The 135,700-nt window shown below is 38.8% G+C and overlaps 1 protein-coding gene, 1 long non-coding RNA gene and 1 pseudogene across 4 annotated transcripts; 1 reads left to right on the top strand and 2 right to left on the bottom strand.

The window, feature by feature from the left end:
- Window positions 1-1,307: 1,307 nt before the first annotated feature.
- LOC110350257 (uncharacterized) lies at window positions 1,308-45,166 on the bottom strand. Of its 3 annotated transcripts, none has more exons than XR_015442460.1 (4): window positions 44,974-45,166; window positions 3,252-3,330; window positions 2,900-3,037; window positions 1,308-2,137 (listed from the first exon to the last, which is right to left on the bottom strand). It is a non-coding gene; the product is annotated as an uncharacterized LOC110350257 (long non-coding RNA). The 3 variants fall into 3 exon arrangements; XR_015442461.1 differs by having other exon boundaries at window positions 1,328-2,137; window positions 44,944-45,166; XR_015442462.1 differs by lacking the exon at window positions 44,974-45,166 and adding an exon at window positions 38,263-38,422 and having other exon boundaries at window positions 1,328-2,137.
- Window positions 14,996-15,498, top strand: LOC110350265 (nucleoside diphosphate kinase B pseudogene; annotated as a pseudogene).
- Window positions 45,167-82,499: 37,333 nt separating the features above from the next.
- Mid1ip1 (MID1 interacting protein 1) lies at window positions 82,500-85,038 on the bottom strand. The gene is made up of 2 exons (XM_004850024.4): window positions 84,518-85,038; window positions 82,500-84,252 (listed from the first exon to the last, which is right to left on the bottom strand). Exon 2 carries the CDS (start codon window positions 83,993-83,995, stop codon window positions 83,441-83,443), a length of 555 nt encoding a protein of 184 aa, XP_004850081.1. The 5' UTR covers window positions 83,996-84,252; window positions 84,518-85,038; the 3' UTR covers window positions 82,500-83,440.
- Between the last annotated feature and the right edge of the window lie 50,662 nt (window positions 85,039-135,700).

A 135,700-nucleotide genomic window follows, 5' to 3' on the forward strand; every position in this document is an offset into this window, starting at 1 on the left:
TCTCAAGCACTGATTCTAGGGCTCCAGACTTAAAAAGAGGCACTAATAGAACTAACACTCACATAGGACCTACAGTGTGCAAGGTGCTCTTCTAAGGGCTGTGCATTTATCAATTCACAGAGTCCTCACACCATATGAGATCGATTATCTGTTTGGCAGCTGAGGCAACTGAAGCACAGAGATGTTAAGAAATTTGTCACATGACACACAGTACATGATGGAGCTCCAATCTGAACCCAAGCCATCCAACTACAATTCTGACTGATTCTCCTAACTTTCATTTAACACCTGCTTACATTCCTTTTCAGAAAACCAGGTTAGTGCTCACTCATGCCACTGCCAGCTTTTAATACCCAGGAAATCAGGGACAGTTTGAAACTGGAGTTCTGAAAAGCAAACCTGTTTCATCTCCCCCAAACCCAGGTATTATTATTGCTATTGCTGCTGCTGCTGCTGCTGTTGTTGGTGGTGGTGGTAGTGGTGGTGGTGGTGGTGGTGGTGGTGGTGGTTTTTTGAGACAGGGTCTCACTGTGTAGCTCAGGCTGGCCTTGAACTCACTATGTAGTCCAGGCTGGCCTTGAACTTGCAGTGATCCTTCTGTCTCAGCCTCCCAAGTGCTGGGATTACAGACATGCTCCACCATGCCCAGCCCCAGGTAGCATGATGTAAAGTTAATTTCATACTTGAGCAGCTGGTGAGGGGTCTTTACTTCTCCAGCTACCGAAAGTATCCTATTTATGAGAAAGTAGAAAAGATAGCTTCAGAGTACAGCCTTCATCCAGTGAAATCCCGTCAAAGCACAGGCAGCTATTCACAGTGGTGGATGCTCAAAGTCATCCAAGGTAGGGAATAGGGAAGGATGACACAAAGCAAAGCAACATAGCCCAGAGCACTCATGCACTGCTAATAGGAATGGGAGCTGGTGTGATAATGTTGGAGAACTTTTTGGCAGCATCTAACATGGGATATGTGGACATAGACAAACCTATGACCTGGCAATTCCACTCCTAGGGTTATGCCCACCAGAAATGCACACACAGGGTCACCTAAAGAAATATTTCAAGCAACCTTAGCTACATGAGGGCAAAACTAGAGACTACCCAAATGCCCATCAAAAGTACCAAGGACACGTGAACTGTGGTGGGTGCACACACTGGATGACTCTGGCAATGATCTGGGTGCCGACTTCGTGGGTGTTTTGACTTTATGCAAATCCATCAAATTGTATACTTATTACTTATACACTTTCTGTGTGGACACTATCTTTCAGTTAAAAGCTCAAGAAAGTATAAAGAGGACAATTTTTTAAAAATGAAAAAGAGGAACGCCCCCCAGATAATATAGTTTATTTTTCTGCAAAGAAGGTTATTTCAATAAAGACCAAAATAATTTTCTTTCCTTGTGTTAACAATTATGAGTCCAAATTCTTTAGGGAAATATTTAGTTGCTCCCTCAAAGATTTTTTTTTTTTTGAGATAGGGTCTCACTGTGTGATCCAAGTTAGCCTTGAACTTGCTATGCAGTCCAGGCTGCTTTTGAACTTGGCGTCTTCCTGCCTCCACCTCCCAAGTGCTGACCTGGCAGGCATGTGCCACCATGCTCACCTCAGATGCCTCTCTTTATTCCTCATATTCTGCCCTATATTGATCTGTGGGATGTTTTCCATAACCTAAAGCACCAGATCTAGACCATTTACTCAGGAATTGGAAAACAGTCAAGAAGAGGCATTCATTAACCAGCAGAATAAAATGTCTCTGTCCCGCCCCATGCATGTTTATCCAGGGCACGGTCTATAATGAGGGTGAGCAAGCAGAGCAGGGAAAGGCTGTGTGTTCCCTACAGCCAGTGCCAAAGCAGCAGGGAGGCCCTGGCAGCTGAGTGGTTCCTTCGGAGGCTCCTCTGGTACCCATTCACCCTGACAACATTCCCCACCCTCCCTTCTTCAAGGCAATGAGCAACCTCAAAGCAACCAGCAATATAGCTTCCAGTAACCCCGTCAATTTCTTTCAATACACAACAGGGTCCCCGATGTGGAAAAATCAGATTTCTAGGCCTCTTCAACATCTGTTTCTGGCAAATGCAATGTGTTCTCTTTTCTCATCGCAAAAAGCATCTAGTGAGTCATCATGCCGTTTCACTAAAAAAAAAAAAAAAAAAGACCAAGTAAAATACATAATGGCTTCTGAGAGATTATTTGTGACTTCACCAAAGAGGAGCTGAAAGAAATATTTCCTCATTCCTCACAAGAAAGGCCTATCTCCTCTTTTGGCAAAAGGATAGAGGATCACACTTGAGAAAATGCAAATGTACGTAGTAATTTGTCAGAAATCACCTCTGTCTTCGCCATAAGCCTGGAAGGTATCTATGTTTGCTTCAAATTTGTTTGCTTCACAAACATTTATTGAACACCTATTATATGTCAGGCATTGGCTAGGTGCGGAGGACACAGCAGTGAATTAGACAAAGACCCTAGTCTCCAGAAGCTTACTTCTCTCCTGAAGGACATACTTGGAACAAGACAAAGTGCTGAGCCCGGGCCTTGCTCCTCCCACAAACCTTGGGCTCTCTTTAACACAGAAAACCTCATCCAAAAACATGTCCCTGCCATCCAATGTTCTCCACACACAGCCACTGCTGCGCAGGACACTGCTTGTGCTTTTTCTTCCTGATGCAATTGTGGCTGTAAACAAAGAAGGGACTCATTTGTCATAGAAGGTACTGGATGATCTGGGCCCTGCCAACCTCACATCTCCTCTCTTATGGCTTCCTCCTTCTGACCCCCTCCCACTTTGCTTCCTGTTCTCAGGTTACCCTGGCCATCTGTATCAGTCAGCACTTACTAGGGAAACAGATTTAATACAAGAATAAAAATATATAAGAATTTACAAGATCAGCTTACAGTGGCTACCCACAGTCAGGTGTAGAAGAGTGCAGAAAGTCTGCTTGTGCGCTGGAGATCTGAAGGATCCAGTCAAAGGCCTGGAGCTCACTGTAGTGTCCCATGCAAATCCATATCAGGAGGCTGATAGCAGATAGACTATTTCATTACAAAATAGAACAGAAAATAATAAAGTATACTGTTGTACAATATATAGTAATAAATTATAAGAACAAGTATTGGGTTAATAGGCATGTTTATTGGGTAGCCATATAAATATATTTTTACTTTTTATTATGGATCATAGTCATAAAATATGGACATTACTGTTGTAAAAGATTAATGACAGGTAGCTGGGTGTGGTGGTACACACCTGTAATGCCAGCACTGAGGAGGCTGAGGCAGGACGATCATCCCAAGTTTAAGACCAGTCTGGGCTACATAGCAAGACCCTGTCTCAAAAAAACAGAAACAACAACAACAACAAAGATTAATGACAAGGAAGTATATTCACAGTGTACCCAATGGAAAAATAATGTGTTATAAAAGAATAAAGGCCGTGTAAATATGTACAGTAGAATACTAGACTGAAACATTATTAGCTAAAAAAAAAAATGAAAAACATGAACAGGAATAGAAACCCAACTAAAAAAATTTAACTGAAATGAGTAGATTTTGCTGGATGATTTCTTTGTTTTCTTCTCTGTATTTATCTTTGTTTTTAAAAATTATCAACAGTGACCATATAATGTTAAAAATGTAAGATATTTCTGTAGAAGGTAGTTTCTTTAGTTAGCTTATGAGTAAGGCAGCTAGCTAGTAGAGGGGCTTGAGATACAGTGGGGTGATCAGCCATACTGATAAAGATTAAGAGTAGACAGTGACCTAGGACTTGGGACAAAGAATGAATTTCCTCAGGCAGCATGGAACTTAGCCCACTCCCTACCAAGATCCTGAAGGGAGATGCAGCCACTTCCTACTAAGATCCTGAATTTGGAGGAAATTTTAATGCAAATTAACCAGTTCCTTCTGAGATCCCAGTTTATTGTAACAGCTGTGTGAAAGAGCTGTACTAGAGAGCCTGAGTCCGTGTTATCATTTAAATTCACAGACACCTGGATGGGTGACTAAAATACCTGGATCCATCCCTTCCTCAATGTTCCTGCTTTTGAAGTCATAGATAAGCCAAGGTTAATGATGTCAGCCATATACCCATGCTGTGTGCCCTGCTTCCCTATTGGATCAATATTAGCTAAGTGGCTATACTTGTATTCCTATAGGTTGATTGTAGTTTGATCCACATTGTATCCACATTGTGACTTTGCTGTATGAATTATCCCTAACAAAGGGCCACAGTGGCAACCCACTCAGGACCCTCTCCCCATCTCTCAGGAGCTATGTCTCAATAAACCTTTCATACTTTTAACCTCTGTTGTCCTTTGGAATTCATTGATTTCAGGGGACACGAATTCAGTACATCTGACATCTAGCAGGTTGGGAGTTATATTTCTGCTATATCACTTCTAGAAGATGCTATATAATACTGTTACTGGGAAGCAACAGGAACTACACCCTCACTTCTTCAGTCCTTGGTTCTTTGTGCCCTTGATGAAAGAATTCACTCAAGATACAGAGCTATTGTAAGGAAAGCCACGAAAGCAAGTTCTTCTTGGCATCTATGTCCTTTTACTGTCCAAATCTCAAGGAAACCCAGGAGAACTTCTACATACGGGTCCTGAAAAGTGATGCTAGGATCCCATGCATCAGGCTGATGTCAAATCTAGGCCATCCAATTGAAAACCTGCTCCAGTTCTGTGAGAAGTCCACAAGCAGGGCTTTGGGAACTGCTCTGCACATGTGTCCTGGAACTTGTAATTAACAGGTCACACCCACTTCCCAGCCAGATTTGCCATGCCCTAATCTCCTATGTCATTATTGCTATATCAATACACAGTTTTGAAGAATACTGTGGCCAAACTACTTTAACACTGTGTCTTCTGATTTTCCTCACTTTTCCCCACTCTGCCACCTAGAGTAGTCCTCCTTCCATAACCCTCCTAATTTTGTCACTTATTTAGAAATTCATCTTGAAATTCTAATCTAAAAAATCTGATTTATCCCTTTTGTGTTTGAAACTGTGATTGCCAATCCTGGCTGTTTCCTTACATATAGGTTTCTGTGTGAGTTCCTCTGAGGAGCTACAGGCATCCATGAAGAGAATTGATGGCTGCACCCCTTTTTTAAACATTCTATTTGCCTCACCATACCTGTTACCCTTCTTCCAGCAATGGTTTGAATTTTTGTGTGGGCATAGATTCCTCCCTTGAGCATAAATCCAAATGGTCTAAGTGGGACTCCACCTCTCATACCAGGGTGCAACAGAGACAAGGAATCAAATCTGGCCAAAGCTTCCTTCTGATTAGGTTAGCAAGATTTGGAACAGAGAAAATAAGAAGACGCCACTACCAATACTCTCTCACCTTGTGAAGTCTGTGGATAGAGAAGAAGGAAGCTAAGCTTTTAGATGGAGGAAAATGGTCTTAGTGACAGCACTGGAGGTCCTGAATCAAGCCTTACCTAAAGCCAGCCTCCATTCTGAACTTCTTGCTTATGCAAAACAGCCCTCTCTCTAATTTTCCTTTAAGATAGTTTGAGTTTTCTTAACACTTGGTAAGAATCCTTGCTGATAATTTCTTGCAACAGAAATGTCCTTGGGACCATGAGTAAAAACAGCTGAGATAGCCTACAGGAGAATGAAACAAAACAAATGCCTGAGGAAATTAAACATAAAACATGGCAAATGGGTATTCTTGTCTCTTAAGTATTTCTGGGAAAATTCAACTCAGATGTCCTTTGCATGACTCTAGCTTCAACCTACCTTCATTACACTTGAAAATACACACCTTTATTCAGAGTATTTTAAGACTTTCCACCCAGGGTAGTAGGATCCACTGTCATTCCCAAAATACCAGAACACCACTTTTACCAAAGACAAGGAGTAAAGGTAGTTATAACAGAATTCAAAAACGCAGTGGAATTGTTTACATTACTTATGCAAAGGCTTTACCCCCAGGCTTCCTGAGAATTAACAGCTATCTCAAGTCAGAGAGTGGTGGACAAGAAGATGACAGCATTCATGATTATATCTTATAGGCCAAAGCTGTTTGCGTCCAAGCCTCTGATCCTCAGAAATGCTAATTTGGCTGAATGGAAGACATAAAAACTATTTCACACTAGTGCAATCTGAGATGTTTGTAGAGTGGACTTTAATTTGCAACAATGGCACAAGAGATTGAGAGCCCCAACATTGGAAGCATTTAAGCAGGGTCTGGATAGCCATCAAAAGGGACCATGTGTAGAGAATTTGTTAGGGTTTGTGTGTGTGTGTGTGTGTGTGTGTAGATAATACACAATGTGGGCAAACATGAGAGCATATAAAGTATATAAAGTTAAGGGAGAAAAATTGGATTTGTGTTGACTTTAGATTGGATCCTTTTCCTGCATAACTCACACCTTTCTTTGCCCACCCACAGGCTACAGGGTTGGGTTGCCTCTTGGGAAGGCAGCATTTCATCCCAGCCTTTCCCCTCTGACATGTAGGGAAGCTGCCCTTGCCCAGCACTTGTCTTCCTGCAAGTGGCTGGGAGACCAATATGGCAGCTGTCTGGCAAAAAATGCAAGTCATTGAGGTCAGGAAAAAGAGCAGCTGGGACAGTCAGCTCATCATGCAGTCTTTTCACCTTTTCTCTACTTTCTAAACCACCCTCTTGGCTGCCTTCTCAGCAGGTGTGAACTAGGGAAGGCTGCTTATGATGCCACATGGGGACCAACTCCGTGGTGTCCCTGAGTCAGTCACCAGTTGGGCAGGGAGCTCACGCACCAAGCTGGGTGACCTAGGGAACCAGCATAATCATGATTTCCCTTGAGGAAGAAACAGAGAAATACCAGGAAATGTTTTTAGTGTCTGACCCAGCTATTCCCCTGCTGGGGATCTTCCCCAAAGAATTAAAAGAATCATACCACAGTGATGTATGTGCACCCATGTTCATAGCAGCACAATTTGTAATAGCTAAAATTTGGAAGCAGCCCAATTGCCCATCAACTGGAGACTGGATAAAGAAAATGTGGTTTTTTTTTAATAAAATGGAGTACTACTCAGACATAAAAAATGAGAAATTAGAAACATTTACAGCTAAATGGATGCACATTGAGGCCATATTCTTAAGATAAATAAATAGGACACACATGTGTAAATACTGAATAGTTTCTCTAGTGTGAGAAACTGAAAGTGTAAATAAGGACTAAAAGGTATAATAGATAATGTGAAATAGGAAGCAAAGGGGCAAAGGGGAAGGGGAAGTGGGAGGGGTAGGGGAAAGGAAAGAAGGGAATTGAATTAATATGAGAAAATGAAAAAATGGAAAGAAAGTCTTTATAAATAGGGAGGGATGGAGGGGCTGAAGGGAGGGCAGGGTAATGGGGGAAAAATAAAAACCAAATAGGATTTAAAAGGGCAAAGGGGAAGGAAGTGGGAGGGGTAGGGGAAAGGAAAGAAGGGAATGGAATTAATATGAGAAAATGGAAAAATAGGAACAAAATCTTTGGAAATAGGAGGGAATGGAGGAGTTGAAGGGAGGGCTGGGCAAGGGTGAAAAATAAGCACCAAGAGAGATTATGTAAAGGTGCAAAATTCCAATGATGAATGTCATTATATTGTATACCTACAATGTACCAATAAAATTAATTTAAAAAATAGATATTCTATTCACTCCTCAAATATATTTTAAAGTGGTATCAATAATCCTTGTGACTAAAAGCTATTTAATTAACAAACTCTTCATCAGAGACTCATAACTTTCTCAACACGCTGTGTAAAAGAGACTTTGACAACCATGTCCAGGAGGCTTTACACACCCCGTTCAGGATGTCAGCCAGGGTGCTAGGCCTCTGAAGAGTTACATGGAATTTAGCTAAAAGCATATGACTTACATCTCTGGTTTCACACTCAAGTTATATCAAAGAAAGTTAAGGCTAAGAAATTAGTCTGAATTTGGGAAACAAAACAGATAAACAAGTCAAGTAATTACCGACTAAGCAGAAACAAACAAACAAAAGGTTTTCCTCCTTTTCTCAGATAATACAACTAAAATAGACAGTTTTACTCATTATTACTTAATTGTGACTATATGGACTTGGTTTTAGTAATAGTTCCTTGAAAATCTTTTTAAAATTCTTTCATATGAACTCAGAAGTTCCATTTTTAGTGACTTAAATTTGTTTAAAACCAGCCTTTTTTATTATTTAAAAATAACTTTATTATCAAACACACACATATACGGAAATTAAAACCATTCAAAGAAGAACAATGCAAGGGAAGAAAACTACAATAATATTCAAATACAGTTTAAACCAGTCTTTAAATTGATGATTTTTTTTTTTTTAGTACCAGGGAATGAACTCAGGACCTTCACACTGAGTTACATCTCTAGCCCTTTTTATTATTATTTTGTTTTTAGACAAGGTATTGCTAAACTGCCCCAAATTAATGATTTTGATTAAGATAGATTTATTATAATTGCAGTGGGGATTGTTAGAATATTTTATTTTGTAACTATAAGTTCATTCAATACATTGTCTTTAACTAGTAGATAGTGCATCATTTATTTATACTCTTTTTTTGCCTATTTTCTTTCCAACATGGTACTTTACACACAAAAAATATTGGATAACCCTAAATTACGTTAATGGCAGTCTTAATTTAACATAAATAGACAGGAAAAGAGTACAAGCTCCTCATGACTGGAGCAACATTGTTTACTTTGGTGGGCTCCCAGTGTCCATTACATTCCTCTTTGAGGAGCTAATGCCTAATAAATGTTAGCTAAAACTAGGGTTCTCAAGAACTCCAAGCCACCTGTAAGCCACCAGTATCTGTACAACTAATTGGGACTTATGACATGGGCTACACCCAGGGACTGGGACACCACCTTCTTTTCAGACAAAGATTCCTCCACATGTGGCTTGCTGACCACCAGCATCAGAATCACCATGGTGCTTGCTACAAATGTAGATTCCTAGGGCTCGGCTTTAGCAAATCCGAATTTCACGGATGGAGCCCAGGATGCCAGGTGCAAAATTGGAGGACCTGGACTCTGGACCCTGCATTGGGAAAGATACTTAGGATGAAATGCTACTCCTATTACAAGTTTGGACCCCAAAATAGTAAGATACAGAAATTGAGAAAAGCCAGAGGAAGGCTTGAATAAAGGGTAGACAAATAGCTCCTCTAAGGAACTCTCCTAAATAGCCACAAGGTTTAGGGAAAAAAGTTCTAACACATAAAGGAATGCAGCTTTGGAGAGAGAGTCCAGCAGTCTTGCCACTCCAATTTTGAGTCTCCTGAAGACAAAAGGGGGCATGTTGTGTTGAAAACCTCAGATATCTTTCTATCTCATGATGAGCAGGCTCACCCGAACATCTGCAGGACTGAGCCAAGAGTACAAACAGAGGCCCACACACCATATGTCTGACTGTTTAAAAGTTATATATCAAGCTAACAAATGTTTAAATTAAAAAAAGATTCTTTCCTTCTATCTTGACAAACAAACTGTCATAACAACTTGGAAGGCCAGATGTGAAGTTAGAGTTTGGGGGCTCATTGGAGTTCCATAGAGGAATCTGGAGGAGCAGAGAGAGCTGGCACTCAGCCACTTCTTCCTCCCCCAGCCCTCACAGGTCCGTCCCACACTGAGGAAGCCACAGGGCCCAAGTATGTGAACCTTTCCACCACCTCACCAAGCTTCTTCCACAGATCTCCCTGCTTCTGCCCTCCAAACAGCCACACCCAGGACCCCTTTAAGCCTAGAAATCTAGAGGATATTGTAGGAGATGAGCAACTTCTGAGCAGCAGGCACATCCTCTTGATACCTTCCTAATCTTGCTTGGTGAAGAGTAGCATGGCCAGAGGAGAGCGCCTGGAAGCAGTACTTTTCAAACTTTAATGTGCACACCAGTCACCTGGGAATCCCATTAAAATGCAGATTCTGATTCCTTACATCTGTGAGGTGCACTTTAGAACCAGACATTATCTGTGTTAGTACATCAATTTTGTTCACTGAGGCTTGCTTGATACTATGGCCTTTTACACATTTTTCCCATTTCTCTTCTCCCCCACCTCTATTTTTTCTAAATTCTTTAAGAACAGTGACCAAGTAGTCTAGTTCTTTTCCTTGCACTAAGACCCTTTCAGTAAAGCCTAGACAGAAACCTAGGTATCTTTGCTGTGTCTGGATCCTCCCCTATTACCAGCCTGTCTGTTAAATAGAAGAAATATTAATTTGGAGAGGCTGTGAATCTTCTGGAAATTTCCATATCAATGAAGATTCAGAAAGTCAGTTCACATTCCCTTCATACTCTTTAGTTATTAAATCATAAACTTTAATTCAAGGCATTTTAAAGGGCTCAAAGGAATTTTAATTTGATGTGAATGACTTTCAGATCTGAATAAAAATCAGGCCATATAAACTGTGAAATCTCTATTACTTTTAAATAACAATGAATTTTAAAATAATCAACAGCCAATACAAAACTCCTATATAATTTGGTTAGAGCCTTATTTTCTGGATTAATGAAGGAGTTAGTGATAGAAATAATTCCAAATCATTTGTATGTGACTTTGCATAAGATGGACACTCCTACTTTCATGTTACTTAAGTTTAAATTAGTGGCATTCTTTAAGGAAAGGATAGCTCTGGTGGGATAGCTTTAGTCAACACGTGGCCTAATGGCTTTCAGCAATGAAATTCATACCAACAAGTAAGTGTTCATGAAGCTTCTGAGAAAGTAGCCTTCCTTTGTCAAAACATATGGTTTGCTGCTTAGTCATATCAAAGTGTATTGGCCTAGATCTGCTTTGAGAGTAAACATGGGGTGACCTCCCATTGAAGAGATATTAGGATGTTTAGGGAACAGGAAGAGCTAACCCCTATATAAATCGATCAGAATGGTGTCAGATAAGACACAGATACCATTGCTGCCAGGAAGCCTGGCATAGTAATCAAAACAAGATGCCTACCACACTCAGAACACCCCCAGAGTCTCAGATACATGGAGCACTGTATCCACAGGCTGACTGAGATCAATCTACACTGAACCGAGCAACATAGGAAGGGTGTCCTATGGCTTGGGCTCACAAGTTTGAAGAATAACTATTCTCAAACTCAAACACGTATCAGAATCCCAATTTTGTGAAAAGAGAAGTGCTGGCTCTCTGCCCAGAGTATCTGACTTAGTAGGTCTGGAACAAGGCAGGAGAATCTATATTTTTAGTGAGCATCGAGCTGAAGGTGCTGCGCCTGCAAAGGACCATGTGCTGAGAACCATTATACCATTGCAATTTAAGTATATTTGGTACATGTCCTACTCTGCCTTAATCTTGACTTGCAAAATTTAACATCTACAGAACAGCCTCTCAATAAGCTGCTGGTGGATGCCCTAAATTCCATCATTAGAGATCTGTTCCTTTGGACTTGAGAGTGGTGTCCCCTTGAAGGGAACTGTGAAATTATGACAATAATTTGGCAACCACTTAAGAGCAGGACATCTCAAAATTGGCCCTCTAAATTTCTAGACATGATGAAAAATGATCATTCCTGGTCCTTGTGCTCAGTGATTCCAGTTTAATTAATCAAGGTGAAGGCCAAGAATTAACAGTTTTCACAGTTCTCCAGGGCATTCTAATTGACTTAAGCTTGAAAAGCTCTGCTTTAACAGAGATGAAATAAGGTGTCACAGTGGTCAGATTTGCAAACAGAGATTGGAAAGCATCAGAAACTGCAAAACTCCTTCACAGTTTGCTAAAGCCTAACCTTTAGTCCATAACTACGTGGGTCTGGAGAAAGTAGCCTTTAGCTTAGAGACTTCCATTATTAATTGGGCATTGAACATAACTGCTAGCATGCAGTTGACTTGGCTGTGCTATCTTTAAAAGTGCTATTGTTACCAAATTGAAGTGTAGCTGAACAGACATCTGGCATTCTTTTACATTTATTTTTTAAATTGGCAGATAACATTGTATGTTTTTACTGTGTATTGTTTTGAAGAATACATACATTGTGGGATGGCTATATCTAGCTAATTAATACATACATCACCTTACATAGTTATTATTTTTCTCATGTAACATCCACTCTTTTTACGCTTTTCAAGAGTTCAATATATCGCCTCAAAGTCCCAAAAATACAATAGAGTAATTTTGCTGTATAATAGATCTCTTAAAATTTATTCCTCCTATCTAACTGTAATTAGGTATCCCTTGATTATCATCTCCCCATTCCCCCACCCCCCTAACTACCTCAGCCTCTGGTAACCATCATCCTACTCTCTACTTCTGTAACATCAACTTTTTATAGATTCCACATATGAGATCATGTGATCTTTGTCTTTCTGTGCCTGGCTTATTTCACTTAACATAATGATCTCCAGTTCTATCCACGTTATAACAAATGATGATTTCATTCTCCTCAAGAGAGAGAGAGAGAGAGACAGAGAGAGAGAGACAGAGAGACAGAGAGAGACAGAGACAGAGACAGGGAGAGATAGAGATAAGAGAGAGATAAAGTTTTATTTATCCATTCATCAGGTGATAACAAATGATGATTTCATTCTCCTCAAGAGAGAGACAGAGAGACAGAGACAGGGAGAGATAGAGACAAGAGAGAGATAAGGTTTTATTTATCCATCCATCAGTTGATGGGTACTTACTTTGATTCCATATTTTAGCTGTTGTGAAAAGTAATTGCAATAAACACAGGAATGTAAATTTCTCTTTGACATACTGATTTCATTTCCTTTGGATATGTACCCAGTAGTGGGACTGCTGGATCATACAGTAGGTCTATTTTTAATTTTTGGAGGAACCTACATACAGTTTGGCATTTCAGAAACTCTAGATCAAGAACTAAGGAAAGAAGGTCTTGCTCTCTGCTCTCTCTGTGAAACTAATAATCAACACTTTTGGACTAAGCACTGACTTGGCAAAATAAATACATACATTCATACATAAAATTTAGTAGGGGGCAAGTGAGAAGGGGTGGAACAAAAACAACAAACACAATTTAAAAAGTGAATAGCACAGCTAGAGTATGGAAAAACCTTGTTGATGCCACTTACCCATCTCCCAGCCATCCCTTCACCTCATTTCCTGAAGACTTAAGCACCTGGTTCATCTTTCCCACCACTGCTGTAACTAACATAATTCTTAGTAATTTTGACATCCAACATAGTCGATCCTTTCAACTCTCCGGCTTCTTGGAACTTTGATCTTTTCTCCTCCAATGATTGGTATGTCCTTGCCCCACTTCAGCCAATGGTCCAGTGACTCCAGTGGTCACATCCTGGACCTTGTCATTAGATTCCTGATGTAATCTCAATTTTAAATGTTCTGCTTTCCAACTATGTAACACTTCCTACCATTTCACCTCACTCTCTAATCTCCCAATTCCAACAATTCTTGAATATAATTGGAAGTCCTTATTCACTGATCCTACCAGCTTTTTGTTTCTCTTAACCTCTTGTAGCTTTGCTTCTCTCCTTGCCTGGCTTAGATCCCATCATACCATCTATTTCTTTTCCCAGCACTTCAATTCTGTCTCCTGTCCCCTTCACCTTCACATCCCAGTGCTGTTGAAATCCATCTCTCCAATTTTTTTGGTACCTGCATCTAAGGAGCTGAGGCAGCTCTCTGGGAACTGGTCTCACTTGAAACTCATGACCATAAGCATCAAATAGGTTTGTAACACTGCTAGAGCCCTATTGTACTTTCCTAATCAACTATGCTGTCAGTTTCTAAAATAAATTCTCCTCCTTTCCCTTCCCTTTTCAAATCTCTTATACTCACCTTCCTGTCTTCACTTTCAGCTGATTACCTTGTTTACTTTACTGAGAAAACAAAAGTAATCAGAAGGGAACTTCTCTAACCCCTACCAAATGTCCCAGCCTCTGTGACTGTATACTCTGCATTCCCTCCTGTCACAGTAGAAGAATTGTTCGTGTTCTTTTCTAAAGCTAAAGCAATCTGTCTGTGCCCTGGATCCCATCCCCTGCAGCCTATTCAAGGCTTATTTCTTTCCCTCTCCTGCCTCATTAAGTTAGCCTACCCTACTAGAGCAACCCTACCAGCACACAAATCTCTAATAGCATGACTCTAACCAAAACCACCAAAATCTCCATCACACTCTCCCTCTCAGCTCCACCTTTTTTCTCTGCTCTCTCCTACAGCACAACTGGAGTTACTTTTACCTTCTTTCAATTTTCTTCCTCCTTTCTTGAGCACTCTTAACAACACTTTCATGCTCACCAACCCACTGAAACTTTTTGTACGGGGGTCACCACTGACCACCACAATTCAGACCAAGATAAATTTTCAGACTTCATTTTAACTTAACCCAGTGGCACCATTTCTCCTGAAAATGTTTTCTTCTCTAGGCCATGCAGATAATACCCCTCTGAGGATCTTTTCCTGCCTTTGCTGATGTTGCTTCTCAGTCTCCTTTGCTGGTTACCTCTTATCTTCCTGACCTGTAAATGTTGGTTTGACCTAGCATTCAGTCCTTGGACTACTGCTCTTTTCTGTCTATCCTTACATCCTAGTGGCCTCATCTTGGATATCATCCATTTGCTGCAGCTCCCATATTGATCTCCCAAATTGTCTTGACAACTCTGCTGACCTCCAGGCTCGAGTATACAACTGACTCCTCAACATCTCTAAGATGTAATTAAACTCCTCAGACTCAACAGATCTGAAGCCAGAATCTTGACTCCCCTTCACTCAAATCTATTCCTCGTAGAGTCCTCCCCAGTGTATTAAATAGCACCCTTCATCAAATAGCTCTGGACAAAAAACTTGGTGTCAACTCTGAATCTTCTCCTTATTCTCAATTTTACATTTATGTTATCAGAAAATCCTGTCAGTTATACCTGCAAAGCATATTCAGAATCTAACCACTTTTCAACAGAAAGTATCATACCCACCAACATTCTACCTACCATTGTTTTTCACCAGCACTATTGCAACATACTTCTGGCTATTCTCCCTAATTCCACCACTCACCCACAGTCGTCCTTTTAGAAACCTAAGTCCAGCCTGAAGCACAGCACCATGCATTGGGCCCTGCCCAGCCTGCCAGCTTCCTGGACCACAGCCAACCTCAAGCATGCCTTCATAACCACCAAGCTGAACAGCATGCAGCGCAGCTTGGTAAGCAATATCAGCAAGCATTTTGAGCAAAAGGGACTCTGCCTGGTGGCCATGAAGTTCCTTCGGGCCTTAGAGGACCACCTGAAGTAGCATCATGTAACCTGAAAGACTGCCCCTTCTCCTGGCTTGAGTACATGAACTCAGAGTGAGTGGTGGCCATGGAGTGGGAAGAATTAAATGTGGTGGAGACAGGCCTGGATCCTTGGGGAGACCAACCTTGTAGATTCTAAGCTGGGCACCACTCAAGGGACTTCTGTATTTATATCACCAGGGATATTATTCATGGCAATGATTCAGTAAACGTTCTGAAAAGTGGTTTAAGCCTGAAGAATTGGTTGACTACAAGTCTTGTGGTCATGACTAGGTCAATAAACAGAGGTGGACAAAGCAAGAGTCTCCTTCAGCACTGTCTAAGGAGCTCCTGGATGCAGCTCTTCTTTTTCTTTTTTCTCCTTAAATTCTTTTATTGGTACATTTTAGGTGTACAATACGTTTACATTTATCATTGGACGCTTGTACCTGGACATGATGTATCTTGATTCTTATTTTTTCCCCATTACCTGTGCACCCTTCACCCCCTCCACCCTTCCCTATTTACATAGACTTCGTTCCCATTATTTTTTCTTTTCTCATAATTTTTCCTTTCCCTTCTTTCCTTTCCCCTTTCCCTCCCACCACTCCTATCCCTTTGGATCTTTTCCTATTTCAAAGTATCAATTATTCATTATTAATCCTTTTAATCCTTATTTACACTTTCAGTTTCTCACACTAGAGAAACTCTTCTTTCCATTGATTTTGAAGAGATAGGATGGATCCTTCTTTTCTAAAGCCTATTTACCAATAAATCCTTTGGAACTGGGGGGAAAAAAAGAAACCTAAGTGTGAGCATTTTAGTCCTATATTCAAAACAGCTTTGTTTCAAGCTCATTCAGAAAAAGAGTTCAATATCCTTTCTGTGTCCATTGAGATCCTACTTAATCCATTTGCTCATATCCATTTTCATTGCAGCTATAGTGAAATCTTTGCCATTTCTAGAATGTCCCATATTTCAGCTTACTGTTTCTTTGGCCCCCCCAAATACTCTTCCCCTAACTAGCTGCACAGCTCATTCCTTTTTGCTCAATTCAGGATTCTACTGAGACATCCCCATTTCATCAAAATATTTTCTGATCTTATCTATGATAGCAGTCATATCTATCGACTCCACTTCATTCATGGTTTTTTTCTACCATCTAAAATTACATTACATTTCAGTTTTGGTTTCCTGGAAACAGAATCTGAGACAAGGACTCCCTGGCAAGTAGTTTATTTGGGAGATAGGTGATCCCATGAAGCAGGAGTGATGAAACAGGGAGAGTGAGACAGCGAAGGAAAAAGCCAGTGTAGCGTGGTGTGGTAGCACACCCTCTAATCCTAGTTACTATGGAGATTGAGGCAGGAGGATTGCACTTTGAACCCAGCCTGGGCAACTTAGAGAGACCCTATCTCAAAATTTAAAAAGGGCTAGAGGCCTGTAACTCAGTAGTAGAGTACTCCAGGGTTCAATCTCCAGGACTGCAAAAACAATGTAAAATTGCTCTAAGATTTCAGTTGTTTTTGTCTATTATGTGTGAAGCTGCTATGAACAGGTGTAGATAGGTCTTCATGTGGACTAATCCTTTCATTTCTTTTGAATAAATATGTAATGATACCTCTGCTTCATTCACTGCTACCTTCTTAGTGCTTAGATCATTACTTGGCACATACTAAAGTCTCTATATGTTGAGTGAATGACATAGAAATTACATATTCAAGGTTACAAAGTACAATCTTCAAGCCCAGAAGGACTTATATAAATAAATAAATAAATAAATAAATAAATAAATAAATGCCAGGGATAGTGGTGCATACTTGTAATCCCAGGACTATGGAGGCTGAGGCAGGAGGATTGTAGTGAGTGTGAAGCCACCCTGGGCTACATAGTGAGTTCAAGATCAGCCTGAAATACAAAGCAAAACCTTATCTCAAAAAAAAAAAGGAGCAGAGATTAAACTACCTGTAATGACATAGATGTTTATAATTTCTGGGCCAGCATCTACTTCCATTATGGAATTCTTGGAGCAACGCTCATCTATCTCATCAGGTAATCCCTGGACCTCAGCAGGCTCATACTTACTGAACAGAGGTAGAAGTTTTTTTAATGCTCTGCGCTCCACCCTACTCATGCTTCTGTTTGCTTGTTTGGTTTAAATTCTAATTCATCTTTCCACCACTTGATTTCTTTCAGGCCCTAGGCCTCTGGACTCATGCTGTCTTCCATGGCCACATTATCAATAAATGCAGAAACAACACTGTTAAAACAAACTCCTGCCCTCTTAGCTGGTACTGTTTCTCACTAATTAATGGGATCCCATGGGCAGCCAACCTATTCTAGGAGTTTATGAACTTTTAAGCAATGTGCCCTATTCTTAGGTGCTATGTTCACCCCACATTTTCTCACAGATGGACTTACATACAAATAATAGCAGATGTTTCCTTCACCCCTGCTTCTATCTATAGTACTTCTGGGAGCCCCCAGTCATGTCTCACACATGCTCATGAACAAGTTCACTCAGATTTCTCTGTGTCTATCCATCACCCCTCACTGGGAGCCATATTTGTTCTATTGCTTTCCACTGAGCACCAACCTTGAGGTGCTGGCAGAACTCAGCTGTGAGCAACAGTGGAGAGAATGCCTCTCAGATGTTTGAGAAATCTGTTAGAGGGGGTCCCATAACAATATCATTCATATGCTTTTGGGTTCCCAAATTGAATGATATAAGTCCATTAGTTTTTACTTACAGGGCTTTTGTGAGTTAGTCACTCAGCAAGCATTGATTGAGCATCTATAGTATGCCAGGCACTATGCCAGTGTTTGGAGCAAAGAAATGAAAACACAGGTAGTGTATTAGTCAGGGTTATCCAGAAACACAGAGCCAATAGGATATGGATATAGATATACATATATATATATATATATATATATGTGTGTGTGTGTGTGTATATATATCCTCTTATGTCATATATGTCTTATATGTTTTATATATATGTGTGTGTATATATATATATATATATATACACACACATATATATGTATGAAAGAGATAAAGAGATTCCTTAGGGGGGACTGGGGGATTGGTTCATGTGATTGTGGAGGCTGAGAAGTCCCACGACAGGTTGTCTACAAACTGGAAACCCTGGGATGCTGGTATATTGGCACAGTTCAGGTTCAGAGGCCTCAAGGCAGCTGATGCCATAACTGTGAATCGAAGGCCGAGGGTCTGAGAAACTGGGGGACCATTGGTGTGAATATTGGAGACCAAAAGCCAGGGAGCTTGGGTTTTGATATCCAAGGACAAAAGAGGATGAATGAGCTGGGCCTGGGGATGCACACCTGAAATTCCAGCACTTGGGAAGCTGACATAGGAGGATTGCTGCAAGTTCAAGGCCAGCCTGGACTACAAAGCAAGACTCTGCCTCAGAAAAAATAAAGAATGAAAAAAAAAAAAAGGCAGCACATATCCCAGCTTAGGGAATGGATACATTTTCCTTTTCTCTGTATTTTTTCTTTCTGGGCCCCTGACTGATTAGATAATGCCTACCTGCACCCACATAGTCCACTCAGATATATATATATATATATATATATATATATATATATATATATATATATATATTAAGCTCTTCCAGAAACACCCTCATAGTCACAACCAAAATATTGCTTTACCCAGTTATAGATATTCCTTAATTTAGTCCAGTTGACAACCAAAACAACCATCCCAGGCAGCATCCCATATCCCTTTAGCCTCGTTTCTGATTCTAGCATGGCTACAGTGAACGGTTAAACACAGGTTTCAACTCACTTTACCTGCTTAACAGACTTATCTCATTCAAGTTGGAAGCCAAACAGCATATGAATGATATTACTATGGGACCCCCTCTAATAGAATTTTCCAGTGAGAGGAACCTAAGTGAACTAAAAAGGCAGAGTCAGGAAGGGCCAAGGGTCATTACTGTGAGGAGGTATGGAAGCCAATGTGACACAAGGTCCTCGAAAACTTTTGAGAACCAGTCATTTCAGTGCTTTGGCAGGCCAGGGGGAGGTCATTAAGGGTTAGTTCCCTGGTCTCCCAGGCTTCATCTCTTTGACCCTCATTCTTTTATATCCTCCCGTATTTGTGAAAGCGCTGATTCTTCTATCAAATTCCTTTATTTCTGTAAGGCTTAGAGGGATTCAGTATTCCAACCTAAAGAATGGCACAAACCCTTTTCTCAGGCTCTTTTTCTATAAAGACAGCCAAACTAAAGCAGATCCTGCTCTCAAGAGAGGAGAGAAAAGCAAGGAATTAGTTACCAAACAAGATCATGTCAGCCCGTGATAAGGGCTAGCAGTAATATAAAAAAGGTGATATGTAAGAGTTATGGCACGTGGGAAGGGCAGTCACTTTAGACAGCAGACTGGAAAAGAACTTGAAGAAGGTGCTATCTACATTGAGATCTGGAAGATGAGAAGCTACCCTACATTAAATTGTATTCGGGACAGGAGAAATAGCAAATACAGAGGCAGTAAGATGAAAATAGCTTTGGCTAAGAAAAAGAGAAAAGGCTCTGTGGTTGAAAACCCCAAGCCAAGAGGACAAAAGTATGAGATGGGACAAAAGATGAGGTGAGAGAAGTAGGCAGCATCTGCTTAGAGGAGGTCCTCCAGGCTCTCCGAGGGAGAGTTTCATTTACTGCTAAGTGGAGTGGAAGCCATGGAAGGTTTTAAACAGAGGAATGATCTGATTTATGATTTGAAAACAGTTATCTGGCTGCTGCATGGCAAATGGAATGTGGGACAGAGAGAAAAATGATAGGTCATCTCTCTCCGTGACCCATACATGAGTTCAGAGGCTACACAGGGACCAGTTTAGAGTGCCAGTGGTCATGGGGCCCGTACTTCCAACCCCATCTCCCTTTTACAGTGCAAGTCTCCTTAAGGTCACACTCCTCGGGCTTGCCCGTTTCTTTCTTGGATCAGGCTTGGGTTTGTAACCCCATGGGAGGGTCCTTAGTTCCTTAAGCACAAAGACTTTGGACTGGCTTGTCTTTGCATCCCCCCCAGACACCATGGCCACCAGAGTGCCACCTAAATTGCCACTGGCATCCCACCTGTGTATCGGAGGATTTAAGTCAGACACACCTGTCAGAGTTAAATTGGTTTGGCCTAGTTGACAGAGACAAAGCAGAGACCTGCATTTAATAGAGTCCTAGTTTCTCAGCTGCTGCAACCATTTTGGCAAAAGGAGATAGGGGAAAATGGTCTTGAAATTGTTAATGGTACAAAATCACAGAAAATATGATGGGATAGAAACATCTCCAATGATAGACTTAAAATGGAGTTTTCTATTCTGGGTTCAAGAAACAAAATGAGGAAGGACTAGCTTTCAGGAGACTGCCCTTATCTCCATAATGATGGGCAATTGTGCAAGTTACTTAGAAAACATGTGGGTCATAAGGCTGGACTGTTTTTAGACCAACGCATAATTTCAATATGGGAAGTGGCCTCACATCCTTGTATGACCACAACATACCCAGCATTTCAATCTATCAGGAGCTTAAATTCGATCAGCTTTCTCTCTCCCTTTCTCTCTCTTAAAGAAATGTGAAACAAATTGCTTTTGCTAATTAAAGTAGATGAAGACATAAGCACGCATACAACTTACCACTCTGGGATAAAATTGACTTTCAAATGATATCTAATGGACCAGCCTGATGGTAATGTTCTGCAGTTCCAGGCAGGAGGCCTGGATTTGGTTCTTTTTGTGCAGGAAAGAGAGAGAGAGAGAGAGAGAGAGAGAGAGAGAGAGAGAGAGAGAGAGAGAGAGAACATGTGAGCATATGTGTTTACATGTGTTTACAATAGTAGAAAGTGGGGGGCAAAGGAAGAGTTTACTTCCTCAAGGAACCTTTCATTCTTCTGCAAAAATATAATCTTTGTCATTCCTAAGGACTGTAAAGTGGAGAAAGAGTGAAGTAGAGAGAAGGCGTTTTGTGAGCACTTCATATCTTTATGGGAGGATTTCCTGAGCTTTTTACTAAAATAAAAAGAAACCTAGAATTAACTCTTTAATGGGGGGAAGTCTAACATTCTAATAACGGCAACAATAATAAAAACTACATGATTGAGTACCTACTGTGACCCAAACCACACTAAAGACTGCACACATTTCTTTGGGTTTAATTATTTTTAAAAAATTTTTATTTTATGAGTACATTTAAGGTACAGAATATAATTACATTCATCATCGGAAATTTGCACCTTTACATAATCTCTCTTGGTTCTTATTTTTACCCCTTCCCCTGCCATCCCTCCCTATTTACAAAAACTTTGTTTCCATTTGATCATTTTCTCATATTAATTCCATTCCTTTCTTTCCTTTCCCCTCCCCCTCTCACTTCCTCTTCCCCTTTGCCCCTTTTCTTCCTATTTCACATTATATATTATACCTTCTAGTCCTTATTTACACTTTCAGTTTCTCACACTAGAGAAACTATTTGGTATTTACACATGTGTGTGTATGTATTTCATTTAAGAGTATCGCTTCAAAGTGCACCCATTTACCTATAAATGTCTCTACTTTCTCATTTTTTATGGCTGAATAGTACTCCATTTTATTTTAAAAAAAACCCCACATTTTCTTTATCCAGTCTCCAGTTAATGAGCAATTGGGCTGCTTCCAATTAGCTATTACAAATTGTGCTGCTATGAACATGGGTGTACATACATCGCTGTGGCATGATCCTTTTAATTCTTTGGGGAAGATCCCCAGCAGGGGAATAGCTGGCTCAAATGGGACTTCCAGTCCTAGTTCTTTGAGGTATCCCTATACTGATTTTAACAGTGGTTGCACCAGTCTACACTCCCACCAGCAGTGGAGTAGGGTTCCTCTTTCCTGACAGCCCCGACAGCATTCATTATTGGTTGATTTCATGATAGCAGCCATGCATTCTGGAGTGAGGTGGAATCTCAGTGTTGTTTTCATTTGCATCTTTTGAATGGCCAGTGATGTTGTACATTTTTTCATACGTTTATTTGCTATTTCTACTTCTTTGTCTGAGAAATGTCTGTTCATTTCAGATGCCCATTTTTGGATTGGGTTTTTAAATTTGAGAGGTCTGATTTTTTTAAGTTCTTTCTAGATTCTAGAGAGTACACGTTTGTCTGAGGAACGGCAAGTAAAAATTTTTTCCCACATCCTGGGTTGTCTCTTCATACTGTTGGTGGTTTCTCTTCCTGTGCAGAAGCTTTTTAATAAGAAAGAGATCCCACTTGTTGATTCTTTGTGCTAGTGCACGGGCAATTAAGGTTTTGTTCATAAAATCTTTTCCAACACCAATGTCTTCAAGAGTTCTACCTAACCTCTATTCCAGCCAATTCAACGTTTCTATTTTAATATTTAGATCTTTAATCCATTTTGATTTTAGTTTAGTGCATGGTGAGAGATATAGGTGTAGTTTTAATCTTTGGCAAGTTGAAACCCAATTTTTCCAGCACCATTTATTAAAGAGGCTATCTTTCCTCCAGTGAGGGTGTTTGGCTCCTTTGTCAAAGATGAGGTAGCTGAGTGTGTCTGCAGCTGTTTCTGCATCTTCTGATCTGATCCACTGGTCCTCAGGTCTGTTTCTTGGCCAGTACCATGCTGTTTTTATCACAGTAGCTTTGTAGTATAGTTTCAAGGTGGGGTTTGTGATGCCCCCTGCCACGTCTCTGTTGCCTAGACTTGCTTTTGCTATTCTAGGCCTCTTCTTGTTCCTAATGAATTTTTGCATTGTTTTCTCCAGGTCTGTGAGGTATGCTGCTGGAATTTCAATTGCAATTGCATTGAATTTTTATAGCAGTTTTGGATGGCCGTTTTCACTATGTTGATTCTTCCTACCCAGGAGCAAGGGATGTCTTTCCATTTTCTGATATCCTCGTCAATCTCTCTTTTCAGAGTGCTATAGTTTTCAGAGTAGAGGTCTTTGATTTCTTTTGTTAGGTTGATTCCTAGGTATTTCAATTTTTTAGATTCTATTGTGAAAGGAATTGATTGCTTGATTTCTCTCTCAGTGAGTCTGTTTTTTGTATACAGAGAAGCTATTGATTTTTGCGTGTTGACCTTGTATCCAGCTACTCTACTGAATTTGGTTATTAAGTCTAGAAGACTTTTGGTGGAGTTCTTAGGGTCTTCTATATAGAATATCATGTCATCTGCAAATAATGACAGTTTGACTTCTTTGTTTCCTATCTTTATTTTTTATTTCTTTATCTTGTCTAATTGCTGTGGCTAATGTTTCCAAGACTATATTGAACAGGAGTGGTGATAGTGGACATCCTTGTCTTGTTCCTGCTTTTAGTGTGAAGGATTTCAGTTTTTGACCATTTAGTATGATATTGGTTGTTGGTTTTTCATAGTTACTTTTTATCAGATTGAGGTAGAAACTGTCTATTCCCAAATTTTTGTAGGGTTTTTATCATAAATGCATGTTGCATTTTGTTGAATGCTTTTTCTGCATGTATTGAGATGATCATATGGTTTTTGTCCTTGGCTCTATTGATACAGTGTATTACATTGACTGATTTGCATATGTTGAACCATCCCTGCACCCTTGGGATGAATTCCACTTGGTCAGGGTGTATGATCTTCTTGATGATCGTCTGCATTCTATTTGCCAGTATCTTATTAAAGATTTTGGCATCTATGTTCATTAGGGAGATTGGCCTATAGTTCTCTTTTTAGGTTGGGTCTTTCTCTGATTTGGGAATCAAAGTGATGCTTCCAGGAATGAATTTGGAAGTATTACTTCCCTCTCAATTTCATTGAAGAGTTTAAAGAGCAGTGGCAGTAGTTCCTCTATAAATGTCTTGTAGAATTCAGTGGTGAAGCCATCAGGGCCTGGGATTTTCTTAGTTGATAAGTTCTTAATTACATTTTCACTGATTGATATTGGGTTGTTTAGAATTTTTAGGTCTTCTTTGTTCAACTTTGGTAATTCATACATATCTAGGAATCTGTCCATTTCGTCTGTGTTTTCTATCTTATTGGCATATAGGTTCTGGAAGTAGGTATTGATGATCCTCTGGATTTCTGCTGAGTCTGCTGTAATTTCACCCTTTTCATTCCTAATTGCATGGATTTAGGCTTTTTCTTTCCTTTTTCTGATAAGATTGGCTAAGGGTTTGTCAATTTTGTTGATTCTTTCGAAGAACCAACTCTTGGCTTCATTGATTTTTTTTTGTATCGTTCTCTTAGTGTCCATGTCATTGATTTCTCCTCTGATCTTTATAATTTCCTCCCTTGTATGAGCTTTGGGTTTGTCCTGCTCTTCTTTTTCTAGAAGCTTGAGGTTCAGCATCAGGTTGTTTAATTGGGCTCATTCTATTTTCCTAATATGAGTATTCACTGCTGTGAATTTTCCTCGTAAGACTGCTTTCATTGTGGCCCATAGATTCCGATATGTTGTATTGTCATTGTCATTTAATTGAAGGAACTGTCTGATTTCTTCTTTAATTTCCTCTGTGACCCATTGGTTATTCAGAAGTGTGCTGCTCAATTTCCATGTGTTTATGAAATTCTTGCAGTTTCTTTTGCTATTGATCTCCAATTTCATCACACTACGGTCTGCTAATATACAGGGGATAACTTCAATTCCTTTACACTTACTTAAACATGTTCTATGAGCAAGTATGTGTTCTATTTTGGATAATGACCTTTGTGCTGCTGAGAAGAATGTGTATTCTGATTTTGTGGGATGGAACACTCTGTAAACATCTGTTAAGTTCAATTGTTCAAGAGCTCGATTGAGTTCTAGTATTTTGTTACTTGTTTTTTGTCTAGTTGACCTATCTATTTCTGACAGTGGGGTATTGAGTACCCCCACTACTATTGTATTGGTGCATATATGACTTTTCATGTCCATTAGTATTTGTTTTATATAGTTGGGTGCACTAGCATTTGGTGCATATATATTTATGTTTGTCATCTCTTCCTCTTGGATTCTTCCCTTTACAGGAATGTAGTGTGCTTCTTTGTCTCTCTTAATCAGTGTTTATTTGAAATCCACTTGATCTGCAAAGAGGATAGCTATTCCTGCTTTTTTGGGGGTTCCCATCGCATGGAGTATTGTTTTCCACCCTTTATTTTCAGTCTATGAGTTTCTTTTTGAATTAAGTGTGTTTCTTGTATACAGCATATTGTTGGATCTTGCTTCTTGACCCATTCTGCCAGTCTATTTCTTTTTTTTTTTTTGGTGAGTTGAGGCCATTAACATTGATGGTTATAACTGATATGTATTGACTTATCATTGTCATGACTTTTTCTTTTTGTTGAGTTCTCCCCCTTTACATTTAATTGCTTGTCATACCTGATGGATTCATTCTGCTGGGCTTCCTGGGGTTGAGATCCTCATTGTCTGTTCCTAGGATATTGTCTAAAATTTTTGGAGTGCTGGTTTGGTATTCATGAAGTTCCTAAAGTGCTCTTTGTCATGAAAGCATCTTATTTCTCCATCAATTTTGAAAGATAATTTTGCAGGGTACATCAATCTGGGTTGGAGGCTGTTTTCCTTCAGGGCTTGGAATACGTCACTCCAAGCTCTTCTTGCCTTGAGGCTTTGTTTTGAGAAGTCTGCTGTGATTCTGATGGGCTTTCCTTTGTATGTGATTTATTTCTTTTCTCTAACTGCTTTTAGAACTTTGTTCTTCTGTTGGGTTTCTGGAATCTTAACAATTATATACCTATGTGTAGATTTTTTTTTGATCAAGGCTATTTGGAGTCCTATATGCCTCATTTATCTGTATGTCAATTTCTTTTTCCCTGCTTGGGAAGTTTTCTGCCATTATTTCTGTGAACATTTTTTTTTACGTCAACTACACTCTCTCCTGTTTCTTCATTGACTCCAATCAATCTTATGTTATTCTTCTTTGCCTCATCTAGCAGCTGCTGGATTGCTTTCTCCTGGTCCCTTATGATTTTGAAGCAATTTTTCTTTTCCTGGTCACTAATTGCAATCTTATCTTCTATATCTGAAATTCTGTCCTCACATTGGCTCATCCTGCTGTGTAGACTTTCAGTGGAGTTTTTAACCTCCTGGAAATCTGTTTGCATCTGTTTTATGGATTCCATTTTTTTCCTATGATGGGATTCCATTATGTTCCTCAGCTCCTCTCTAGATTTATCAATCATGTCTTACACTATGAGCATGATCTCTGCTGTTTTCTGAGAAATTATTTCTGATTTCATTTTTTCCAGATCCTCTTTTGCTGCCAGTTCTGGGAGTCCAGGTTGTTGAGTATTAGTTTTCCATCTCATGTTCCTTTGGGGTTGCTGTAGGTGATCTGGAAGTCTGGTTTTGAGACTTATTTATGTGTCTTCTCATTACGACGGGGGGGGGGGTGCTGTTCACCCCTCTGAGCGGCTCACCTCCTCTGTGCTAGGACTGGTGGAATGGCAGCTGGGAGGCCCTTACCTCTGTGCAGGGAGCAGTGTAATGGTAGCCTGGATGCCCCTTCCTCTGCACTAATAGGGGCCACCATCATCTCTGGGTTTAATCTTCACAAAGCCCTGTGAATTGGTATAATTGTTTCCCCCTTTTGCACAAGAGAAAATTGTTCCTTGCAGAGGTGAAGGGACATGGCTAAGGTCAGGAGCAGAGCCACCATTCAAAATGGGATTTGACTCCAAGTGTAAGTTCTGTTCCACTACACCTTACTTCCTTGCTCATGGCTCTGCTTAAGGTGTCCGCCATCTTTCTTGTACCATACTGTATGTGCTAAGAGATGGTGATAGGGCACAATAAGCAAATGGTAGTAACTTCTGTATAAAGTCATAAAAGGCAAGATGCTGCTCCTCAGTTGGCTAGAATCCTTCTTTCCACCACCCCCCTCCCCACAAACACACACTGCAGAATGGATCTCTCCAAATTTTATGTGTTAACTAAGAAGGACGGTTTAGCATGGGGTCTCACAGGTCTCCCTGGGTCTGGCTCACCCCTCCTGTAATTCTACCTGTTCCATATAAACCCAAGTATTACTGGATATCATCTAGGCACTCTGTTCCTTGGATGTCTAGGTCAACCCAAGCCTGCTGGTCCAAATGTAGCAAAGTCCAATGCCCTCCCCAGGACTTCAGTGACTTTGCAAGGGCCCAAGGTTTTCAGGGATCCTGCTTCTGTCTGGGTGATCAGTGGGCTTCATCTCTGAAGTGTGCAAATTAGATTCTTCCTCAAGGGCCACAGAATATGCTTCTATAATATATTATAGAACATAACTGGATTTTATTAAAGAGGTCAGGAGCAGACAGAGAAGCTGCTGGCAACATATGCTACAAATAACTGCCTTCAAAGTGTCTCATGCCTTCCTTGCCCACAGTGGTTGCACTGCTTTTTCCTTGTCCATCCTGGGCTGAGCCCCTCTTGCTCCACATGCTTCATCCTCTTTCTCTATTATGCAGAGGAATCTGCTTCTAAACTTAACCAGAAGAAAGGAGGCTTGCAAGGATTCTTAACCTGGAGCTAAAAGTTCAGGGGGTTCCATAAACTTGGACAAAAACAGTTACTTTCCTTTTACTAACCTTTAACTAAAACTTAGTATTTGCTTCTATTATGAATCGAGGCAACAAACTTCAGCATTATTGGCAGTATCTGAGACCCTTGGTGCCAAGAGAACTAACAGATATTTTCACCTCATGTTATAGCATTGCTGCTAAATCAAAACATCATCTTTGTTCATCACCACTTTAAAATTGTACTAGGTATTAGTCTTGGCTGCTAGATCTTGCTTTCAATGCATTAAGAAGCACATATATCATTTTTCACATATTTGATTCTTAAAACTTTTGATAAATTTCAAAGTAATTACCTACTATAGAGAGTGCTTTTTTGCTTGTACTTGCTTTTAATTTTTCTGTTTATTTTATTTTATTAATACATACTTATAGTACATGACATTTACATTCATCTCAGGGAGTAGGGTCTGTATTTTATTTTATGCATTCGAAAATTATGATTCTGTGAAGAGGTCCACAGTTTTTAACCAGACTGTAAAGGAGTCAAGGGCATAAAAAAGACTAAGAAGTCCTTATTTGGCATGATGAATTTTTTATGTGAATTGGCCACAATAAAGAAAAAAGAAGTCCTGATTTAATAATTCTCACCCTCCCGAGACCACTGTGGTTATCAAGAAACTGTTTTCCTATAACTTGAGTTTGAAAGTTTTTGCATAATTTTTGCAGCTAATCTCTTCAAAATGAATCTAAAACAGTCTCAATTCACTTGAACAGGTAGCTTTGTGTGTTAAAGGCTGTTATTAATACCAGAAATTCCAGCTGGTGGTAGAGGACCTAATAAGATCTTTGCCTTCTTTGGGTTAGTGGATTCTCAATAAATAACCTTTCTTTGGGGGTTTCTTTCTTATTGACCAGTATCCAAATGTCTTACTGACTGCAGACAAATTATTCCAATCACAACCAAACCCTGTGTTCACTTAGATTAATTCTCCGCCATTCCAATACCACCCTATCCATCTGAAAGCTTATCCCAGTCTTATATTTCAATTTATCCTCACTTTGGTCATTATGTCCTTGCTCTAAACCTGTAAGTCCTTAAGATACAAGATCTAGCCTCAATTAGAAAAATAAAAGTTTAATAAACTAAAAATTTAAATATAATGATTATTCCGACCAAGCCAATAGAAAGTGATCACTTACCATTCCTCATCCATTGGCCAGCTTTAAATGAGAAATTGCAATAGCCCAGATTGAAAAGTGAATGCTGCAATTACCCATCACCCTGTGAGACCCCATGTTTCCCTTGCTCAAGCTCAGGGGACGATATGAAACCCACCCTCCACATGTTGAAGGAAATGTGTAGTAAGGGGGAAAGGTTCTTTAGAATAAGGATGGGCTAAGGTTGGGTGACAATGCCCTCATCAAATTTCATTGGCTTCTGTTATGATTATGGTCATTGAACTCACCCATATTTCCATATTTAAATTATTTTGCCTCAGGTAAATTACTTTCTGTTAATACATCTTGAATCCACTTCAGTTTTTCTTTTTTCAATTTTTGTGTTTGTTTCATGTAACACACCATATGAAATGTTGTCAACAATGAAAGCATTAAGGCAGACTGTAGCAATGCTTATCAATGACTGTCTTTGTGGGCCTGGGAATGAAGAAAGCAGCAGTGCCTCAGTAGGGAATAATATAAATTTTCCATTGAGAAAAGGATACACATGTGAACAGAAACAATCATCTCTAAAGGCTGTCTCCCAGAGGCAGCACCAGAAAAGATCTCATGAGATTTCAATGCATAACCATAGCAAGGAAACGTGATTTGTGGATTCACACGTTATAAAAGCTACTTCTGTTGATTTTCCGTAAATGTCATGTGAAATAAATTGCTCTATAGCTTGAAGATTGTTTTTGCAAGTAAAAAATGTTTAGGATGGCATTTTCCTTTAGAGGAATGAATTTATATTAAACTAAAAGCTTTGAATAGCTTTTTTCCTCCATGCAGTGGTAGTACAGGACACTGTGTGTGCCTACCACACATAATTTTCTGTTCATGTTGGCCCATGATAAGGTTTGTGGCCCATGAGCATAAGAGTTGCTGTACATGTTACCATGCAGCCACTACTTCTTCCTACATTTTAGTATATATTAATGTTTTTCTTTGGTTTTCAGCCACAGCCACTATCTCGAAAGCCTGTTTCTTATTACTTCAATAATTTGTGGTCCTTTTATATAAATCCAAAACCCAACGTGTATCTATTTATCTTCACATGATAAATTATGATGCAGCCATAAATAATGAATTTTTGTTCTACTATTTTTTGTGGCCCAGAGGCCCATGCACAGCAGTGGTTAATATCAACAATACTTTTTTTTAGCTCTGGTTTCCCAAAACATACACCCTGAGAAAGGATTTGGGTTTGGGGAGTTAATATGGGAGGTAATCCCAGGACACACAAGAGAAAGTGGAGAAAGTGAGATAAAAAAGAGAGAAAAGAGAAGAAAAGAGTGTTTTAATGAGTGGGCTTCCTTTATGGGCAACTGGAGCTCAATTCTACTGAGGATCCTTTGAGGAAACTTGTAGAACAAGCCTCAGAATTGGCTCTCCTGAGGACATGGAAGCTGGTGTGCCTATCTATCGACTTCCATTTCTGTGGTTGAGATCTGTTCCAGAGGCCTTTCAATACTGCAGCATTTCTAGGTTGTCCAGCCAAGAAGTGTACAAGCTCCAAAGGGCAAAGGCAAGAGAAGCCAAGGAAGTACAGGATACTAGACGAAAACAGGTTGAGATCCACAACCATGCAATGCCAGCTGCTGGCAGACTCAGAGGTAGGCCAAGGAATATGGGCCAGCATGTCAACAGTGTCAGCTGCAACAGCCACCAATTATGGAGCACTTACTGTGTTCCAGAACTGCTCTCAACTCTCTATATATGAAATAAAGAGAATGCCATAGAAATACCATGTTTTGAAGCTTCTTTGGCTTTGTTACTCACATAACCCACTAGCTGCCCTGAAGACAATGTAGTATTGCTGACTACAACAAGCAATAGGGAAAGCAGGTAATCAAGTCACCTGTCAGTTTTCACAGCCTGCATGAAGCCATCTCTTTCTAGTAGTGAGGAGGATAGACTATTCAGAGAATTTCCCAAAAACAGTCTTACAGTATCTTCTGGTGTTCTAAACTTTCTCTGAAACTTTTCAACTTCTGTTCACTCTCTGCTTTGGTTTCCCTTGGAAGGAAAATAGAATAGTTTCTAAAAGCAAGCTCTGCAGAAGATGTGTTCTGGTTTCTCCAGAGGCAGTACGAGGCACCTTTGGACAGCACACTCATTGTTATATAACACGGCAGTAGGGACATGCAGTGTTTTCTATCAATAGTTTCCCTTCTCTCATTTCCGAAGCGTTGACAGGAAAGCCAATCCAAGTTTTTCTGGAACTTGTGTTTGTCTTTTACCATCATTCATGCCACTCTCCAAAGTGACATTCCCAATGGCACAGTAGTATTTATCATTCCCTCTGCTGGGTACACTGCAGAAGCTGAAATTGGGTAGAACTTTCCAGGCACTAGTAAATCCCAATCTTCAATCAATAGGAACAGAGCCTGGCATCCCTTATCAGCTCCTCTCTGGGCTTACTTGTGCATACACAAAAGCCTGGAACAAAGTCAGTTAGGAATGAAATTTTATGGATAATATCTGCCTAACATGATGGACTAAGAAAACAGTCAAAGAAAAAACTTTTTTCTAAGGACTCTTTCTCCAGTTCTTGTTTGTGAGAGGATTCTCTGTTGGTCAAGACAGAAGCTACTAATCTTCTTTGTTAATGCTTCATTTCCATCTTAATTATTCTACTTTTAGGCTGGTCTGGCTCAGGCCCAGCACATAATTTAACAGTATTTTTCCAAAAACTAATATGAAAAAAAGATAAAACTCTTGGCAATATATTAACTACCATTCAACACTCCATCTTCTGGCTATGACACAACAGTGTCCCAATTTTAAAATTCAAAAGGAAAATTGGAAAAATCTAGCAGTATATGTCACTCTTAAATGTACTGACTAATGGCCATATGTGGCCACAACTATAGAACATCGAGTAGACTTTGTACTTAATATGGCTGCTTTGAGGTACACTGACCGGATTGAGGCTGGTCAGCTTTCTTCCAGGGTAAACAATTCAATCAGTGTTTACCAAAATACACAAGTCATAAGCAGAGAAGCTTATGCTCTTGGCTGCCTGTGGAGTTCAAATAGAGATACTTGTTCATTCAGGAATTTCGTAGAAACTAAGTCATTGGTACCATCAGCTCTTGTTTAGATACTCAAATTTAACTAAGGGTTACCCACAGCCTCCTGAGTGTCCACAGAACTGAGACATTTTGTCAGTTCTGTAGTTTGGGGACTTTATCAGCTGAAATTGCCAGTTCATGTCATATAGGAAGATATAATTAAAACCTCAAAGTAGAGCCTCAGGGCTCATCTAAACTGTATCCTTAGAAAGGCCCAAGAAAATGGGGGGAGGAGATGCCGCAACCTGATGTTTCCTAGGAACAAGGATAGACGGATACATGCCTGTGAGCTGCTCCTCCCACCGGGTTGTCAAGGCTTGGCAGAGTCAGGCACCCTAGTCTCAGCCTTAGATATCTCTGGTGGTCTGCTAGGACTCCCAACCTTAATGAGGCCTCTGTGCAGACTCTAATTAGACCCATTCTATGCTGGCAGATTCTCTAAGAGAAGATCATTATGGCAGAGGAGAGTTTTCAAATTTCCCCCAAAGGGCACCTAGGATGGTCCTGGCCATTCATGTTGGCAGATACAGTTTCAGGTAGTGCAAATGCCCACACACTGACTGCATACCTCTATTCTCCCAGAACTGCTGGCTGCCAGCAACTCTCATCTGGGGGCTTTTGAATTTTTCATAGACTTTATTTTTACAACTATTTCAGGTTTTTAAAAAATTTATAGCTAGTGAGGTAATATACCCCACACTCAGTTTTCTCTACTGTTAACATCTTCCATTAGTTTGGTACATTTATATGTTTTCTGTTAGTGAACCGGTGTTGATACATTATTATTAATTAGAAACTACTTTATTCATATTTCTTTTTACTGTCCTGGGATCCCATCCAGGATACTACATTACATTTAGTCATCATGTCTCTTTAGGTTCCTCTTGACTGTGACAGTTTCTCAGATCTGCTTTGTCTTTTATGACTGACAGGTTTGAAAAGTACTAGTCATGCATTTTGCAGAAGGCCCCTCTACTGGAATTTGTCTCTTTTTCTAATAATTACATTGGGGCTGTATGTTTTGGGGAGGAAAACCAGAGATGAAGTGTCATTCTCATCATATTATTTCAAGGGTACATACCTTATTTCCCCAAAAATAAGACCGGGTCTTATATTAATCTTTCTTCCAAAAGATGCAATAGGGCTTATTTTCAGGTACAACAAGCTACATTTATTCATTTATTCATACAAAGAAATCTACATTTTTTCCAGATATAGTCATGTCATCTCCCTCTGGAACATCATCATAACTCTACATACCTTGAATTATGGCCTAAATTTTTTGCAACTCCATTTCCTATAGAACTATTGTCTCCCAGTTCTCATGTACAGCAATAGAGCTCTCCTTAAATGAGCCCTTCTTGTCCACGTAATCTGCTTGTAGTGCATTGGCAACACAGCTGTCAGTGATTTTATTCCATGGATTCTTCACCCAAGTCATGGCCTCCTGCAGGCTAGGCTTCACAAAATTTCCCTTAAATCCAGTGTTAATTGAAGACTTAAGAGACAAGAGTGGCAACAAAAGTGAAGACAGTTAAGAATGATGGTCCACACAAAAGTGACAAAAATTGCAAGCACTAAAATTCAGAAAACATTTCTTTATTTCATATGAGTACATTAAGTACTTATGTTACAACACATGACATATTGAATTATGAAGATTCATATTAGAGTACAAGTGTGTACATTATTTATGCACTTTGTCTGTACTCCGATTGGTCATTGGACAATAAAGTCTCAAGTTCATCTGTTTACCTCTCTTCCAAAGGTGCCCATTTGGGTATTTATAAATACTTAATTATAATTTATATTATCATTTAAGTATTAAAGTCAATAATATTATTTATTTATATTTAATTATATATTAACATTATTATTTTGTAATTTGATATGTTCATCATATGTTGCAACAGAAGTACTAAATGCATCTGTCTAACTGACGAGCTTAACTGGGGCTTATTTGTGGGATAGGGCTAATATTACGAATGTCTGAAAAAAATCATGCTAGGGTTTATTTTCCAGTTTTGGGAAAAATACAGTACCATCAATATGATTGATTGGTGTTGATGGTGACCTTAAATATCTGGCTGAGATAGTGTATCATTCTAATCACATCAAGGGTACTTACTAACACTACTAACTGTTGGTGTTGACTTTGATCACCTGAGAGAGATAGCATTTGTCAGATTTTTTTGCTGTAAACTTACTGTTTCCCTCATTTTCCATATTGTACTCTGGAAGGAAGTCATTAGGAAGGGAAGTTTTGTCTCTTCTCTCCTATTTATTTATTTACTCAAGTACTTATTTATATCAGTATAGACATGAATATTTTATTCTTTTGATTCTAATCGATATAACTTATTTTGTTGCTCAAAGTTTTCCAGCTTTGTCCACTGGGAGCTCTTTCAATTGGCCTCTAATCCTTTTGTCATATTCCCATCAATAGGAATTTTTAGCACTTCATTACTTTTTTGGCATTGTAAGATGCTCCAGGCTCATCTCGAATATTTCCTGCCCCAGTTCTAGAATGAATCATTTGATCCTTTTCTTCTTTTCTTTCTTTTTTTTTTTTTAGGAATTTTATTAGAAATCAAAATCTTGGTGCTGAGTGTGCTCCTGCTACTGGGGTGTCATTGCTTCAAGCCCCTCTGAGCTAACAGGGCAAAACAACTTGGTGTATGTTAACCTAAGTGTACACATATGTCTATAAATATTTATATATGTAATAATCTGTATATATAGTAAGCTAAAAGATTAGTTCATATGGATGTCTCCAACTCTAATCCATTACCACCTGGATCACTCTAGGCTCCTCCCTTTGCTTTCCTGTAGATTCCTACCATAGCAGTGAGAAACCTGGCCTCCACCATCTACCATCTATTTAAAAATTTGTTCAATTCCAGTATACATGTGCATCAGAATCAGAATTGTTAATCTGGAGCCCTGTATATATAGTGCCTATGTGCAATTACTTTTGTTTTTTGTCATATGAAATCCAATCATTTCCTACATTAGTAATATTAGCAGCTTCGTATCCCCTTCTGTAAAGCTGTTTCATACATTTGTACTACAGTCAAATTATTTTACCACAATGTCCAATCTATCCTAGGTTTCCTACCTGTGGACTTTCAACAGTGAGATACCTGTCTCATATTACCTAATATTTTAGTCATTTGCACAAACCTAGAACACACAAATAATTTCAAAGTTATTAATCCTTACAATTACACAAGCAAACCTACTAAATAAGGTTCAATACTTGTTTGTTAATTATTATTTTCTTCTGAGATAAAATTTGCATACAATAAACTGGAAAAATCTTAGTATCTTAGGTTCACAGTTAGGTGAATTTTTGAGCAATCTATCTATCTTCATATCCCGCAATCACATTAAGATAGAGAATACTTCCATCACCCCAGAAACTTCGTGTCCTTTCACAATGAATTCCCTCCTCTAGAAATAACCCCATCCTGATTTTCTTTTCACCATAGATTAATTTGTCAACTCTAGAACTTCATATAAATGGAAACATACAGTATGGGATATTTTGCATGTGGCCCTTCTCATTCAGAATAATGTCTGTGAGATTCATCTGTGTTGTTTCTGTAGCCTTTTCATTAGTTAGTGGTTTTCATGAATGAAATCAAGCCAGCAGTGTGCTAGTAAATGCTTAACAACCAGCTCTCTGAAGCAAATAAAAAAGACTGGAATTGTAGCATTTGCTAATCTTTGTACTGTAAATACTCCCATGGCCTGTGTCAAGCTACTCTCAGAAAATTAACAAATGGTCCCTGAAAGCCAGTATGAACCAGCTCCAGCATGCCACAGAAAGCACAAGCTAGTGGTAGTCCATCAACAAATCAGATAAACCCTTTATTGTATTGTCTTCTGTAGTATTCTGACAGGCATTTTGCAGGAATGTAAGTCATAAAAGCCTTCTGATAATAGTACATCCAGTCAAACACAGCGGGCCTATGCCAGCTACTCCTAGATTCACATTTCTGAAAGATTTGCTGTCTTCTCTCTATCTTTTGACTATGTACTTGAGAGTCACGCCTTGTATCAGTGAGGGTTTCATAAAAAATTGCGGTAGACTCAGCCCACTGAAGTTTGGGACCTTGATTAAGTCTGTGGAGTTCAGTCTTTTATGAAACACTTTTATAGAGCTACTCCATTTATGGAGCTAGTAATCCAAACTGCTGGAATTAGGAAAATGTATCTGCTCACTTCTGCCTCTGGCAAGTGACATAATAAGGGTTATGTACAGCTGCAATTAGATAAAAGAAGGGAGACACATCACAGTTACGTTGAAATTTTCAAAAAAAAAAAATGGTCCAGAGAAAAATCCTCGGACACTTGAGCAAGCAAGAGCTCTTTCCGAGAATCTTTAGCTCACTAAATGCCTGTGGCTTTGACGAAGAACATTCAAGGCAGGCTTTTCTCCTTGGCTGCTTCTACTTTATATTTTTCTACTTGCTTTTTTATAAAGATGCTCAAAGTCAGAAAAAGAGAAAGAACTGTAACAGGGGAGGAGAATGTTTAAAGATCCTCCTTCACATGCGAGTTCCTTTCTACTGCAGAGCTGCATGACAGAGTCACTTGAGTTCATTAGACTCTCTTCAAAACAGTATATGAAAAAGAAAACCTTCTTTTTACCATACCAGTCACTGAATATGGCTTGTATATTTATAGGTTAGTGTGCTATCAGGGCCTTCTGAAGTCTGATGAAGTAGTATAACAAGCAGCTAATGCAATCCAAAGACCTTGACCATCTCACAACAATGTTGCTTGATGAATATAAAGCAATAGTTTCCTCTCTGCAATTCAGCCTTTACTAGAAATCCTATTTTGAATATAATTTCTCTCTGGTTATTTCACTGCCATCATTACTGAAATCATAAGCCCCGCTTAGGTTGTCTGTCTCTTTCTATTTCTCTTTGGATATAGTCTGTCATCAGACCATGTGTCCTTGTTTCTTATGCCAAGACCATGATCATTATGTCTTAGTATTAGGTTCCAGAGCAGCAGCTTTTGCCTCCCTCACAATGGAGGATCCTTATCCTTGAATAACTTGAAATAAAACTAGGCTTAATGACAGTTGAATGTTCCTGTTGCCCTTAACCCTATGCTCCATGTAACTCATATGCTTAGGCCCAAAAACACTTCTTTTCTTTGTTTATTCTTGTTAAACAGGATTTCCTTCTTTATCCCACCAGAAAAGGAAATTCCACCCTTCTCTGACCAACCAAATGGCTTACATCCCATCTCCTACAAAGTCCTCTTTTCTAGATGCAAAGATGACACCATGAATTTTCTATTTATAATATTCTCTAGTCATCTCTTGTCTCCCTTTTTCCCCTAGATGCCACCATAGATGAGCTATGCTGGATGTCAAAGGCCTGTCTAAGTTCTGAAATCCATGAAATGATAACTCAGGCTGGGTGGGCAATGAATGAACAAACAAAAGGTACAAAAGATGTTCTCAAGATCAAAATACGAAGCCTCTCCTGTCAACTTCCTTTTCTCCACACAGCTATCCAGAAGACTGGCAGTAATGTGGTCTTGTGTCTGTGCATCAGCCACAGTCCACAAATTATTGTTATTATTTAGAGAAGTCCACATCTCCAGCCCCCGTCTGCTAACTCAACACGGTTTGCACCCTCTCATTTTTTACTCCAGCACTGGGTTTCCTAAAGATATCAATGTAAAAGTCCTGGCAAAAGCTTTCCACAACAAGTCTCACTCCATATTAAACACACACACACACACACACACACACATTTTCTATCTTAGTTTAAATCTATTTTGGACATTTGACCACAGACTTTCATGTTTATATGCTGAATTTCGTTTCACCTGAGTTCCTATTGCATTTTTAAATTCCTCTTTTTGCTGGAGTGCTGCCACATCATTATATAGCATTTTCTGCATGAGTATCTTGAGGGCTGAGCCTAGGCCCTACCTGTCTTGATCTTCAGTATTTAGCACAGATTTTCTATAGATCATTTACACAAATGTTTGCCAAATTGCTGTTAAATATTTCCATACAACCCAGTGACTGGTTTAACTGTGAGTTGCTCAAAAGGAAGGAACTGCGTCTGCTTTATTTTCTACACAGAACCTAGCACAGGCAATGAAGTATTTAATACACTCTTTTGAAAGCTGATGCTATAATTTATAATTTATCTCAACTTGCACTGCCTGTCTATACTTTCTATGTGGTTTTCTTTGGTTTGCCATACATATTTGGAGACAGATAAGAAAACCAGAAAGGCAAGGACATCTTACCTGCTATCTTTTAAAGCCAAACAGGAGCAATCATTCTCTGTAACCTCTCTGTTATCTCCTTTGGAAATGAACATCAATGACCTTGATTTTAGATGAGAAGTGAATGACACTAGGACCAGACAAAGCCTTAATAGATGATTGTGCCCATTTCACCAGCTCCCCCAGGCCACCTGCCAGCGCAAGGGAAGAACATACAGTAACCCTATCAGTCAGCTCCACAATTAGAATGAATTCATAAGAAACAAAAGATCTTGTTTTCATGGGAAAATATCCTTTGTGATATTCAACAAAGGGAGAATAATTTTGAAAGCATGTGACTTGGGGTCCCATCCTGCAGTTCTTGCACAGACAAAACTCTCATTGACTCTATCAATAGAATTGTTGCTACATAAAAAGTGTTTTGCAAAATTTCCATGATGCTTCAAAGCACATTTTAAGTGCATCAGCCCCAGTATCCCACGCCCTCCCCATTTTAATAAAGCTGGAGAAGGTTTCTCTTAGATTGCCCTATTGTACAGCAGGAGACAAACATAGCAGAGGATCAGAAGCCAATGGATACCCCCACCCCCAACCCTGTATATATCATCATACCAAAATCCATGGCAATGTAGAGAAGGTCAAATTTCAACTGGATTTCTGAGCTTGAATTTTCCATTTCAAATTGCTCTTGCTAGGTAGACAGAAAATGAATTTCTTGCAGGCTTCAATAAATACCATCTCCAAGTAAAATCCACATTTTTCAAATAGATAACAGTATAATGATTGGTATTGCTATTCCAGCTATGGTTGAATAGCAAGCAGTCCATTCCTTTTCATGTAGTATGCTCCTTAAGAGTCTCAAAAGATGAAACTGGGCCTTCAATACTGCTAGAATGAAGGACAATGGGCCTGATCTCTTCTTTTGAATTCTTTTAGCAAATGTACTGGATAAAATAGACAAAGCTAGGAAACACTTCTCTTCTCAAAAAAAATAATAACAGGAAAAATCTGTCATAATAGGTTATCCATTCTTACCTTTACTGTGTTCTCACAATTGATGCAATTTTAATAAGTACCATATTCTTAAACTAAGAAAAAATTAATTCATGAGCTTTTACCCTAAAAATATAATGCTAATAATTCCACAAATGGGTACAAAAGAAAATTAGGGAGATGGAAGTCTCTCTCCTGGAACTTTTATGAACCAGAAAGACCTTTACTAGCCTGATATACTATAGGCCAGCAATCAGACTCTCTGGGAGATATAATCAAATTATATGACTACCCAAAGGAGAAAATTACGATGTCATCTTGAAACCTAAAGACAGGTATTTATGACATATTTTCTGATCATACACACTACACACATATGCACATGACGTCTGGCATACATTAACTGCACACTTATTCTGAAGTCATTTCATATTTATGTATATTGTCTTCTTAGAAAAGGAACATAAAGCAGAAACTATGTTTTCAATCTCACTTGTATTTTTTCAAAAATTATAATATTAATTACAGAAACAATTAACACGTGTGGAGCACTTAACACTGTATATATCAGATGCTCCTCCAAGTGTTTTGCATATAACATGCCATTTAATAATCATTACAAGGCAGGTGCACAGGCCTCAGCCAAAGGCCTGCCCAGATACCATTGGTAAATGTGCACAGGCCCTAGCACAAGGTTTCCCAGACAACAGCAGTGCAGGCATGCAGGCCACAGCCAGGGGCCTGCCCAGACACCAGCAGCCTGGGCGCACAGGCCCCAGCCAGAGGCCTGCCCAGATACTGTCAGTAAGTGTATGCAGACCCCAGCCAGAAGCCTGCCAAGACAACAGTGGTGTGGGCACATGGGCCCCAGCCAGAAGCCAGCCCTGACAACAGCTACAGAAGTGTGCAGGCCCCAGCCTGAGGGCTGCCCAGATACCACAGGTAACTGCATGCAGGCTCCAGCCAGAACCCCACTCAGACAAAAGCAGTGCAGGGATCCAGGAGGCCATCATTCTGAGCCTAGGAATTGGAGCAGTCATGAGCAGTAGAGGGAAGGACTCTCTGAGACTTGTTGAGAATTGCAGCCCACTGGGAGAGCAGAGTCACTTCAATAAAGCCACAGCAGACTGCAGCGGTAGAAATGAGAAGACATCTAAATAAGACTCAACACCAGACATCTAGATCACCAAAGGTAACCCCAAGGAGGAACTAGATGGAACAATTTGAAATTCAACCACCTGGACACCCTGAACTAGCAATGAAAGAGGATCTGGAAAAATAAAATCAGAAATAATTCCTCAGATAACAACAGAGATGGTGTCCATAGTGAAAGACATGATTAACAACTCTGGAGTAGACACAGATAAAAAAAAAGGAGTTCAGGAATATGATGGAATTCCAGCATAGGAAATAAATGGAATCCGTAAAACAGACTCAAACAGATATCCAGGATATTAAAAACTCCATTGAAAGTTGATACAGCAGAATGAGCCAATGTGAGGACAGAATATCAGATATAGAAGACAGGATTACAATTAGTAACCAGGAAAAGAAAGATTTCTTAAGAATAGCAAGGGACCATGAGAAATCAATGCACCAGCTGCTCGATGATACAAAGAAGAATAACATAAGACTAATCAAAGTCAATGAAGAAACAGAAGATAGTGCAAACGATATTAAAAAACTGTTCACACAAGTAATGGCAGAAAATTTCCCAAGCAGGGGGAAAGAATTTGACAGACAGATAAGTGAGGCATATAGGACTCGAACTAGTCGTGATCAAAGAAACAATCTACACCTAGGCATATAATGCTCAAGATTCCAGAAACACAACAGAAGAAAAAGATCCTATAAGCAGTTAGAGAAAAGAAATAAATCACATACAAAGGAAAGCCCATCAGAATCACACCAGATTTCTCAACACAAAGCCTCAAGGTAAGAAGAGCTTGGAATAAAATATTTCAAGCCCTAAAAGAAAGCAACCTCCAACCCAAATTGATGTACCCTGCAAAACTATCTTTCAAAATCAATACAGAAATAAGATATTTTCATGACAAAAAACACCGAGGAACTTCATGAATACCAGACCAGCACTCAAAAAAATTTTTAAACAATTACCTAGGAAAAGACAATGAAGGTCACAACTGATGAAGCCCAACAGAATGAATCCATCAGGCATTTAAAAAATTAAATGCAAAGGAGGAGAATCCAAAACAGGAAAAGGTCAAGACAAGGTTAAGTCAGTACATATCAGTTATAACCATCATCGTTAATGGTCTCAATTCACCAATCAAAAGAAATACACTGGCAGAATGGGTCAAAAGGCAAGATCCAATAATGTGGTGCAGACAAGAAATGCAATGCAAAAAGAAACTCACAGACTGAAAGTTAAAGGGTAGAAAACAATACTCCACATGACAGGAAACTTAAAAAAGCAGGAGTAGCTATCCTGCTTGCAGATAAAATAGATTTCAAACCAAGACAAAGAGAGACAAAGAAGGCTAGTACATCCTTGTATAGGGAACAATCCAAGAGGAAGAGATGACAATCACAAACAAATATGCACCACATACTAGTGCACCCAACTACATAAAACAAATATTAACAGACATGAAAAATCAAAAAAGCACTAATACAACAGTAGTGAGGGACATCAATACCCCACTGTCACAAATAGATTGATCAACTGGACAAAAAATAAGCAATGAAGTACTAAAACTCAATTCAACTCTTGAACAGATGGATTTAACAGATGTCTACGGAGTGTTCCACCCCACAAAAGCAGAATACACATTCTTTTCAGCTGCACATGGGTCATTCTCCAAAATAGGCAACATATTCGCACATAGAACATGTTTAAGTAAGTGCAAAGGAACTGAAGTTATCCCCTGTATATTAGCAGACCATAGTGTGATGAAATTGGAGATCAATAGCAAAATAAACTGCAAGAATTTCATAAACATGTGGAAATTGAACAACACACTTCTGAATAACCAATGGGACACACAGGAAATTAAAGAAGAAATCAGACAGTTTCCATAATTAAATGACAATGACAGTACAACATGTACGAATCTATGGGACACAAAGAAAGCTGTCTTATGAGGGAAATCCACAGCAGTGAATACTCACATTAGGAAAACAGAATGAGCTCAATTAAACAACCTGATGCTGAACCTCAAGCTTCTAGAAAAAGAAGAGCAGGACAAACGCAAAGATCATACAAGGGAGGAAATTATAAAGATCAGAGCAGAAATCAATGCAGTGGAGAATAAGAGAATGATACAAAAAAATCAATGAAGCCAAGAGTTGGTTCTTTGAAAAAATAAACAAAACTGACAAAACTTTAGTCAACTTTATCAGAAAAAGGAAAAAAAAGGCCCAAATCCATGCAATTAGTAATGAAAAGGGTGAAATTACAATGGACCCAGCAGAAATCCAGAGGATCATCAATACCTACTTCCAGAACCTATACTCCAATAAGATGGAAAACACAGAAGAAATGGACAGATTCCTAGATACATATGAATTACCACAGTTCAATGAAGAAGACCTAAAAATTCTAAACAACCCAATATCAACCAATGAAATTGAAAACATAATTAAAAACTTATCAACTAAGAAAAGCCCGGGTCCTGATGGCTTCACTGCTGAATTCTACAAGACATTTAGAGAGGAATTACTGCAACTACTGTTTAAACTCTTCAATGAAATTGAAAGGGAAGCAATACTCCCAAATTCATTCCTGGAAGCAAGCAAAACCTTGAAACCCAAATCAGAGAAAGATCCAACCGAAAAAGAGAACTGTAAGCCAATCTCACTAATGAACATAGATGCAAAAATCCTTAATAAGATATTGGCAAATAGAATGCAGAAGATCATCAAGAAGATCATACACCCTGATCAAGTGGGATTCATCCCAGAGATGCAGGGCTGGCTCAACATATGCAAATCAATCAATGTAACACACTATATCAATAGAGCCAAGGACAAAAACCATATGGTTATCTCCATAGATGCAGAAAAAGCATTTGACAAAATCCAACGTGCATTTATGATTAAAACCCTATGAAAAATTGGAGTAGATGGTCTCTGCCTCAAACTGATAAAAGCCATCTATGAAAACCAACAGCCAATATCAGACTAAATGGTCAAAAACTGAAATCCTTCACACTAAAAGCAGGAACAAGACAAGGATGTCCACTATCACCACTCTTGTTCAATATAGTTTTGGAAACATTAGCCACGGCAATTAGACAAGAGAAAGAAATAAAGGAATAAAGATAGGAAATGAAGAAGTCAAATTGTCATTATTTGCAGATGACATGATACTCTATATAGAAGACCCCAAGAACTCCACCAAAAGTCTTCTAGACTTAATAACCAAATTCAGTCAAGTAGCTGGATACAAGGTCAACACACAAAAATCAATAGCTTTCCTCTACACAAATGACAGACTCACTGAGAGAGAAATAGGGCAAACAATTCCTTTCACAATAGCATCAAAGAAACTGAAATACTTAGGAATCAACCTAACGAAAGAAATCAAAGACCTCTTCTCTGAAAACTATAGCACTCTGAAAAGAGAGATTGAAGATGACACCAGAAAATGGACAGACATCCCCTGCTCCTGGGTAGGAAGGATCAATATAGTGAAAACGGCCATACTTCCAAAACTACTATCTAGATTCAATGCAATTTCAATTGAGATCCCAGCAGCATACTTCATGAACCTTGAGAAAACAATAAAAAAATTCATTTGGAACAAAAGATACCCAGAATAGCAAAAGAGATTCTAGGTAACAGAGATGGCTGGGGGTATCACAACCTGCAACTTCAAACTATACTACAAAGCTACTGTAAAAAAAGCAGCATGGTACTTGCAAAGAAACAGACCTGAGGACCAGTGGAACAGATTAGAAGATGCAGAAACAACTCCAGACATACTCAGCCATCTCATCTTTGATAAAGGAGCCAAACATCCTCTCTGGATGAAAAATAGCCTCTTTAATAAATGGTGCTGAAAAAATTGGGTTTCAACTTGCCAAAGATTAAAACTAGATCTATATCTCTCAGCATGCACTAAACTAAAATCAAAATGATTTAAGATCTATATATTAAAACAGAAATACTGAACTGGCTGGAACAGAGGTTAGGTAGAACACTTTTAGACATTGGTGTATGAAAAGATTTCACTAACAAAACCTCAGTTGCCCATGAACTAGCACAAACAATCAACAAGTGGGATCTCTTCTTATTAAAAAACTTCTGCACAGCAAGAGAAACAGTGGGACGACAGCACTTGGTCCAGAGGAAGGGGCTTCCCGGTCACCATCCCTCCCACTGCTCCCGGCCGAGAGGGAGGGGCTTCTGAGCCACCATCCCACTGCTCCTGATCCAGAGGAAGGGGTTTCCCAGCCACCATCCCTCCCACTGCTCCCAGCCCACAGGAAAGGGCTTTTGGGTCACCACCCCTACTGCTGCTCCCGGCCCCTGTCCCACCTCACCCAGCTCAGAGGAGGTAATCTGTGCAGGCGCTAACAGCCCCCACGCCCCAGTCGAAATGAGAAAACATGTAAATAAGTCTCAAAACCAGACTTCCAGATCACCTACAGCAACCCCAAAGGGAAATGAGATGAAACGCTCTGATACTCAACCACCTGGACCCACTGAACTGGCAACAAAAGGGGATTTGGAAAAAGCCCCTACCTGTGGGCCGGGAACAGTGGGTCTCAGTACCTTGGTCTGGTGGTCTGGTGTCCTCTGCATCTTTGTAGTGTGGAATCAGGTGGCTGCCTGTCTGCAGCGGGGTGATTCAGTGTCTTCTGCTTGACTCAGGACCTCGTTAGGGCATGCACAGACCTGCCTGTATGCAGTGGGCTGATTCGGCGTGTTCTGTGTGACTCAGGACCTTGATAGGGCATGGGCAGACCTGCCTGTCTGCAGCGGGGTGATTAGGCATCTTCTGCTTGACTCAGGACCTTGGTAGGGCGTGCACAGACCTGCCTGTCTGCAGTGGGCTGATTCGGCGTGTTCTGTGCGACTCAGGACCTAGGTAGGGCATGGGCAGACCTACCTGTCTGCAGCGGGGTGATTCAGCCTCTTCCAAGTGACTCAGGTCCTGGGTGGGGCATGCACAGACCTGTCTGTCTGCAGCGGGCTCAAGATAACCTTTTTTAACCCAGGAATTGGTATACTGGTGAGCAGCAGAGTAAAGGCTGCTCAGTGGCTTGCTGAGAATTCAAGACCACTGGGTAAGCAAAAAGTCACATCAACAAAGACACAGAAGGCTGCACCTGTTGAAATGAGAGAACATATAAATAGGTCTCAAAACCAGACTTCCAGATCACCTAAGACAACCCAAAAGGGCCACAAGATGGAAAAATCTGATACTCAACCACCTGGACAGCCTCAACTGGCAACAAAAGAGGATCTGGAAAAATTTAAATCAGAAATAATTTCTCAGATAACAGCAGAGATTGTGCCCATAGGACAAGACAAGTTTAATAACTTTACAGCAGACATAGATTAAAAAAAAAATTAGAGGAGCTGAGGAACATGATGGAATCCCAACACAGGAAACAAACAGAATCCATAAAACAGATGCAAACAGATTTCCAGGAGATTAAAAACTCCATTGAAAGTTTATGCAGCAGAATGAGCCAATGCACGGATAGAATTTCAGATGTAGAAGATAGGATTGCAACTAGTGACCAGGAAAAAAAAATTCTTAAAAATAGTAAGAAACCAAAAGAAATCAATCCAGCAGCTGCTAGATGATGCAAAGAAGAATAACATAAGACTGATTGGAGTCAAGGAAGAAACAGGAGAGAGTGCAGATGACATTAAAAACAACTGTTCACAGGGCCAGGGTTTAGCTCAGTGGTTCCGCCAACTGCCTTGCAAGCACGAGGTCCTGAGTTCAATCCCCGGTACCAAAAAAAAAACAAAAAAAAACACAACTGTTCACAGAAGTAATGGCAGAAAACTGCAAACAGGAGAAAAGAACTTGACACAGTGAGGCATATAGGACTCCAACTAGCTGTGAGCAAAAAAAATCTACACATAGGCATATAATAGTTAAGATTTCAGAAACCCAACAGAAGAACAAAGTTCTACAAGCAGTTAGAGAAAAGAAACAAATCACATACAAAGGAAAGCCTATCAGAATCACAGCATACTTCTCCATGCAAACCCTCAAGGCAAAAAGAGCTTGGAGTAATGTATTTCAAGCCCTAAAGAAAAACAGCCTCCCACCCAGATTGATGTGCCCTGCAAAACTATCTTTCAAAATTGATGGAAAAATAAGATAAATTCATGACAAAGAGGACCTTAGAAATTTCATGAATACCAAACCAGCACTCCAAAAAATTTTAGACAATATCCTAGGAAAACACAATGAGGATCACAACCCTAGGAAGCACTGCAGAATGAATCCATCAGGCATGACAAGAAATTAAATGCAAAGGGGGAGAATCCAACAAAAAGAAAAAGTCATGACAATGATGAGATGACAAACATAAATATATATGCACCAAATGCTAGTGCGCCCAACTATATAAAACAAATACAGACAAGAAAAGTCATATATGCACCAATACAATAGTAGTGGGGGTACTCAATACCCCACTGTCACAAATAGATCAACTAGACAAAAAACAAGTAACGAAATACTAGAACTCAATCGAACTCTTGAACAAATGAACTTAACAGATGTTTACAGAGTGTTCCATCCCACAAAATCAGAATACACATTCTTCTCAGCTGCACAAAGGTTGTTATCCAAAATAGACCACATACTTGCTCATAGAACATGATTAAGTAAGTGTAAAGGAATTGAAGTTATCCCCTGTATATTAGCAGACCGTAGTGTGATGAAATTGGAGATCAATAGCAAAAGAAACTGCAAGAATTTCATAAACACATGGAAATTGAGCAGCACACTTCTGAATAACCAATGGGTCACTGAGGAAATTAAAGAAGAAATCAGACAGTTCCTTCAATTAAATGACAATGACAATACAACATGTCGGAATCTATGGGACACAATGAAAGCAGTCTTATGAGGGAAATTCGTAGCAGTGAATACTCACATTAGGAAAACAGAACGAGCCCAATTAAACAACCTGATGCTAAACCTCAAGCTTCTAGAAAAAGAAGAGCAGGGGCCGAGGATTTAGCTCAGTGGTTTCTCCGCCTGCTGCGAAAGTGCAAGGACCCGAGTTTGATCCCCAGTACCAAAAAAAAAAAAAAAAAAGAGAGCAGGACAAACCCAAAGCTCATACAAGAGAGGAAATTATAAAGATCAGAGCAGAAATCAATGCAATGGAGACTTAGAGAATAATACCAAAAAAATCAATGAAACCAAGAGTTGGTTCTTGGAAAGAATAAACAAAATTGACAAACCCTTAGCCAACTCATCAAAAAAAGGAAAGAAAAGGCCCAAATCCATGCAATTAGAAATGAAAAGGGTGAAATCACAATGGACCCAGAAGAAATCCAGAGGATCAACAATACCTACTTCGAGAAGCTGTATGCCAATAAGATGGCAAATACAAATAAAATGGACAGGTTCCTAGATACATGTGAATTATCAACTTAAATGAAGATGACCTAAATATTCTAAATGACCCAATATCAACCAATGAAATTGAAAATATAATTAAAAACTTATCAACTAAGAAAAGCCTGGGTCCTGATGGCTTCACTACTGAATTCTACAGACATTTAGAGAGGAACTACTGCCACTAATCTTTAAACTCTTCAATGAAATTGAAAGGGAAGCAATACTCCTGAAATCATTCCTGGAAGCAACCATCACCTTGATCCCCAAAGCAGAGAAAAACCCAAATGAAAAAGAGAACTATAGGCCAATCTCAGTAATAAACATACATGCATAAATCCTTAATAAAATACTCACAAATAGAATGCAGAAGTTCATCAAGAAGATCATACACCCTGACCAAGTTGGATTCATCCCAGGGATGCAGGGATGGTTCAACATAAGGAAATCAATCAATCACTCTATTAATATAGCCAAAGACAAAAACCACATGATCATCTTAATAGATCCAGGAAAAGCATTTGACAAAATCCAACATGCATTTATTATAAAACTCTCCAAAAAATTGAAATAGATGGTCTCTACCTCAAACTGATAAAAGCCATCTATGAAAAACCAACAGCCAATATCATATTAAATGGCCAAAAACTGAAATCCTTCACACTAAAATCAGGAACAAGACAAGGATGTCCACTATCACCACTCTGGTTCAATATAGCCTTGGAAAGAGTAGCTACAGCAATTGGACAAGAGAAAGAAATAAAAGGAATAAAGATAGGAAATGAAGAAGTCAAATTGTCATTATTTGCAGATGACATGATACTCTATATGGAAGACCCTAAGAACTCCACCAAAAGTCTTCTAGACTTAATAACCAAATTCAGTAAAGTAGCTGGATACAAGGTCAACACACAAAAATCAATAGCTTCTCTGTACACAAAGAACAGACTCACTGAGAGAGAAATCGGGAAATCAATTCCTTTCACCATAGAATCTAAAAAATTGAAATACCTAGGAATCAACCTAACAGAAGAAAGTAAAGACCTCTTCTCTGAAAACTATAGCACTCTGAAAAGAGAGATTGAAGAGGATATCAGAAAATGGAAAGACATCCCTTGCTCCTGGGTAGGAAAAATCAAAATAGTGAATATGGCCATACTTCCAAAACTGTTGCATAGATTTAATGCAATCCCAACTGAAATTCCAGCAGCATACCTCACAGACCTGGAGAAAACAATCCAAAAATTCATTTGGAACAAGAAGGACCTAGAAGAGCAAAAGCAATACTAGGCAATAAAGACAAGGTAGGGGGTATCACAATCCCCAACTTGAAACTATACTACAAAGCCACTGTGATAAAAACAGCATGGTACTGGGAAAAAAACAGACCTGAGGACCAGTGGAACAGATTAGATGATGCAGAAACAACTCCAGACATACTCAGCCACCTCATCTTTGACAAAGGAGCCAAATACCCTCACTGGAGGAAAGATAGCCTCTTTAATAAATGGTGCTGGAAAAACTGGGTTTCAACTTGCCAAAGATTAAAACTAGACCTATATCTCTCACCACGCACTAAACTAAAATCAAAATGATTTAAGATCTATGTATTAAAACAGAAACGCTGAACCAGCTGGAACAGAGGTTAGGTAGAACTCTTCAAGACATTGGTGTAGGAAAAGATTTATGAACAAAACTTCATTTGCCCATAAACTAGCACAAACAACAACAAGTGGGATCCCTTCTTACTAAAAAGCTTCTGAACAGCAAGAGAAACCACCAACAGTATGAAGAGACAACCCAGAATGTGGGAAAAAAATTTTCACCTGTTGTTCCTCAGACAAAGGTCTACTATCTAGAATCTATAAAGAACTTTAAAAAATCACACCTCCCAAATTTAAAGACCCAATCCGAAAATGGACATCTGAAATGAACAGACATTTCTCAGACAAAGAAGTAGAAATAGCAAATAAACACATGAAAAAATGTTCAATATTACTGGTCATTTGAGAGATGCAAATGAAAACAACACTGAGATTCCACTTCAGCCCAATAATAATGGCTGCTATCATGAACTCAACCAATAACAAACGCTAGCAAGGCTGTGGGGAAAGAGGAAGCCTACTCCATTGCTGGTGGGAGTGTAGTCTGGTGCAACCACTGTGGAAATCAGTATAGAGAGACCTCAAAGAACTAGGACCTGAAGTCCCATTTGACCCAGCTATTGCCCTGATGTGTATCTTCCCCAAAGAACTAAAAGAATCATACCATAGTGATATATATGTGCCCATGTTCATAGCAGCACAATTTGTAATAGCTAAAACTTGGAAACAGCCCAAATGCCCATCAACTGGAGACTGGATAAAGAAAATGTGGTTTTTTAATAAAATGGAGTATTACTCAGCCATAAGAAATGAGAAACTAGAGACATTTATAGGTAAATGGCTGCACATTGAAGTGATACTCTTAAGTGAAATAAATAGGATACACATTTTAAATACCAAATCGTTTCTCTAGTGTGAGAACCTGAAAGTGTAAATAAGAACTAAAAGGTATGATAGATCATGTGAAATAGGAAAATAATGTGCAAGCGGGAAGGGGAAGTGGGAGGGTTAGGGGAAAAGAAAGAAGGGAATGGAATTAATATGAGAAAAAGAAAAAATGGAAACAAAGTCATTGTAGATAGGGAGGGGTGGAGAGGTTGAAGTGAGGGCCGGTGAATTGGGAAAAAATAAGAACCAAGATGGATTATGTAAAGGTGCAAATTTCCAATGATGAATGTCATTATATTGTATGCCTTAAATATATCAATAAAATTAATCTTTAAAAAAACCTACAGCAAACTAACAGTTGATATATATACACATATATATATGTATATATGTGTATATATATACATATATATGTATATATGTATATATACGTATATACACACACGTATATACACGTGTATATATACGTATATATACAGTATATACACACACGTATATATACACGTGTATATACGTATATATATGCGTATATACGTGTATATATACGTGTATATATACTTATATACGTATATATGTGTATATATGTGTATATATACATGCATATATACGTATATATATACGTGTATATACGCATATATACGTATATATACATACATATATGTGTGTATATATGTATATATATACATATATATATGTGTGTATATATGTATGTATATATATCTTAAATTTGGATGGAAGCCTCAAAGACCCCACAAATCCTGTACTCATCATTCCTGGAAAACCAGCACCATGTGGGTGTTGCCAAGATCTGCCGCCTGCTGAAGCTGTAGCCAGGTCCCCACCCATGGACTACTGATGCAGTGGCTTCTGAGTGCCTGAGTGACTGAACTCAAGGATGTACTTCCCTAGGCAGCCCTGAATGAGAAGGGTGCTGTGAGGCTCTCCTCAAAGCAAAGTTTTTTACACCCTTGAGCCTGTGTGGGTTAGGTCTTGCTAATTCCTGAGATGTCCCCAAGCCATTTTTCCTATTGTCCTCATGCAAAGTAGTTAGCTTTTTTTTTAATGGCACCATTTTGATGGTGCTAGTGCTTTTAGCAACAGATATGTTGTCTGGTATTTCTGGGAGGATCTTTGACCCCAATTCCTTGGTCCCAACTTTACATGCACTTTATTTCTTAACAAATGGTAAAATTTTCAAATCATTGAGCTCTGCTTTTTGCTCCTGATTTTCAGTGTAGTTCTGGCTAAAAGCAGCCAAGAATATCCATGCCACACCCTGAACATTGGGGCTGCCTTGACATTTCTGCCACCAAATGAATTCATCTTCTACTTTTAAATTCAGCCTTACAAAAGTTTTAGGACATGGACAAAATGGAGACAAATTCTGTGCCATAATGAAACACATATGGCCTCTGGTATATTTTTCTAATACAATCTTCATTCCCATCTGAAACCTCACAAGCCTGGCCTTTATTGTCTGCATTCCTATCAGCATTCTGATCTTAGGAGCTCCATCAGAATTTCCCATCAAACTTTGCTTCCAGCATTTCTGCTCTGCGGTTTCTCCAGCCCACATCTCTAATTCTTTCCCAACTCCTCCTGCAAACCAGTCCCTTCCTGAATAGTCCCAATGATGAAGAGCTCAAAGATTCATTAAGCTCTCTGTTCCATAGCAACAAGACAGCCACACCAAAGTGCTGACTTGTTAACATTGTACTCACTGAGAAATGTGGCATAATCTTGTCCCAGAATCTGATAAATCCAAAACAATATTCCTCCCCTAATGCAGATTGAAGGGAGGAGGGAAACAGGCTATTCTTCCTTTACTAATTTATATAGCTAAAGGGATCATAGCTTTCAGACAGCTTTGCAGAGTTACTGGTTTGTATTAAACTTGGGAACAATTAAATCCCCCAGGTCATTTTCATGAAAACTTCTGAGATCTCCTCCATCTTACACTCATATAATTACATTATGAACACTTAATGAAAATTTTGCATTTATTTCTGTTAGTTTAAATCTCATTCTTTTTGTTTCCTAATTCTAGTCTAGGATATTATCTGATATCCGAAAGTTTTCATCTAATATATTATCCAACACTCCAACACATCTCTTCCAATTTTAGTTCATTTACAAATATGATTCTTGTGTCTTTGGGGTCTTCATTCAAATAGCTGATAAAAGTAAAAACTGGAGAAAGGAAAGGTCAGAGGTCTTGAAACCACTACCCAAAACTTCATTTTAAACTGACACAGATGTAATTAAATATATTTTTTCCCAAATGGTCACAAAACTCTCCAAAAGCAATAGAATTATTTGGACTTTACTTTCATATATTGTCCACAAAGATATCAAGACTACCAAATAGTGATTTACGTCATGTTATTCTACTGGTCATTCTATTTTTCTGTCAATCTTGGAATCTATTTTTTTTTAAGGAAATGAAAATAATTTACTTTTTTAAATTATGTATAAATTCAATGCCAGAGAGATAAGTTAATAGAAATGTTCATCTCTGTTATTATCTCCAAGAATCTATCTTTTCATGTGTCTATATGACAGATTATACCTTTAATCTGCAACAATCCTAGAACAAAAAATTATAAGTAGTACACTTTACATTTATAAAGCAATACATGTACATTTGCCACACAGTAGCTTTTTAAAAGGCAGAACAATTAGCAATTTTATCAGTTTGTTAATGTATTTGCATTTTGTATATATTTGCATTTCATATTTAATTTGGTGCCATATAACTGTTAAAATTAACCAGACTCAGTAGATAGTGTTACTTACTGACATTTTGATATGCCTTTAAATTAATAATGAGATCTAAGATCTAATTATTGAACAGATAAATAAACAGAGGTACAATCAACAGGAAAATTGTTCTTCTATGCACCCAATGATAAGTGAAATTGTCTTTAGTACCACATATATATAGAAGTGTATGAGGCATATACATATATATATATATATATATATATAATATCATACTGTTAAAATTTCTAAATCTGTTAGATCACTTGAGGAGCTGATAATTTTTAATGAAATCTATAATATGTCTTCAAGTACCTTAGGATGAATTTTTAAAACAAAAAGGTTTGGCTATATTGTGCTTATAACAGAGCCTTAGGTGTCTGAGTGTCTGATCTGGGATTTTAGGGATTAATTTTAAGTTATTTCAGAGAGAACAACATTAAAGCATATTTTATAAAAATCCTTAGAACCAGCTAACCTGTCAAAAATCCATTCAGTTTCCAATTAAACTAGCTCTGCTCTCCCAATGTCACCCCTATCTTTTTATGTCTGTTCTTTCTGGTCACTGTTAAAGTATTCATTCCAATGCTCATCCAAGCTTCCTCTTCTCCCAGCCTCTATTTCCCTTACCTCATTTATCTCCACTCACACCTGGATAAAGACTTGGTACACTCAGCAGCAGGAATAGGGCAAAAATATCAACAAATTCCCTCACTATTTGCCTATGTGACTTTATTCACACATTGCTCATATTAAGATTAATGCTGGTTAGCGTGTCCAAAACCTAGGTTAAGAAAACAAAAATGGCATCTAGAGTTGACTGCAAAAGCAACATGGTTACTGATGTCCACATGTTTGTTAATTTTGTCTTTCAGAAAATATTTTTGAGCCAAATGTGGTGGCACACACCTGTAATCCCAGCACTCTGGGAAGCTGAGTCTGGAGGAACATGAATTTGACCTCAGACTGGGCAATTTACCAATTTAGTGAGACTCTGTCTCAAAATAAAAGAAAAACTTAAAGGGGGTGGGGAGTTTGAGGTGTAGCTCAATGTAAAGGCCCTGGGTTCAATCGTCAGTAAAGCACACACACAAAAATTATTTTTAGTACCTATTGTGGCTCTTAAAATGAGAGATCCAATATTTACACTAATTCTATACATAGTGCAGTTATAAAATATATAATCTGTATCCCATTTGCTAAATTAGGACTTGAATTCCAACTAATGAACTTTTTCACAGTTCCTAAACACCATATTTCTTTCTATAGCTTTTTTGCTTTAGGGGATTTTACCTTCATGGGATATACTTACATAAGCAACTCATAAGAGGTAGGGATGTAGTGGTGAAGTAAAATAGGGATTAAGAGGACAAAGGAGTCAGGTAGGTGGAAAAGAGCTTAAGAAAATCCAAGTGTACATTGCACAAATGAGAGAGAGAGAGAGAGAGAGAGAGAGAGAGAGAGAGAGAGAGAGAGAAAACCATTATCTCAATTTTTCTCTCTCTCCCTTCCTCTTTGACTCTTTCCTTCCTTCCTTTTTTTTTTTTTTAATCCTGGGATTCCTTTTCTAGTGATATAATACACACATACAAATAAAATGCCTCAATGGAAAAACAAATACATATTCTTTCTCATTCCATTTCAGCAGGAGAGCTTTTTCAAATTTTATTAGTGCATATTAATATTACATGATGGTGGGATTTATTTTGGGATGCTGGTATTTTCTTACTCCCACTTAAAGTCATCTCTATGAAAAAAAAAAACTTAGAGAAAAAAAGCAGTGAAAGATTTCCATCCCCTGACATGATAATCTACATAGAAGACCCCAAAAACTCCACCAAAAGACTCTTAGATTTAATAACCAAATTCAGCAGCATAGCCGGATACAAAGTCAACACTCAAAACTCAACAGCATTCTGGTACACAAATAACAAACTCACTGAGAGAGAGATTAAGGAAACCACACCTTTCACAATAGCATAGAAAAAAATGAAATACTTAATAATCGATTTAACAAAGGAAGTAAAAGACCTTTATATTGAAAACTAAAGTACTCTGAAAAAAGAGGTCAAAGAGGATATCAGAAAATGGAAAGGTATCACTTGTTCTTGGGTAGTGAAATTGGGCATACTTTCAAAATTGCTATGCAGATTTGATGCAGTCCCAATCAAAATACCAACAGTATGCCTCACAGAATTAGAGAAAACAATTCTAAAATTCCCTTGGAACCAGAAGAGACTTAGAATAGCAAAAGTAATTCTGGGCACCAAAGGCAAGGCAGGGGCCATCACAATCCCTGACCTGAAATTACACTACAAAGCTACTGTGATTAAAACAGTATGGTACTGGGGAAAGAAAAAAAAAAAACCAGACCTGAGGATCAATAGAACAGACTGGAAGATCCAGAAATAATTCCAAACACATTCAGCCACCTTATCTTTGACAAAGGGGCCAAACACCTTCAATGGAAGAAAGATAGACTCTTTAATAAATGGTGTTGGAAAAGCTGGCTTTCCACAAGACAAAGATTAAACCAAGACCAATATCTCTCACCATGCATTAAACTAAAATTGAAATGGATCAAAGACCTAATTATTAAAACAGAACTAATTATTAAAATAGAAACCCTAAATCTATTGGAAGATAGAATAGGTATAACTGGAAGATACAGATATAGGCAAAGACTTTATGAACAAAACCCTGATCACACAGGAAATAATATAAAGAATCAACAAATGGGATCTCATCTTATTAAAGAGCTTTTCCACAGCAAAAGATACCATCAACAGAGTGAAGAGATAACTCACAGAATGGGAAAAATTTTTGCCAATTGTTCCTCAGCAAAAAAGCTAACATCCAGAATATGTATAAAGAACTCAAAAAACAGATCTCTGCCCTCTCCCCCAAATTTACAGACTCAATCCAAAACTGGGCATCTGGAATAAATAGACACTTCTCAGATGAAGAAGTACAAATGGCAAATAAATATATGGAAAGTGTTCAACATCACTGATCTTTTGAGAGATGCAAATTAATTCAACACTGAGATTTCATCTCACTCCAGAAAGAATGGCTATGAAAAAATCAAGCAATAACAAATGCTGGAGGGGCTGTGGGGAAAAAAAAACCTTCTCCAATCTTGGTGGAAGTGTAGACTGATGCAACCACTATGGAAATAATGTGAAGATTCCTCAACAAACTAAAACTAGAGGTCCCATTTGACCCAGCTATTCTCCTTCTTGGTATCTTCCCAAAAGAGTTAAAAGCATTATACCACAGCTATATATGCACAGCCATGTTTATAGTGACACAGTTTGTAATAACTAAATCTTGGAAACAGCCCAAATGCTCATCAACTAATGAATGGATAGAGAAGATTTAATTTTCTTTTATACAGTGGAGTATTACTCTTCCATAAAGGATAAACTTGAGACATTTCTAGCTAAATGTATGCACCTTGAGACCATACTCTTAAGTGAAATAAATCAGAAATACATGTTTAAATATCACATTGGTTCTCTGGTATGAGAAACCGAAAGTGTAAATAAGGACCAAAATGTATAACAGATATTGGGAAATGGGAGGAAAATGAGAAGAGGAAAAGAGAGGGGAGAGAGGGAAAAGAAGGTAGGGAAAAGAAAAAAAGCGAATAGAAGGAAAAACTGGAAACAAAGCTTTTGTAAATAAGGAGCAGAAGAGGGGTTGAAGGGAGAGGAGGGGATTGGGGAAAAAAAAGAGGAACCAAGATATATCATGAGCAGGTAAAATTCCCTATGATGAATGTGATCACTATGTATATCTAAAATGTACCAATAAATTTGAATATTTGAATACTTTTGCACAATCCAAGCAACTCGAAAAGAATTAAAGTTTTGTTAAAGTACAAAAAAGAAAAAAGATTTCCATCCCCTGCATAACATTGATACAACACCTAGTGCCATATGAATGATTAATTTGTCAAATTAAACTTCTAATAAGGACACAATTTCCTTTTTTTTATCCATAAGTTATCTTTAGAACACAGAATAGAGAATAGAGAGCACTTAGGTTCACTGGGCCGACACACTCTCAGCAAAGCATTTTATCATCAGTTCAAGTAAGACTATGTGGCTTAAACCTTAAAATCCACTTGAAACTTCCTCTTCCTCTGGCAACTCATCAATGCCCAGAAGGACTTGAGACAAAGGGCAGGATGAACAGTACAAAAGGAAAAGTTCTTAGTATACAAGATTGAAAAGAGATCAGGGCTAGTTCTTTCTCCAAAACTAATTAGATGTTTGATCTTGGAAATCCACTTGATCTTTCTGAGCCTCATTTCCTCATCTATGAAATGGATACATAACCATTTTTCCCCTGTGAAGCAAAACTCTCTACCTGACTCAATCTGGCCACTGAGAACTCCAACCACACTTTATCAGCCATATTAATCTGACTCTATTATTCCACTATCTTTAGTAGTGTGACTTTATTTTTCTGGTTCTGATGTGCCCAAGAAAATGATTTGATTATATATTATAGGATCTGACTGAAAGATCCACCAACTCTCCAATGAAAAGCATCAATAGACAGTTTGTACTCTAAAAAACTTTATCTCAAAAGTCTTGCTCTTTTTATTTGACCTGGACTGTGGTATGGTGATTTTTACCCAGTTCTAATAAAGTCCCTCTTCATCTAAAGACCCACCCTCAACCAAACTTCCAATTCTCAATAAACTCTGACTTTGCCTTTCCCTCTGAGAGAACTGTCAAAGAAAGTAACTTACTTATTTACTCAACAGGACATTGTGTCGACATATTTAGGGTGCTAGCTTTTAATACCTCTCAGAATTATTGTGGTAATATGTGTGAAATTTTGTTGAATGTTGTGAATTTCAATAAAAATATGAAATGACAGAATAACCATGAGCTAGCCTCTCCTCCTTCCTGTATGATATCTTTGCAGAGGGCAAAAAATAATATCATGGTAAATTGAAAGGTGTCAATGTACCGGAGGTGGATATAAACACTCTCGTGAATAGCAACTCTCTGAAACTGTTGTAGGATATTGGGGGATCTTACGACCACTACTGGAAGTAAGGAGAATCTTTTTCACATATACCTGCCATTAGACAGTTTTTATTTACCTGCACAGTGACAAAGTTACCACTGTCCAGATATCAAATTAAAGGTGATCTTTCATCTGGAATGTAATTGGAAAAAGATAGGTGGATAAGTGGGTGACTACCACCGATGCCTACAATCAAGTGGCCACATATAGGACAGACTTATCAATCTAAGAATTTAAAGAACATCTTCTTAATTTAGATGAAGTGCCCCAGCTTTACACTTGGTAAGATTAGTTTGGTTTATATATCCTTCAGCTACTTCCAGTTACCCAGATGGTATTAATTCATCAATATCCATCTCTTCTTTTTTACCTTTTGTAGTGAGTCCATCCACACATCATGGCTTCATGCTTGTATATTAAATTAATTTCATACCATAACAGTTTACTTATCCACAGTGTATAACATTCTCAACTCTGAAAAATGTAGCTAAAATATGAAAGTTGGCAGAATAGACTTTAGATGAATGAAGGAAGGCTTATTATTAACCAGAAAATCCAAAATGTTTAATATTATCAACAAGTTTAGCATTGAACTCAGTACCTAACATTAGAAGCACCCTCAATAAATGGTGTGTTATCCAATCTTGGACCATGGCTACCTTGATGCAAATATGTTCCTGTCATATATCTATTACAGTGTTCTGGGACAAAAGGAGCACCTGTTGATATATGTTATTTGATGGTCAGACCCTTCACCAAAGAAGACAAATACGTGAAAAAAATTCAATCATAGATAACCACCAAAATCCACAAATTAAGTGAGATTTGCCTATTGGACTGGCAAAATTACCAAAGATAAAACCTCAAGGGTGGAGCCAGATGATATTTATGCAAAATTGGTGGTAGGCCAAATAGATAAACAACCATCTAGAAAGGCATTTAAGTTAAGCTTTAAAAATGTTTTTGCTCTTTGTTCCACTGCTAGAAATTTATCCCAAGGAAATAATTTTACATGTAGGCACACATGGAATAGTGTAAAGAATAAAAATATTGGAAACAGACTTTGTTTTGAGCAGTTGGGCAGATTCAGCACTGGATAACATATATTTCACATCTATTATCTACAGAAACTCTATAAGGGTTGTGTAGATATCATCTTATTTAATCCTTACAAAACCTATATGAAGTAGTTAATAGTATATCCATTTTATAGATGATGTAATTGAGGTTTGCCCATTCACAGAGCTGGAAACTGGAAGAATCAGGATTAGAAATGAGATCTATTCGACCTCAAGCCACTGACGGTACCTCTATACTGTAGAATATTGTGGATAAAATTAACATTAAAATGTAATATTGAATGAAATCAGGATAGAAAATTGTACATATTTAATCTGAATTTTGTAATAAACACACACACACACACACACACACACACACACACACACACACACGAAAAACAGGTTTTCTTGAAATGCACCAAATAATAACAGTAGTTATTTTTGAGGGGTTGCTGTAAGGGGAACTGTTATATTTTCCTTTATAATTTAGGCATTTTACCCAATTTTCTACTATGGATAATATATTGCTTTTATACAGGAAAACCAGAAATGTTCTTGAGAAAAAAATAAAACTTGGCAGATAATATGTATGATTGAAACTTTAAAAAAAAAAACAAGTTACTGGGACCTTTGAGAGGCATCTGTATCTCACAGAGACAAACATGGACTCCAGCAGCAGTAAAAATCCTTGGTTTGCTGAAAGTTCTGGTGCTGGGAGCACCATCATACATACTCTACTGGATCCCAAATTCATGCATGTTTCTTTGTTTTCATTTTTATATCTACCTCTACAAGCTCAGTATTATGCGGATGGATCAAGGTGAGTTTTTACGTAACCCTGCTTTTTACTGCACAAGTTGTAAGAGGAGACCAGAAGCCCCTTTTCCATTCTTTGTAACTAGTAGGTGCCATAAACCTTTAGGTGCTCCTGAAGCTGCTCAGCCTTCTCCAGTCATCATTTGTCAGAGATCCATGTGGTGACATTGACAACAGGGCCACATTAGGCAGATCATAATCCTCAGCCTGAATCACAAGTACATCACATGGGAGATACCTGAAAATACACGGCCCTTTGTACGTGTATCCTCAATATAGCCTGTGCTAAAGAAATGTGGCCACATGCTGAAGCCAAGTACACACAAATGCATACAGATCATTTTTATTGTTGTTTTCTTGCTTGCCTCAGAGACTCGACCTGAACATGCCAGCAAAAGATAATTGTTAGGTAGAGGTTTGTGGTTCTGTTGTTACATGTTGTTATAGAAGCTTCTATACTTGAGTCATAAAGATAAGGCATTCATTAAGCAATGGCAGAGAAAAAACATACTCAACTAGTTGGATATTGAGCAACATAAACTCTGGGGATTAAATTGATTTTTTTTTTGCCATCTCTTTTTCTTTTCTGTGACTCCATCTCACAAACACACTGAACGCTTTGCCCAAACCATTTGTTCTTATTTACACATGGTTTCCATACAGACGGTAGAGCCATCAATTAAAGATCTATAACTATGACCTTATCAATTCACTACTCTTCCAGCTGCCAGTTGGCTATAAATTATCTCACTTTCCATCCTGTTCCTAGTCCATGAATTGGAGTTACTTTTAACCTCTATTGTTGCTCCTGCTCAGCCTTATTGAACTTACTTGATGCAAGCATAGTTAAGTACTTTTTCCCTACATATTCATGAGATATTCAAGCTGGGAAGAAACCAATTTTAGGTTTCTGAAATTATAGCAAATGAAAGACAGTGTAGAAAAACAAAATCAATTTGCATTACTGTAACAGCATCCACACAAGACAACAAAAACAAAGAGGGCATCTAGTAAGACCCCTAGCTTCTCATAAAACTGGGAAAGCAGAATAAATACCGAATAGTTTCTCTGGTATGAGAAACTGAAAGTGTAAATAAGGACTAAAATGTATAATAGGTGATGTGAAATAGGAAGAAAAGGGGCAAAGGGGAAGGAAGTGGGAGGGCTAGGGGAAAGGATAGAAGAGAATGGAATTAATATGAGAAAATGGAAAAATAGGAACAAAATCTTTGTAAATAAGGAGGAATGGAGGGGTTGAAGGGAGGGCTGGGCAAGGGTGAAAAATAAGAACCAAGAGAGATTATGTAAAGGTGCAAATTTCCAATGATGAATGTCATTATATTGTATACCTAAAATGTACCAATGATTAGAATGAATAATCGATAATATAAAATAGGAAGAAAAGGTCCAAAGGGGTAGGGGTAGCGGGAGGGGCAGGGGAAAGGAAAGAAGGAAAAGAAAAAATGATGAGAAATAGAAAAAATGGAAATAAAGTCTTTGTAAATAGGGAAGGGTGGAGGGTGTGAAGGGAGGGCTAGGAATGGGGAAAAAATAAGAACCAAGATGCATTATGTAAAGGTACAATTCCCAATGAGAAATGTAATTGTGCTGTATACCGACAATGTACCAATAAAAGAATTTAATATACAAAAAAAAAGAATATTGCATGGAGAAGAGGTGGACTTTTCATGGAAAGTTACAGTTGAACAAAATAATTTTTAAGTTACATTACCCTATGTCCTCCTTATAAGACAAGAAATGTAAACCATTTAGGTGAAATCATTACAAATTCTTCTGGAGAAATAACACACTCCTTATTCAGAAACCCATGGGTTCTCTGGCTCCAGCTGTCAAGAATTCCCATGATGAAATTATTTCCTACCTTATCAAAAATATTCTTTTCTGTCTCCCAATAGGCATGGGCGTGGAAAAGAACCTTTTTCAGACTCTTCTCTGCCACCTCCTGACTCCTTTACATGTTGTAAGGCAGTCCACAACTTTTGAAAGCATGGTCAGCTGCTCAGATGGAATGAGGAAGTCCACATTAAGGGGCAGGCAAGTATCCTCACTCTGAAAAACATTCCAAACAGTTGGAGAATCACCATGTAGAAAAGTAGCTTCTCCTAAGCAAGCCTAACTAAGAAGTTCCTGATGCAACTGCCAAGACTCTGTTTGGGAAGAAGGCAAGAAAATCTGGACCCAACTCAGAGTATTAGGAGTTTCTACAGCTCGTCATTAAGAAGCGTCTCACTTTCTCACTCCTCCATCATTCCTCTTCTTTAGAGGTCCATGTATGCATATTTAGGGGGTGGTATCCCATCCTCAGCCTAGATTTCCCCATACAAATAATATTTTTTAAGAAAACATGGTTACGTGTGGCTAAAATAGGAATACTAGTAGTAATATGTTTCAAATAACATGGATTCATTAGGTAACTCTGGATGAATTATAAGTGCCACCACCTCCAGGAGCCTGACTGCCATAGGCATATCACAAAGTGGGGATCTACCTACCCTTAAAGGAATCACAAAAGATCAATAAAGCAAGACTTCACTTTCTGAGATACCACATAGGTAGAAAATACTTGTGCTGTTAAAGCTTAGTTCCAAATATAAACTATGCTTCTCCAAGTGAACACAGCAAGAGAATAGCAAAGAAATAAAGACGAATAAGAGTGTGGATGGGGATAATGCCTATATTAGTTATATATTGCTATAAAATTTTAAATCAACATTGATTCTCCTATACAGTTTGTGTGGGTCAGGAATCTGGAAGCAGCCTGGCTGAGTAGTTCTGGTTCATCATCGGGTGAGGTTGCAGTCAAGATGTCAGCAGCCGGTGCTGCATTGATGTGAAGGCACAATTGAGACTGGAGGATCCACTGCTAAAGTAGCTCCCTCACATAATGAGGCCCATCGGTGCTGGTTGTTGACAGGAAATCTCAGTTCTTCACTACATGAAAACCTCCTCCCAACGTGGAATTTCTGTCCTCCACAGTAAATAATCTGTAATGGAAGCTGCAAGCAAGATGGAGGTGCAATATCTTTTCTGATTTAGCTTCAGAGATCATGTTCCTCCTCAAAAACCACACCATTCTAAATCGGATACCAGGCCTGCCCTATTTACTTGTGAACAGCAAAACATAGGGCTCTCTGGGGTACTTTGGTGGTTAGCTGCCACGGTGGCCATTAAAGGTAACTTGGTGATTTATGAGCTTACCTGTTTCATGATTACCACCCCAAAGAGAGATTAGTCAGAGTTCATTGATGAGGCCCAGTTCCCCTTTTTTCTCTTCTGCTCCAGGTGAAAAGCTCATCAATTTCACTTCCAGCATCAAAGAGGAAAGGATGATGAAAACAAGTAATGGATTATTACTTTCATGGATTATTAAAATAAGTAATTTGATATCAAGTTTCTTATTTATCAAGTTTCATAGTCACCACATAGTTTAGTTTCTTTCTCAATAGCTCAGAATTTTTTCCATGACTGGTGTTCCAGTTCTCTGCTCTTTCCACACGGTGCATCATTCTTTAAGGCCATTTCCCTTGAGCTTCTCACAGCATGGTGGACTCCTGGTAATCATACTTCTTGAGTAGTGGCTGGAATCCAAAAGACAGGAAATGAAGGTTACCATTGTCTTAAGAGTCTGGACCTGAAAGTATTTATGCGATATTCTATTGGTCAAAGCAACCTCAGGGCCTTTCTGATTCAAAGGGAGGGAACACAGACCTTATCTCTCAATGGGAAGAGGGTCTAAAAAGTGTGGTCACAATTGGGGATCTTAAGGCCAGTAGAACCTGAAGTAAAACCCACAGGTTTGATCATTTAACGAGTATTTTAAAAGCACTCCTATATGCTAGCTACTGCACCAGGAACCTGAATCAGTGAATGAAATGAACAGAAATTCCTTCTTTATGAAACTTACATTCTTTATTTTTTTCTTTTGTACCGGGGATCGGACTCAGGTCCTTGCTCTTATAAGGCAGGCGCGGTGCCCCTGAGCTAAATCCCCGGCCCCAAACTTACATTCTAATAGATGTAAAAATGAAATTTAACAAAAAACAACTTTCATTATCAGATGTTTGCTGCTCACCAGGCACAAGTGATTATACATTGTCTCATCCAGTCCTCATGAGAATCCCCAAGTGAAGCTCTGCTCCTTTCCACACGCTGGTACAAAACCAAGTCAACATCTAAATCTAGGGTCTCTCTGACCTGAGCTCTTAATCATCAGGCTGCATCAACTTCCTTATTCTAGGTAATTTTCCAAAACTGCAAAGCAGCACAGGGTAAAAAAGGTCCATGTTGGTCTCAGGTCAAGAAATGATCTAGATAATAAAAATGACCAACAGCTACAAAACACCTAACCATTTATGAAGAATTTTTGCTTACCATATTGCAATCATCCCATGACACTTAGTTTTCTTCCCTTTTAAGAAAGATAATGGAGATACAGATATTTTAATGATTTACCCAACATCAGGCGTGAACTTTCCACAGCTCTGTCCAGATATGAAGATGCATAGGAAGATGTTACAATGTGAATCTTGAATGTCCCTCAAAGGCCTATATGCTAAAGGCTTGGTTGCCAGCTTGTAGTGCTACTGGGAGGTGGTGGAACCTTTAAAAGGAAGGAAGGTAGGTCATCTCTCTTCTCTCTTTTCTCTTCTCTCTCTGTCCCTTTCTCCTTTCTTGGTTATCCTAATGGTAAACAGTCTTTCTTTGCCAGGCATTCCTACCACCATGATAAACTGTGCCACCATAGGCCCAAAGCATCACAGTCAAGTGACTAAGGACTGATACCTTTGAAATCCTGAGCCCAGACAAACCCTTCTTCCTTCTAAGCTGATTTTCTCAAGTATTTTATCACAGTGATGTAAAGCTGGCTAACACAGAAGACTTGGAGGTGAATTGAGCAGGAAATCAATGTGGCAGAAAACAATTGTTTTTCTGCTGTTAATACAGGAAGCAAGTGTCATGGCTCACAAAACTCCCAACCTCTGCCCCAGGCCAGCATTGAAAGAGCTATGAGAGCAAAGGGAGCATGTTGAAGAAAGATGCTTACCTCTCATTGACTTGCATTTCCCTCTACTTTGAAATAATCCTTTACCATCTTAATCTAGGAATGGACCCTCTCTTAACTAGCATTACTGCATAAAATAATGTTTTTCACCTTCATCATCCTACAAGAAATAACTCTTCCCTCATACCAGATGATCCCTTCCTGCAAGAGTATGAGGTTCTAGAGAGCAGGGATGTCTACCTTTGTGTCCCAAAAACAAGCTAGTGCCTGGCATACAGGAAGTGCTCAATACACTTGTATTGATTTGAAATAAATCCTATTATAAGCCCTTCTAGAAATGACACTGAGCTCATATAGCATTCCAAAAACTACAGATTTTTGTTTTCATTATCAGTTTTGTTGTTTTTGTTTGGTTTTAATCCTACTACTACTAAGCACAAACATGACAAAGGCATTTTATTAAACCATGTCATCCACTACTATTCTTCTAATCTCATAAATAACCTCAAAACTTTGAGTAGGATTTAATCCAAATGAAAAAGAACAATTTTAGATTTACAACTACATTACATAAGCAGTACAGTTTACATATATAGCCCATGCAATTTCTCCTATAATTAACATTTTACATTAGTGTGATACATTTGTCACAAATTATAAACCATTATTATTACCCTAAGTCCATACTTTCTGCAGATTTGTTTTTTGGTTTTGTACCTGATGTTCCTCTTCCATTCCAGAAACCCATAAGAGACACCTCATTACATTTAGCCATTGTGTCTTCTTAGGCTACTCTTGGCTGTGATAGTTTTTTAGACTTGCCTTGTCTGTCATGATCTTGACAGTTTTAAGTAGCACTGGTCATACATTTTGTAGAATGGCCCTGTACTGGAATTTGTCTGTTTTCTCATAATTCTACTGAGGGTACATGTTTTAAGGAGTAAGATCACAGAGATGAAGTGTCATTGTCATGACATTATTTCAAGGGCACATACTATCAATACAACTGATTGATATTGATGTTGACTTTGAACACCTGGCTGAGATAGTGTTTGTTAGATTTCCCCACAGTAATATTACTCTTTTTTAACCCAAAGGACTTATTTACTTTACGGAAGTATACCTTGCATATAATAAATGAGTAGGTCCATGTTAAGTTACACTTTGATGCAGACTGATGAACTGCACCAGTGGTTCTCAACTAGGGGTGAGTTTACAACCCAGGGGATGATTGACAATGTCTGGAGATATTTTTGGTAGTCACAATTAAAAGAAGGGGAAGATGAGTACTAGTAGCATCTAGTGAGTAAACATCCTGTGATACAGAGGAAAGCCCTCCTCAAAAAAAATTTTCCAGCCCAAAATGTCAGTATGACAAAGTTGAAACCCTGATATATGCTGATGGCCTACTACACCCAGTCAAGACACAGCACTATCCCAAATGTTTTCTGTGCTTCTTTGCAGTTGATTTCCCCACCACCTGTCCCTGAAACACATTATTTTGATGTTTTTTTCTATCACCAAGTATTTTTGCCTATTCTTGAACTTAATAGAAATGGAAAATATTTTATTTCTTCTTTTAGCTCTGGTTTCTTTTGCTCCACATAATATTATGATTCATCCACATTATTTTATGTATCATAGTTTGTTCCTTTTTTATTGAAAATTATTCCATTGTAACTTACACTATATTATCAGGCATTGGGATTGGTTCCAATTTGGGGATTTTAGGAATAAAATGAAAACTGTGTAGAAGTCTCTATGTGGACATACATTTTTAGTTCTTTTGAATGAGTACCTAGAAATGGAGTTGCTGTATCATATGGTTAGTACACAATTAACTCAAAGGGTTTATATTTTTAAAAGAAGAAAGACAAAAAAAACTGTGCTCTACCTTATTTTGGATTATGTGGGTTCTCTCACTGTTTCTACTTCCTCAGCTGGGAAATAAGTTTTGAATAAACAAGAAAGTAATGTCAGAGACATCTTCTTCCATTCTTTCCATCCCCAGGCAGAACTCCTTGGAATAGGTGATCAGACTTTATCAATTTCTCTCTCACTTGCACTTTGCCAGGCAAAAGTTGGTGTCTCTAAAAATCAGAACCAGAAACAGCTGTATCTCTAGTTCTTTGGGTAATGTGTGTTTGATTTTTCTCTTTCTTTCTGTTTTTTCAAGAAAATGTTTATAGAAAATGGCCTGCAGTATTGGCAGTTGTGAAAACAGATCTAACTTCTGCTTGGAACTGCTATAAATTTTTAAAACAAACCAAACCCTAACATCACAATATGGCTATGTAAGGTAGCTCCAAGCCAAATCCATTAGATTGGAAATGAAATATTTATTATGATCTGAATGAGACAACAACAAAGAAAGGACTTTAGATTTTCTTTAAAGTTGTACTACCAAAACTCTGATTGTTTATATTTCTACAATGAGTTTGGGAATCTTACCTTGGATCACACAGGGACTCACAATGCCCATCAAGGAAGAAAATGTTTACAAAATTCATAAAAGGAAACAAAATTTTCTTAAGGTAAAATGTAGAGAGTTATCCTGCTAATAAGCATTGCCAACCTATGTTTAATGTAGAGAAAACTTTCTTAGCCATAAAAGTATTTATAATATACACTATGAAATGACCCTTTCCCAAAAAAGCTGTGATAGTCACAAAATTTCATGTCTATCTCCAAAGATAATATTTTTTAAATTGGTGAAATTATTAGTTTCCTGAGCAAATTAAATAATGTAAATAGGGACAACAAAGAACTCAGTGCAATGAAAGGAAGAAAAATCTAGACGTTGAGAGGCCTAAAATCTAGTCTTGCCTCTATCCCAAACTAACTGATGGAAAATGTACTAGGTTCATTTCAGCTCTAAACTTTTATGAATTCCATTGTCTAGCTTTTTACATACTCATAAGTAATAGACTAAATACATGTATATAAGCAACCTTTTGTCTCAGTTATTTTAACTCACTTCAAGTGATTTTGAGGAGATGGAGCATTAGATAAAAAGTATTCACTAAATTATTTTCTGATATAGAATTACTACTCAATTTATAAGAATTATAACACTAAAATATCTCCATTATTATTATCATTATTATTTGGGTGACATATGATAAAGATTTAGCATGACCTCTTACATCTTTATTTTCAGTTAAATTTATGTCCCACTGTTGTGAGATTAAACATTCATATGACACTCTAATGTTTATTATGCAGTTAAGTATCATACACAAGTTGATTCTAGATTATTTAAATAAAAAGAAATCACTTTGGGAAGAAAGTACATACAAATGGAATTAACTTTGAAAGAAATATGTGCCACTTTAATTGGAAACCATAATGAGAAACTGGGGGGTGGGGTGCAACTATTGTTAGAGCAAGCTTCTAGCAAACACATTGATTCTAAGAGTGAAATAAGGTCATCTACTGGGTCATTCCTTTTCATACAGTCAAGGTGATTATGTGTGCCATTTCACGTATCACATTACTTTTTTTTATTTCTGGTTTTCATTATTTGACACATCTCTTCCCACACAGCATCCTCCAGTGAGATGCATCCCTTATTAAAGTGATCATTTTAAGGTCATAAACCCATCTGCCTTTCAAATGGGGCAGAGGGGGCGGCAAAAAAAAACCTATGGGAGGGACGTTTGTCAGCTTAATAGTATGATCCTCAGTAATTCTTTTGGCTTAAACATTTTTGCAAAACCCCTAATTCACCCTAGGAACATATGGAAGTAAACAGTAAAGTCATCTGCAAATTATATTTGCCATGAAAATGAGACCTTGACTTCTTTGACACAGATGATTAAAATAACAGATTCAAATAGCACAGAGGCTTATTTTTCTGCATTTTAGCTTTCATGAGTTAAAAACTAAAACCACTATCTTTTCAAATTGAGTAAAATCTAAATATAATAGCTGCAAACATATGTAAATTAACCATAGTTTGAAAAACACTGTTATGTCCAGAATGAGTAGCTATAATTGTGTTGTTAAAGTGGCTCAAATAAATGAATTGCCCAATCAGTGATGTAAGGTTCACATTATTACCTGAATCAAGCAGGGAAATCTAACCAAAGGCTTTCTTTCTGAAGTGACAGTGATGTTTAAGCTGCCCCGACCTATCAAGACATAGTGTTCATGGATGCATAACATCACAGGTTTATCTTGAAAAGAAAATTTCTTCTATAAATAAGAAAACCACACTTTTTAGATGAAATAATTTCCTCAATAGAATGAAAAACCGGTTTCTTTTGGCAAAATGCTTTGACTTAAAAAATGTAGAGTTATTTCATCTTGGAATAATCATCAAATCTTTCTCCAGGAGAAAAGAATTGTCACTGACAAACTGACCTTTATCAAGAAAAGGCTAGAATTCCTACTCGGCATTACAGCATGGAATAAGGCTGTTTGAACAGAATTATAAACACATATTTGGGGAAGGAATTAGCCTGCTGAAGTAGATATGTTTGATCATACAAAAAACAGATAGCAATTGGGCCAGGGGTTTAGCTCAGTGGTTCCGGCACCCGCCTCACAAGCACAAGGTCCCGAGTTCAATGCCCGGTACCAAAAAAACAAAACAAAACAAAAAACAGATAGCAAGACCTTTATTTCTACCTCTCTAAGAGGAATCTTCCAGATGAAAGATGTTAACATTGACTCCTATGCTCTACTATAGACCTTGGCTCTGAGCTTATGCAAAGCTCGTCTTGCCCAGCTGTGCCAGGATCCTCACAGTTTCCTTGTCATTGTCAGAGCTGCCTTCTCTGCTGGTCATCCTGCCTGTCGGCTGTGTTTCCACTTCTCAGTGGTTCACTATCTCAGACCCCATCTTCTGCTTTCCTCTTCTGTTAAATACTCAACATGCATTTAAATATTTTACCAAGTGTCCACATCATCGTTGGTTTAAAAGTTTAGAGCAGTCTTTATTTGCCAATGTTCCATACCTTAAAGATCCCTATAATTCCCCAAGTCTTCCCAAAAGTAGGTACTTGCCTAGTAAATCTTGATATGATTTGGAAATGTTAGAACAAATCATTTGTCTTGGCTAGAACCTGATTATTGTGCTCTGGGTTTCTGGAGCAAACATAGGAGCCTTCTGCTTAGTCATTATCTCTAGAAAAGAATGGGAAACTATTCAACCACACCACGCCTCTCCTAAAAGAACTTTGGTTTGTGCTGTGTTAGAACAGAATTTCTTGTAGTTCAGGAGTTGGTGTAATCAGGGACAAGTTTGTACTAAATAATATTACGCACTGCTGGCAAGTATTAGGAATACCCTTCCTTGACATGAAGATTTTAAAAATGTGAAATATGAGAAACTCTAAACAAGGACATATTTCACACTCAGGCTCAGCAGAACAACTAGGTTTTTTCATACCAAATCACGCAGGGACCACCATGGGCGTTATGGTTACAGAGGAACGAGGACAAGGATAAACATACACAGTGAGATTCAAGTTTCAGTTTCCTTTTAGATTCATCAAGGACCAGAGCCCTGATTCCTGCATTTATTTTTCCTCCCATTTCCTATATGCCCAGGGCTTCCACACTCTGTCCCTAGCCTACCCTTCCTTCCAATACAGGTGGGCTTGGAAACCTGGCCTCCCCACCACCCATCTCCTACACTGAAAATGATCCATGGAGCACCAGGCTCTGTGGTCACGCTGGCAGAGGATAAGGGACAGTGAGATCATCAACATCATAAACAAGAGGTCGGCGGCAGAGACTGCTAGCCAATGTACACTCTCCCCTTTCTCCTTAGTAACAAAACTCTAATTTTTAGCTGGGCATGTTGCCACCTGAGAGAAACATCTGCATTTTCCGGCTTTCTTTGCAACTAAATATGGTCTGTTAATATAAGAGCCAAAGGCCTTCTAAAAATTCTAAGCTGTAAGTACATTGTAATCAAAATCTATACACAGAATTATTTGTGGAAGGGCTGGGATTGCTGCTTACAAAGGAAATGACTCAGTTGAGAGCAGCTGCGTAGTATAACTGTTTCTTTCTGCTTGTCCTCCTGCTGGAAACGTCAAGTATAAATACAACATCTGGAGCTCCGGCAACCACTTTGTATTATGAAGTATCCTTAAGGAAGGATGTTAAGGCTATGGAAACAGAGATATCTGAACCTGGCACCTGATGACACACCAATGGGGCACAATTGCATTCCAGGTCATCTTCACATTTTCTGTATGCAAGAGTGAGAAATGATTCTAGAAATGATTCTATTTCATTTAGTCTTTGTCATTTCAGTTTTTGTCTGTTGCACTGATATCTGGGGAAAGAGTGCTTCAGAAGAAAAAGTAGCAAGAATAAGGACCCCAAGACTGATGCTTATCTGGCAAGTCTAAGTAGCTCAAAGTGATTGTTACAGAGTAACCAGGGAGAAGAATGCAGGATGAGATCAAAATAGTACTGGAAGCCATTCCATACAGGGTCTTGATCACTGGTTCTTAGAAGACTTTTATACTGAGAGACGGGAGGAGTCATTGCAGGATTTGGATCAGAAAAGTGACATAGAATCTTTGTTGTAATGACATCCATCTGGCTTCTGGAGAGGGAAAACATAGATGCAGAGAGATCTGTGAGGGCACCACTGCAGTACTCCAGGGCGGATAGATTGGTGACTTGAACAAGCCTAGCATTTGTGGAGATGGTAAGAGGTATTCAATATTTGATATTTTCTGAAGGCAGAGGCAATTTTGAGAGAAAAAGAAGAATCAAGGGTAGCTCCAAAATTTGGGGCCTGGGCAGCTGGAAGGATGGAGTTGTCATCAATTTAGATGGGGGAGGTTGCAGCTCAAACTAGACTGGAAGTAATGTCTGAGACAATAATCATCTTTCCCTCTAAAACCTGCTCCCTTGCCTCCAGTGCTACCTCACACATTTGATATAGATGTATTCAGTCACCCAAGGAAGACCAAGGGGTACCCTTGACTCTTTCTTCTCTATAATCTCTATAACATGCCATCAGGTCTTCTGATTTCTGCTTCCTAAATATTTCATTTACCTATGCACTTCTGTCCTTCCCCACTGCCATCACTTTATGTGAAGCCACCATCATCTCTCACCTGAATTACTACCAGGCCTCCAAACTGACTATGAGTCTTCCTAGACTGAACCACTCACTGCCCTGCCTCATGAGACATCCTTCAAAAGCATAACACCCTCCACCGACCCACCATTGCCTGTTATCCTTAGGTAAAGCATACCCAAAGGTATGCTTAGCAACGTGTGTTAAAACATATTGTTTTGAAATAATTTCGGATTCACATACTTGCCACATACCCCTCACCTAGATATCCTATCTTGTCCCCCTATTTCTTTCTGAATCATTTGAAAATAAATTGCAATACAATACTCACGTACTCCCAAATACTTCAGTGTACTTCTTCCTAGGAATAATAATAAAACCTAAATAATGGCAGTAAAATTACCATAACCAGACAATTAACACTGCTATAATACAATTATTTAATATTCAGATTTTATTCAGGTTTTTTTCAATTAAGCAAATTATGTCTCTTGACTCTTTGGAAAGTAATGACCAGGTATTTCGTAGGATGTCCCTCACTGTGGATCTACTTGATGTTTCCTCATGATTAAATTTAGGGTGTGCATATTTGGTGGGAATATCACAGAAGTGATGTGTCCTTCTCAACACATCATATTAGGAGGAACATCCTTAATATATTTTAAAAATTTTGTTCATGTTATTTTGCTTGCATTGTATCCTCTCACCATCTGCCCATCCCTGCTCCAAGGTTCTCAGACATAGCCCAGAGAACCCATCCCAACCCTATTGTCACCTGGCTAATTACACTGTTCCCTAAAATCTCATAGAGGTCACGTTATCCAAGAGACTGTTCCTTAATCCTCAGGTCTGGTTTAAGGCCCTTTCTCTGAACTGGCATTACACCAGGCACCCAATCATTCTAATATTTCTTAGGCTGCTCTGTAATTGCCTATTTACTTCCTATGTACCCACCTCTGGATTATGCATTTGAGGGAAGGGGCTGCATAAGGTTTGCTATCATCACCAGCATATAATCCAATGCCTAGTGTACAGTAGGTGACTGATAAAATTTTTGAGTGAAGGATCACTTCCACAATACCTCCTTGACCTCTGTGAGCTTTCTTCTACATGTTCCCAGGGCTCTGCCTAATTCTATTTTCTCTCTCTCTTGTGGTGTTGCCACATTGTTCCTCTACATTTGGTCTTTCCTGAGAGCCTGGAAATTCTTGGGACCACATCCAAGCTCTTGCACTTGATTCCACTGCATCATAACTAACACAGATTAAGGAAGGAAGGAAGGAAAGAAGTAAGAGGAGGGAGAGAGGGAGGGCCTGGGCCTTTGTTTTAGAACTTTGTTTCTTGTGAGTTTGTGTTAAGCAGGTGCGGAATGTTTTGGAATGTCTCTCCCAGCCACTCCTCCCCCCATGCTCCACTTCCTGTTTATTCTGCCTCCAAAAACACAGTAGGGGATAGGAACCAGTCCAGTTTCTTTCCCATTCCCTCCTTGCCGGCCTCAGTTCAGGAATGATTGCTTTGAATTTGAGTTTTTGTTCTTTACAAGTCCTTATGAGAGCTATCAACAAAAATCTAAAGCTCCTACTCTGAATTCTCATTGGTGCATCAGATAATAAGCAATGGAGTAAGTGAAAGGAGAAAAAGAGAGGCCAAGAAACCCCACCGATCAAGTAACCAGTCAGAATAACCCAGAATTTGACTGCAGTGTTTTATAAAGCCTTAAATAAACCATATAGAAGAAAAAGCTCTTTCCTCAAAGAGTTCCTTTTTTCTTCCTTTGCTAGCCCTCATATTTCATTCACAACTAGCAAATACTTACTCCAAAATTTTACAGTTTAGAATTTAATCTTTGTAATATCTTGAATACTCAATTTTTCATCTAATACCTTCTTTAAGCCTTTGTTTTACTATTAGTAAGAGGTGGGAGAAGAGAAGAACAGATATTGGTTTTAAAAACCCCAATCTTTGAAACTATTTACTCATCTGAAAAAAATGAGAATCTTATCAGTACCTACTTCACTGGGTTCTTGGAAGGAAAAAATGAGATGATGCATAAGGATTGGAGCAGTCATAATGAGACACCTACTAAGAAGGAAATGCACACAATAAGTGCACACTGAGGGGTAGTTTGTTGCTATTTATATCAAGCCTGTGAGGTAATAGCCCTATTTTTCAAAAAAGAAAACTAAGGATCTGAGAAGCAAATTGACTCTCCCAGGAAGCAAATGAAGTGAAAAAAATGGGGACTGACTCCAGATTTTTTGGTTTGAAGTCCTGATTTTCTTTCCCTTCCTGGGTCTCATCTTTTCCTCTACTCCATCTTGCCACAACTACCTGTCATATTATGACCTTCGTGCTCATGAAGATAACATCTATGATGTTTCTCTCCACTGAAAAACTTTGATGCTACATTCCAGCACTAACTCATTCCCCTTCCGATGACAGTGTTAGGTACCAGTGATGAGGACACCAGTAGTGAAGAGGGGTTAGACAACTGGATCTGTCATACATTGTTGGTGACACAGTGTAGCAGCTTCTGATAAAATTGAATATATACTGATGCTGTCTCACTGTTGTGTATTTATTTCCAAAAAGGCTTGAACTAGAATGTCCTTTTATTCATAATAGCTAAAACAAATAGCTAACATAAACAACCCCAGTGTCCACCAAAAGAAGAATGAATAAACAAATTGTGAAAATTTGTACAATTTGTTGAGATTGTGGAATATTGCTCAACAGTAAGAAGGAATGACTACTAACTTTGTCAAGAGCATGGGTGAATCTCAGAAATACAATGTTGAGTGAAAGAAGACACAAAAGAATACATATAGTGTGATTCTCTTTCAACAAAGTTCAAGGGCAGGCAAAACTAATTATACAGGTTTGGAAATCAGAATAGTGATTGCCTGAAGGTAGAGGGGGCACAGAGGATCATAGATGAGGAAGAAAGATGATAACTTTTGAGGGTGATGGTTATGTTCTATAGCTTGACTGAGTACTTAATTATGATTGCATGCATTTGTTAAAACTTAACAAACTGTATACTAAATATCTGTGCATTTTCTCACATATAATTATATGGCGACAAATAAACAGTAAGAAAATAGAGGCACTGCACATAAAAATCACAAAACATTTTGGAGAGAAAGAAGTGAAGATGGAGAACAAAGAAAGAGAGGATGGATTCAAGGTCTTAATCACAAATACATAATAAATAATGCAGCTATATTTGAGGGTTTTTTGTTGTTTTTCTTTGTTTGGTTTTTTGGTACTGGGGATTGAACTCAGGATCTTGCACTTTCGAGGCAGGAGCGGTGCCACTGAGCTAAATCCCCGACAAATGCAGCTATATTTGAAGCAAGTCTGGTTAGTAAGACAATGGCAGCTCCATAAATTGTGCCTTCTTACGCAGGTCACTGTTACCAGGATTACAACTTAAAAGAAAAATCAAATTTCTTTTGCAAAACAAGACAAAAAAGAACCTTCTGATACTTTTTTCAAGTTGTGCTAGCAATTCTATTTTAACCAGCCCAAAGACAACAAATGGATAAGGTACCAAGAGTATGTAACCTTTGCATTCCCTAGCATATGGTAGAAGTCAACTCTTTCAGTTGTACAAACTTCCCACAAACCTGATGGTTTAAAACAACAAAGATTTACCATCTTACAGTTCTGGAAGTTAGAACTGTACTAAAATCAAAACCAAAAACTGTACTAAAATCTGGACTAAAATTAAGGTGCTGGTGGGGCTGTGTGCCTTCTGGAGGCTTCAGGGGAGAAAGATTTTGTTCCCTGGCCTTTTCCAGTTTCCAGAAATGGCCTGCATTTCTTGGCTCATGGCCACTTCTTCCATCTTCACAGCCAGCAATGGCAAATGGAGTCTTCCTCATGCTACATCCCCCTGATTCTGACACTTCTGCCTTCTACCTTCCATCTTTTAAAGACCCTTGTGATTACACTGATCCCAGCCAGATAATCCAGTATGATTTCCCCATCTGAAGATCAGGTGATTAGCAACTTCAATTCCATCTACAACCTTAATTACCTCCTACCATGCATGGTAACATATTCACAGGTTCTAATGAATTGGATATTGGCATCTTTGGGGGCTATTATTCTGCTACTGTGCTAAGTTTTAACAGAACTGCCATATTCTATTTGTGGCATTTCTCTAACCATCCAGTATTTCTAATCTTTCTGTTCTCTATACCAGACATTGGGCAAATATTTCCAAAGATTCCAGGTTTATTATAAGCTGCTACGTAGGTAAATGTGATAAAGCAGACCGTGTACTATAAATTACATTCTATTTTGAATTATTCTCATTTAGTTGGACGGTCTCCTGAAATTTGGGAAAAGGCTTTTGTTCTAGTTATGTATTATTTTGCAACTAACCACTTAGTAGCTTAAGAGAATGAAAATATTTTGCACACAAGTGTGAAATTTGGGCTGGGCTCAAATTTCAGCTTGTCTCTAAGTGGCATCAGCTAGAGTGGGTTGAAGGCTGGGGCCTTGCTAACATGTTTGTCAACTGATGGTGGCTGTTGGCTGGGGCCTAGTGGCTCTGGCAGGTAAAATACCTACACATGGTTCCCAAGGGCCAGCATTTGGGGAGAGGGAGGGGGATGGGGAGGGGGAGGGGGAGAGGGAGGGGGAGGGGAGAGGGAGGGGGAGGGGGAGGGAGAGGGAGAGGAGGAGGGGGATCCAGATCGAGATCGAGATCATAGAACAGGAAGGTGTAGCGGTCACCTTTGACTGTCTGGCCTGCATTCACTTAATGAAGGTAGTCACAATGCCCCACCTAAACTCAAGAGGAAGAGAGAGATATTCTGCCCCTTGTTTGAAGACAGCAAGGTTGTGGAGGTGCATCAGCGCCAGAAGTAACTTTGCAGTCATTTTTTTAAAACTATGATTTATCAGTTTTTCTGCCAATTTTCCATTTTCTCTCTTCATTCTTGTTTTCACCTATTTCTTGGTTTCTATTTAGCTCATTTACATAATTACTCTTTTTAGGTCTCCTTTTATCATCTGCCCTTCCACGTCAACATTAGCCCAACTCTCGAGTTGGCAAACAGTAGTTTCATAAGGTGATAGAAAAGGACCATAGGACATCCACAAAGGAGAAGCCTAACTGGTGGTACCAGGGATTAAGCAACCAGTTAGGACTAACAAAAAACAGCAATTTCATATGCTTCAACTTAAAACTTGCTGCCTTTCTAGTCAGAAAAAGGTACCACAGTCTGCTATCAGAAGAGAATGATTTCCCTCCAACTCCAGATTTCCAATAGGTAGGAGTGTCCTGCAACAAATTTTGCCTTTCTCCATCACTCCCCTTACTCATGCTGAGCCAGGGATGGTGGAGTGACATCTGGTACCCTTAGAGAAACTAAGTTAGGCAGTCTTCTCTTGGTGCCTCCCATTTTCCACATGGGGCCAGTCTAGCTGTAGGAGCAGGCTCTTTCTTCAGGTCCAAATCCCATTAAGGGGAAAGGTTGCTGGTTTCTGAGAGTCCACTCAGGCCCCAACATCCGGGTTAACCATCTAAATTTCTGATATTGTTCCACCTAAACATTTAAACTATGAAGGAACTATCAATAAGTACTTATCACAACAGAAACAAAATTATACCCCCAAACATCCATGAGTCAAAAGCTGCAATGTCAATTAGACATCATAAAATCCTAGACCTTCTTTTGAATGACTAATCTGCACTAACTGCATTCTTTTCATTCCACACATACTTTGGCTGCTGTGAAACGTGTGTTCATTTGCAATATATATGTTTCATTTTTTAAAATTCAGGGCTTAAAATTAATATTGCACGTGAACAAACTGATTAGAAATCAACAACACTATACTTTCATTTTCATCTTTCCTTGACTACCAAACAGAAAATCTCCACAATTAGATGTCTGCTAAGAAGAAAAAAAGGGGGACCATTATCCAAGGACACAGCAAGTTTGGTCAGGTATTTCAACATGGTGGAAGAGTAGTCAGGTTTTAATTGGACTTATTGAGCTCACCCACAAGCTACAACATTCTTTACCTCAGCAGTGTGGTATTCAAAAGAGGGGGGAACTACAAAGTTAGTTTTTACCTTTGAAGACATCAAATGAATCATGTCCAGTTTCATCCTGTTAACTGAATGCTCCATGATAGAAGTGCACATATCAACACTAGTTAGATTGATATAAAAATAAAATAGATTCTACACCCCAGCCCCAACTTAGTTTATAGAGCTACTTAAAATAGAGAGCAGGCTTCTGATTTGCTAGTATTTTCCTCCTTTTCTTATCTCTACTATGTTAGAAACCACTTTCTCCAGACAGTTCAAGGTCCGAAAGTGATTATGTATAACCCTGTTCAGAACCAGGTGACAAGGACATTCTCCAATCCAAATTCTTACCAGTTTGAAGTTGGGTGCACTAGCACATATATTTTTTAAAACTGCAAGGCAAAGGACTCTGCAAAAAATTGAAGGAAGTAATAAAATGTAAGAAAAAGCATTAAAAGGTACAAAAATACTCCTTTTAAAAATAGAGAATGCCAAAACAGGAAGGACTGAGGAGCTAGTTGTGGTTTTAGCCTGTCTCATTTAGACAGATGCACGACTATTTGTTTTCTCTTTTAACTTCACCAAAAAGCTAAAACAGAAAACAGCTAATGAAATACAAGTGAGGTGAAATCTTCTACTGAAGCTGCCATAGCTTATCTGCCACCACCAAAGCACTGAATAGCAAGCAGCTGGGTGAGTTCTGTGTACAGATATTTTTTTTGTTTTTCCTTACTTCAAATTTCATTAAGTAGATACCACTATTCAGTGGAGCATGAGGAATGTGGAAATGGGGAGAAAAACTATAGAATCCTCATTTGAAACCAGAAGAGACCTTAAAGCTTGAGCTGCTTTTACTTTCCTTTTTTAGTGGGGGGAGGGGTAACTATGGATTGAGACCAGGGCCTTCACACTGAGCTACATCTCAGCACCTTTTCATTTTTTTTTTAGACAGGGTCACTCTAAGCCACTAAGTTGCCTAGACTGGGCTTGAACTCATGATCTTCCTATAGTCACCCATTTATTTCCTTTCTATTGTCTTCAGATCCTTCATGTGTCCTGAAAGCCAGAGAAGCAGGACAGGAGAGCAACTGGATCCTCCACTAATTTACCTTCCCATTCAAGCTCTGTCTTGAACTGCAAAAGGCTTTACGTGCAAATTTATGGAAAGTCCACTGTGCATGTCCAAGACCTATCCACAGTCCCCCACCAAGCCTCAGGCCTAGCAATGTACACATCAACAACCCATCAACTATTGGAAGGAAAACTCCAGGGCAAGTGCCTATGAGGTCCCTGGAATGTGCTCAGGGCCATTTGGATAGGAAACTCTGGAAGTCCAGATACCCATAGTGTGGTTTAGAAGTAGAGGCACAAGCTCTGGGCATTCACAAGCTCTTGGCTCCATGAAGGAGTGTCAAAGCCTTAGGACAGAGAGAAGGTCCTCTGCAGTGGAGGCCCAGGGTATGATCCAATGGCTGTGTGAGCCCAAGGATGCTACTGGCTTCCTGAGATAGGAATGGCTATTGGTACTAGACTATCATCATGTTTATTTCTGTCAGAAAGTTCTATATGGCTACAAATGAACTAGTGGCCAAGTCAAGTGTCTGGAGTAGCTCAAGAACAACCTTTAAATTTCCGTGAGTTATTTTTTAACGGAGTTGACTTTAAAAGAAAAAAATCATTTCTAGTTTAAGTTATCATGGTAATTAAAGCAATTAATCTTTGGCCCGAAACTACATAAAGTTTTAAACTTTAAAAAGACTGTATTTAATTTTAAAAGACCAACCCAACATCTCACGTTTTTAAAATTTCCAATAACTTCCAAACTTTTTCATTAGTTGGGAGCAAAAAAGTTACCTCCAAAATTTTAGAGGAAACATTCCTTCTGTCATTCATTATTTTATCCAAACCTCTTTAAAATAAGTCACACAAGGATATAATGGTTGTTTAAAAAAATTTTTTTACTAGATGACCCACACAAAGATAAATGCCTTTTTAGAGAAATAGATGGTATAAGGTTTGAGCCTTAATTCCAGTAGAAGAGAGAGACAAAAAAAGAGGAAAGGAGGGGAAGGGGGATTATTTCCCAAATGATTTATGTCCAGCAACTAAAAATAAGGGCAAATGATGAGGCATAAGCAAATGACAATCATTTTCATCTTTTAAAAATCTGTCAACAGTAGATTAGCTTTCAAATTGTTCCAAAATATAATAATCTCAGCTTCAGTGCCATGCTAACAAATTGTGTTCTCATTCAGAGAGAGTAAGTTAGGCCAAATCACCAAGGAACATTGTGCAAATACTAAATGTGAATATCTCTGTGTGAGCAAAACCAGGCTTTCTCAAAAGCTACAATGTGAGGTTTTAATGTAGAAAATTCTTATCAAATGTAAATATCTGGAAGGTAATCGATGCAATCAGAGCTGTTCCTTTCTGTACAGTTCATCTATCTGACGCTCCCTTCAGTCACGAACTGTCATGGGCCACTGTGGAACAGCTTTTCTCTCCCAGAGCCCTCTGAGGACAAGTGCCACACAATATATTCAACTTCCCAAAGACTTTTCACTTATTACTTTGCCTCAGAAATTGAGCACATTTGTAAATAGCTTGAGAAGTTTAAATCTTCTTGGAGATTTGTCCTGGTTTTGTTTTTATAAATTGATCTTGACTAAAATACTTCCAGTGGAATAGTACTAAGCCTAGGAAACCTTCCTGGGTCATTAAATGTTTACTGCTCTGTAACTGTAAGCATCATTATTTCTAGGTCAGAATCACTATTTCTGTGTAAAAACACAATTACATGAAGCAGTATTTTCAAAAATATAGTAACTGATAACTCATGATTTAGTTTTGCTAGCTACATCTACATTTCTGTATTCTATATATCACCAGAATTTTCTGAATACAACTTGCTATTAACATCTCAAAGGTTTTGCTGTCATTTTAATTTTGGTATTAATTCAGGTTCCTCCTCATGACCTTAAGGAAATAGTTTAACTATAATTTCATATATGTAATAGAAATGAAAGTGGACATATTATCCAAAGCCTCATATTTTCATGGAGGAGGGAATGGAGACGTAACCAATGTCTAGAGTAGAAGAGTACCTTAAGAAACTTCTAGGTGTCAAACACTCTATATGTATATCATCTCATATCATTCTCAGTGGAACACCATAAAGTAAGCATTTGAATTATTATGCCTGATTTCAAATGTGGCAACAGGCTAGGAGATTTAAGTACACACTAAGTGGTAACAAGAGGGTTTGTATACACAATTTTCTGGATCCAACGTCCTTGTGTTTCTTTCTACCATGTGGCTTTAGTAGATTCCTTTACATTTTTGCCTGCCCTTTGATATTTTAAAGGGAACACAAAGCAAGAGGCTGCCTACTTTATTTTTGGCGCTGCCCAGCTTTATCTTTGTATATTAATGATTAACTTTCTCTGGTAACTGCCAGGCAACCCAGTCTTGAGACTTCATTTTTTTTCACTGCTGCAAAAAGCTGATAATAGAAGAGCTGCCTCTTCTGAACCACACACATGCGCACACAGGCTCACATGCTCATCTTTTTAAACTGTAAAGTTATACGGATTTAAAATTCATGCCCTGTGTTCAGAGAATGCCCCATGGTTTCAATATTGAAAACTGAACTTGATTTGACATTTATCTCAACACAAATAATGAAATAAAGAAAATGTAGAGCTCTGCATTTTGCCTGGCCCACCGTCTCTGTAGAGCATCATAAAGGTATCTAAAAATCATACCTAAGGGCCCTATGGCAGCCTTGAACAGATGTGCTGTGTACAATTGCAGACTGGGTCACTGAAAACTGCAATATTGGACACTTCTCCACAAAGCTTAGCACTTTGTTGAGAACTACTGAAAACTGGCATTACCCCATTACCCATGTTACAATACATTATTTCCTAAGGTCAACACATCTTTCAAAGATCTTGCAAGATGTGTCCTTTAGTATTAGCTGCTATTTCTTTGCAAATTTTTACTTCTCAATGGTCAGGTGAAATTTCAGCCTTTAGTGTACTTTTATGCCTCAAAACCTCAGCTTGTGTTTGAGTTTCTTTAAAAAAATTCAAAATGTTAATGAAGAACTCCTATAAGCATGCCAAATTTTTTAAAAGTTACCATATTTGGAACTTCCCAAATACTTTGAACTGTTTTGTTGAGGTGTATAATCCTCTTTTGGTACTTAATTAGAAATAAAGCCTGGGAGTAAGTCTCATCAATAGCTATGTTCCAAACAAAACTAAATACTCGCAGAGATGAATATCCACCTTGAATACCAAAGAGAAAAATAAAATTAACCTTTGGTGGAAAAAAATTTATTTTTATTTAATGTTTAAGCCATTCGCTGGCAGATTAAAGCAACAAATTCTTGTCCAGTTTAGTTAACACGTTTTTATTTTTAGAATAAATCTACATCTGGATTAAAAAACATTTTAAATAAATTTAAGACATAACAACAGTAGAACCCTTCATCATTCTATGTACAACACAGATAGAATGTCAGTTGGTTCCATTTCTGATGAATCCACTTTCTCATAACGTTATTATTTTTCACTGGCTGAGTGGCAGGCTTCATACAAGTTTCGTACAAGGCGGTGCACTGTCAGCTCACACACACTGGAGTGGGGGCAGGATCCTGTGAAAGGGATGGGGTAGGGTGCCATAGGACTGCTGTACAGTGTAACAGAAAATCATTAATAAAGTAGTACCGGTTACCGACAGTGCTGTTTGTGCGCTTATCACAATGGAATCGCTTAAGTTTCAGAGCAAGGAGGGGATTTGAAATACTTAAGACAGGGCCACTGTTACAAAAAGAAATAGTGCAAACAGGAAAACTGACGAAATCCTAGCAACACCAGGGCCTCAGCCGGCTCAACAGCAGGGCGGGCAGGAGATTGCATTCCCCGCCTTCCCCAGCACCAGGCTTCGGGCTGTGATCTCAACTGTGGCAACCCAGCGCCCCGCCCTGGCAAGGCCCCTTTCTCAGGTCCTTTACCTCCAGAAATTAGAAGAGAAAAAAAAAAAAACACCAAGAAAGGCACAGGCTGAATGTGGGGCATCAGATCAGTCCCATTCCTACCAATACAAATACAGTCCTCTCGTGGGGGGGGGGATCCTCGAGCCCCCCCCCCGCCCACCAGAACTTTCCTCTTCTTGAGGAGGCCCTCTCCTCCACATACTCCCCGAGTCCCCTGCACATACACAGCCCAACTTTGCAGTTGCCCCTCGCGCCCCACAGCCAGGAAGAAAATAGCTTTGAGGAAAGAAGAGGATGAGAGACGCCCAAGAGGGTGCTGGGGAGCCACAGGCGGACCGCCTCAGTGGCCCCAATTGCCAAAGCCGATCTCCTGCTTGTATCTGTTGGTGAGGATGTTGGCTTTGCGGGTGAGTTTGGAGAGCACAGTGTGCAGCCCGCGAAGGTGGTAGTGGAACTGCTGCTCCAGGTCTTCCTCGCCGGCATCCTCGCTCTCCAAGGGGCTCAGGTCCACGAGGATGTCCTTGGACTTCCAGGCGTTGCTCTCCTCGCTACCTGCTGGCGGGGACGGCGGCTGGTGCAGGACTCCCCACTCGATATCGTTGCGAATGGACTTTAGCAGCACGTAGTGGCTGTACATGTCCCGGGAGGGTGCGAAAAAACTGCCGTTGGCGCTGCCCGGGCTGGGAGCCCGAGGACTTCGCTCCTCCAAGCAGCTGCCACTGCCGCCTACCTCCACACCGACGTCGTTGTCTAGCTCAGGCTCAGCCAGGGGCACGTCGCGCAGCAGGCTGGGCACCATCACCGTCTGGTCCATGTTGTTCACGGCGCCAATGAAGCGATTCATGGCGTTAAAGAGCGAGTGCTTCTGGTTATAGGTGTCGCAGATTTGCATCATGACAGCTGCCGGGAAGCCAAAGCACAGGGGCACAGGGGCAAAAGGTGGTCGGCCCGGACTTGGGGGTGCCCGCCTTCACGCGCTCTCCGAGGCGAGGCCTGCACCGGGAGCCTGGTTATAGCAGCTGAGGCAGGATTCCCGACTCCTCCTACGCCCTCTCCAACTCTCCTCTCGCTGGCAGCCCGGCCCTGCGTGTCGAGCGGCTTCTCTCCCTTGGAAGTCCGGAAGCTCCCGACGGTGGTGGGTCGAGCCTCGGCCTGGTTAGGAGACAGGGAGGAAAGAAGAGATTGCTCACCCCATTAGGCTGCTCAGCACCCCTACCCGCATGCTCCTCCCTCCCGGGCTACTGATAGCAAGGGATGGCGTCGGGGTGCTTCCCGAGACCAGGCGGTCCTACCTCTACACCTCTCAGAAGAGGGCCTCGGAGCAAAGGGGATCTTCTCCCTCACCCCCACCTCTCCCTCCGAAAAGCCTGAGCTCAATCAACCATGCTGGCCTGGACGGATGGGGAGGGGCACCCACCTCCTCTTTGGTCTTGAGATCCCCTGCTCCTTGGCAGCTCACTGTTCTCTCTGCCAGCAGTTGCTGTCCCCCAAGGGCACTGCGGTGGTCAGTGGCTGAAGTGTGACTGCGGGAGGCGGTGTCTGCGTCGGCCCCCTACCCATCCCAGGTGTTCAATTTATAGTCCGGGAAATATGTCGCCGGTGCCCAGGGCCACCCCCGGTGTCTCCTCCTCCAGCCTCCCCCAGCAGCGCCTAGATAAAAGGCCCCAGCCCAGAGGGCCGCGAGTAACACTGGCCCGGCCCCTTCTACAGCTGGGGCGGGGCGCGCCAGACCAGCTCCGCCTCTCGCCTGAAACCCGGGCAGAGGGCGGGCGCCGGGGCAGGACAGGGCAGAGAGGGATGGAACAGCCGCGCCCAGCCAGCGCCAAGCTCAGGGCAAGCCGGTTTGGGGAGGGCCAGGCATTGCGCGGGTTCTGAAGGGGCCGGCGTCCCAACCCCAGAGGGCGGGCTGGCGCGGGGATGGGTAGGCGGGCTTGGAGCGCGCTCCCAGGGTGGAATGACCGGAATGCACGTGTCTGGGTTGCAAAGTGAGCCCCTCCACCCTGAATCCAGAATGGCCGCAGCAAGGAAGCTGAAGCCACGGTTTATTATTAGCCATCAGGGAAGAGGGACCAGCATCTGCCCCGACTCCATCCCGGGACCCTTATGTAAGCTGGACATGCCGGGCGCACGTGGACGCGTAGTGCTCCAGCCCTGGCCCAGCGCTTGGTCAGCAGCTGGGGGAAGGGAGATCACAGGCTTTTGCCTTCCTCCAGGCAGCGCCTTTCCTTAATTTTCCTAAGATCGCTGCCAGGAGTGAAGAGCGACTTACCATCAGATCTACAATTTTTTTTCCAGAGAGCAGAAGGTGGGAATGGAGAGAAATTATGTTGGAAATCCCAACCAGGCCTTGTGGTCTTTTGGCTGGCAAAAGGCTAGGAGAGGGCTACAGTAGTTAAGTCTCCTGTTACGTGTCTTTCATCGTTTAACAGAAACGTAGGGATGTGTATTCAAAAACTTTGTGTGTGCGGTGTTCTTTTTAAAAGGCTAGTCTTTAAACATAGGATCATTTAATAGAACCTAATCTAGGCACCAAATCCCTGGACGTAACTTTAAAGATTTACACCTTAAATTTCACTTTGAGACTTCCAAACCACGGCCCCTTTTAGTTTTCTCATCTCACTTCCTTGCCATGTCCCTTACCCACCAATCTTCTCAGACAGTCCTACAGATAATTATGACTCAAGCTTCTAATTTTAAATCCTTTTCCTCTAAAATATGGGGGGGGGGGGTATTACTACAGTATTTTCCGGAGCGAAGTGTCAGAAACGAGAAGCATGTAACATCCAGGTTTCTTTCACTTTAACGACCTATATACTTTAAGGAGCTGTACTTAAATATTTTCCAGGACAAGCTATCTTCCTAACTGTATTGTGAATGAAAGGCTGACTTGGAACAAGGCCTAACAAAAAACAAAATTCAATGGTGACTCTTAGGGCCCATTCTAGGGCACTCCCACCCGTGCCCCAATTTATTAACTATAGAACGTAGCCCTTTTCTTCTTATCTGTAAAACTGAGATGTTACTTGTTCATCCTATTTTGAGAGATCAATGCTAAGAATGTAGAGGAAGAAGCGTTACATAAATTTGAAGTATTACAGTAATTCCATCCCTCCTTTTTGAATTCATAGACTTAGAAACTTTTCCAACCTGTTTCCTTATCAATAAAATGGCGCTACTTGCATGGATTGTGCCAAGGATTTTAGTTAAGGGCAAATTAGATAATGGATGTAAAAATAATTATATAAATTGTAAAGTACTTTACAAGGAATAATTTACTCAGTATAGGACCTCATAGTCTAGAGGCGTCTATGTGATGAAATAAAAACCTTAAAAATGTGGAAACGGGCCACAGTGAGCTGCAGACACCCCCACCCCCACCAGAGGCCGTGCTTAGAGACTAGGAGTATAAAATATTCCAAGCTGGTTTTACCCAGTGAGATTGAGAGTATTCACTACAGGAGGAAAACTCAAGAAAAGCAGATGTCCAGTATCCGTAGTTGATCACAAATCAAAATATACTTTGTCCTCATCCCTGACTCCCTTGGTATTTTAAAGTTATATTAAGCCCTGGTGAAAACTCAGTATTCATATTCAAGCTATTAAATGGTGGGATTCTGCCTCTTTTTCTACCCAGTTCCAAAGGAGTATGACTAATAACTCGTGAAAAAGAAGAGCCAAGTGATCTGGCAAAGGGACTCTGCCCTGACAAAAAGCCCGGTTTAGGAGAAAGCCCGGAACTCCTTCCGCTTTGGTCTCCACCCCTCTCCTGATCCGTTTTTCTTTCCTTCTGTCCAGACTGGTTCTCCAAGTTTCTTGACTCCCGGCCGCTGTTCTTGCTCATTCTTAAAGCCTATCAAAGAAAGATGGCTCATGCACCTGCCTGCGAAACTTCCCAAACCCGGCCTCCCGGCTCCCTGGGGGCCACGCAACAACTCACACCCACCGGGGTAACTCCAGAGCAAAAAGGTCCGAGGGCCAGAGCTCAGAGCCTTTGGAATCACCCCACCGCCACCCTTCTGACTTTAGCCAATCACAAACCGTCAGAGATTATTATGCAAATTAGCCTTTGTGCCCCAGCCAGTCAGAAGCCACAGACCCCTCCCCGCAGCATCCTCTTTCACCCCAGCCCAGCCGATCTGGCGGCCTTGTCCCCGGCAACCAGCCAGCAGCCAGTGTTCCTCCTCGCTAGGCTGTGGAAAAAAAAAAAAACAAAAAAAACACATTTCCCTGGGGTCACATAAGAGTAGAACGGACTGGGTCAGGCAGGGAAGGAGATGGACAGCCACTCAGGTTGCTCCTGGAAGCTTCCCTATCGCAATCTGGAACGGCTGGAGGTGCTGAGCAATCTGCCCTGGACTCACTTTGCCTCAAGCAAACGGGAAGGTGTCCGTTGAACAAGTTACTTTGGAGTACTTGTAGCAGGCCAAAAGACTTTCTAACCAGTATACCAATTCTCATTAAAAGCCTGGCCTCGGGTTGTGTACCTGCCCCACTTCTTTCACAGCTCCAACTCAGGAGCTCTTAGGCCTGACTGCCCTACTACCACAAAAATATCCACAGGTTACCCCTTCTCTTCTGTCTCTTTATATAGTTTGGGGAAAGATGGCACTTCAGGAGCTCTTAGATTCTGCTTCTCACTGTACATGCCTGGCTTTTCTCCCCGCAAAAGTCCACAGTTTACCCCTAAAATGACACTTTGACCATGACCTGAAAATCCTAAACAAAGTAGGCAACTAGAAGAAACTGGTGGGAGAGGACAGATGGGAGAAATAGGTCTGGCCTAGAGCTGAAGAGAAGGTGGTATTTTAAGGCTAGCAACCAGCCAACACAAGAGGGTGGAAATCCTGGATTACTTTGATCTAGAATTTAGAAAAAAATCACTTTGTGAAAAGTGTCTTGGAAGTATAACAATCAGACTGTCCTGTTAAAGGCCTTGTAATTTGACCATCCACTTATCCTGAAATCACTCACAACACCCCTACCAAGTGGTCACCCTAACCCACATTCTTGTATTTTCCATCCTCCTGTACTACTTTTACTGCTTTGAAGCTCTCCAGAAAGCCATGAAAGGCATTATCAGATGCTTGAAGGTAGATATAGTCTTCCTTGAATCCACTCTTCCTCAAGTCAGTTCTCCTCAGTTCATGAAGCAATTCTTCATGTTCTCCTTTGAGTTACTCATCCATTCTGGTCATTGTCTTTGGAAGCAGCTCCAGTTTGCTTGCATGTGTAGCAACTGGAACTCATTCCAATTACCATCTTTTCTGGGAAAAAAATGGAGTGGCAAAACCACCTATTTTATTGTGAAGGGTAACCTTTCTAGGTCATATTTATTGAGCACAAGTACTTGGAACTTAGACAAGGTAATGCATTTTAACTTCACAACACTGAGAAGAAAGTAAGGATCAAAGAGTTTAAGGGCCAAAGTAACAGAACTGGGGCTTGACCCAATGTTTTGATGCCAAATCTAATGTTCTTTCCACTACCTAACAAATACCTACTTCTTACAATGCTGCCTGGCATTTAATGGACTGGCTTTAACAGCTATATTCACATGCTGTTATCCTTATGACAAAATTTTGTGGGCTGGGGATTTAGCTCAGTGGTTCCGCCTCCTGCCTTGCAAGTAAAAGGTCCCGAGTTCAATCCCTGGTACCAAAAAATAATGATAATTTTGTGCATCTTATTCTTCAGCAGTAAAGATATTTTTAGACCAAAATACAGAACTTCATATTATCCCATTTAAGTTAATCTCATTAGATTTGTCCTATTACTTCATCCTGTTTTAATATTTTGAGTTCTGATTCTGTGCTCTACTACACTTAGATATTACCCATATATTTGGTACTGGGCAAAGGGTCAAGTGATGTAGAACGTCTAGAAAGCTCCTTCAGTTTGATATTAGTCCATTAATTAGCACCTTTTGGCATATGTTGTTGTTTCAGCCAGCTATGAATCATGTGAATTGTGCAGTCATCCAGCCTATATTTTTCTTTTTGACCATGGGAGATTATGAAAGACCTTGCTAAATGCCTTACTGAAGTTCCAAGTTAATGGCCAGTTTTTTCTTATAGAGTCAAAAAGAAAGACATTTTTGTCATATGTTATAGAGAAACCACTGTGACATGATACAAAACAGCAGAAGTAGCATTATGATATTCTGAGTTAATACTGAGGAATGATTTATCATTACAATTGTCCTTATAAGAAACACTATGAAGATTTAGTAGAGAGAAAATAAATAGGATGATGCTAAAACCTCAGAACATGCAATAGTGAATCTTCTGGCTTTAAACCTTCTAGTTTCAGGTTTTAGAATGACTGAATATGTGGCAGTTGACATTTTGTCACAATCTTGTTCTCCTTCCTTCCTTCCCCCACCTCTCTCCTTCTTTAGGCTTGAATCCTGGAGGAATAGAGTCCAAGGAGAGTTGATAATACTAAAAAATGCCTTCTGTTATGTTCTCAACATTTCTACCTCTCTGGGAACTCTAAACTACATAAGAAATGATGCACTTAATTAGAGTATGGCAGATAAGAAAGGACAAGATTCATTATAGGTTTTCTTACCATATAGGAACTTTTAAATTTGATTATTCCAGGATTCCATAAAACATCAAGACCTTCTTGTACCATCAGCCTAGAAAGAATACTGAGAGTGTTTTGCCTTCACTCTATCCTGTTTATCTCTTGGGTTAGCTTATATTATGAAATTTTGAAATTCAAAATTTAAAAAATACAACACTGAATTAACACAAAGAGAAAAGATATAATTGTCAATGTTGTATATGTTCAAGTCCTAAGCCATATATATGATGCATTTTGTTGAGCCTGTGATGTCATAAATACAGTATTATCCTATAGAAAGTTTCAGTAATTCCATGTCCAAGTCTTTTATAATTTATTCTTTTATGTCTAATAATAAAAGAATGTAGACTTAGGTAAGGTACATTGGAATTAAGGAGAATTCATCTGTTATATTAGATTTTAAGACAGATTTAAGGCAGCTTTACAGAAACTTTCTGTGACAGTAGGCAGTGGAGCTGTAAGAAAGAATATGTTATTCAGGAATATCATATCACTCAAGTTAAAAACAGTAAGCAGACATTCTCAAACATGAACTCAGCTTTTCTTTAAAAAGAAAAAATCTTAGTGGTAAAATCCTGTTAACAACAACAAAAAAAGTGAATCAAAGTGAAGTACTCTGGAGTAGAGAAAGTCTGATAAAAGGATTCATGGTAAGTTTGATGCCATTCAGATACAGAAATATGATTATGGATTTTATAGTTGCAGAACAGAATGTAAAGATTTAATGTAAATATTTTAAACTTCAGCAATGAAAACATAATGCAAGCAACAAAATTGAAAGATTGAAGAGTAAACAGTGGCAGATAAATAATAAATAAACTTTTATTGAAGAACAGTGTGTCTAAAACCAAATTGTACACTTTAAGAAATGAAGACATATTAATATTTTTCAAAAATATTTTTCTCTACTTTGAGGGCTCTTTTAAGAAGTGATGTATTTTATAGCAGAGACTTTGTTTCCTGAAGTTCAGTATTTCTTTCAGTATCACTTCAGTTACTACTCAAAGTTCAAACAAAATTAATTTTCACATTTCATTTACAGTAATCTGTATCATAATGAATGTTCTGATTCTTAATCTCAGTGCTAGGCGCTAGTTACACAGGTGTGTTCAGTTTTTGAAAATGTGTTGAGCAGACACTAATGATTAGCATTTTTTGCATATATGTTACATGTAAATAGGTTTTTTTTTTGAAATTTCATTCATACAAATTTCTTGGGGAGAGGGGAAGGGCAAAAGAAGAGAGAGAGAGTCAACAGTCTGATCCAGTTATCCGGTTTGGAATTATGTGCACTCAGTGCTTTGAAAATAAAAACATTTGTGAACTTCATTTAAGTGGAGTAGAACAGCTATAAGTCTTCCAAACTTTGGGTTCTTTGGACAAAACTACTTTTCTTGACCTCTGCTCCTGTCAACTGCAATTTAAGAAGTCCGATACTGGAGGGTTCCAAGCTTTGATCTTGGAGAGATGATATTCTCAGAGGTAACTCTAGAAAAACACTGTTTTTCTGCAAACTAAACACTATTTTTAAATGTTCGTTTGTATAGCACATTTATGTATAGGGAGTCACCTCTGTTATTCTGATCCATTGCTGATGATTCGAAATATCTAAAAACCTAATGTCTAGTATCCTTTTTGGGAAGTCTGCATTTCTAACCACACAGATAGAAAGATCATGTTAATAGAGTTCTGCATCTTTCTGTGCCCTTAAATCTGGTCAGAAGGCTATACTATTTATCTATATATTCTTTTAGCCAGTATTCAGTGCAAAGATTGTCTTTATCAATTTGACATGGGTTGTGGTTTATATCTAGGTGTCCTCCAAAGCCTCATGCACTCATAGGTGGGGCTTTTGGGAGGTGACTGGATCATGGGCGTGTGATATTGGACCATGGGTGTGTGACACTGGATTAGTCTGCTGATAGGTTTATAGCTGGGTGTACTGTTGGGAAGTGAGGTCTGGTGGGAAGAGGCCAGTCACTATGGGCGTGGCCTGGAAGGATATATATCCTCAGGGCCAGGGTTAGGGTGAACCCTGGACAGTTCACAGCTTCCTGCCTGCCATGCCCCTCTACCATGCTACCCTGCCTTGGAGCCAGTTGAGGATGGACTGTGAACTAAAATAAACCTCTCCTCTTTTAATTTGTGGATGTCTGGTTTCTATCCCAGTGACGAAGAAAGTAACTACAACAGCCGGAAAAGGCTAGACTTTAGATCAGCATTAGTTCAGTCCTGGGCAGTCCACAATCTAACTGAGGCATATGACCAGTTTTTTTATTCCCTAAATGATTTCACAATTAGTAGATATTTGGAAATAAATTTATGGGTACACCACTAATAGGTACCTTGATCTTTGCTATAATTATGGTTTTATTCCCAGAAAATACATTCAACAAGGAAACACATTTCTCCATCTTTAAGACACAAAATATCCTAATTTCGTTTTGTGCAGTGGGTGATTAGCTTATCTGGAAGTACAAGTGAGTGTTTGTGGCATAGAGTTTATTCAGTAATATCTGTTGTAAATATGCATTGGGGGCTATCAGGTGACCATAAAAATGACCCCTTAGTCTCTATAGGACAGACTCAAATATCTTTCCAACCCTGATTTAAACTATCAGCAAATGTAAACAGGATTTCTGAGGCAATTCATATAATAATTAGATCTTAGGTTTTAGAAAGAATGACTTTGATTTACTTAGCAAAAAATCTGTTAAATAAAAGGAAAAACAAATAAGAATAACATGGCCAGATATTAAAGCACATCTCTTCTCTAGTCTCCTCCTCTACCCAAAGGAGATTATCTGAATCATTGAGCTTTTAGATGCAGAATCCAGAATATTCTAAATTGAAGATTCTTAGGAGTCTATGAAATATTAAATTAAGAAATTCTAAGTATAGACTTGTTTGTTCATTTCACTCTGATTTTTTTTCATTTAGTTTCAAGCAGTACATTCAACTTTGTTATATCTAGGTTGAAGCAAATTGGATGCCATTAAAATGGCCATTTCAGCTGCTTTTATAAATGTTATTCTTGACCTACTGCAGAGACCATGCCTTTCATATGTTGAGCCAATTGGTTCAAGTACTGCACATTTCTTTGTACCAATTGTGTAATTTCTCCAAGGCTGAAAAAGAGAGTGCTTGGGTTATTACTACCTAACGTCAAGCTTATTCAAAATTTATTTTTTTATTTATTCACGTACAAGACATTTATTGGGCTTCTTTCTAGAACACCACACCCAGTTGTACTTTCAGCCAGAAGCAATCTCCCTCTTCTCCTTCCCTTCCCTTTGCCTCCCCTCCTCTCTTCTCTTCTCTCCTCTCCTTTTCTCTCTTCTCTTTTCTAGGGCTAGAAACTGAAATGGGTTGATTGCCTAGTGGCAATATAATGCACTTCCAAGTCCCTAATTATTTTGAAATGCTCTGCAATATACTCAAAAAAGCAAGGCATACAAGGACGTCGTTTACCTACAAGACTTTATATATGTTGATATAATGCATTCATAACAATGAAACTCATCACACATTGCGAAGTAAGGGGATAATTCTAGAAATATAACTGCAGTCTTGTAAAGACCATAGAAACATCTGAGTAAATTTGATTTATATCTGAATTAGGTAGAAATCAATTTTCTCTAATGAGACTTTTATTTACTTGATGGGGGCATGGCAGATCGCCTGATTTCATGAAAGAGCAAAATCTGCCATTTTTTAGCTTGTGAGCTCAGAAGAGATGCTCTCTTTTTGTACACCCCTCTTTCCTCATTCTGCGAGTTTATGAAAGGATTGAAAATGAGTTATGCATCTTATAGAGTATCAGGCACATGGTAGGCAGTAAATATAAATGTGTTGACCGGCTGTGATAGATTTTCACTATACATTGCATTAGTATGCAGCATGCTATATAGGAGAATTGTAATTGAAAACATATACTTTTTTGTAGCTCATCTATGGTTTGTAATGTAAAATATTGCTTAGGACCTTGAGCTTTTTACAACTTGCAAATTTTGGAAGTGCATAATAGATTGTCCCTTCCTTCCTTCTTTCTTTCCTTCCTTCCTTCCTTCCTTCCTTGTCAAGCTTCCCACTTTGGTTTTCATATCAGCACATATTCTTAAAACAAATCCACAAATTCCTAATTATAAATAGTGTGAACATTTGTAATGCTTATGTCTTAAATCTCTTGATCTATATAGACAGGAAAAGCAGTATTATTTTTATTTATTATTGAGAGGAATAAGTAATATAAAAAGAAGTCATAAATGAAGGAGAAGGGGAAGTTAACCCATGCAGATATGGGAGAAAGAGCAGGTCGGGCAGAGGGAGCAGTCAGTGCAAAGGCACTGAGGCAGAAGCATGCTTGTAATGGAAAAGAGGCCAATGTGGCTGGAACAGATAGAGGGAGGATAAGTGTTTAGGAAACTAGGTCAGAGAGTCAATGAGATCAAATTACTAGGGACTTATAAACTATTTTAAAGATAGCTTTTATTGGGAAAAGAGGTATCATTAAAGTATTTTAAATAAAGACATGATACAATTTGATGTACATTTTAGAAGGAGCTCTGTGTCATTCTTTGGGTTGAAAATAGACTTTAGGTGCGTAAAGGTAGAAGCCAGATGAGCAGCCAGATTGCCAATGAAATAATCTGGGAAAGGGATGAAAGGGCCTTTAAGATAAAGGCAGCAGTGATGGATGACCAGTGGTTGTCTTCTCTACATTGAAGAGAATCAAGGATTCCTGATCCAGATTTCTGACCCAAACAACTGAAATAAGATAGACTTGGCACTGCGATAGGAAAGTCTGATCGTGTAGCATTTTTGAGAAGACCAAAAATACACTATTTAACAAGTTAATTTTGAGATACTATTCCATACAAAGAAGGGCTTCTGCATAGGTGTCAGATATTAGAGTCTGAGCATATGTTTCGATGTATTGCTCCCAACACTAGTTCTCATAAGAGCGTAATGAACTAAAGCTGTTTTGAGTTTTTAAAAATACACATCAACAACAAATATCTGGGATCACCTCACTAGCTACACTATCTCTCTCTTCCCCTTCACAGTCTTCTCCCATAGTTATTTACACTCACTGTCCACCTCTCATTCATTCCTCGCTCATCTCACTATGGCTTTCAGTGCCATTGCTCTTGCTGTGGTTACAAGTCACTGTTCCTGTCATAATGCTTGATAGTATCAGCATTGGACACTGTTGATCACATCTACAATGAAATATACTACATTCTAGTTGGGCATGGTAGTACTCACCTATAATCCCAGCACTCTGGGAGGCTGAGGCTGGAGGATCACAAGTTTGAGCCCAGCCTGGGCAACTGAACAACTTAGAGAGACCCTGTCTCAAAAAAAAAGAGCCAAGGATGTAGCTCAGTGCAAGAGCCCTGGTTTCAGTTCTCAATACCTAGAAGTGACGGAAGGGAGGGAGGGAGGGAGGGAGGAAAGGAAGGAAGGAAGGAAGGAAGAAAGGAGATTTTCCTAGGTTTTAATTAATCTTCATTCTCTTCTAATTTCCCTCCTTTCTCTCTTTCTCAGTCTCCATTACTAGTCTGTCCTTCTCTACCAGTCTTTAAATGTTGGGACTTTTATGTACTCTAAAGACTGTCTCTTAGACCTTCTTCTCTTCTTACCTTTTACTTTTTTCCTGAGCAATATCATCCATCCACAGTGTCAAATATAACTCATATGTGTTTGACCCAAAAAGGTGTGTCTCTAGCCAAGTTCCCTCCCCTTAGCCTCTGGTCCGTAGATGGTGTTATTCACCCCACTTCGCCACATTGATGCATCTCAGGTTTCTCAAATCTAACATGTCCAAAACTATACTTTCACCTCAACAAACCTGCTCCTCTTTTGTCTCGCCTGTCTTATGAAATGGCACCACTGTCAAGCCAGTTACTCATGGCAGAAACTTGAAAATCATCCTTGACATATCTCTCCCCTACACTCCTCACATCTAATAGTCACAAAGTCTTAAACCTAGTTCAAATCTGTCACCTTCAACTCCTGTGCCTTTGTCTGGAATCCTCTTCATGCTTCTATGTGATTGGCTCATTTCTTGTCTTTCAGATCTCAACTCAGAGAGGTCTTGTCTAGTCACTCTAAGACAAATTCCTATTAGTGTTACTGCACATTCCATTAGCCTATTAATGTCTGCACAGTCCATAATTATGCTTATTAATTTGTGTATTTGTTTATTGTCTTTCTCCAAGTAGAATATTTCTCCAAGTAGAATATAAGAAGGTCGATGCCTTGTCTGTTTTGTTCATGGCTATGCAAGTACACTTAAAACCCAGCATAGGGACTGATACATATGGGATTAATAAATATGTTTTGACCAGATAAATGAAGGGTTTCTGCATTACCCTTAATTTGATGCTAATAAGCAAATATGTGCTATAAGATACTAGCAGGTTTTTAAATCCGAAATGATTTCAATCAAACACTTTGATAGCAACTATTGAGATGATTTCATGGTTTTTCTTTTTTGACCACTTAGTACGGCAAATTATACTAATTAACTCCCCAGTATTACACCATTCTTAAATTTCTAAATGAAACATTATTTGGTTGTTGATATCAATCTTTTATTTCTTATTTATCTTTTTATTAGTACGTGTTTGTAGCACATAATATTTACATTCATCTTAGGGGTAGGTATATGTACTGAAAATATTTCCATTCTTTGTATTCCCCTTCCCTTTTCCTCCCTCCTTCCATCTCTTTATCACCCTCTCTCATTTTCATTTCATTTTTTCTTAGTTCATGTTTACAACACATAATGAATACATTCATTGTGGGTAATTGGTACATGTACAGAACATATTTCAATTTTTCCACATCCCCCCTCCTCCTCTCTCCTTACCCCACCCTACATCTCTTGGCCTCCTTCTCATTTGTAAAGAATTTATCGCCCTGTTTCCGTTTTTCCGTCTTTTATTTTGCTCGTTATTTATACTGGGTACTTCTCACATGAGAGAATCCGTATGATATTCAAGCTTATGTGTATGATTTATTTCAGTAAACATTGTTTTTGAGTTGCATCCATTTTCTAACAAATAACTCAAATTTATCCTTCTTTATAGCTGAGTAGTGCTCCATTATATATAGATACCACATTTTCTTTATCCATCCATTGATGGATATATAGGCTGCTTCGAAGATTTAACTATTAAGAATTGTGCTGCTATGAACATTGGTATGCATGTATCACTATAATATGATATATTGGACTCTTTGGGGAAGATACCTAGAAAGGGAATACCTGGGTTGAATGGAATTTCTATTTTCAGTTTTTTTAAGAAGCTCCATATTGACTCCATAGTGGTTGTACTAGTTTACATTCCCACCCAGCAGTATAGAAGGGTTCCCTTTTTTCCACAGCCTCGCAAGCATTTGTTATTATTTGATTTCTTGAGCACAGCCATTCTTTCTGGGATAAAAATGAAATTTCAGTGTTATTTTAATTTATACTTCTCTAATTGCTAGCAATGTTGAGCATTTCTTATGTATTTATTGGCTGTTTGTATTTCTTCTTCCGAGAAGGGTCTAGTCATTTCAGATGAGGCAGCAATACAATAGTGCCCTTTCTTAGCACTCAGTCCCAGCTCTGAGCATGAGGGACACCAGTTGGGCAGAGTGTCTCTTCAAAAGTCTGAGGGATCAACTCTACGGAGCCTGATCTCTTAGCTCTTAGATCGGGATAATGCCAACCTCTTCCTTCTTGTCTCCTAAGACTGGGGGTGGTAGTTGCTTTTTATAGCTATCATGCTCGCATTACCTCAGTTTACCCATTTTATTATTTCAACCCTCCAGTGCCCATGTAATTAATTCCCCATATTAAAACCTCTCTATTAAATTATGCAGGTGGTTTCTGTTTTCTTAGATGAGTGCTTATGGGCAAAACAACTTAGTTATTAGTCCATTTGTCTTTTAAAAATCTCTTCTTAAGGCAAATTTACTACTTTTTGTCTTTCTGGGAAAATAGTCATCTCATTCACAGAGTTGTGTCAGATAGTTTCTTCTGGTGTTTTGAAGTTCCTCTATAATGATAATTCTTATCTCATATGTAGACTTCTTTTGTTTTGCTTTCTGCAGTGCTGGCCATGGAACCCAGGGCCTCAAGCATGCTAGGCAAGTGCTCCACCACTGAGCTGCATCCTTGGTCCTCCTATGTCGATTTCTGTATTTGTTCTTATGATCTTTCTTTTTATATTTGTATAGGGTATCTAATTATTTAACCTTATTTTTCTGAAGGAAAAACTTCTCTTGAACTTATTTATAACTTCTGTCATTGTTCTAATGTCCTGTACTTTTATGAATTCCCCCCGTACCTTCTTTGCTGTTTTTTTCTGATCATTTTTTAAGTTCTTAGGTTAAATAATTAATTCATTTGTTCCCATTTTTCTTAGCATGAAAGTGTTTAAGAATACAACTTTTTGTCTAATTACTGCTTTAGGTATTTTAATCACTTTATTAGATAGATTCTGTTTTTGGCTTTTCTACCTACTTTGGTCTAAGAGTTGCTTGATAATTTAAAAAGTTTTATACAATAATCTCCCCTTATCCACCATTTTGTTTTCCTGTGTCAGTTTACTACCTGGGGTCAACCATGGTTCAGAAATGTTAAGTGGAAAATTCCAGAAATAAACAATTCATAACTTTTCAATTGTAAAGTGTTCTGAGTAGCATGATGAAATCTTACACCATCCATCTTCAACCCACTTCATCTCACCGGAGATGTGGATCATCCTGCTGTCCACACTGCGACTAGTCCACCCAGTAGTCATTAGTAGCAGTCTTGGTTATCAGATCAACTGTTGTATTGCAGTGCTTGTGTTCAAGTCACCCTTATTTTACTTAATGTCCCCAAAGTACAAGAGTAGTGATACTGGCAATTTTATTACACTGTAATAATTGTTCTAGTATATTATTAGTTCTAGTATATTATTATCACTACTCTCTTATTGTACTTAATTATAAATTAGTACAGTAAACCTAGATATGTATGTATAGAAAAAAATCATAGTATCTACAGAGTTCAGTACTATACCAGATTTCAGGCATCCACTGGTGGCATCAGAACGTATTTTATCAGAACATATTTCCCACAGGTAAAGGGGTATTACTGCAGTTAAGTTATTGTGGTCAGCAAATATAACCTGTGATTTCTACTTTCGGGAATTTATTAACCTTTTCTATTCTTATGCCTTATTCTTTCAATTCTAATACACATTTATATTTTACTGTCCACCTTATTGATTCTAAGATATATTTTAATGTCTCTGAAATGGGCCATCTGATCAACAATTAATGACATCTTACAGTTATAACTGGTGAAACTTCTACTTTCTTGATGCAAAATAAGATAATATTAAACCTTGCAATCTGATGGTATCTTAAGTTTAACAATTGTGTTTTACTTAAATCATTCTAAAATTGTACCATACTTCATAATCTCTATTAAAAGAAAGTTAACAGCTGTTAAATCTCTTTCCCTACATCTCCTATCGGATCATTGGTGTATCTTATTGTTGATGATATCTTGGAATAAAAGACATAGTATTTTTCCCTTGTTTTGTAGATATACAAAAAGAAGAGGTATTTTCTATTTTCAGAATATAAGTGTCTTAGCAAATGCAGCTGCTGTAACAAATTACCATGAACCGGATGACTTAAACAACAGAAATTTATTTCTTGCAGTTCTAGAGGCTAGGAAGTCTGAGATCAGGTCGCCAGTATTGCTGGGTTCTCGCGAGGGCCCTCTTTCTGGTTTGCAGATGGCTGTGTTCTTGCTGCATCCTCACTTGGGCACCAATTTCATCATGAGAGTGCTACCTTCATGACTTCATAAATTCCAAATACCCCTGCTCCAAATACTATCACTTGGGGGATTAGGATTTCAACATATGAATTATTGGAAGGAGAGGACACAAGGATTCAGCTCATAGACATAAAGTTATATACATATATGGAGAGAGAGAGAGAGAGAGAGAGAAATGTATACACACTTCAGGAAAAGAACAATAGCATAATATTTTTTCAACAGATGGTGTTTCAACAGATGGTGTTGCTCTCATATGGGGGGACCCTAGAGGCTGTCGTATATCACAGAAAACCCACTATGCTCCCAACCCTTAGAGAAGAAATTGAAAATGTATGTGCAGCAATCTCAGTGCCCAAGGTTACCCAAGCAGCAGTTCACCATACTAAGAAATGTCTGGAAGCTCATGGCCACCACTTTGAGCACCTGTTGTAATTGTAGAGGCCAAAAGTAACTTGTATTAATCTTCCTATGTCTCAATACATTTAGTATTTATACAAGTTTTTCTTTTCCTGAAGTGTGTACACGTTTTTGGTATATACGTTTTCTGTATATACATTTCAATCAATTATCTTAATTGTGTGATCCAAATCTTCATACTATCCTTTCTTAGATTTTGATGTTGGTGGTAAGTGGAAAGTTGGTGGCATTCTTGTCTTACTACAGAATCAGTGAAAATATCCTACATTTTTTTTTTTGATACCAGGGATCAAACTCAGGACCTTGTGCTTGCGAGGCAGGCAGCAGAACTACTGAGCTAAATCCCCGGCCTGAAAATATCCTACTTTTGTTCAATATCATCAATTTCTCAGTGCAGTTGTTCCTTCAAGTTTTTAATTTATGTAGTTTGGTTAAATGTTATTCAATGGATATACATGTTAATTCTCTATTTGCTTTGTATGTTTTATCAGTGAAAATGGATTATTCTTACCATTTTAATATTTTTTCACTCAACTATAACAAATGTTTACTTTGTTGACTTATTTTTTCACACTTTCCATTTGCCTGATATATTTTTCACCACTCTTCCAATTAGAATCTCTTTATGTCAAACTGTTGTTGTGGTCCTTGGATTTGACCAGCAAGCTCTCATATTCCCTAGATCTTTTGCTTCAGTTTTTGTCTTGGTTGACTGTTTTTTGTCACCAGGTGATTTTTTTTTTCAAGAAGAGCTTGTGGATGCAGTAATCTCTGAGCTTTTGCATGTTCTAAAATATCTTTCTTTTTTTTAATATTCTGGCAACAGCTAGACCCACTATAACATTATCATGTCATTTACTTTCCTTCAAAAATATGAATACAGGGGACAGGGATTTAGCTCAGTGGTGCCGCTGCCTGCCTCGAAAATGCAAGGTCCCAAGTTCGATCCCCGGTACCAAAAAAAAAAAAAATCTGAATACAATAGTATCTTCTGTGGTTGAATCATGCTATGGCAATGTCTGAAGTCCATCTGATTTATTCTAACTTTGTTTTACGGATATCCATAAGATTCAATATATTCACTGAACCTCAGTAGTTTCAGCAGTATATGTGTATTTACTGGGCTAAACTGAAGTGCTCCTTGAATTTGGTGTACTTTTTCAATCCACAGATTCATGTCTTCTCTCATTTCAAGAGTTTCCTTTAATTTTATCATTGAATATTTTTTCCTTTAGATTTTTTTTTATTCTTTACTTCTGTAGTTTACTAACATTCTTGTCCCTCTTCCATAGCTGTCATCCCCCCATGTTCTTTCATGTATTCATCTTTTTCTAATTAAAATTACACATTTTTCAATCCTATTTCTCTTAGTTGTTATTAATATTAGTAATATCTGTTCTACTCTTTGTCTTTCAAATGTGTCGTGCCTTTTAACAATCTGAAATATTTTATTTTCTTAAAAAAGATTTTTCAAAATCATGATGAATATTCTAACATTTGATAAAATTGGACTGTGGGTACATGGGCTGTTTCTTTTTATTATTTTCTGTATTTTTCTACATGCTTGATTTAAAAAAAAAAACAGACTTGGTTTCTTAGAGCAGTCTTAGGTTCATGGCACAATTGGAGAGCAGAGAGCCCCCATGGTTCCCTGTCCCACACACGCACAGCCTCTCCCACTACTAACATTCACCACCAGAGTAGTTCACTTGTCATAACCGGTGAACCTACATTGACAAACATTGTCACCCGGAGTCCACAGTTTACATTGCAAATGTAGTTTTAATTCTATAATTGTTATTATTCATATTTCCTGAGTTGTACCAGCACATCTTACCTCGCTCAACATCTTATCACCACTATTTTGTCCTTGAGCCTGTTTCCTGTTCCTCTATACATACGATATTTTCATGCAATTTATACCTAATTGTAGATTTCGTCTTATTTGATGGCATTTTCTCCTTGCACATTTTTTGCTCCTCTATGTCTCTCCTAACTAACTTCACATCTAACTCATCAAGTAGTCACACTGGCTCAAATTTCAAACTATCTCCAGAATACAATCACATTGTATGATCCCCTTGCAGCTAGGAGAAGTCAGGTCTGGCCAATGACAAGAAAGAAGAAATTTCTCTGAGGTTTTCTAGAAAAACTGTAAACTAAGACAGACAACATTGGTACGTGTCTTTTGTTTTTTCCTCCTTACCCTTGGTCCCTTCTTATTGTCAGAAAAACAGGTGGATACCCCGGGTGCAGAATTCACTTAGCACAAATAAATGAAAGAAAGAAAGATGGCCACATATACTGAGAATAAAGCACGTATATCTAAGACACCTTGGTATAAATGACATCTATGAGCAACCATACCAGCCATGAATGTCTGTCTACTTCCATACCTCTTGCTACTATGCTAATTAAGCTACTATTCAACTTGTTATTTAAGCTACTATGGTCAATTTCCTGAAACACACAGTGGAACACCATCTTGACTCATAAACACAACATATATATAGTATGTATCAGTTCCTTAGGGTTGCTATAACCAAGTACCATAAACTTGATAGTTTAACAGAAATTTGTTCTCTCAACATTCTGGAAGCCAAAAGTCCAAATTCAAGGTTTCAGCAGTGTTAAATTCTCTGGGGGCTCTGAGGGAGAATGTATTCCATGTTTTTCCCCTTGCTTTTGCTGGCTGCCTACAACCCTTGGTTTTCCTTAGCTAGTATATGCATCACTCTAATTGCTATTTCTCTTTTCCCATGTCCTTACCTTCTGTTTTCCTCTGTGCCTTGTCCTTTTTTTTGTTTCTTATAAGGACACTAGTCATTGGATTTAGTGCCACCCTAATCTAGTATGAACTAATCTCAAGATCCTGGCCTTAATTACATCTGAAAAGACTCTTATTCCAAATGAGGACATATCTTGAGATTCTAGGTAGATATTGTATGTCGGTTTTTGAGAAGAGTGCTATTTACCCCATTACACAGTGTATAATTTTAAACATACATAAATGAGATTATATACATCATTTTTATTTTAGAGCAATTTATATTTATTTATTTATATTTGCTTTATTTTTTTCTTGACTCTTTTCTCTTCCCACCTCAACGTATATCATACTGTCCTCATAATTCAGGCTAACCTATTATATATCCTTTCATTTCTGTCTACACATTTAAACCTATACAAGCATAATGTACATACACAGATAATTAAACACACACACAGTATCACAGTATTAGTTATTTTATACAATGAACTACTCTAAAACTGTGTGGCTTAATATGGCAGTTACTTACTCTCATAGTTCATAAATAACGAGGCTGGCATTTGGTCACCGCTGGCCTTGCTCAAGCATCTCAGGGTTGGCTGGAGTCTTTGCTCTATGTGGAATGTGTCAGCTAACTTAGCTACAGTGGATCTGAATCTTCCTTAAGTCTCTCATCCTCTTCCTGGGATTGGTGGCTAGACCAAAACTAGACTATTTTTCCCGTGGAGAACTTCAATCACACAAGCTCTTTTTCTGCTTATGTCATGTTAGTTAATATCCCATTGTCTAAATTCATAATTAATGGGTAAGAAAATATAGACAAAGGTATGAAATTTAAGCCATTTAATGCAATCTATCTAACAAATATGATAAACACATATGATTTCATTGGATCAATGTTTACAACAATGGGATACTAGTGTGTAATTTGTTTGCATCTACCTTTTCTTTTTTATTGTACATGTTTGCAGTACATAACAATTATGCTTTGTGGGGAGTTAGTACGAGTACATAACACAATCTTCCTTTTCTCAACATCATCTTGTAGAAATACTTCTCATTTTATTTATCTCTTAATACAACTTTTAAATAGCTGCATTTTATTCCTTATTGTAAATCTACTGTAATTATTCATATATCTTTCTCTTGATGGACATTCAATTCTCTCTCTCTCTCTTTCTCTCTCCCTCTCTCTTCCATTTTGAGGAACTTTATCTCTTTGAAATAGTTTTCTAGGAATAGATTGTTGTGGTGGTATAACTAATGAATTAGCATGGTTCTGGGTGTGGAATGCTCATCTGAGGATTATTGCCAATGGCATAAAACGAGAACTGGAGGGGAAGATCACTTCCTGTTGATTTTCTAGGAGAAGTTTGCCATGGCTGGATTTCCTGATGCAAACTTGGCTGTTATTATCAGAAGAGCTCAGGTCCTCGCTGTTACTGGGGACGGCTGCTGTTCTCCTCAGGGGAGCTCTGATCTTGGGCTTGAGAGTTTCTTTCTGGCTCCAGGGTAGATCCCTCAGCATGGTGACACAAATCCTTCACCCTGTTGGCATAGGTTTTCTATCTTCCACCACTGGCCTTTGGGTCTTCCTGGTGAAAAACCTTCATATGGACTTGCATGCGACATTGCCGTGGGCTCTAGGCCTCTGGCTGGACTCTGAAGGACATTGTCTGGGGATGCATCTAGGCCTTTAGCTGGACTTGTGTGGGACATTGCCATGGGATCCAGACCCTCAGCTGGATTCTTCGGGTCTCTAGGGTGTGGACAGATCTCTTGCACTCCTCTGCATTCAACTTTTTGGGTGAATATTATAAAGTAATCCTATAAATTATGTGTTTTGCATTAAATCTATTGACTTGCAATCCCTGACTAAAACAATTGCCTAAGTCAAAAGTAAATTGTTAATTTTAACAGAAATGACCAGTTTACTCTTCATATAAGGATGCAATGGTTCACTTCTGTCAGCAATTAATGACAATCTTTCCTACATTGCTAGTGAGAAGATGTGGCATATTTCTTTGCTAATATTTGATATTCTGCCTTGCATAAAGTGATAGTTAATGGCTTTTTCACTTTTCATTACTCATGAATGTGGGCATTTTTAAAATTAATTTTATTGGTACATTTTAGGTATACAATATAATGACATTCATCACTGGAAATTTACACCTTCACATAATCTCTCTTCGTTCTCATTTTATCCCCATTCCCCTGCCCTCCCTTCAACCCCTCCATCCCTCCGTATTTACAAAGACTTTGTTTCTATTTTTTCCTTTTCTCATATTAATTCCATTCCCTTCTTTCCTTTCTCCTAGCCCTCCCACTTCCTTCCCCTTTGCCCCTTTTCTTCCTATTTCACATTATCTATTATACCTTTTAGTCCTTATTTACACTTTCAGTTTCTCACACTAGAGAAACTATTCGGTATTTACATGTGTGTCCTATTTATTTCACTTAAGAGTATCACCTCAATGTGCATCCATTTAACTATAAATGTCTCAAATTTGTCATTTCATATGGCTGAGTAGTACTCCATTTTACTAAAAAGCCACATTTTCTTTTTCCAGTCTCCAGTTGATGGGCAATTGGGCTGCTTCCAAGTTTTAGCTATTACAAATTGTGTTGCTATGAACATGGGTGCACATATATCACTGTGGTATGATTCTTTTAATTCTTTGGGGAAGATACCCAGCAGGGGAATAGCTGGCTCAAATGGGACTTCCAGCCCTAGTCCTTTGAGGCATCTCCGTACTGATTTCCACAGTGGCTGCACCAGTCTACACCCCCACCAGCAGTGGAGCAGTGTTCCTCTTTCCCACAGCCCTGCCAACATTTGTTACTGGTTGATTTCATGAGAGCAGCCATTCTTTCTGGGGTGAGGTGGAATCTCAGCATTGTTTTAATTTGCATCTCTCGACTGACCAAGTGATGAACATTTTTTCATATGCTTATTTGCTATTTCTACTTCTTTGAGAAATGTCTGTTCATTTCAGATGCCCATTTTTGGACTGGGTTTTTAAATTTGAGAGGTCTGATTTTTTTAAGTTCTTTCTAGATTCTAGAGAGTAGACCTTTGTCTGAGGAACGGCAGGTGAAAATTTTTTCCCACATTCTGGGTTGTCTCTTCATACTGTTGGTGGTTTCTCTTGCTGTGCAGAAGCTTTTTAATAAGAAGAGATCCCACTTGTTGATTGCTTGTGCTAGTTCACAGGCAATTAAGGTTTTGTTCATAAAATCTTTTCCAACACCAATGTCTTCAAGAGTTCTACCTAACCTCTATTCCAGCCAATTCAATGTTTCTATTTTAATATTTAGATCTTTAATCCGTTTTCATTTTAGTTTAGTGCATGGTGAGAGATATAGGTCTAGTTTTAATCTTTGGCAAGTTGAAACCCAATTTTTCCAGCACCTTTTATTAAAGAGGCTATCTTTCCTCCAGTGAGGGTATTTGGCTCCTTCGTCAAAGATGAGGTGGCTGAGTGTGCCTGCAGTTGTTTCTGCATCTTCTGATCTGATCCACTGGTTCTCAGGTCTGTTTCTTGGCCAGTACTATGCTGTTTTTGTCATGGTGGCTTTGTAGTATAGTTTCAAGGTGGGGTTTGTGATACCCCCTGCCATGTCTCTGTTGCCTAGACTTGCTTTTGCTATTCTAGGCCTCTTCTTGTTCCTAATGAATTTTTGCATTGTTTTCTCCAGGTCTGTGAGGTATACTGCTGGAATTTCAATTGCGATTGCATTGAATCTTTATAGCAGTTTTGGATGGCCATTTTCACTATGTTGATTCTTTCTACCCAGGAGCAAGGGATGTCTTTCCATTTTCTGATATCCTCTTCAATCTCTCTTTTCAGAGTGCTCTAGTTTTCAGAGAAGAGGTCTTTGATTTCTTTTGTTAGGTTGATTCCTAGGAATTTCAGTTTTTTAGATTCTATTGTGAAAGGAATTGATGGCCTGATTTCTCTCTCAGTGAGTCTGTTTTTTGTGTACCAAGAAGCTATTGATTTTTGCATGTTGACCTTGTATCCAGCTACTTTACTGAATTTGGTTATTAAGTCTAGAAGACTTTTGGTGGAGTTCTTGAGATCTTCTATATAGTTTATCATGTCATCTGCAAATAAGAACAATTTGACTTCTCCCTTTCCTGTCTTTATTCCTTTTATTTCTTTCTCTTGTCTAATTGCTGTGGCTAATGTTTCCAAGACTGTGTTGAACAGGAGTGGTAATAGTGGATATCCTTGTCTTGTTCCTGATTTTAGTGTGAAGGATTTCAGTTTTTGAACCATTTAGTATGATATTGGCTATTGGTTTTTCACAGATGGCTTTTATCAGATTGAAGTAGAGACTGTCTATTCCAATTTCTCATAGGGTTTTTATCATTAATCCATGTTGGATTTTGTCAAATGCTTTTTCTGCATGTATTGAGATGATCATATGGTTTTTGTCCTTGGCTCTATTGATATAGTGTATTACATTTATTGATTTGCCTATGTTGAACCATCCCTGCATCCATGGTATGAATCCCACTTGGTCAGGGTGTATGATCTTCTTAAAGATCTTCTTCATTCTATTTGCTTATTAAGGATTGTTGCATTTGTGATCATTAGTGAGATTGGCCTATAGTTCTCTTTTTCGGTTGGGTTTTTCTCTGCTTTGGGTGTCAACGTGATGCTTGCTTCCAGGAATGAATTTGGGAGTATTGCTTCCCTTTCAATTTCATTGAAGAGTTTAAACAGTAGTGGCAGCAGTTCCTCTCTAAATGTCTTGTAGAATTCAGCAGTGAAGCCATCAGGACCTGGGCTTCTCTTAGTTGGTAAGGTTTTAATTACGTTTTCAATTTCATTGACTGATATTGCATCATTTAGAATTTTTAGGCCTTCTTCGTTCAACTTTGGTAATTCATATGTATCTAGGAATCTGTCCATTTCTTCTGTGTTTTCCATCTTATTGGAGTATAGGTTCTGGAAGTAGGTATTGATGATCCTCTGGATTTCTGCTGGGTCCATTGTAATTTCATCCTTTTCATTCCTAATTGCATGGATTTGGGCTTTTTCTTTCCTTTTTCTGATAAGGTTGGCTAAGGGTTTGTCAATTTTGTTTATTCTTTCAAAAAACCAACTCTTGGTTTCATTGATTTTTTTATCTCATTCTCTCAGTCTCCACTGCATTGATATCAGCCCTGATCTTTCTAATTTCCTCTCTTGTATGAGCTTTGGGTTTATCCTGCTCTTCTTTTTCTTTTATTTTTTTTTTTTTGGTTTGGTACCGGGCATCAAACTCAGGTTCTTGCACTTGCGCAGCAGGCGGCTAAACCACTGAGCTAAATCCCTGGCTTCTTTTTCTAGAAGCTTGAGGTTTAGCATCAGGTTGTTTAATTGGGCTCATTCTCTTTTCCTAATATGAGTATTCACTGCTGTGAATTTCCCTCGTAAGACTGCTTTGATCGTGTCCCACAGATTCCAATATATTGTATTGTCATTGTCATTTAATTGAAGGAACTGTCTGATTTCTTCTTTACTTTCCTCTGTTGTTCCGGAAATCTTGGAAAGAAATACACGGAGACACAGAATTCGGGTAAAATAATAAAAGTTCTTTCTGTTTTTCTTTTTGGTACTGGGAATCAAACTCGGGTCCTTGCGCTTGCATAGCAGGCAGGGAAACCACTGAGCTAAATCCCCGGCCCATAAAAGTTCTACTTGCAAGCAGGTGGGACCGCCAGAAACAGGTCTGGTGAGTATCTGTGCCCCTTTGTTCATCGTTTCCCTTTTTATATACTTTTTAGCCATTATCTAATCCCTATTTGTCTTTGATGTGTAAATACAATTCCAGTTCCTATTTACAATTCACAGACACAAGATAGGCACACATACATTGTAAATTCACCCAGGCATTGCAGCTTTGTTAGGTTAATGAAGTTATTGGTTAAAGAGTCAGATTACCATCACCTTAAACAAGAAGAGTTAAGGGAAAAGCAAATCTTAAAGGAACACATTACTTATTTTGCTTCTAAAACTACCTTAATATTCAGTCTACTAAGTTATCTAAAACTTTTCCCAATCACTGTGACCCATTGGTTATTCAGAAGTGTGATGTTCAATTTCCATGTGTTTATGAAATTCTTGCAGTTTGTTTTGCTATAGATCTTCAATTTCATTGCACTATGGTCTGATAATATACAGGGGATAACTTCAGTTCCTTTGCACTTACTTAAACATGTTCTATGAGTGAGCATGTGGTCTATTTTGGAGAATGACCTGTGTGCAGCTGAAAAGAATGTGTATTCTGATTTTATGGTGTGGAACACTCTGTAAACATCTGTTAAGTTCATTTGTTCAAGAGTTTGATTGAGTTCTAGTATTTCGTTGTTTATTTTTTTGTCTAGTTGATCTATTTATTTGTGAATGTGGGGTATTGAGGTCTCCCACTACTATTGTATTAGTGCTTATTTGATTTTTTATGTCCGTTAGTATTTTTTTTATATCATTAGGAGCACTAGTGTTTGGTGCATGTATGTTTATGATTGTCATCTCTTCCTCCTAGATTGTTTCCTTTACAAGGATGTAGTGTCCTTCTTTGTCTCTCTTAATCAGTGTTGGTATGAAATCCACTTGATCTGAAAAGAGGATAGCTACTGCTGCTTTTCTTTGGGTTCTTGTCCACGGAGTATTGTTTTCCACCCTTTATCTTTCAGTCTATGAGTTCCTTTTTGAATTAAGTGTGTTTCTTGTATGCAGCATATTGTTGGATCTTGCTTCTTGACCCATTTTGCCAGTCTATTTCTTTTGATTGGTGAATTGACACCATTAACATTGATGGTTATTACTGATACATATTGACTTATCACTGCCATGACTTTTTCTTTTTGTTGGATTCTCCCCCTTTGTGTTTAATTTCTTGTCATGCCCAATGGATTCATTCTTCTGGGCTTTCTGGGGGTTGTGATTCTCATTGTTTTTTCCTAGGATATTGTCTAAAATTTTTTGGAGTGCTGGTTTGGGATTCATGAAGTTCCTAAGGTGCTCTTTGTCATGAAAGTATCTTATTTCTCCATCAATTTTGAAAGATAGTTTTGCAGGGTACATCAATCTGGGTTGGAGGCTGTTCTCCTTTATGGCTTGAAAGACATCACTCCAAGCTCTTCTTGCTTTGAGGGTTTGCATTGAGAAGTCTGCTGTGATTCTGATGGGCTTTTCTTTGTAGGTGATTTGTTTCTCTTCTTTAACTGCTTGTAGCATTTTGTCCTTCTGTTGGGTTTCTGGAATCCTAACTATTATATGCCTATGTGTAGATTTTTTGTGGGCATCTTTTCATATAATTTTGTCATTTAAATCTTTACATCTTTTAAAAAAAATTATTTTATTGGTACATTTTAGGTATACAATAGATTTACATTTCTCATTGGGAACTTGTACCTTTACATGATGCATCTTGGTTATTATTTTTTTCCCCATTCCTAGCCCTCCCTTCACCACCTCCACTCTTCCCTATTTACAAAGACTTTATTTCCATTTTTTCCATTTCTCATCATTTTTCCTTTCCCTTCTTTCCTTTCCCCTGCCCCTCCCACTTCCCCTACCCCTTTGGACCTTTTCTTCCTATTTTGCATTATCAATTATTCATTCTAATCATTGGTACATTTTAGGTATACAATATAATGACCTTCATCATTGGAAATTTGCAACTTTACAAAATCTCTCTTGGCTCTTATTTTTACCCCTTCCCCTGCCATCCCTTCAAACCCTCCATCCCTCCCTATTTACAAAGACTTTGTTTCCATTTTTCCATTTTCTCATATTAATTCCATTCCCTTCTTTCCTTTCCCCTAGCCCTCCCACTTCCCCTTCCCCTTTGCCCCTTTTCTTCCTATTTCACATTATCTATTATACCTTTTAGTCCTTATTTACACTTTCAGTTTCTCACACTAGAGAGACTATTTGGTATTTATACATGTGTGTCCTGTTTATTTCACTTAAGAGTATCGTTAAATCTTTACTTCTGTTATTAGTATGCTGTCAATTTGTCAGAGCTTTTTGTTCATTATAGATATTAAACCTTTGATTGTCTTTTGGGTTACAATATTCTTCCAGGTCCTTGTTTATGGCATTTTTGTCATTTAAAAGTTTGGTTTGTGATTCTTTTCAACAATTTAAATATTTATTTAGTTATCTTATTCTAGAAATTTTGGTACGTCAGCTAAACAAATGTAAGCATCAGGAGGTTGAGCAGGTAGCGAGAATCATCTCTTGACGTTACCTGGAGCTTCCTCCACATTCTTACTTCATTCATTTGAGAGATAAAATAGGGTATTTCAATTATATCTCAACAAAACTGAAAAAGGAGAGAACTGAGAAACTTCAGTAAAGGACCACATCTTTTGTGTGTGTGTGTGTGGTACTGGGGATCGAACCTGGGTCCTTGTGTTTGCGAGGCAGGCGGCGGAACCACTGAGCTGAATCCCTGGCCCAAAAAAGGACCACATTTTAATACTACAGTGAGGAGGGTTTCTACTTCCAGCCATGACAGAGTAGCTGGAAAAGACTTTTCTTCCCACCATAAACTGGGAATAATATATGAGACAAGTGTTTTTTTAGTCATGAGACAAATGATACTACAGAAGTGTGGCCTTTCCGAGACAGGAAACACACAAGGTGAGCCCCACATTCATGTCATCTGTCTCCCTTCAGACACTTTCTGGATCATGGTGCAGGAAGGCAGAGACCAAGCAGAGAACTCACCTGTCTTGCTGAGCTGAGAGATCAGAGTTTGTGACGACTGAGGGATGTAGACTTTTCTGACAAGCTCTAAGACAGGAGGGGACTAATCAGGATAGGAGCTCAGGTAGCTAATGCAGTCCTAGGATAAAAACAACAACTTTTCAAACTCACACTATCTGATTTCAAAGATTATTATAAAGCTACCAAAATTAAAGCAGAAATCAAGGGGTAGAGAAAAACAAGTTAATGAATGAAATATCATACAAAGATAGACAGATAATACCTAGTGACAGATATATAGATAGATACATAGGCAGAGTCAATTGATTTTTGATAAAAAGACCAAGACAACACAGTGAGAGAAAGGAAAGTCTTCAAAAAGTGCTGTTATAACAACTTGTATTTTATATGTTCAAAAAAATACTTACCTTACAGCTTATGTAAAAATTACTCCTCAATGAATCATACATTTAACAAACAAGATAAAATGAAACTTCTAGAAGAAAACGTAGGAAACTATCTTCATGACTTTGGGGAGAGGCAAAGATTTCCTAATCAGAACACATAAGAAACTAATCAATAAAAACTATATGTTGAGCTTCATCAAAAGTAAAAATTTTGCTTATTCAAAGTCAAATAAGAAAATGCAAATGCAAACAAGTCTGAGAGAAAATATTCACAATACATATGTCTCACAAGGGACTTGTATCTAAATTTAAAAATTGAAAAGAATGGCAGTTATCAGAGGCTGGGAGAGTTGGGGGCTTTGGGGAGATATTAGTCAGAGGATATAAAATTCTAGTTAGATAGGAGAAATAAGTTCAAGAGATTTATCATACAACATGTATATAGTTAACAATGTATTTTAACAATTTAAAAGAATGTATATAAATTGTTCTCACCACAAAGGGATAGCTGTGTGAGGGAATATATATATTAATTAGCTAGATTTAGTTTTTTCACAATGTGTATATTCTTGAAAAGAATATATTGTACACAGTAAATTCATACAATTTTATCCATAAATTAAAAATGTATAAATGCCTAAACAGAGAAAAGACTTGAAAGACACAAGAGAAGATATATGAAGGCTAATAAGCCCATTAAAATGTTTTGACATTAAAGGTATCAGAGATATACAAATTAAGACCACAATGTGACATCACTTCATACTCACTAAAATGGCTTAAATTTAAGTTTGGTAACACTAAATTTTGGTGAGGATGCAGATTAACTGAGACACAACTTTGATGTAAAAGTGTGGAATAGTACAGTCACTTTGGAAAACTGTTAGCTTCTCATAAAAGGATCCGTACACCTGTACTATGAGTATTAATTCCAGGGCAACTTACTCAAAAGAAATAAAAACTTATGTCCACAAAAATATTTGTACAAATTTATTGATAGTGCCTTTGTTCATAATAACCCCAAACTGAAAATCAACCAAGTGCTTATTGAGAGAAGACTGGATAAACAAATTGCAGTATATTCATACAATAGAATACTAGTCAGCATTAAAAAAAAAAAAGAATGAGTTACTTATCCATGGAACATCATGGGTGAATCACAAAGAGACATTGTATTGAGACAAAGAAGCCAAACGCAAAGGAATATACACTCTACTATGACACTGATATGAAGTTCAAGAGTAGGCAAAACTAGTTGATGATGATAGAAATCAGAATGGTAATTGCCTGTAATGGGAGGGGAGAATAGCATGAAAGTAAGGAATTCACTGCAAAGGAGCAAAAGGGCTTCCTTGAGTGATAGAGATGTTCTATTTTGTTCTCAATCAGGATCATAATTACTGAGATATATATACTTGTCAGAACTCACTGAATTTGTTTCACTACATGGTGTGTCTGCCTTTATGTCAATACTATACTGTTTTGATTACCATAGCTTTATAGTATTAGGGAGCATTTTATCTCCAGCTTTGTTCTTATTTCTCAAAATTGTTTTGCTTATTCAGACTCTTTTGAGAATCCATATGAATTTTAGGACTTTTTTTTCTGTTTCTTTAAAAAAAGTCATTGGAATTTTGGTAGTAATTACATTGCATATGTAGATTACTTTGAATAGTATGGAAATTTTTAATAATATTGAATCTTTCAATCCATGAACATATCTTTCCATTTATTTATGTCTTCTACTATTTCTTTAATCAATGTCTTACAATTTCTAACATACAGATTTTTTGCATTCTTGGTAAAATTTATTCAGCAAAGGAATTAAAGTCAGTATACTATAGGGATGCCTACCTAATCAGTATTTATTGTGGCACAATACAGAATAGCCAAAATATGAAAGCAGCCTATGTGCCCATTAATGGAACAACATTATGTTTTTTGGAGGTAAATGGATGCAATTACAGATAATCATGGTAAGTGAAATAAAGTGACAAGTATTGCATGTTTTTCTTAATATGTAGACCCTAGTTTTTAAAGAAAGGATGTCATGAAAGCAGAAGGGAGACTTATTCTACAAGAGAAAGGGAATAAGGAGAAGGAAGGTATAAAGGAAGGTAATGGAGGAATGGATATGATAAAATATGTTATAAGCATGTATAAAACAGCAAAATATATGTAAAAGGTTGCTTAATACCAGTTAACATCATCTGGGCAATGCAAATCAAAACCACAATGAGATGAGAAAGAGAGAGAACAACTGTTAGTAAGGGTGTGAGAAAAGGAATCCCTTTATACACTATTGATGGGGTGCAAATAGGTATTACCATTATGAAAAACAGTATGGATAGTCCTAAAGAAATTAAAAATAAATTACCATACAGTCCAGCCATCCCACTTCTGGTTAATATATCCAAAGGAAATGAAATCAGCATCTCAAAGAGATTTCTGCATTCACATGCTCATTTCATCATTATCCACAACAGATAAGATATGGAAACAACCTAAGTGTCTTTCAACAGATGAGTGGATAAAGAAAATGTGGTTTTAGAAATTGAATATTGTTTAGTCTTTTAAAAAAGGAAATCCCGCTTTTGGTGAAATGAATGAACCTGGAGGACACTATGCTAAGTGGAATTAAGCAGACATAGAACAATAAATACTATATGACCTCACTTAGGTGTGGAATCTAAAAAAGTTAAAATTTTTAATGAGTAGAACAGTGGTTACCAGAGGCAGAGGGTTAAAGAAAATGGGGAGGTGTTGATCTTAGGGTACTTCAGGAGCCCTGTTAGGTGTAGGGGGCTCAATGTCAAAAGTATTTTTGTTACCCCAGCAAGTTCTACCCATACCCTTGTCTGTCCCTGTTCCTGGCCAATGTGGGCCAAACAAGTACAGATTGATACTTTTCTTTTTGGGTAGTGGAGGTTGAACCTGAAGTCTTCACACCAAGTTATATCCCCAGCCCTTTAAAAAATTATTTTTTAAATTTTGAGACAGGATCCTGCTAAGAAGTCACTAAGTTGCCCAGGCTGGGCTCTACCTTGCAACTATCCTGCTTCAGCCTCCCAGAGTGCCATCACAGCTGGCTAATAAATATTTAATAAAAGGAAAATGTCACAACCCAAACTACCTATTTCATATAACTATGAAGGTTCGCCCAGTACTTATGACAATTCAGGAACCGTCTTTAATCAGGCAGGTACTTCCAATAGACATAAAAAAGCAGCATTTAAAAGTGGGGACTTTGCCACCAGCAGTGGCTGTACCTCTTCCCTACATCTCCCCTCAGGGATATAGTTCAGGACCCTTACCATTCCTTGAATGAGTTATTCCAATACCCTCCAATCACTCTGCTACGTTTGCCATCCATTTTTTTTCTTTTAAAATTGTTTTTATTTATCTAAAACATATTTGTAGTTCTGAAGTCAAAACAATACAAAAAGTTGTGTTCAGACAAATTTCACTTCATTTTCTGTCTCTTCTACTCTGCTTCCTTTCCTCCCCTCTTTAGGTACATATTTTATCAGCTTTTCATATGTTCTCCAGTGATTTACTTTTTGGCAAACACAAGCAGAAATGTATGTCTATATGTGTTTATTAGTATTGGTTCCCTTTTAAAATATAAGATAGCATGCTAAATACACTGCTTTGCGTCTTTTTTCTTAATGACGTATACTGGAGATGCATTTATGTGTAAGCATTGTCCTCGTTCCCTTTTATGGTAGCACAATATTCCATTTGGGAAAGTATTTGTTTTCCCACCAGTTTTCTGGATTGAACTTATGGATTGTTTTAAATCCTTTCATTGATTCCTGATTAATAATTAAGATGGCACCAATTTCACTTACTTGTTTGTTTGTTCATTTTGTGGTACTGGGGGTTGACCTCAGGGCCTTCACATTGAGCTACATACCCAGCCCTTTATTTATTTTTTATTTTGAGACAGGATTTTGCTAAGTCTCTAAGCTGCCCAGGCTGGGCTCAAACTTGGGATCCTCCTGCCTCAGCCTCTCAGAGTGCTGGGATTACAGGTGTGCACCACCACTTCCAGCATAAGCACAGGATTTAAAATCCACAACAATCTACCTTTCCACATTTTCTCACCCTGCTCACCATTCACCTTGTACCCTGTGTGGCAATCATAGACGATCCTGCATTTTCTATTTCCCAAACTGACCTAGCACTTTGGCCATGCAATTGCTGTAGCAATATTCTTCCCTCCTGCCCTTTCTCTTCCACCTCTACCCTCCAAGTCAAATTAATCATTCCCACTCTCATAGTTCTAAAGCATTGTGCTAATAATTTTAGAGTTCATTTTTGCAACTTACATCACGCAACATCTTCGGGTTATTTATGTACATTTCTTCCCCCTCCATGCAAGTAGATGATAGGAAAACAATTCCTGCACAGGGCTTTTCCATGGTTACATGATCAATACACATTCCTTGAACTGTTTGTTTGTATTAAATGTCTGTAAAAATAAAGCTTACATAATAATCAGGGCCAACATTACTTATGGCTTTGAAAAACAAATGCATGTCACTCATCCTTTTACTTGCTTTGTTTTATTCAGCTTGGTGATGGGTGAGGGCCCAAAGCAATTCCTGAAGAAATAAGAATTCTCTGAACAATTGAAGGTTGTTATTTTTGTTTATACAGCATATTTATGTCATTTTTAAATTACAGTGCTTTGACAAATCAACCTTCCTCTCAATAGCTTTTTGCCAACTACACTAAATTTCAAATTAAGTTACTTAAGTTCTATCTAGAATGACTGCTAAGCACTTGTAGAGTTCAAATGGTTTACTGATAACTTAAAACCAACGTTTAAATTTAAGAACGCGAGGGCCAGGGATTTAGCTCAGTGGCACCACGCCTGCCTTGCAAGCGCAAGGTCCTGAGTTCGATCCCTGGCACAATAAATAAATAAATAAATTTAAGAACATGGCGAAATTCATCAAGACATATACTTTGAATATGTGCACTTCTTTTGGTCCAGCAACTATACCTGAATGAAGTTAAAAATTCATCTAAGGACATGAATTTCACTGCCCATTGAAAACCTGGCAGGCTCAAACCATCTGTGGGGTCTCTTTAACAGATGTACAATATGAGCTGTTAAAATCTAATAGACAAACTTTAGAAATACTTCTTTCTATTATGAGAAAAAAGGTTTATTAATCATCATAATAAAGAGTTATAATGAGCTCTTTCCAGAAAGTGTTGTCATAATTTAGACCAGTGGTGGTGAACCTATGGCACATGTGCCGCACTGGGCACGGAGAGCCCTCTCTGTTGGCACACAAGCCAAATCCCCCCAGCAGCCGAGCACTGAATATTCAGGTTTAACTGTAGTGTTGGCACTTTGCAATAAATAAGTGGGTTTTGGCTTGAAGTTTGGGCGCTCGGTCTCTAAAAGTTTCACTGGCTTAGACAATTCAATATAAAGTTTCTAATTCTAGAGATAAAAATCTTTCCAGGCTTTTTGGAAGACCCACCAGATCTCACATCAGCCCTGACAGAATTCTGTCAAGTTCTAATTATCATGGATATTTTTGGTGGACTAACAAATATTAGTTGCAGTCGGCTATGTGTTTGGTTCACGTGTACAGCATAGAGCCTATACCTTAAAAGTGTTATAATGTCATTAAGTGAAATCTCTCAAAGAAAGAATCATCAAATTATCTGTCACCATTTTTCATCTACCACAGAGTTAGCCCAAGATGATGACTACAAAAATTGAGTCCAGACCTAGCTTTGACATAGAACTCCCATTTGCGGCATTATTCCTAACATTCAGTAAAAATTTACTGAATTAACAAATGGATGTTAGAGGTGTTGTGGAGAAAAAATGAATAGTTGGGTTTTGTAGAAAATTGTATGTGAGAGGCAAAGGAGAGGAGGGAAAACTGTTATGACTTTATCGGCTAAGGATGCAACTCAGTGGTAAGTTCTGAACTAGCACACAAGAGACCCTGGGTTCCATTCCTAGCACCACAAAAAATACTTTAAAAAATTTAAAAGCAAAGTGACATTAGAAACCTGGGAAGCTGATGGACCCTTTGATGTTAATACTAATGCCGATTTTAAGGAGGGAATAGTATCTCATATTTTTTTTCCGGTACTGGGATCGAACTCAGGACCTTCCACTTGCAAGGCAGGCACGGTGCCACTGAGCTAAACCCCCGACCCAGTATCTCATTTTTTAATGAATTAATCTTCAAAAGCCACTGATACTGCCCCTGGAAATTGTAAATTAAATTTGTTATGTCTTGCCTTAAAGGTATGGGACATAGGTGAAGATTTGGAAATCAGAATTCCAACCAATGGTAAAAAATGAAGCAAAGAATTTCGTTCATAGTAGAGGTTGTAATAGGAACAATTTTAAACAGTCCGGAGCAGCCCTGTTAATGAACACTATTACAAGAACATTTTTGTTGACCTTATTAGGGTTGTTCTCCCATTAGTGTTAGTAGGTGCTCCGTAGAGATCAATAGTAAAGATACCCCAATTCTGAGAAAGAATCATTTTAGTATCAGAATTACAGAGACGTCCCAAGTGGTCTGTTAAACTTGTAATGAGATGAAATGCAGTCAATGCATATTCCATCCCACATTTAAAGTTTACATTTTTCTAAAAACATTGATCTGGCTGTCTGTAAACCAGAGTAAGCTGAAACTTCTTGTGAATCAGGGCTGCTCTGGCGGAGGTTCATGGAGGATCTCTTCCAGTTTTGCATTTAAATCCCGCCCTACCTTCCCATAGAACAAGTTGTAAAGTGCTTCATAACCCCGTGACCAGGAGAAATGAGAGGCTCTGCTGAGACTGTAATCTCTCTCTAAACAGGTCTCCAGCGAGGGCTGGTGAATGGTGATACATCACGCAGCTCTCTCCTGTAAGGCAGCCAGTGTCACCTCCATTGCGCTGGCTGCTCTAGCAGGAACACAGTGAAGCTTCCAGTGAGCATCAGATCAAGGTCTCCTGTGTGGTAACACGCGGTGCATTAGCTCCTGAGCAATAGGCCTGGCCCACAGCCTAACTATTAACATTTGAAAGTCAGCTGCTGGGCAACTGCAGGAATAGCTTCTATGACATTTAAAAATATGGATTTTTCTCCTACTTACTGGATAGGCCTATTGCATATTCGTTTCTGGAGATACTGTCAGTGCAATTGGAGAAGCCATCTCCACCGTGACTACTGTGACTATTGATCACAGCAAGGACAAGGCACATTCTTCCAGGGAAAATACACTAAATATATATTGGAAAATAAGTAAAAGAAATATGTATATAACTCTTACTACTTAGTACCGATGCTAGTATTAATTGTATTTATTTAAGCATTTAAGTATTAGATTCTATAAAAAGCAACGCATCACTAAAAATCCCATCACTATAGAGAGCAGGCCGGTCCACAGGACATTTGACATTCTGTTTAGATAAGGCAAACAGACACTAGAACTACATCTCAGACGTTCAATCAATAGGCTGGAGTGATTCATAAATATAGAGAGTTCACTTAAAAGTCTGACCTTCCAGTCTCTGAAAAGGCCTTTGGCATTGCAAGCATTTGCTAATATGGATTTCGGAGAGTATTTTAGGATAGACATTTTATGGAAATGCTGGAGACTGTGGGTTACCTTTCAGAAAAAGAATTTCCTCCACACCCTGTCTGATAAATGAACCTAAACTGAACACCTCTCTGAAGAGAGGGAGAGGGAGCAACCTAACGCCAGAGCCTACATTTTCCTGCAGGGGCTGACAGGTTCTCAGATTGTCACGTCCTGAATGTGGGTAGCATTGTCCTGTTGCTCCTTTCTCAAGAAAAGCCAAGGACCAAGGCAGGCACTGAGTGTTCAGCATCTGTTCAGAGATGTGCCAGTGGCATGGTTGGACTCTCTTCTTAAGCCACCATAGCCCTCTCATCAAGTACAGGTACTGGCCTGATCTCTGCCTCACTGAATTGAGACTGGTTTTGTACCATAGTTATGAGTGGGGAAATATACATGTCCAAAATTATTCCCTTTATTATCCTGTGTCTCAGCCATTTCACATGAAAATCTAAAAGAATAACAAAAATACCTAGGACAAAGTGGCTGTAAAAAAAATAAACACAAATACTTAAAAAGCACTTTTTGGTAATAATAATCAAAATAACTATTTTAGATGTGTAGAATACTTTATACTATGCAATGCTTTGTAAATCACTTTGCACACATTATATAGGACAAATAAATCTCAAAGCCAACCTACAAAGTGGACAAAAATTTTATAAATTTTATAAATGATAAATAATGCTGAGAGAAAATTAGCTCAAAAATTAACTTTACCAATGACATTATTTTAAGTGAATAGAAAATCATTCTTTTGCTAATTTAACATTGGCACCAGTACACCAGAAATACAGACGATTTGACCTCAGCTTTAAAGTTGTCTTCATTGTTAATTTCCATAAAAACCTTAACATTGTCTAATTATAGGGTTCAACATTCATTGATCTCACTAATTCAACTGTTTTATCTGAGGGCCTCTCCTGAATTGATAAATCTAAATTGCACATTTTCTAAACTGCTAAGCTCAGGAGAAATCTTGAAGGTGGCCCACATGGTGGTTGGATCTTTTGTACCCATCTAGCACCATCTACTGTAACTTTGTAATACTGGACTTGTCATCCTTTTTGCAACACTGTGATATGCAGATTCCCTTATCCTGTGTCCTGGCATTATTCAGTCCACCAAAGGTATATATTCATGGTTAAACTAGAAATCAAGCAATTTTGAGGGCAAAACATAGGAAAAAAGAGTTTAAATTTGTAGCAGCATTCATTCTTGTGATCGAGGAATAAGTTTCTCAGATCACCTGGCTCATCTTGACGTCTGCTGTTGCATAAGCTATATTTTTGCTAGAAACCTTTCTACAGGGAATGAGTCGACACATAGAAAAATCTGTGAAACCTTTGCAATCACTTTGTCCCGGAAGAATGTGTGTTCACATGATTCACACAACTTATCGTTTTATCATTTATCTGCCTCCCCAGAAGTAATAGGGCATAAAGAGAATGAAATCAATATTCTTTTCTACTTGCCTAGCACAAATGGATACTTACTTGGGGTCAATAGTCCTTCCTGAGGGTTTTACATAATGTTCAAATATACCTTCACTCTAGGTAGGGAGAAGCCAGAAGATGGAATGATGGGAGAAACATACGGTTAGCTGTAGTCATTACCAAGGTCCTGGCTTTTGTTTGGGGCTGTGGCTTTGCAGATGCTTATTACATTATTCCAACTAACCAAATAAACAGAATGAAAAATTAACTGAAGTAGGCCATGAAAGGACCAGTGCTGGTCCATGATGGACCAACTTTTTGCTCCTACAGTCCAATGCTAAAAGAAAAAGGAAAGAAAATACTGCTTTGATTTGAATATTGACAATTGAAGACTCTCTGCCTAGAGGTTTTGCAAAGTGAGGCACCAACTCAAGTGAGACTTTTAAGACCAGTTAGGGGCTGCCTACCTGGTTTCCTTTCTCTAAATACTTGCCTTGTCATATTTTCTCTGGAGGCTATTCTACTTTGATGGAGGTGTAGCTGCAATGCTGATTGTCTGAAACTGACACACTCCTCTCATCAGGAGATAGGATATGCATCAATAGACAGATGCAAGAAGGTTCCTAGTAGCTTTATTCATGATAGCCCCACACTAGAAGCAATCAAGTACCCATCAACAGCAGAATGGATCACTGTGGTATATTCACATAAGAGAAGACACTGTAGCAATGAAAGTGAAGAAACTGCAGTTTCCCCGACAACATGGATGGAACTCACAAAAACAGTGTGGACTATAAGAAGGCATCACTGGTTAGACTCAAGGCATTCGTTGGCATCTACTTGTGCCATCACTGATTAGCTATTTGTATGTATAAGGACATTCATAAGTTAGTCATTCCTGAGTCACCATATACCCACATTGTGAGTGTGTGTGTATGTTTGTATACATGTGTTATGATCTATACTTGAGGATCTTTTCATTAGCAAATAAGCATCTCTATTTTGGTTAACATCACAGAATTGTTCAAAAATAACTGAAGTGTCGCCAGGTTTTGAAGGAGGGCTTATAGCAATGCAAATGTTGATGTAGGTAGCTCTTAAAGCTAAACAGGGGAGAGGGGGGTAATAAACCATTTAGAAAAGATACATGGGAAGTTTCTCTGGATGTCTTTCAAAGGCACAGAAAATGTCTTTGTATGAAAACTTCTCTTACATCATCGTCTGTTGAACTCAGGTCACAACTAACTGTTCCACCATGAGGGAGTTGATGTTAATGGTTATTATGCAGGGCAATTAGTACAGGTATAGGATTACAAACAAGTTAGTTTTACATGTGGACTCTAAAATGCACTATACATATGCAGCATTAAATGCAAAGTGTAGTCAATGGCTAGCAAATGCCTGAAATTCAAAGCAATTCCAGAAAAGGAGGAATGAAATGAGTCCATGTTATATTCATTAGACAAATGGCCTCAAACATTTGAGATGCTTCCCAAACATTCTACGAACTGCTTTAACATGTTGCAATTTTGTTGTTAAAAATTATAAAGAAAATGCAATAGTCATCAGAACAATATACAATAGAATGTGTAAAGAATACCACTGTAATCTGCAAAGAAGTATTTTTAGGTATATAAAGAATACCACTGTAATCTGCAAAGAAGTATTTTAAAATTAGAAATAGGAGACTGCTCCCTGTGGTTTTTCTCAGGACCTAGACAGTATAATTCAGGAAATGAAGTCATGTGATTAGAAAATATCATTAACATTCTTTGTTATTATGTCATGATCTTTTTTTATGATTTGGATAGTTTCTTTATGAGTCCCTTATGCAAACTCTGAACTCAAATGGTTATCTCTGTTTTGGAAAACTTGGGAACTGTCTGTGAATTTTATGTGGCTTTTTCAAATAAGGAAACACATCAAAACTGTGGTTTTACCTTGAATTTTCTAACCTAAAAGCATTGTAGCTGCATTTTTCATTGGGGTTCTCTGAAGAAATGTGGGGTTTGATTTGGAATTTCAAGGCTATTCTTTTTTTCACTGTTGTCATTGTGTCACTGACAGTTTACAAGTATTTTTCAGTTGTGGATGTTGGAGAAAATGAAGTAAAGCATAATAAAAATAATTTTGTCCAGGTGGTCCATAAATCAGTTGAGGAAATACAGCTCTTTGTGGTCAATAAAAAACATATGTGTTACCTAGTGCATTGAAATGTTATTATTCATCAAATGAATGTTATAGATGTGTTAGGATTTAGATACACGAGGAAGAAGAATATTAGGGTAGAACATTGCAGTATCACATATTTTTGTCTAATGTGGAATAATGGGAAACAAATATGTGAAGAATTTTATATGAATTAGTCAGAGGCAAAGTTCATTTTAAGGGCATAAGGGGATTTCTCTATCAGAAAGATTATCTTCTAGTTCTTCATAATTTACAATTTTGCTGCTTACTATCAAACTCCAACTAGAGAATTCAAAAATAAAAACTATAACGGATACAATGTTAACTAGAAAAACACCTGATTACCAGTTATGGAAACAACAGAAATGTCAAATTATATATACATGTGTGTATTTGTGTATGTATGTATATGCACTATATCTTTCTATTTGACTACTATAGTATGTAAATTATTTTTCCTAACTGAAATAGACATTTTTGTTTATGTCCTTTCTGCCTCTATGTGTACAAATTATGGCATAGTATTTTTTCTTACTTAATGTGCTATTTTACCTTTTAGATTGTTTTGCTTCCCAGTTCAATAGCAACTTAAAAATATTTTGTAATTCATTTGCTATCTTCCTTCAACTATTTCATCCCATAAAGTCTGTAATACACAAGACATTTAGTACTCAAAAGTACTAAGAAACAAATGGATGAATGTTTATTTGCTATTATTTACCATTGAATTATATTATTAGATTAGACTGCGAGTTTAAGGAAGTAGTGCAAAAATGTAGAAAACTTTAGAATTTTGTAGTCAACTGGCCTCAGTTCCAGTGACCATTTAGATGTTTTTAATATTTTCTTCAGTTCTTTTAGTGTTTGTATTTTTATGCCAACTTTGCATCAAAGCTAAGTGTTCCAGGCTTTACTGAGTATAAGTGAAAATATTTTTTTTCTCATTTTCTATGAAATTTGCTAAGCAGGAAGGAGACGCTCCAATTTTAATTTCTTTTCTTTTTTCTTTTTTTGGTACTGGGGATCGAACTCGGGTCCTTGAGCTTGCTAGGCAGGTAGCGACTAATTTTAATTTCTAAAATACTTCTCAGGCATTATTTTTGTCCTCAAAATATTCCCTGATTTAACCAGGATCCTTATACTATATCTCAAAATCTAGCATCCAGTAACAACTTTTTAAGTAGAAATTTTCTAGTTACTTTTCTCTTTAATCAAAAATCTATAAAAAATATTTGCAATGAATTTAATGTGAAATCAATGATATGACCATCACTTACTTTTTAAATGAGTTTAATGTGTTTATCACTAAGAATGGAAGTTTGCCCTGAATCATTTGTTGATTTGTTATGCACAAATCGTTTCTTCTTTGATAATAAATTAAGTCTATTTAAGCTACTTCCCAATGGTTACAGGGAATCTTCTACACCCCAGTCACTTTTGAGGCTGGAAAAGTAGTGACAAGAGCTTCAAGGAAGTTGGAAGATCTAAGAGCTGATAGCCTCTTGGTGGTCAGAGCACTCAGGTTATCTGACATTTTCAATATCCTCTAGTTAATATAAGGAATGTCGCAATGTGTCATATCAGTAGTTCACCATCTTATACAGTCTCTAAAGGAGATACCACTGTTTTGTAAGAATGTGGCAATTTGCATCCATGAAATCCTCCTCAGAGGTTGGGGATGTGACCTGAACGCAGCTAATTTCCCCTCAGTGAACTGTTATCAGTCTGTTATCCATGAATTGACTCAAATTCACCTTGACCATGTTCACCTTCTCATCTTGCCGGGCCAACATGGGCATAATGAGTTCCATGTGTTTACTAGTCACTGTGTGAACAAGTTCTTCATGTTTATTCTAAAACCATGCTTCATAGCTTATAGGATACACTGTACCTTCTAGACTTATCCCTAAGCCCATGTTCACCCTGGTTGTGCTTTTTCTGGTGCCTTTGGTATTTGTGATCAAATCCCTTTTATTTTAAGGGAGAATTGTTATACAAAGAAATTAAGATGTTCTAATAGTATCTTTCACATTTATGACCAAATAAAATGCACTCCTGTTTTTTAAAGTTCTGAAAATTTTTTTCAGAATGAAAGGAGCTTTCTATGTTACATTTTGGAAATTTCCAGCTCCCTTACTACAGGTAACTGGTTTTGTAACACAGACAAAGATATGGTATGCAAACACTCCTAGCCAGAGCACATACCAACCTCCATAATTCACTCGTATATACCAGTCTAACCCTCAATATGTGATAAAAATTGATTATCCATTTAAAGTTGTTTCATGGTCCATGCATGTGTTTCCACTGGTGTTTTAAGTGGCTTTACACAGAGTGAAATAGCATTACTTAAACAGTAAAGTATAAACATAATATGGCTCGTTTATTAAGGTCCCAATGCTGCAGCTGGAAGGTATTCCAAGTGGCCTGGATGCATAGAAAATGTCAATGTCCTTGACTTCATAGTAGACTGTGATCCTTCTCCCGTTCCTCTCTCACAGTACAAGAGAAACTGTGCTTTTTTTCCTCCTTCTGGTCCAAGTCATTTTTAGTCAACTATGAATTGTTCGCATGAATTGTTTGGTAATAAATGTTGTAGCTAAAGTTTCAGAGTGGATTAATGCTTATGAGAGTACCCAAATGTAGTCTACTGTGAGCCTTGGCTATATCTAAGATATCAGGGATGTTTTTATAGCAGACACTGTTAATTTCCCACTCATATTCCCTGGATAATCACTACCCCTGTGCAAGTCAACCAGGTAGTTTTTAACTAAACACAGCAACAATTCTTTGCCTTTGGAATTTCTCTGGTTGTCAGAGCCTAGTGGTTCACCCGTATGTCAAGCTAGCAATGCCAGGGAGTCAATAATAGAAATTGACAAATCCCCTAGCAAATTTGTAACTTGGGTGAAATATTTTTAAGATGTGTTTACTATCCCTAACAGTTCCCAGTGGGATTGAGCCTTAGTTTTCTACAGTGTTCACTTGCTCAGTAACACACACCTGATTGTCTCTCTCCCCTCCTCACTCGCCTATCACCATTTCCTGGTATGACTTCCCAAATGAACAGAATCCCCTCACCTTCTTATTTCAGGGTCTGCTTCAGAGAGAATTCAATTTTACTGATTTTTAAAAATATATTCTCTGGTCCCACCTCAAGTCAACTGAGTCAGTATCTCAAGAGAAATCCATACTTTGATATATAGTTATCCTCGGTGAAGTGGTATTCAGTGTCAAAACGTGACTACCTTCCTCTTGCTGAGAGCTCCATGAACTCTAGGAGCTTATAGGTGAAATTTGGATTAGGAAAACTTGTCCTTATATTTTTAGACTTTTACAAGGTCACTTCATTTGTTTTATTTCCCTTGTGGATATCATGGCTTAAGCAGAAGATTCTGAGTTGACTACAGACCTAAATCATTGAGATGTACTTAAAAACAGAACTGCTTATTTAGAATTTACTCAGATTGATCCCAAGGAAAAAAGAGGTAATCTTCTACTATGCCTGTCAATACAGATGCTCTCACAGCTTAACAAGAAAGAGTAATGCAAGCTGAATTTGGGGGCAAGAACCTGATTGTGTCTATTAATAATTTTAGTAACAGGAAGGAAAAGAGAACCAAAACCAACTTCAAACCTGTGCCAAGCTAGGAATAGTGAAGCATTGATGGTTCAGACATCACTAGGGTCAGCTCTGAATCTGTAATTTTAAAAGTATAAGAATAATACTGAGAAGTCTGAACAAAGTCATTTTGAAACCTAAACAATTAAAATACATTTTCTGTGGAAAAACAAATAAAAAGTACTATGTTTATTTAATCTGGAGAAGGTATTACTAGTGGAGGATAAGAACAAATTCTCATAGAATCAAGTCTTGAAGAACTGGGCTTGTAAGCATATATTTTAAGTAGGAATTTATTTGCTTGATTCAGCTCATGCCTTTGAGTTCCCAGTATGGGCCAAATGCTGTGCTAGGCATAGAGGTTAAAAAAGTGAGCGGGATGTGACCTTGACTTTTAATAAACTCACTGTCTGGTAGACAAAATGAACATCTAGTGTTTTGGGGAACGTGAATTGATAAAGCTTTAAATTCCTGTAGTGCACAGAGTCGCTGATTAACATGATATGTGTGTGTGTGTGTGTGTACAGTATATATGAAAATGTATGTCCAATTGCTTCAAAGCTATAAAACACTATATAAATGCTGTGTTTTGGAAACACCTTTTCTAGAGCTAGGGGAAGGTGAAGAATGTGGATTCAAAGATTTCAAAGAGGTAGTATGACTTTTGGCCAGAGGACTAAAGATAAGAGATTTTCAGAAGGTAGGGGAGGAAGCCAAGACAGTAGGGCCAGCAGAGCTGCGTGGACAGAGCTTGGAAGCTTGTGTTTCGGGCCTCTTGCTGTCCACCCAATTGTGCGTCTTTGTTCGAAATATTTTTCACTTTCCTCAAGGCCACCAATGCATTCCTGCTTCCATTTACCTTTCTTCAGTATCACAGATATCCATGTGTGCTTGCTAACTTTGCTTCCTTGAAGCTTCAACATTCGTCTGTATCCAGCTTCTCGCTGATCTTGGAGATGACATGCTCAGAAAGTGCAAATGCATCATACCTGCTGACACCTTTGAGGCCAGTCCTCTGTTCCTAGGCCAGCCCTTTCTTCTGTGTTCATGATCCTACCCACCTCTCTGTTTTTGTGATCCTTAAGCCCTCCCCAGACCGTTCTTAGTCATCCTGAGTTTCTCTACATTATTTTTGCTTTCTCTTGAATTCCATGTTCGCATTTCCCTTATCTTTGAAAACAAGTAATTCCCTTCCCTTTGTCTTCAATGAAATCCCGGTCCATATCCTTTCCCATCTTCCCCAGGCATCCAGAAAACTGAATTTACATCTGCTCCTCCTACTTCAATACTCATTCCCTCTACTAATTGCTTGTAACCTAATCCCACTTTCTTACAATCAATCTTTCCTTCATACTACCTGGCTGCTTTAAGGGTTTATCAGGGACCATATATGGGGTGTGTAGCTTCTACATCAATTGGTTTTGCAGGCATCTTCCTATTCTTCTCTAATCTGTTTTTCTCCCTCATCTTTAAGGGGCAGAATTTACTCCTTTGTTCCCTAAACATCTATTGTCCACCTTTCCTCTACTGTTATCAATAGGATTCAAATATAAATAAGGCCTATGTTTTTCTCTTAAGGAGTTCAGACCCACAGGTCAACGTATTGGAAAAGAAGCATGTTCCAGGGACTTGTGGAAAGGTAAATAGGAAGTTCCTAATTGAATATTGGAGTTGAAGAAGCTTTGATGATGACCCCAAGGGCAATTGCAGCCTAAATAGCAACATAGATGATCCTGGCATTAAGGGAAGTCAAGAAGCAAGGAGTGGAAACTCTGATATGTAGGTGATGAGTTGAGATTTAGCTGTGTTTATGTGAGATGACAACTAGGCATCCAGGAAATTAAGCTGGTCTACCTGGTAAAGATACACACCAGAGAGGTAGTTCTGGTAGTCAGCTTCCAGGGAGCGTAGCTGACAAGAGGAGAATGGGTGTGATCACCAGGAGACAAGGCTATAGAAAAAGAAAAGAACTAGGTGCAGAGGTTGGTAGTGAAGGCAGAAGTGAAGCTAGCCTTGAAGGAAGGCATCTTCCTCTTTCTACATCAAGCTCCATGCCATCACAAGAGGGATGGATTCAAAGTGAAGATCTGTTACGGTCACTTTGCTGCTTAGAAACCCTCAATGGCTCTCATATTGCTTGCAAGGTAAAACAAACAGGAAAAAAAGTCTCCTTAGCACAAGGCACTTCAAGACTTAACCCTGTGTACTTTGCCTTGTGTATCAACCCTTCCTGGCAGGAGGCATACTCTAACCCAGTGGTTCTCAACCTTGAGCTCAAGAAACAAATGGAGGGCCTGTTAGTGCCCAAATGGCCAGGCCCCGCTTTTGAAGTTTCTCATTCTCTAGGTCTAAGGTGGAGCCTGAAATTTTACATTTCTAACAAATTTCCCAGTATGCAGGTGCTATTGGGCTAACCCTCCTTTAAGGATCTGCTGTAACCATAGCAGGCTTCCATAGCCAGGACAGAGTCCTCTGCCTCTCTGCCTTTGCTGATGTTATTCCACCCCCTCATCACTGTCCATGGAACAGTTCTAAAAAACTCCCCAGATCAATTCTCCTCAGTAGCTGTACACCCTGCCTCCTGCCTCTCTCCTGTTAATGGTTGGTGGGCATGAATTGCCAAGGCAATTCAGAGAGCAATACAAACTCTGCCTGAGCCCCTGCTGCATGGGGCCCAGCCTTGATATGTTGATGTGTTTCTTGTCCCTGTCAGGACCCTGGGTGGTCTCAAGGCTTTCAGGGACTGGGAACCAACCGACGGGGAAATCGGGAAATCGGCAGCTCTAACCATGAGTGTCTGGAGGAAGAATGGTTCAGGGGCCGACTGTTGACAGTATTGGTGCATTTGTCTTTTGTTTCCCTCTAGAACACAGATTTCTTAAATACCAAAATAGAAGTCTTTTTTGCATTCTGTGCTGCCTACAACTGCCTTGTACATAAGAGGTGCTTATTTCTGAATGAATGAAATGAGGAGCAGCAGTGTGTCCAATTTGTTATTTGTTCCTGTTTATTTAAACAGAAGAGGCCATGACAGATGACATCTGTGCCATATACATTTGTCACATTTATGTTAACATGCAGCTTTTGAAAGTACATTTCATACTATCTCCATTATCTTCTGTTATCCTCCCATTTTTATCTGATCAATTAGGAGGTAGCTTTTGACCAGCTGGCCATTAGGCAGTTAGACATATATTTACCTAATTGATAGAGTCTGAAAGACTTGAGCAATTCAAAAAGGGCATTTCTAAACAACGATTTTTTTTTTAAAAAGTAAGATATTAACTTCACATAGAACTCTGTTTTCCTAAAAGTAAATTTTAAAATTAAAAAGAAGTAAAAAAGCCCAGGGGATTTGGATTTTTTTTTCCCCCTCAGCCCTCAACACAGTAATGTAGCACCACTTTGCCATCTAGTGTTATAGGTCAGTATTACCTCCAGATTTTATAAAAGCTTGCAAAGAACTCTGAGTTCTCTCTCTTAGAACCGGGTACACAGATCCTGTTTCAAAAATGTCTATCTTCTTCCTCATTCTTCTCAAAGTCTTTGGTAAATGGCCATGATGAGCTGAATTCAGAGCAGATTGTAATTTGTGCCCTTAGAGGTGCCTGCCCTTGTGCATGGGCTGGGAGATTTCCTCCAAGGTGAGAGAGGATGGCAGACAAGGGGATAGTCCAGCCAGGAAAGACAGTCACTGTCACTCAGCTGCAGCCCACGTGAAACTGAGCGTGGCCTTGCATAGAGACTTCGGTGGATGAGCAAGCACAGTGTGAAGTTCCACAGGTAGTGACTGGAGCAAGTTCACCAGCTTCAGATCCATATTTTGCCATTTACTCGCTGTGGGACATTGGGCAAGTCATTTAGCCTGCCTGCACTTCAGTTCCCTCACCTGTAAAATAGGGAAGATGACACTACCTATGTTACCTAGGCTAGCCTTGAGCTCCTGGGCTCAAGTGATCCTCCTGCCTCACCCTTCCAAGTATGTACCTGGAAGGATAGTCACACCACCATGCCTGGCAATACAATCTTTGAGTTCTTGGTCTATTACTTACTATTTGTGTGACTCTAAACAAATATCTTAACCTTTTTGAGCCTCAGTTTCCTTTTATGGGGACCCTCCATTTTGGTTATAAGCACAGCCTACCTAACCTACCTACCTATTTTTTTTTTTTTTTTTTGGTACCAAGGATCAAACTTGGGACCTTGCACTTGCAAGGCAGGCGCTGGAACCACTGAGCTAAATCCCCGGTCAAAAGTGGTTTTTTTCGGGGGGGGGGGGGACCAGAGATCGAACTCGGAACCTTGTGCTTGGAAGGCAGGCAGCGGCACCACTGAGCTAAATCCCTGGCCCCTGACTGGACCATTTTTAACACTCCTTCCTCTATATGATAAAATCTTTTTCATTAACAATCATGAAAGGAAATTAACAATTGTAACAGCCTCAAAGAAACATAGACAGTGAAATATTTTTCGTTTATTGAAATTTCATACCAGTAAAAAAATACAAGAAAATAAAAATAAATATTGCCATACCACAAAGGAAAGAGAAGTTGAGCAACATTTTTACTTATATGAATGTACGTTTAAAGAAAGAAAGCCCACAGGAGGAAACATTGTCCACATGAGTGAACATTACAAGGTTCCAAGACTGATTTGTGCTTGGAACGACAGAGCTAAGCATCTCCAGGTCTCTTTTTCTTCCTTTTCACAGTCACTGTCCTTTCGTGTTTCCAAATCTACCCTGTAAATGTAGGGCTCTTTGGTACCACAGGGACTAGAGATACAAAGTGCATCTGAAATGAGCTCAAGTGAGTCCAAACCAACTCAAACTTACTCCAGAATCAAATGTGTGTGGCTGCATCCACGTGGGTCAGCAGCACCACTGGGGTCATTGAGGATTGTTTGCGTTAGCATTCACGCAGAACACTGCATATTAAAGGGAAAGTCCTGGGGTGTTCTATGATGTCCATTCAAAACTGTGCCAATTTAAAGCTTACAGATATATCGTTTAAAACAGCAGTAACCACTGCAATTGTAGAACTTAATCCAAAAAGATATTTGTGGAGGGGTGGGGTGAAGGGATGTTTTATCATCGACATTGTTTAGAATTGCTTGGACAGTTAAGAAAAAAAGAGACCAACCTGTAGTTGGATTTATTATTGCCTTTAATTTCTCCACAATGCATCCTCTTATTGCTCTTACCTATGACAGAATGACTGCTCCCTCCCACCCTGCCATTGGTATCCATGGCTTCCAAGAGTAAAATGATAAAAGCTGCTATGACAATACATTTAACAGTGAATATTTAACATGTCTTAAGCCTGATCCCCGTCCCCTCGTATGTACATATGCATGAATGGATGATTTTGAGCCTTCATATGACCAGTGAATGACAAACCAGCCAACAAACCCAGTGTCCTTTAAAGTTTGAAGACAAATAATCGGTAGCTTAGTCCTTCACTCAGAAATAGAAGCCTTCTCTGGAGTGCTTTTCAAGACATCTCGCAATGCTAGAGAGCAGAGCTGTTCCGAGTTGTACTGGCACATGGGTGTGGAAGTATCACTGTCTGGGCTGACCTGTGAGCCTGCCCTTTGCCTCTCTACTCTCAGATCTGTTTTCGGCCCTTCATATCTTCCATTTTGGATCGCAAAACACTTCATTTGTGTTTCTGGGCAGCTTAGGCCAATAGAAGACTTATCAGAAGACCAGGAGGAAAAAGGAGGGAAGAGGCCTTGCTGTCTTCCCACCCTCCACTGCCTCAGGCAGCATCTCTGCAATAGCTGTGTCTCCTCTGCAGAGACAAATTTCCTGAAAAGTTAATGGAGCTGAAGCTCCAGGGCCTCTCACTCACACAGGTCTCCTCCAATGCCCTGTGTGTATAATTTTGAACAGCTTCATTGAAATATAATTTACATACCATAAAATTCACCCATTGTAAGTATACGGTTCAATGGTTTTTAGTAAATTTATGGAGTTGTACAACCATCACCACAATCCAGTTTTAGAACATTTCCATTACCCCCAAAAGTTCCCTTGTGTCTGTTTTCAGTCAATCCTGGCTCCTGACCCCAGGCCCTGGCAACCACTAATCTACTTTCTGTCTCTATGGATTTGCCTATTCTGGACATTTCACATTAATGGAATCACATAGCATGTGGTCTTTTCCTCCACTGAGCAGAATATTTTTGAGTTCATCCATATACCAACACTTCATTCTTTTTTTTTGCCAAATAGTATTGCATTCCCTATTTTGTTCATATATTCATCAGTTAACAGACCTCTGTATAATTTTGCATTTGTAATTTTACATTTGCAATTTTGCCTTCTTTTTTTGAAAGCATTCTACAGATGGGGTAAGCTTCAGACCCCCAAAACCTAGAGCCACCTCCACCTCTGTAGCTCCAGCCCTGTGGCAGGCAGCCTCTAAGAGGGTCCCTCATGATCCCTGCTTCCTGGAATTCACCCCCTCTTCCTGAGTGTGGGTTTGTCCTAGTGGCTTCCTTCTGACAAACTGGCTAAAAGTGTTGAGACAAATATGGCTAAAGTGTTGAGATGTCACTTCCAAGGTTAGATCACAAAAAGACTGTGGCTTCCACCCTGTCCTCCCTTTCCCGCACTCTCTGTCTCTCAGAGCCCTCGCTCCAGAGTATGAAATCTGGGAGATTGTGAGGGGCCAAATATAGAGGTCCACATGCCACAGCATTGGTGACTTCAACCACTAGGCGGCCTCTATGTGAGTAAGGCTGGAAGCAAAACCTTCCCTGTTGAACATTAACATAGGGCCGGGGATTTAGCTCAGTGGTTTTGTCGCCTGCTGCACAAGCACAAGGACCCGAGTTTGATCCCTGGTTCCCCCCCCCAAAAAAAACCACATTAACATAACTGCACTCCCAACTGACACTTCCATGAGAGTCCCTGAGCCAGAACCACCAGCTAAACTACTCCTAGATTCCTGCTGCAGAAATGGTGAGGTAATAAGTTTGGTGTGAACGGCAGCTAAGATTTGGGATCATTTGTTTTACATAGCAACAGACAAACACAATTCCTATCTAGGAACCCCTCTTTCCACCATCCCAGCACCCACCTGGCTGCCTTTGCCATCTCTCAGATTTCTGCCACACAGCCCTGGCTTTTGGTCTCCAGTAATACCACCTCCTCCCATGTCCCCTATTGTCAAAGATAGCAACAGCCTCTTGCTGTGGCTAGTCTTTATGTTGCCTTGGCAGCCCCTTTTTGGCTTCTCATTCTTCTCTGATCCATGTGACCAGCTTCTGGTATTAAAACACCCTCTGTTTGAGATACCTCCAGCCATTTCTGTTTCTGACATTGCAGGGGAAAACATTTCAAAATCTTCTATGACATGTAGTCTCCCTAAACCCTTCACAAGTCTGTTTAGAGAAGGAAAAAAAAAAGTGTGGGACCCAGAGTCCTGTAGGTCCTAGAATGAGTCTTCACAAGTAAAATAGGCTAAGATAGAAAGCCACCTGCTGAGCTTGTAGATAGCACAGCAGCAGTTCTGAAAGGTGATGACAGAGTGACTGAGCAGCCCTTCTCACCAGGCCCCTCCATGGTGACCACACTGGAGCGGGGCAGGCGTGCAAGCAAAAGTGTGCATTCTCAGATGGCAGCTGCCGTCCTTGGGACTCCCCTGGCAGAGTGTCCTGGAGGCAGAGCAGGAGGCTCGGTTGAAGGGTTGCACAAGGGGAAGAGAGGTTTGGTTTGTGGCCATTGAAGGAGTAGCCTAACTCCTCTGAGGCTTAGACAGCTTCTCTGGGGCCTCCAAACTGCTCATGTCATGGCCTGGCTGCTGCAGGAATGGACTGAAACCCCCAGCGTGATGAACCAGATTTATAGACTTCTGTATCTGTAGACTGATGCACCAGGAAAGGCAACACTCCTTGCTCCCCTGGTGGACAAAGGAAGCTGTGCATTCCTAGACTGACCTGGGAAAATAGAAAAGGAGCTGTTGGGTTTGAGTCCTCATCTTTCCATCCATCAGCTGGGAGGAGGTGCTAGTGGCTAAAGGAACTCTTTCCCTGGGAAACTCTTTTGTGCTTCCAGCCCCTAACATTGACATTGCCTTTTCCAGGTGGAGGCTCAAGAGCATAGCCAGCAATAAAGATGGCCCCCCGGTCCTTGTGACCTCTTGGGGGCTGAGTAGCCTGCACAAGCAACCACCACCATTTTTTCACTTATACACTGTATCCCACTGCTTCTGCCATCTTTTCCCTTCTTCCTGTGTTATTTCATGGACCAGCACCTTCAGACCCACTCCCCAGCTCTGACTGAGGCATTGGCAGCTTCTTCTGACACCAATGGGCTCAGCAGCTCTCCCCTACTCGCAGAGGTGATGAATTGCCTTGCAGGCATCATGCCTTTCTCATCATTGCAGACACCCTGCTGACAGAGGGACAGACAGAATATTGGCAATAGGCGAGTCTGGTGTCAGAAACCCTATGTGGAGTTTCTTCCTGAGCACACAGACTGCACAGAGAGTAAGAGCATACAGAGAGGGAAATTAGGAATAAAATGGCTAGGAGGATTATAAGATTGATTTCATTTTCATTGCAACTGTCAGCTGCTTGGGGAATCTGAGCCCAGGCCTCAGCTCGAGCTGGGGGAGAAGTTAAAGAACAATAGCTAATAAGAAAGACAATTCCCCCTCCTTCTACAGACCACTGCTGCTTCTCTTGCTGAAACAGATTTCACCAAGCAATTCAGCATTGACTCTCATCATTTACATCTTCATTAAATATTAATTTGATATTCTGTAATTGTTCATTACTTTTGAATCTAGCTTGGATTCTGTGAGGCTCTGTGCTGATTTGTTCTCCTCCGGTTTGGGCGATGTCATCATGAAAAGCAGTTGGGCACAGGGCTTGGGTCCAGTGCAGGGGACAAGTGCTGAAGCCAGGGAGTCACCAGGGTGTTTGATGGTTATTTCTAGTGTGATGATGGGGAGTAATGTACATTATGCAGCCTCTCAGGGCTCTGCCAGTGAATT

This window comes from Heterocephalus glaber, unplaced genomic scaffold, assembly GCF_053883595.1.
Source record: "Heterocephalus glaber isolate CG9 unplaced genomic scaffold, H.glaber_assembly_v1.0 deba00001547, whole genome shotgun sequence".
NCBI classification, from domain to species: Eukaryota; Metazoa; Chordata; class Mammalia; order Rodentia; family Bathyergidae; genus Heterocephalus; species Heterocephalus glaber.

Bases quoted from the DNA above. Each gene is read 5' to 3' on its own strand.
- Mid1ip1 (XM_004850024.4), bottom strand. From the start codon at position 83,995: ATGATGCAAATCTGCGACACCTATAACCAGAAGCACTCGCTCTTTAAC.